The sequence below is a fragment of the Pongo pygmaeus genome, chromosome 8 (assembly GCF_028885625.2).
Source record: "Pongo pygmaeus isolate AG05252 chromosome 8, NHGRI_mPonPyg2-v2.0_pri, whole genome shotgun sequence".
Taxonomy (NCBI): Eukaryota; Metazoa; Chordata; class Mammalia; order Primates; family Hominidae; genus Pongo; species Pongo pygmaeus.
In genome coordinates, this window is record NC_072381.2 from 58840855 (window position 1) to 58985033 (window position 144179).

Below are 144179 nucleotides of genomic sequence, written 5' to 3' on the forward strand. Positions count from 1 at the left end.
TAGTCAAAAGATTTAGGTGGATATATTGAGAATAAAACTTCCCTCAGTGTATAACAGGTTACTCCAAGTGGAATCAAAGAAGAAATGATTATACTATAGGTGTCCGTAAATCCCAACCACAAACGATTCCAATCTTCCATTCACAACCAATCAGGCCAGAAAGGAAACAAAATCCCCGGAAAAGCTGGTGAGGTATAGAGCAAGGGACAAAGTTAAACAAGTGTCAGAAGTAAACAGTCCTCCTAAGAGATAATGTCTGTACTGCTGTGTCTAAGCATTTAGGACCTTAGAAAACCTCCATATGTTCTTTATTGCCGAGAGGTAGTTTTAGAATGTTTGTATGCTCAGTAGAGTTAAAACTACTAGAGAATGCTACTGAACTAAAGGAAGCTTGATATCAAAATAGGAGTAAACTTTTTCTGGATCTGCTTGGCTTTTCAATGAAAGACATCATAAGAAATGTCATGGTGCACATTATGGGATAAATGACTTCACTATTATCCCCCAACCTAAGGCACAATAACACTACTCGAGGGAATGTAGGTAAAAACCTCAAAGATTTTTATTAGCTCAGCCGGTATCTGTATATATGCACCTACCCACCCACCCACCCACACACACACACACATATACACACATACACACATATCATATATACATACACACAATGTAGAGTGAAAAACTTTTTAGAAAATGATTTACGATATAAAAATTGTTCATAATCCTGGTATGCAAAAATAATTTTCTAGATAACTATGAATATAAACTACCCACATATATAGGCATATAAATATGTAAATGTGTATACATTTATATGGACATATATATACACACACTCACATAGGTGTATACTGTTTTCCCAAAGGTTATTCTACCTATTGTGTGGAGCTTCTGTCAACAAAATTGTTGACAGAATTTTAAATTTAAATTTTAAATTTTAAATTTAGATAATTTTAAACTGTATACATTTTATTAGGATAAAAAGCTGCTTTAAACACAAAATCAAATAATTTAGTGGTTCTCCATAGTTTTTATGTGTTTTTTCACATTTATCATTCTTTAAATAAGAGAAAGAATTGCCCCTCCAGTAAAAGGGGCCAGTGACTGTCAAAAGAATCACCACCCTCTCAAGGATTAAGTGGAGGCTCTCTGTAATTTAAGGTTACAGACATTCCATCTCAGGGCAGAGTCCAGAGTCATTTCTGTTGTTGGATGTCCAAAAAGCACTTAATAATTCATTCTCTGTTACAGGTTCTACAGGTATTTTTCATAAGATGCCATCATGATTTTGAGTGGCTGAGCAAATGCCAAGTGAACAAGAGATGGGCTGCCACCTTCTTTCCAGCTCTTCCAAACTGCAGATTAGTGAGCAAAATGAATGTTGCAGTTATTTTAAGCCATTAAGTTTGGGAATGGTTTGTTACTCTCTACTAGATAACCAAAACGCTCTCCTATTTTTGATTATTTTAATTTACCCTCTGACTCCCTGTCCTCATCTGTTAACAAGGTGAGCATATCAGGGTTAGAATAATTTGTAGATTTCATTTTGTCTGTATTTAGCGCATATATAAAGTTGGATGTGGCTGCTTAAATGATTTGGACAGGTCTGGCCAAGAGCTAGACGTGAACAGTTAGACAGTGGTGTTATTATGTTTGTGCTGACCTCAAGGCATGGCCCAATTCTGAGGTATGGAGCATTGCTTGGCATAATTTCCCAACACTGACCTACGTTTGTGCTCCTTCAGCTGTTTAAAAGACTGCCAGTCTCTGAAATAAACAATGTTGTTAACGGGGATTGCAGCCATTTGGACTCTTCAATGACGCTGAAGTTGTGCCTTTAAGAGCAATGCATTCCTTTCTGACAGTCTATTTGCTTAAAATCTTAATTGTATTTCTTCGTGGTGGACAGCAAATGGTGTATATGACCTGTTGAGTAATGTTAACCTTGCATTTCATGGCATCACAATAAAATACTCTCCTGAACACTAGGGGCAAATGAAAAACAGACCTAATACTTACCAGCCACCACATATGAATCATGAGTAGAAGCAACACATATGAATAGAAGGGAAATTTTCTATAGAATTAAATTGTAGGAAAAGAGTTAATCTTCCTTTGGCAATTTAATACTGCCTAAAGTGTATGATCCCATAACAATCCTATATATTTTGGAGGCAATGACTGGAAGTGTCATTTAACAAACTGATGTCTTAAGCAATAAATAACTCTAAAAATATATTAAAAAGATAAAGAGAGAATAGAAGAAAGCTAATGATGCTTGTAATTTGATGGTCAGGCACATATAATGTTTGTTTCTAACTTTTCGTTGAAAGCTTTTCCCCTAGATAGGAATTTGACTTTATTGGAAAATGATGTGCAGTGAGAAGTATGAACCAATGTCAACAAGCATGACCTGTATGCCACCCAAATATCATCAAGAGTGAGGGCAGGAAATGAAATACAAAGGAGGGAGAGAAAACAAAGAAAGATAGAGAAGGAAATAAAAAAGGAAGGTAAGAGAAACAAAGAGAGGAACTGCTAATCTTGTTATTTCAGGAGGTGCAGTATGGTAGAATAAAAAAATCTTGTAAGTTTTTTTCAGAGTCATGAGTTTGAATCTGATCTCCACCATTTACCAGCTCAGTAACCTTGGGAAAGTTACTTTAACTCCATGATCCTAATCTCTGCAGCTGCTCAGTAGAGTTAATGATGTCTAGCACTGTTGGAGATAAGCACACAAAACAGTGTCTGACCCCAAATGTGGGCTGAATGAATGTTTACTCCTTTTTTTTGTTTTCCAATGTTTGTTTTCTCTAAACTTCAGACAGTGGAGAGGAAACACAAACTAGCCAAGATACCTCTTATTTTCAGCAGAGATTCCTAAGGGAAGACATTGCCTGGGTCTCTCTAGTAGCACAGAACTCCCCTTATGGAGAGGCTTCCTTCTTGGAAGACTCTGAGGAAGCCTCTGGAAGTGAAGGTGAATCCTCCTTTCCTCTGATAGTTGAGGTAGACTGTTGGAGCAGCCTGCTCAGCCCAATACTTGACTCATAAGTTTAAGTTGGCTTGGTTTCTCAAATGACTCAGAGATTTGTCTAATTTCTATCTTAAACTGGACCATGTCAATGCAGTTTAAGAGTATAGATTAAGCTTCTCTGCTTCCATGTATTACACAGAGATCCTAATGCTCACATCTAATACTGAAATATAATTAACTAGGAACTAATATTTTTAATCAGCTAACTCCTGGAAATGGTTGTCTTTGGTTGCAACCTCTAGAGAGCAAGGTGATTGCTGCCAGGCTTCCCTGGTAAAGATTTGGTCCTATCTTTAGGGGTAGAGGGTTTATATTATCTTCAAACCTAGAAGAACTACAGGTCTTTAACTCTTGTGGAGAGTTCAATTCCATCATCAACTCTTCACTTGGCCTGGGGTCAGAGAGGCTTCCCACACTCTTTATGACTCTGGGGTTCTAATCTGGAGTTCCCCAGTCAGATTCAGCATTTCTTATCCCACATTCTCCACTTTTTCTTGGGTCATTCTCTCCCCAGCCAGGCTGTGAGTTTTTCAAAGGCCAAGTCCCTGATTTGTTCTATTTGCTCCCTTTCATATACAGTGGGTGTTTGTAAGCTTATTAAATAATTAAACCCCACAGGGAAATGATATCAGAGTGTCATTTTGTTGAGTAAATGCTGATTTTCCTGAACTTCTCACAGAGCTATTGCCTGTGGATAATGGATTTGTCAAAAAAACAAGAGTAGCCTGTACCCAAACCAGAGAAGGGGATTGCTCTCCTCTTTGAAATGGAAAAGGACAAGGACAAGGAAATTCATTCTGTTGAGCATCTACTCTGTGCCAGATAAATTACTAGGAACTTTAAATATGCATTTTCACTGAATTTTTTAATAGTAATAGGGTTATATGGTTGGAAATAGGGATTAGACTGAAAATAGAGACAAAAATACTAGAAAAAGGGAATTTGTGCTTGAGACTCCAGAACATAACTATTGCCTATTTGAATGAGCATGATATTACAGACAGCATATCACGTAGGGCGGTCCTGATACACACAGACATCCCTTCACAAGCATGACTTCTACCCTTGCAAGGAGAGAGCCATGGCTACCTCTTATAAAGTTAAATAATTGCATGAGGTTGCTGAAAGTATCAGGATTCATACCATGATTATTCATGGTCTAAAGGCCATTTTCTTTCTATCATGGCTTTGCCTCCTTATTTCATAATGGAAAAGTAGAACATTAGATTGGAAAAGGATAACATGTACATTTTCTCAGTTATGTGAATAGTAACCAAACCTTCTAAGAAGTGAGAAAAAGACAGGAATTCATTTTCTGGGAGCTGAGGGGTACAGTACTAAGCATTAGACATGAAATGCCATAGGCAACATCAGTTCTTTCCTTTCCTCTGCTTCCCTAGATACATATTTTTCAAAGACTAGCAATTCTGAAAATAGTTTACAGTGATGAATACTGTACTGACTTAAAAAAATTCTCAGACACATTACTGGCCGGTTAGAACTGGTAGCTTTTAATGCTGCATATACTTTTACATAGGTGCAATGTTTTGTGCTGAATGTAATATGTCTATGTCACTATAAGGCAACTAAGCAGAAAGAATGAGGGCTGGCTTTGCAATTATACAGTATCAGGCACTATATCAGTATATAGTGACTCAGATACTCACTTACTCTGTGACCTCAGGCAAAGTACTTATCTCTGTAAAATGAGGAAATGTCAGCTATTCCGTAGAATAGCTAGGAAGATAAAATGATATAGCGTATGTTAGATGACAAGTCCAGAGCTTGGAGAGGTAATTCTGCATAATTTTTGCCTTTCATGTTGAGGATTTTGACTGGACTGATAAATACATTCTGTTCAAACTGTGGACTGATGTGATCTCAGGTTAGAATGACAATGGCAATGGCCATGCTAACAAGTGTAAGGTAATTCTCAATGTAGTTTTGAATTGCATTTCCCCAAAGATGCGGAGAAAAGGAACCCTTATATGTTGTAGGTGGGAATGTAAATTGGTATGGCCATTATGGAAAATGGTACGGAGGTTCCTCAAAAAATTAAAAATAGAATTATCATATGATCCAGCCATCCCTCTTCTAGGCATATATCCAAGGGAAATGAAAACAGTATCTTGAGGAGATATCTGCACTCCTAAATTCATTGCAGCATTAGTTACAACAGCCAAGATTTGAAAATAACCTAAGTGTCCATTGACAGATAAATGGATAAATAAACTTTCGTGTGTATAGGCCAGACAGTGGCTCACGCCTGTAATCCCATTTGGGAGGCTGGGGCGGGTGGATCACGAGGTCAGGAGATCAAGACCATCCTGGCTAACACAGTGAAACTCCGTCTCTACTAAAAATACAAAAAATAAATAAATAAATAAATAAATTAGCCGGGCGTGGTGGCAGGCGCCTGTAGTCCCAGCTACTTGGGAGGCTGAGACAGGAGAATGGCGTGAACCCGGGAGGTGGAGCTTGCAGTGAGCCCAGACCAGGCCACTGCACTCCAGCCTGGGAGACAGAGGGAGACTCCGTCTCAAAAAAAAAAAAAAAAAAAAAAAAACAACTTTGGTGTGTATATTCACAATAGAATACTATTCAATTTTCAGAAAGAAGGAAGTCCTGCCATTTGTGACAACACAGATTAACCCAGAAGACATTAGGTTAAGTGAAATAAGTTAGACACAGAAAGACAAATACTGCATGATATCACTTATATGGGGAATATAAAAAAGCTGAACTCATAGCAACAGTAAACCAGTGGTTATCAGGGGTCAAGGAGTGATGTTGGTCAAAGAGTACAAACTTTCAGTTCTAAGATAAATAAATTCTGGAGACTTAATGTATAGCATGGTGACTATAGTTAATAATAATGTTTTGTATACTTGAAATTTACTAAGAGAGTAGCTCTTGAGTATTCTCATCACACATGCAAAAATTGGTAACTATGTGAGGTGATAGATATGTTAATTAGCTCAATTGTGGAAATCATTTCACAATGTGTGTATATATATCTATATATGTCAAAACATCACATTGTACACCTCAAATATGCACACTTTTTATTTGTCAATTATATCTTAGTAAAGCTAAAAAGAAAAAATGCCAAAGATATCTGGACAGAAAGGGAGGGATCAATACCTCATGATGGTGTAGGAGAAAAGCAATGTGCCTGGATGTTGCTGCCTTCTATAAACTGAATCAATTCAATAAGCAAGTTTAGTTAAAGGAAAAAGGGCGTTTACCTTTTTTTTCCTGAGAGTAAAATCAGGGAGAATCTGTTTTAAAGGAAGGAAGAAAAGAATATCTGGGTGGAAATACAAAAGAGATTGAGAAAAGAGACAAAAATACAGGGAAATGTGAATTTGTGTTTGAGTCTCTGGAATGAGGCACTTGCTCATTTGCAGGGGCCTGGTGTTGCAGGGAGGATGTTGTCTACATATGACATGCCCAGACCTCACAATCAGGTGTGACTCCAGCCCTTGCCCACTGCATATACAAAATTTCATGTCCAAGCACCTTCACAAGGCTCACTCTTCCTTCTCTGCAGTTTTGAGGACATTTGCATGAAAGCACAGACTCTGCCTCCTGCAGCTTTCTCACCACCTGAAGTCACAGTATAGCGGTAGCCATAGCAACACCTTTGGTATTGCTAACCTGGGGTTACAAACTCTGAGGTAGGAAATGGGATACAGACACATATTGAATAAAAAAAAAAACTATGGAAAAAATGACTTCAAAAGTAACCTTTCCTCAACGCCAGACCCCACTAGATTGTAAATCAGCAGCAAGGGAGAAGAGACGCAGGAACAGTGCTTATCAAGTATCTCCTGTGCTTCAGCACCAGGGGCTTGCCTAGATTTTTAATAATGAGTAGTAGTTCTGAAAATAATCCAGTGAGGAAGGTATGCTTTACAAACCTCATCACTTACGTGCAAATAAAGGTAACAAGTTGTTGGGTAACTTGCTTAGGTGTACAAGTAGGAATTTGTACCAGCTCTGACAGATTGTCTGCACCGTAAAAGTTTGGTCTCCAGACCATAAACACTTTTCTGATGGCATTTTGTTTTGTTAACTGCTATTCCTCTATTCTGCAGTGTAGTCCTCCTTCACTGAGCCTTTTGTCTGTGCCTGCCTGCTTCCTTCTCAAGAACCGCATCTGGAAAACTCGCCTCATGGCCATTTTCTTCATTGCCCTGGAGGAAATCAAAGCCCTTACTTTGTCCTGCGATGACTATCTAAAGACACTTCATCCAACAAGCACATTAAAAAACATTCAACTCATCCCTTATATATGCAGAAAAGACATGGGGGTTGAGATGTTAAGCCAGAAGTTAAAAGTTAAGATATCAGATTTAAAATTATTGAATTTTGGCTTAAACTTGGGAAGAGTTGAATGCATTACAGAGAAGTGAGAAAGATCAAAGGACACAAAAACATGGGGATATGTAGTGACCCTCATCTCCTCTTCCTGTTTGTCATCAAAATAGTGAATTTCTGTACTTGGAGACCTCTCAAATGAAATTCTGTTCAAGGTGGGACTTTAATCTTCTCTTTTTGTTGTTCCATATTTCTTTAAGTGTTTATGGTCGTGATACACTATCTTTATAATTGTAGACAAAAGTTATATTTAAAAAGAACAAAATGTTAAATTTCTAATAAAATTGGGCACACACATGCATGCCCGTGCGCACACACACACACATAAATGCTTAGCAAACCAGCCCCATGATTGGTTTCAGTTTAAATAAGCATCAGAAACGGCTTTACTGGCATTTTTAATTAGTTATCCCTGAGATCCTTATCAACATTGGACAGGTCGACGTGATTTCAATGTGATTTATTTTCAAGACATGTAGAGAGGAAGGCTAACTCTGGAACTTGGCACATTCAAGATTTTCTTCACCCATGGGACCCTCTGTGGGGCAGCTGAGATTTCTCCATTCATCACTTCATAACACCTGTTCTTATGCAGAACAAAGCTTGGGACTGATGGTACTTCCTGCTTCTAGGGCCCTTGATAGCTCCAATCAGAACATCATCTGCAATATGCAGGTGACAATATGGAGTTCTAGTAGAGGAATTAAAAAACGCATTCAGTATACACTGCTTCCGTTTACCATGTCTGTGCTTCTCTGTGCTCTAAAGTCAAATAGCCCAAATACTAGGCACTGTTTTCCCTATCCTTGTGAAACAAGGGACTGTGGCACTGATGATACTTTTCTATGCCTCAGCTTTTCTGTTTAAGGAAGGTGACTGAACAACTAATATGGAAAGCAGGAAATCTTTCATGAGAAGCAATGAGGAAATACACTCAGTTATTTTCAGTTCCGTTTGATGTCAGCTATTGTTTCTAACTTTGAAACTCTAACTTCTCAATGTTTCAGCTTTTTCCCTTCCATTCTCTGTCCATGTCATTTTTATCCTTCCTCCTTATCTTGATAATGAGTTTATTTAAAAATTAAAGTCATAAACAAGAATTTAAAGAAAAAATATCTAAACCCATTGCACATTTGTCTTCATTGGCTCTGTGGGCCCCTCCAGAGTTTTCTCCGGTGTCCAGGGCCTTAACTCTTCCTCAAACTTGGAGAGCCCCACAGTGTTTGCAAATAACATTGGCCCAGTGGAACTGCAGCCTGGAGACTATAATGCTTTGCCTAACTTCCTTAGTCAGCACCTGCTCTGTGTCCATCCACACTGGATATGATGATGCATTCCATTTTACCTAAAGTAAACATGGTTTAGTGAATTTCTCTCCGTTTTAGAGTCTGTGGAATCAAACAATACCAAGGAAGTGTCTGGAGAAAACTATTCCAAGGTGAGAGACCCACAGCTGGAGTCCAGTTCCAGTGGTAAGACAGGAACATGAGGGGAAGACGGAGTACAGGTTGGAAATCAGGGGAAAACCCAGATGCTTGGGCCTGTTTCCCACAGTGGGGACTTTGGGGACAACACACACAGAACAATTGATGTGTACAGTAACGGAAGTTTCCACAAACATTCTGCAATCCCTTTGTTCCCCAGGCAGAAGAACATAGGAATAGTCAGACATGCTGTCTCCCTCAAGGAGCTTATGCTGTTATCAATTTATGGCATCTCAGCTTCTAATTCACTCTTTTAGCTTGTTCTATGAAAGTGGATCTGGGGCCTTTAAATATTTTTTCTCTACTAGCAAACACAAGCTAAATTTTGATAGTAGTGAGTGCTTGAGAGAAATTTCGGAAGAAAGGAAAGAGTTTTGCTTCCTGCTTCCAGTGTGCTCCTTGTGCAGACTCCTGCTGAATTATGCGGTTTCTCTAGGTCGAGCTCCTGTCGCACACAGGACTTCCCCAGCAGGGCCTGCACTTTCTCCGGTGTCCAGGTTCTGCAGTGCACAGCAGCCAGCAACTCCTGGTGGCCAGCAGCTTCCTCCAACAACCTCCTCAAGCGGTTTTGTAGCAGAGTGCTTCTGATGAGACATTTCTCTGTGAACAGCTTTCTGGCAATTTCTGTAATTCCAGCAAGTCCTTTGGGTGTGTCAACAAAGAGACCCTGCTATCCTTCAGTGAACTATGGCCATGCATCCCCAACAAAAGAAGCAATAAGGTACTCTAATTCTTTGCCATCTCTGATTTTAAGATAAAAACCAGGCACTTGAGTTGTTTCATTTTTTTAAAAAAAATCAAAATTTAAATGAAGGAAAATATATTAAAAATTAGTGTCATTTTTCCATCTTGGAATCAGGACATGGCATTTCCTTCTTGAGGAAAAAATGGATGTGTGGAAGAGAACAGAATTATAGAACATCTGAGCTAAAAGGAAGCTTTGAGATCATTTATTCCAGTGACTTCATTTTGTAATAAGAAACTGGAATGAAGTGGCTTGCACAAGGGCATACCGTGGAGAAGTTCAAGGCCTCCAGACTCATCACAGAGCTCTTTGGATGGTTGTATAAAACTTCTAGGTGTTTCTAATATGCACCCAGGATTAGAAACCATAGGCCTAGGTGAAAAAGTGAAAACATATATACAAGTGCACAGAAGAGGGAACGTTCACAGGATTCCAGATATCTCATTAAGTCTAGTGTCCAATTTCTTTGGGTTTTAAAAAAAAATCCACCTTTCTTGGGCTTCACAGACCAGGAGATACTCACATGGAATGAGGCTGTAGTCATGGTAATAAACGGTATTGTTTGATAACTACCCTTTTAGCAAAATCACTGAAACTCCGACCCCCAGATTCCTCCTCCTGTTTGTGAGCTCCTAAGGTGAACCTTTGGCTCCTGAGCAACCATGACACCCTTGGCTACACCTAAGCTCATTGTAAGGCCTGTGATCATTCTTTCTTTGCCTTACCTGTGGCTTCTGTATGGCTTCCTGGTTCAGCACATGGTTATTTTTCCAGCAAGTCTTGATTCTACTTCAGTAGTCTCTATGCTGAATTTTTTAGTAAAATTTAAAATGTACATGTGGATTAACATATGGTGGCCAGTATTTTACCAGGCCAAGATGAGATCTTGAGAAAGAAACATTATTTAATATTATCTTTTCACAAAAGAAAGAATATGCAAACTCCAGAATATAGAAAGGAAGAGATATTTACATGGAGAACATATTTTTAAATTTAATAAATTCTTTTTATATAAAAAGTAACAGAATTTTTTTGCTCATTTCTAGGAAAATCATTACAGATGGACTCCATGAACCAGTGTTTAGAAAGCACTGCTATATGTTTTTATGAATACGTAGGAAATTTGGTAGGAAGATTACATAAGTACACCTGCGCCATAGTACTTTATCATCCACTCCCTTCTGATCCTCAGCCAGGTCGGGTGACGGTCTCCCACAAGCAAGAGAATTCCATACACTCCTGTCAGTGTTAAGGATAATCAGGATTTTTCAATTTACTAGGACATGTTTTAGTTTCATTCTTTGGTTGTGAGAAAGAAGTCATCTGCATTTTTTTCCCAAAACAGGATGTTGATTTTAAGGAAACATGTGGGCTAAAACTAAAATTGATCTGGGAATCAGAAACTCTGTTTATTTCTTGGGCCCTTACTCATGATCTTTGTACTAAAAAAAGTAAACAAAAAAAATTTTAGCATGAAAATAAAAATAAAATATGTTTACCTGAAATGTTTGCTATAGAAAGAGTCTATCCATCAGATGAACTGGGTTTTCAGAATAAAAAGTACACTGTTATTCTAATGAAAAAGAAAGTTATAAATGGCCTAATCGTTGGTAAAAAAATAGAAGTTGTGACTTATAATTATAATTATTATATCTATAAGGATTGTTATGTGTTATATTTCCCATTAGAGAATCAGAAATATATAGGAAAGGGGCTCAAGACACTATTTATTTGGGGGGATAGTATTAGATAGGGTGTTCTTGTATTTTGAGGTTTATTCCTGAATTCAAAGTATATTTTTTATGATTACACTAAATAATAAACATACTTATTCATATGGAAGAGGGCAAAGTGTCAGTCTTGTATTTTCATATGTTTGTTGATCTCCCTACATGTGAACTAATTCAAAATTTTTTACTTCAAATTTCTGGAAGAAAACTGTGATTAACCATATTTACTTCTTCATGTCAAGTCATAAATCACCATCCAGGCTTTATTTTACTACTTTTGCATGAAGTGCTAATCTTTGGTTCAAATAGCTATAAAAAGTGAAGGACATGGGTTACATAGTTAAAGAAAGGCCCTCTACGGGCTGAAGGACTGGTAGATTCCTTAGAAGCGGGTGTAATGAGGAAAGTAGCTTAAATACTATAGTCTAGTACAATGGTCTTAGCCTTTGTTTTCAGCCATTGGCCTAAACTCATTCAGTCATTAAGTATTCATGAAATCCATTATACCCTTAAGCAAATAAAAAATCTGTTAACCTACACTGTCAGTCTGCTCCAGGCATATTCGGAGTCTCATGGGAGTATCTGTGAAGAAGATGAGCACAAGAAAGCCTAAGTTCAGTACACACAGTAGGACTGAATCAGGTATGCTTGACAGATTACATCAGAAAGACTTTTAACTAATCAATTTCCTTAAAGCAATTTTGATTAATCTAGGTTAATCAAGGTAGTGAATGGTAAATGAAGACATAAATAAACTCAGTAAATGAGATTTTCAAAGAATATGTAAATTGAGAAGGACGTGCTAATGATGTGATGTCTGTTCATTCATGTGTCAGTAGTTGTTGAAAATATAGTTTTATGCTTTTTAAAATTAGGATAGTAATTATTTTATGAGGCATCACAATAAAATCTCTCTCTTGTAAGTATTGAAACTAGTTGCCATAATGTCCCACTAGTGAAATTTGTGTGAGCTCCTCTTTTAAAATTTTAGAAGTTTGAAGAAGCAAGTACTAAAGATTTTTATGAGTTTACGTAGGTATTGAAGAAAGAACAGTGCTGTCATGCTACCAATAATATGAAGGTCATGGCCCGCAAGTGTTAACTATGTTGAAAGAAAATGGGCTGGGCGTGGTAGCTCAAGCCTGTAATCCCAACACTTTAGGAGGCTGAGGTGGATAGATTTCTTGAGCCCAGAAGTTCAAGATCAGCCTGAGCAACAAGGCATACTCCTGGCTCTACAAAAAATACAAAAATTAGCTGGGCATGGTGGCATGTGACTGTAGCCCCAGCTTCTTGGGAGGCTGAAGTGGAAAGATTGCTTGAACCGGAAAGGTTGAGGCTGTAGTGAGCCATGATCAGGCCACTGCACTCCAGCCTGGGTGACAGAACCAGACTCTGTCTCAAACAAAAACAAAAACAAAAACAAAAAAACCCGAAAGAAACAAGAAAAGATAATGTATTATGGTCATAAGTAAATAAATATTTGAGATTGACAGCAAAGAAAGCTTTAGCATGCTTCTGGATAGCTGTGTAAACTTAGCCAAGACACTTATCCTGAGTTTCCATTTTACAAGCACTGGAAACAGAAAAAACAAACCAACAAAGCTTTTTCAGATTGAACACATTGTATAATGAATATTCTTACACATTCTTAAAGGGGAGAAAATGAACAAAGTACATAAATAGACAAAGAATGGGAAAATTATTAAATTATGAATTGAATTGGATAATAAAGAAATGAAAGAGGAACAAAAACAACAGGAAAGAAGAGAAAAATAGAGAACTGGTACTTTACATGTATTTGACTTTTACCAGACACAAAAGAGTGGGGAAGCTCAAGTCCAGGCATCATGGGGCAGATCCAGGCTTCTGTACTCGTCAGCTTTGTGACCACAACCAAGTTCCACTGGTGCCCCTGAGACGTCAGTCATCTCATTTATAAAAATAGTAGATGAGATGATTTGCAGGATACCTTCCTGATTTATAACTTAGCTTTATATAATTGTAAAAGCAAAGGATTTCATTTTGCTCCTCTTAAACCGCCAGATACCAACTGTGCCTCTGCAGTACTGAGAGACAAATAAACCCAAAATGCTTTCATGACATAAATATGCATATGCTCATGGATTGCCTTCAATATCTCCTGCAAGCTCATTCATTAATAAAATATCAAAAATCCTGTAATTACCCAGAATTTGCTTAACTGAAAATTACATTTGCCATGAAGGTACTGCCTGGACCTAGACATCAGGTGGACTCTGTAGGCAGCCCCTAAGTTCATCCTCACCAAAGCTAGACCCTTGCCCCAGCTGCTCATGGCTGAAGTGTTAAAGCAAGTTCAGTGGAGTCACATGGCTGTGCCTCCTAGAGCTTTGGGGACTTTTGTGCCATATGGAAGGTCCTCCCTGTTGCTCCTAGTGCCTGGGGCAGGCGAGCAGACTATGCATCAGCAGCAGCGCTGAGACAGCAATTTGGCACTCATAGACAGATCTGGCTCAGCCTCCGGCAAACAACATCTGTCCTGCTGTTCAGTTTTATGGGGGTTACCACCTTCATGTTTGAATATCTAACATGCTTCTTATATAGCACATGGCAGAATGGAATGGGAGCTCATTTAGGGAAAATGACTGGGTTCAAACCTTAGTCATCACTCATGAGCTAGGGGACTATGAATTAATCTCTAGATATCTCCAAACTCTCTCTTCATCTATCAAGTGGGAGTAACAATTTTAATTGCTTGATTTGCCTTTCAGAATTCTTATGGTCACAAAAGCCTCTTCTGAGGGTAAGAAATCAGCAAAAACTCCAAATCAGCAAAGGAAACAGACTTGAAATACATGCTCATTTCCAAAAGGTTTATACAGAATCAACAATCCAGCCATGGCTGACCCTGTGAACACTAACATAAGATTTATGCACTATGTTCCTTTTCTCTCTATACTTCCAGTTTTTCATTCCAGTGCTTCTTTTAGTGTCTTCAAATCCACATTTACTCTTTTGTAATTTCTATTGCCTTAAGGCCTGTGTCAGGTATGGCTGAATGTTAACTGTGCAGAAGGTGTCTATGACCTACCCAACACCATCATTATAATGTAATAATAGCTGACCTCGACCAGGTCTACTCTCTGTCTGCCATTGTGGCGAATGTTCATGCGGATGGTTCCTTATTTAATTTTATTGTCATTCCCAAGAGTAGTGTTTTATTAATCAAATTTATCCATTTATAGATGAGGAAACTTGCCTACAGTCACAAGTGCCTGACAATTTCCTCAGACCTTTATCTATTCCTCCCTTCCTGTTTACTATTATTCTTTATCTCCATGGTTCCCAGGCTCCTGACTGTATTCCAGCTCTATTACTTTTTCTTCTTTTCTTTGGGTTGGTTAATATCCACAGTCTTATTGGTTTCTTGCCTTTTCTTTCAGGTCTGACTCCATTCTTCTTTTCGCCGATTTTTAGATCCCATATAATCTTGGATAGAAAAATGATCTATACTGCATCAGAATCATGGAACCTATTGGCAAAGGGCATTCTGTCCCTTCAATTGTAGCTTCAACCTCATTGTCTAATAAATAATAACTACCACTTTTTGAGGGATCAATGTATATCGGGCAATTTGCTGAGAGGACTTAAGCCTGCACCATTTCATTCAGACATTATAATAGCGATTAAACATTGCTAGCTCCATTAGCAAGGTACTATTATTTTACTGAAACCCCTTAACTCCAGTACATCCAGTATACGACAGAGCCAGAACCTCAGTCAAGGTCCATTTGTTGACATCAGATTCTAACTATAACCTTTACAATATGTTAACTTTAACTGTGCTTCTTCTGATTGCTTATTTTATACCATCCCATGGTTCCTTGATTTTATTCTAGATCCCATTGAGAATTGAAGCCAGGCAAAAAGTTGCTCCTATTTGTTGAAGTTATACTTTGTTCATTTAATACCTTCATACTAATCCTTCCGCTTATGCATATTAAAACCCTAAAAAGTTCAGCTCCAAAAAGTGCCTAGTAACAAGAACAACTATTTTCTAATATTCTGCAATATGAATGATGTCCCCTTGAGTTGTGCAGCAACTTGAAGGGGCAGAGCTGAGAGCATAAGCAGTGTGTCTGAAGTGACACATCATAATACAGTGCCATCCTAGTGTACTAGGAATAGGGGAAAACTACATAAAAAGCTTTTATTAGGAAAATTCTCAAGGTTAGGCAGCTGCCTTTCTTCATAGAGTGAAGGAACCATCTGCTACTGCTCATGCCACCGTGTTGCCTGATGAATTCTTATTGCCCACTGGTTGAGACCCCCGGTGTTTCTGTCATGATAGACCAAGTAAGCGTGATATATAATTTATAAAGTCTTTTAATTTGGGATAAATCCAATGGATATTTTGTGTTACAATGTTGCCAAAGCCAAAAATTTAACTTTTTGAACTTTTGACCTCTGAATGTTGAAGATTTGATAAAAATTTTACAACCACCTATTAGAAAAGATCAACAAAACCCAGACATAAGAAATATGAACTCACCTATATCCAGAAACATAATAATTAAAGTGCTTAAAACCAGTGATAAAGATAAAATCTTAAGATAAGATAGAAAAAAAAGACATTTGTACACAGAGGAACAGATATAAGGATTACTGCAGATTTCTTGTCAGAAAAAAAGTGCAAGCAAGAAGACTGGGTAACATTATTTTAAAATTATCTTTATTATCCTTTTTAGCATCATCTTTTAAAAACATCACTTTTTAAACATCATCTTTCAAAACATCCTTAAAAAAATGAACATAGAATTCTATATCCAGTGAAGATGTCTCTTTTTTTTTTTCTTTGAGACAGAGTCTTGCTCTGTCGCCCAGGCTGGAGTGCAGTGAGTGGCGTGATCTCAGTTCACTGCAAGCTCCACCTCTTGGGTTCATGCCATTCTCCTGCCTCAGCCTCCCAAGTAGCTGGGACTACAGGCAACTGCCACCACGTCTGGCTAATTTTTTGTATTTTTAGTAGAGATGGGGTTTCACTGTGTTAGCCAGGAAGGTCTCAATCTCCTGACCTTGTGATCTGCCTGCCTCAGCCTCCCAAAGTGCTGGGATTACAGGGAAGATGACTTCTAAAAACAAAGATGATTATTACACACCTATTAGAATGACTGAAATCCGAAACACTGACAATGCCAATTTCGGGATCCAATGTGGAGCAATGGATGAGGCCTTCATTCATTGCTGGTGCAAATGCAAATAGAGTTTGCTAGTCTTTCACAAAGCTAAACATAGTCTTGCAATATGATTCAACATCTAGGTATTTACCCAACTGATTTGAACACTTAAGTTTACCAAAAAATCTTCATGGAGATGTTGAATTTTCATAGCCCTAAAAACTGGAAACAACCAACATGTCCTTCATTAGGTGAATGGATAAACAGTTTCACATGCTTACAATATAATATGATTCAGGGATAAATAGAAATAAGTTTTCTAGCCGCACAGAGACATAGATGAATCTTAAATGCATATTGCTGGCTGGGCATGGTGGCTTCTACCTGTAATCTCAGCGTTTTGGGAGTCTGAGACAGGAGAAACTCTTAATGCCAACATGGACAACAGTGAGACCAACAGTGAGACCAACATGGACAACAGTGAGACCACGTTCCTATAAAAACAGTTAAAATAAAAAGCATATTCCTAAGTGAAATAAGCCAGTATGAAAAGGCTACGTACTATATGATTGAATTTGTATGACATTCTGGAAGAAGCATAATTATAGAGATGGCAAATAGCCAGGGGTATGAGGGAAGAGTTGAACAGGTAGAACACAGGATTTTAGGAAAGTAAAACTATTGTGTATAATACTGTAATGGTATATACATGATGATACACATTTGTCAAAACCCATAGATCTTTACAACAAAAAATTTAATGTATATCATTAAAATGTTAATGTGAAAAAATTGATATTTCCAAATAAAATTTTATTTTTTATTTTTGATGGAATTAACAACAAAGAAATGCATGTCCCTGCAAAAAACATGATCTCATTCCTTTTTATGGCAGCATAGTATTCCATGGTGTATATGTACCACATTTTCTTTATCCAATCTATGACTCATGGGCATTTAGATTGATTCCATGTCTTTGCTAATGTGTACCACATTTTCTTTATCCAATCTATGACTCATGGGCATTTAGATTGATTCCATGTCTTTGCTATTGTGAATAGTGATTCAGTGAACACACACATGCACATATCTTTATAATAGAATGATTTATATTCCTTTTGGAATATACCGAGTAATGGGATTGCTGGGTCAAATGGTATTTCTGCCTCTTGGTCTTGAGGAATCACCACACCGCCTTCCACAATGGTTGAATTTATACTTTGAGCAACAGTGCAAAAGCATTCTTCTTTCTCTGCAACCTCGCCAGCATCTGTTGTCCTCAACAAACTAAAACAAGAACAGAAAACCAAATACTGCATATTTTCACTTATAAATGGGAGCCGAATGATGAGAACACATGGACACATGGGTGGAGGGGAACAACACACACTGGGGTGGGAGGAGGGAGAACATCAGGAAGAATAGCGAATGGATGCTGAGCTTAACAGTGATGGGATGATCTGTGCAGCAAACCACCATGGCACACGTTTACCTATGTAACAAACCTGCACATTCTGCACATATACCGCTGAACTTAAAATAAAAGTTGGAAAAAAATCCAACAACAACAACAACAAGGAAATGTCTTTCGAGAGCTTAACCTAAGAATATTCCTTACCTAAAAATATCCCTTATGTCAAGCACTACATCAGAATTGGATTTGGCATGCAGCGTTTTCTTTTTATGAGCTCCTTACGAACTTATAAGTTGATTTTAAATTCAACAAACGAAGATGATCCTGGGTGGGTCTGGCCTAATTAGGTGAGTCATTTCTTCTGTACCTACCACAGCACTTAGCAAATTGATAAATATAAATGGTTCTCAATATGAATAAAACATGAATAAGCATAATTCATTATTTATTAATGATGAATTTGGTGAGTCCTTTAAAAGTAGAAGCCTCAGAAAGAAATTCCTATGCTTGCATGAAGGATGAAGTAATTACCCTGTTGTGAACAAAGGGTACCACATGGCAAGGGCCTAAGGGCAGCCTGTAGACTCCAAGAGCAGAACCTGGTGGACAGTTAGCCTGAAAATAATAACAGCAGTCATACAGACACAATTAAGTTCTGGACTATTTAAATAGTCACCTTGCTATGCATGTCATAATTAATATATAGTATTTCTTCTAAGCTGGATCCAGTTCAAAATCTTCTTACTCTCAGAAACTATTGTTGATTCTGCTAATTTGAAAAGTATTTTTTCCCTCTGAAATCCCAAAGCACTATCTATTCTTTTATTATTTAAAAAAAAATAGCTAACAAAGGATAAATGCTTGAGGTGATGGATACCCCATTAACTCTGATGTGATTATTACACATGGAATGCCTGTATCAAAGTATCTCAGACACCCCATAATTATATACACCCACTATGTACCCCCCAAAGTCAAAAATTTTAAAAATTTTTAAAAGTTGCTAAGTTGCTTTAGGTGAAGTCACTTAAACTTCAGTTCAAATGGCAATTCCTCCATTGTGTGAATTTATTCAATTTACTAGCCTCTTTGAGCCTACTTTACTCAAAGAGTGGAAGGATGTGGAAGGGTGCAGTGAGGTAATATATAAACCATGTGACAGCCATGTTGTCTTAGTCAGCTCGGGCCACTACAACAAAATATCATAAAGTGGGTGGCTTATAAAGAACAGAGATTTATTTCTCATAGCTCTGGAAGCTGGGAAGATCAAGATCAAGGTGCTGGCAGATGCAGTGTCCAGTGAGGGCCAACTGGTTCATAGATGGTCATTTTGTCGCTATTATCTCACATGGTGGAAGGGAGGAGGGAGCTTTCTGAGGTCTTTTTTTATAAGGGCACTTATGAAAAAGTGCTCTAATAAATAAATAAAAATCCTATTTATGAGGGCTCCCTCTGAAGACACAATCTCTTATCAAAGGCCTCACCTCCTAATACCATCACATAGAGGGTTAGAATTTCAACAAACAAAGTTTGGGAGGGGGCACAATCATTCAGTCTATAGCATAGGACTATCAGAGCAAGTGTTCAGCACACATTAGTTGTTATTACCTTTCCAAAGTGGATTTTAAATGCCTGTGGGCCAGCACATTATCTTCTACTTCTTCTGTTTCTACCACAGCGCTTAGCCAATTGAGGAACTTAAATGACTCTCAATATGAACAAAATAATGAATGAACATAAACGTATTAGTTTCCTTTCTTAGCCGTTAATAATTATCACACAGTAACTTAATACAACACAAGCTTTTTACCTTACAGTTCTGGAAGTCAGAAGTCCAAAATGGATCACACAGGGTTAAAAACCAAGACGTTGGCAGGGTTGTATTCTTTCTGGAGTCCCTAGGAAAGACTCCATTTTTTTGCCTTTTTAGCTTTTGGAGGCTGCTCATATTCTTGGGCTTATGGCCTCTTTCATCTTCAAAGCCACAATGGCCAATTGTGTGTTTTCACATTGTTTCACTGACCTTCTGCCTCCCTCTTCCATGTTAAAGGACCTTTGTGATTACATAAGGCCCTCCGGATAATCCAGGATAATATTAAGGGCAACTGTATTCCTGAGCAACTTTAATTCCTTTGGCAACCTTAATTCTCTCTCACCATATAACAACATATTCATAGGTTCTGAAGATTAGGTTGTGGACGTCTTTGAGGGTCATTATTCTACCTACCACAATAAAGTAATAGGGCTGGGGTTTAAAGGCATTGGAGAAAGGAAAGTTTAGGAAGGCCACTACTGCAAGAGGGAATGCCAAAGATTCATTTAGCAATGATGGGTAGTATAATTATGGAGCTTGCCCAGGGATCAGAGAGGGTATTGGCCAGAGATGAAGCTGGACCAACAAATCAGAGCTGGAGCATAGGCAAATGGTAAGGTGGCCATCAACCGTTTTTGTAGAAGGATCAGATCCATGATATAAATACATTGTTTGTATTGTAGAAAAATCATGAGTCATGGACACATGGGCAGGGAATGTTGAAATATTTTCACAGTAAGAAATGATGAGACACAGCCTTCAGATGATGATAGCGAAAAGGGAGACAAGAAAAAGAATTTGAAAGCCTTTTTGTAGATGAATGAGCAGACACTGCTGATCCTCTCTTTATGCTTTTCATGTGTCTAGCTATCAAGCAACATGACTGAGATTTCCAGGAGAAGTCATTGAAGGCAGGAGCTGAGGGATGAGAAGGCTGGGACACTGAGCAGGCAGTAAGATAGCTAGCTGGTGATTGTAACAATCAGGGCTATTCTCAACTCCCACCACATCACACCTCTCCAAGCTCCACAGACAGTTCCAGAGACAACTGTCTGTTTCCTTGATTAAACCTTTGAAGTAAGGTGCTTATCTTTTAACATATCAGAATATTTTGCTAAATGTCCATTGCATTCTGCATTCAACTGTTTTATTCCACTGTCAGATAAAAACTAAAATTAATTTTTCAGGGTCAAGAACCTAGAAAGAAGATTTTAGACATAGCTCTAATGGTCACTCTCTTGTCTGCTCAGGTTGCCATAACAAAATACCACAATAGACATTTTTTTCTCAGAATTCTGGAGTGTGAAAGACCAAAGTCAAGGTCCTGGCAGGGTAGATCTGATGCGTCATCTCTTGATTTGTAGGTGACTGCCATCCCACTCTGTGCTCATATGACCTCTTCTTTGTGTGTGCATGGGAGCAGAGAGAGAATCTCTGGTGTCTCTTCTTCTAAGGGCACTAATCCCATCATAAGAACCCCCACCCTCATGACCTCATCTAACCTTAACTACCTTCTAAAGACTCCATCTCCAAACACAATCATATCGGGAGTTAAAGTTTCAACATATGAATTTTTGGGGGAACACAAGCATCCAGTTACAAGTCACATTATTTTCTCATGGATTCCAAAAATTCAGAAAATGTCTCTAATTATTATCCTCACTGCCTTCCCATATATATTCACAATTTATTATCCTGATAATTCATCATGACCAGCTAGTTGGCAGTGGAGAGTGTACATACACAATTTCTTTATTTGCAAGAGTCTTTCATAGTGAATCCAAAGCTTTGATTAGGCCTCTCTGCATCCTCAGTTTTCTTTGTGATCAACTGATCCATCAGTTATCCAGTAGAGGCAGAATATTTCTGGTCTTAGTGACCTTGTGAAGCCTTTCATAAGGACATCAATTTTCTTGCAAGAAGATGCAACTGAAGTTTAAGTACTGCAAGGCTCTCCTTTGTTGAAATGCCTGCTTGAATTTCTGGTATAATGTTAGGAAGATAAACCACTCTGTTTCTCAAAAATTATTATCTCAAAACTTTATGAAGTCCTTGGATACAGAATATAATGTATCCAGAAGGGGCCCAGTTTAGTGTCTTTTCTATGACCATAATAATCACATTTGTTTTTAAAGTTATTTTGTAATTAATTAATTTTTAGAGATAGGGTCTTACTCTGTCTCCCAGGCTAGAGTGCAGTGGCGATCATAGTTCACTGCAGTCTCAAACTGCTGGACTCAAGCCATCTTCCTGCCTCAGCCTCCCAAGTAGCTGGGACTATAGGCAGGCACACCATGCTCAGCTTATTTTTTTTTAATTTTTTAGAGACAGGGTCTTGCTATGTTGCCCAGGCTGACCTTGAACTCCTGAGTAAAGGAGGAGAACTGCTGGGATTACAGGTGTGAGCTGCTGCAACTGGCTTCAATAACCACATCTCTTAATGGACAATTGTGGCGCTATTAGGCAAGATAAACTTATGAGCCAACCATCACAGCTTTACTCACAGTCAGAGAGGTTGATCTGTGTTCATCTCTTTTCCTTGCACAGTTTCAACATTTTATGGTCTCTAGCCCTCTAATTATTCCTGTTTGATGCACCTATGGTCCACATTGGCATGATCTCAAATGGATTTCTTACCATGTATTTTCTGCCACCACCCAGAATTTCTCCATCAAATTTGTGATCTCATGTAAATACCATGTGACTTATAGGTAGAATATATCTTTATGTAACCTGCTTACCAATAATGTTATTAAAACAATCCAGAAGCTTCATGTTTGGTTGAGGAAATTGAAGGATAGTGGAGGTCATTTATATGTGGTAATGGTCCTAGACAGTGACTGAAACCTAACAGGTGTGCGGTTCATGCTGGTCTCCTTTTTTTCTCTGGTATTATCATCCATGTTTTCTTCAGCTAGGCCCGCTTGTCAATTACTATATGAAAAATAAAGTTGCACAATCTCTTGGTAAATAATCTATTCCTATTTTTCTGGTGCTTTGATTGATTCATTAGTACGGATTCACTTTTTCATCACTTCTTACCTAACCACTCTGGCCAAATGATACTAAATACATAGTAGTAAACACAAAATGAGCAATTCTCCCAGGTTACAGAACAAAGCCAGCTTCTGCTATAGATATTTTTATCTGTATTTGTCATATAAGAAATTCACTTAGAGAGACCAACTAAATTGTCAAGGTCACACAGCTCCTAAGTGGTGAAACCTCCAGAATTCAGTTTTCAGGTGAAATAGTTACAATTAAAATTTCTCTCCAAAACTTACCATTTTAATAGCCACCCCTTCAAGGTGGCCCAAATGACTCACATGACACCTAGAGAAATCAAAAAGTGCCTCAGTGCTGAGCTGCAAGGAAGAAGGCGGGTATAAAGTCATTGATCAACATCATAGAATAAGTCTGCTGGTTGCCTCCACAATGAGGGAAGAGAAATTTGCATTTCTTATTTCTAGGACGATAATTGTCCTGCTGTCAGAACGCTGTCGCATGCCTGGTACTGATTTATAATGCTGAAGCAACGTGACTCTTTGGCAGCTTCTCTGCAGAGCAGAGGTAGCCTGCCATGTGTCCAGCTTTGGAGGGAAGTGAATGCCACCAAGTTGGCCATGATTTATGGCCCAGAGTCAATGCTGTGTTTCTGAAAAACTGCATATTGGAAACAGCAAGGAGGGAGAGGTCAAAGAGGCTGGTGTTCAGTGAGGGGATGTAGCCACTGTTACACTTGGAATGCATGATCTGCACACCTAGTAAGAACTATCGAAAACACAGCAGTTAGGGAGAGGCTTCAGGCCACAAGTGGGCTACCCAAATGCAATGTACAGAGAGAAAACATCAAACATAGGGCCACTGAGAACCATGCAATTGAAAAGACCAGAGCATTAACTGATCCTTTAATTGCTGCCGATGTGTTCTATGCAGGAATCCACACCCCTTAGGAAATGGTCATGCTATAGATGCATTTGTCATTATGCTACTTTCTGTGTGTATCTCTGACCAGCTTTGCCTTTAGACCTGGTTTCACTATTAGATGGGAAAAAATGAGTTGTTCCTCATACCTAACAATAGAGACACAGTAGAAAGTGAACAGAGCTTTCCAGTATCCGAATCCTAGCCACATGGCTTCCTCAGCTTTGTAACCTTGGGTACATTCAGAAAGTCTTGGTGCTCCCATTTATCTGTACAGCAAAGATTGGTGTAATTATTAGAAAAGAAAGTAAAAGAAAGAGCACATTCCAACTACTTTCCTTTCAGGATTAGCAGTTATTTCAACAGTTTCACTCCTCAAGAGCCAGGGACATATCTCGTTTCTCTGTTGTTTCTTCTGGAACACTTATCGCAGCAGAGTGACCACAAAAGAGTGGGCATTCCATCAGTATTAGCATGGAGTGTGACCATGAATCAGGCAGTAGAAGGAGCACACAGCCATACCTATTTGGCAGATCACTGCTAGCTTTTCTGTGACCATCATGGATCTTACCACGAAGCTGGGATGGGATTCTTTATTTCACCTGTTCTACGATTCAGAGCATTGGTTGATTCAGAACATTGCTTGATTCAAACAAATTGATAATATTGTTTATCAGACTAAGATTGACAACATGAATCATCTTAGTAAAGCAGGACTAGAAGAAGATAAGAAAGAAGTAATCACTTAAATAAGCACATGGCAGTATTACGTAGTCAAAGAAGAATACATTCGAAGTCCAGCTTCAATAATCTGCGAAATTTTGAGTAAGCCCAGGTAACTTCTCTCCAAGTCTGTGTCCTACCTAAAAATATGATAGCCCTTTTACAATCAGGTAATAATATAGGTAACAAAAGTAGATGCTAAATATAGGGTAGTATTGATATCTGTTGTTATTGTTAATATCATTATCTTGATGACTAATTGTCAAGAATCAATCTAAACATTTTGTGTACATTAGACTTCCACTTGACTATCACTGACTCTCAACTACGACATATTATTCTCTGTCAGCAATGTTTCCTAAATCTTCATGGCAATCTCCCAACCATCCATCCATCCATCCATCCACCCATTTATCAAATAATTATTAAACTCCTACATTATCCTGGGGGTGTTATCAGATCTGGATGCCATGGCATCCAACACTAATGATAACATCAGACTTCCTCAAGTGCTTACTACGTGTCAGGCATAGTGCTGAGTGCTTTGTACCTGCTAACTCATTTAGTCCTAAAGCAACCCTATGAGTTCTATTCTATTTTTATTTAAACTTTATAAATAAGGCAACCAAAGTCCAGTAAGTTAAATAGCATTCCCAGTGTCTCAGAGCTGACCAGCGTTGGTGCCAGAATTATAATGCAGGAGGCACCTGGACTAACACATCTGTGTTCTTAACCACTACACTTATTCTCATGAAGCTATAGTCTGGAGAAAACAAGCAATAAGCAAGTCAACAAATGCATACCTAATACAATTTCAGTGACCATTAAATCTTAGTAGAAAATAATGGAAGAGAATTGTCTATGAATAGGGGGTAGTTGCCTAAAAATCTGAATAACAAAAAGTAAAACCGTGTGTGGATCAAACGGGAGAGTTCCCCAGGCAGCATAAATCATCCGTGCATCAGTGTATTTAACACAATGAGAGGGCCAGTGTGAATATCATGGTTCAATTAGCTTTGCTGCAGAGGTGAAACAACCCCAAATCTCCGAGGCTTACAAAATGTAACGTGGATTCCCTGCTAATGTTACATTTTGTTGGCTGCCCCATATTGTGGGAGAAGGAAAAGAGCACACATTACCAGAACCATAAAACATCTCATGAAACCTCTGCTGTGAAATGGTTGTCATCACATCTGCTCCCTTTCTGCTGGTCCAAGAATGTCTAGTGGCCAAACCTAATGATGGGGTGGGCCGAGGCTCCTGGCTAAGTCATGTGGCCACAGCAGAGGTGAGGTTCTAGTGGGCCAGTTCCTATTCTCAGACACAGCAGAGATTGTCTCTGGGTTTGGAAAGAACGGATCCTAGTGTAACAGACAAGTCTTCCTTAAGCATTGGAAAAGGCAGAGGCCTGACACTAGGCTGTGTTGATACCTGTCTGTAGGATTTTTCAAACCTGGGTCCCCAAACAAAGGGCAACCCTTAGTTTTCTCTGGTGTCCAAAGACTGAGAGAGGTGGTTCTCTGATAAAGAGAGTTCTGGCTGCCTGTGAATTGTGGAGGAAGCAGGGTGAGAATGGGTAAGAATATGCTGTAAATACAAGGCTACCTTTCTCTGCACTTGAATTCTAGCCCTGGTATTGCAGAAAAATTACTTAACATTGGTGAGGTTCATACATTTTATCCATAGAATGGGAACATCAAAGCAACCTCAGTGATGATTGTTTTCACAGGCACTAGGACTGACAATACTATTTGTATTAGTTTGGCGGGGCTGTAATAACAAAATACCACAGACTGCATGGCTTCAGCAACAGATATTTATTCATTCACAGTTCCGGAGGCCGGAATTCCAAGATCAAGGTGTTGGCAGAGTTCATTTCTTCTGAGGCCTCTCTTCTTGGCTTGCAGATGGCCATCTTTTCTCTGTGTTCTCATATGAGCTTTTCTTTGAGTACATTCTTAGTGTCTCTTTTTGTGTATGCATTTTGTTTTCTTATAAGAAAACCCATCAGATTGAATTACAGTCCCCATTTTAATGGCCTCATATAGTCACATTCTGAGATACTGGGGGTTAGGACTTCAACTTGTGAATTTTGGGGAGACACAGTCCAGTTCATAACATTAGGCACACAAAAAATGATCAGTAGATTTTCCTTTGTGATTATAGGATTCTCCTTTCTGTGATGTCAGGTTTTTTTCTTTCTCTAAGAGAGGTAGAGCATTAGGGTGTGTGATTTGATCTTACAGAAGTTTAAGGAAGTATAAAGATAAATGATTCAGGGTAAGTTTCATTTTTCCCATGCTGTAGTTTTCCAGGAGTACCCACCAGTCTAGACTTTATCACAAGTGGCACTGGCTGTGTGGTGGTCTCTCATTACATCATGAAGAAAATGGGTCTCCCACCTTTTCACTATCAGGGAATCCTGGGGTTAGCATAGCCTTCATGTAAATCAAAACAGTGAAAAAGAGGCCCGGAGAAAGACAGAACTCTTCTTGCAATAAAATGCAGGATTCCGTAATAGAAACCTCAGAGGATAACGGCAGTGATCACATTAGAAACTCACCAGGCTCACCATCTAATATGAACTTTAAATTTTCTTAACATCCTAGCATCTGGCCAAGGGTTGTCGCAGCCCCTGCAGATACAGAAACCTCAGCAGAAAGGGCATCAGAAAGGACAAAATTGCCACTGCAGTAAAGAAAACTGCTCTGCTTTGGAGAAAGACAAAACGTTATAAAAGGAAGGGGTTCAAATGGATTTCTCCCCTAAGGCTTTAAGAGACTTGAAAATGAAAGCTAGTAGAATTATCAGGTGAGGGGGACAGAAACTATTGATCTAGAGAAGAGAGAAGGAGAAAAAAACACCCAATGAAGTCACATTAAAGAAAAAAAAAAACACTGGTATAAGACAAGAGAGCAGGCAATTTTAGAAGTCCAGAGAAAGAAGGAAGATAATAAAAGATAATAATGTCTTTTGCATCACAGAGAAGAGGAATATTTAAAAAAAACAGTAGAGTAAAAAGTGGTGAAGAGAAATGTAGATGCTTATAGCAGAACACTCTTCCTTATTCGTGGTGATACAGCTGGCCAGAGAGAGGTTTCCATGTGCTGATGAAATCCTAGTTATCAATAGTAAAACAGACAGCCATCAAAACTCTGGTCTATACTATGTGGCACAGGCTGAATTATCTGTCCATATTCAGTTTTATTTCCTTACTTAAATATTGATAATTCTATTATCTATTCACCACATTTTTTGGGAAGAGTCTATTTTGTGCTAGGCAATGTGTGATGGAACGGTAACAATATGTAAGTTATCAGAGTAACAGGATTAAAAGACGTAGAGACTGCTGTGCATTGACACAGAGTCATAACTGAGTCATCAAGTCTATACTATATTTTGAGCATTGGTACAATTACCTTATAGTATAATCTGATTTTTACACAAAAGCACATGAAATAGGTAAATATTTTGACCCCATTATACAGATTAGAAAAGAAGAGGCTATGTAATTTGCCCAAGGTCATATGGTTAATATCAGAGCTAGGATTTGAAATAATGCAGTTTTGCTCCACACTCCAGTCTGCACTCTGCAATCCCCCATGCCACACCATCTATGAAAGGACACAGAGGTAGAACTTTAGGCTCCGAATCCTCAATAATAGCATAAGAAATGTTAGTTACTTTATTTACTATTCTTCATGACCAGACAGAACATGTGGCATTCAATATAGGCTAGATCTTAACATCAGATAGCCCAACCTGGAATGCAAAGCCAAAGCACTTTTTCTCAATGAGGAGGTTAAGTAGATGAGAAAAATATGACTTCATTCTAAATATGTTAAAAATGAATGAAAAACAATTATTTAAAACAACGTATCTGAGCACTAAACAAAAAATAAATAAATAAAAAGAAATGCTCAATGCTACATGAAATGGAAACTCAAATCTAAAATAATGATCAGAAAGTGGAACTTAGCTGTGCACAGAAGTAAGAGGACCAAATGTGTCCTAGAAGCTGAGGTTTTGATACCTAATAAATACCAGCCATGTGTAAGCCAGAGATGGAACCAAGTTCCCTTCTTAAAGGTAGGAACCTGGATATGACATTTAATTATTGAAGGGAGACACAGAAAACCTACCCTGGCCAAGTGCAGTGGCTCACACTTGTAATCCAAGCTCTTTTAAGGGGCTGAGGCAAGAGGATTGTTTGAGCCTAGGAGTTTGAGACCAGCCTGGGCAACATAGTGAGACCCCATCTTTATAAAACAAAATAAAAACATATTAGATGGATATGGTGGTGTGGGCCTATAGTCCCAGCTACTTTGGAGTCTGAGGCAGGAGAATTGCTTGAGCCTAGGAGTGGGAGGCTGCAGTGAGCTGTGATGGCACCACTGCACACTAGCCTGGGTGACAGAGTAAGAAGCTCTGTTTCTAAAGAAAAAAAAACACCAACACACACAAAAAAACACCCACAACTTGGCAACTCAGCAGGAAAATAAGCAACCTGCCCAGAGCATGAACAATGCACTATATGTGTGTTTACCAGAAGAAGATAGGTCAAGTTTGCATCCTGTTAGGAGGAGAAATTGGCCTAAAAATTGTCCCCACGTTTGCCAAACGTTTAGGGTTCCAGCACAGGCAAATATGAAATCTTAGAGTCATTTCTCTAAACCTTCCACTCAAGAGCAGTGATTGTACTTTCTTTTCAAGAATAAATGAAACATTTTCAAAACTAAGCACACATTAGGTCATAAAAGAAATAAAAATAAAAATTAATAGCAAAAAATCATCAAATATTAACAAAACACACCTCTAGATTATAACAGGTTAAACCAAAAATGGAAACAAAGCTTTTAAAGATGTTCTCTGGCAAAAAGATGTAGGAATAGGACTTTCTAGTGCCCATCTCCTTACAGAAACATCAATTTGAACAACTGTCCACATCCGAAAATACCTTTGCAAAAGGCAAGGGATCCAGGTGAGTGGTTAAAGCACCTGGGTGGAGCACAGGAATAAGATTCACTGAAGAGGGTAGGAAAGAGTTTCATATGACCTGTATCACCTGCTCCCCAATCCCAGTGTGAAGAGAGACACCATCTGCTTAGGGGAAAAAGAGGGAAGTAAGCACTACACTTCTTCAGGGATCCCAGCTCCAGGACCGCCCCAGTCAACCCTGGTACTAGGCCAGACCCAGTGGTCCCAAGCTCCAGGCAAGCATCTGTGGACTCAGCCTCCAGGCCCACACTAGCACCAGGCCAGCCCCTGCAGACTTAGGCCCCAGGCCTGTACCAGTGCCAGGCTGCCCCAGTAGCAAGTTGACCCTCAAATCCCCAGGCTCCAGGCACACCAAAGCCAGAATAACCCCTCTGGCCCCAGGACCTAGGCTTGTCTGTGCAGACCCAAGCTCCAGACTCAGCTCTGTGAACCCAGGCTCCATGCCCACCTTAGCATTAGGCCAGTTGCTGTGGCTGCAGGCACAAGATCAGCAGCCATAAAACCAGGCATCAGGCCAGCCTGAGGCCCTAGGCTCCGGTGGGCCCAGGGTTCAAGCCCACTTCAGCAGATTCAAGGTAAAGGCCTATTCCAGTATATCTCAGTGCTGGGCCAGTCCCTGTGAATCAAGCTTCAGAACCACCTCTACAGATCTAGGCCAGCACCTGAGAACCTAGGACACAAGCCTGTTCCTGTGGACTCAGGTTTCTGGCCCTCCCCAGCATCAGACTGGCTTTGCAGACCCAGAATTCAGGACCGTCCCCCAGACCCAGGTGCCAAGGCCACCCTGGCACCAAGTAAGCCCCTGTAGAACCAGGATCCAGGACTGACCTTAACAACCCAAGATCCAGGACCACCACTTTGCACTCAGGCTTCAGTCCTATCTCGGTGGACCCAGGCACCAGGCCCACCCACCTGCTCACCCAGGAATTAGGCCAGCCTGCCCAAAGACTCCAAAAGCAACAACCAGCCAGCCCACCCAGAATCTCTGGATGAGTTGACCAATGAAGTGCTTTCCTTGCCAAATCCAATCTATAAAGGCTAGAAGAGATGCCTACTTCTTCTTCACTAGCCAGTAACAAGCATACACTCTGTTCCCTTAATGGTGTAGTAGAAACCACATGAGGAGTCTGTCCTTTCACTCCAACCAGAAATATACTCCTTCCTATTTCTGTTATTGAGCTTTCAGAAGAGTCCTCTTGGAGAGTCAGGACGTTCATCATTGCTAGCAGTAAGAAGCTCCCACCCCTTATAGTGTCAGTGGAGACCATGTGGGGAGCTAGAACTCCCATTCCTATCAAGAAGTAAGGAAAAGTCCCTTGATTTCCTGTCTATGGAGGCTGAGTGGGGTGCCTGGACTTCAGCTTCCACCTGGCATTAATGAAGTGACCTACTTTCTTTTCCTGTTGGGCAGACATCAAGGAAATGCAGCTAAAGTAGAAATCTTACATATGATTCACAGTCTCATATAAAATAAAACAAAATGTCCAGGTTTCAATCAAGTATCATTCATCATATTAAATATCAGGAAGATCTTAGACTTAATGAAAAAAAGAAATACAGAGATGTCAACAATGAGATGACAGAACTGTAAGAATAATCTGGTGATGATTTTTGAAGAAATCATGCTAAAATTGCTTAAGTGAGCAATATAAACACATTTGAAACAAATGAAAAACAGAAAGCCTAACATAGAAAGACTGTAGAAGGTGGTTACCAAGGGTAGGAAAATAAGAGAAATGGGAGATGTATATTAAAGGGTACAAAGTTGCAGTTATGGGAGACAAATAAGTCTGGAGAGTCAATGAACAGTATAAAGACTAAAGTTAATAATATTATATTGTATACTGAAAATTTGCTAAAAGAATAGATTTAAGGCTGGGTGCGGTGGCTCACACCTGTAATCCCAGCAATTTGGGGGGCCGAGGCAGGCGGATCATGAGGTTAGAAGATCGAGACCATCTTGGCTAACATGGTGAAACCCTGTCTCTACTAAAAATACAAAAAATTAGCCGGGCATTGTGGTGGGCACCTGTAGTCCCAGCTACTCTGGAGGCTGAGGCAGGAGAATGGTGTGAATCCAGAAGGCAGAGCTTGCAGTGAGCCAAGATCGCGCCACTGCACTCCAGCCTGGGCGACAGAGCAAGACTCTGTCTCAAAAAAAAAAAAAAAACAATAAACAAAAAAAAGAGTAGTTTTAAGGTGGTTTCACCATAATTGTGTGAGATGATGGGTATGTTAATTTGCATGACTGTGGTAATCATATTCCTAGGTATATAAAAAATCACTTGTACACCTTAAATATATTTAATAAAAGCCACTGAATTACCAAAAAGTTATAGTTACATCAAAATGGAATTTTAAAAAAGTTCAAGTAACCCGCAGAAAATGAGAAAATAAAATGGAGAAATAAAGACAGAATAAAAAGAAAGCAGAAAATTAAATAGCAAACTTCTGGTTTTCAGTCCAGTATGTAAGGAGTTCAAAAGTGGTTACCAGAGGCTGGTAAGGATGGGGAAAGAGGGAGATGAAGAGAAGCTGATTATAAGCATGCAGTTAGACAAAAGTAGTAAGACCCAGTGTTCAATAGATCAGTAGGGTGACTATAGTTTATTATAATCTATTTTATATTTTGAAATAGCTAGAAGAGAGTAATTTAAATGTTTCTAGCATAAAAAAGACAAATATTTAAGGCAATGGGTATTTCAATTACACTGACTTACAAATTATTTATTTATTTTTTTCAAGAAATAGAAGGAAGAATTTATTCAAATATTATCTGAAATCTCATTTGAATGTTTATAAACCCACAAATAATGAATCAGAGAAGATATAATATAGTCACCTCAAGGAAAGAGCTGACATACAGCCAAGCTGCACTAGGAATTGTGCCTAGGTGTTGCCTATGGTCCATTTCCCCCCCCACTATTATGGTATTCTGTATTATTACTGTGTACAAGCAAGTTTCAAGCATGTACTTTTATTTCGTAATCAACAACCGAACTGTTGATGTTGCAGACGAATGTGTTTACAAAAAGCTTGGAAAAGCTAATTCAGAGCCTGAAAATACTAAATGAAGACTATGAGCTTAGTTGTTAGAATTTAGTTAAAAAAACAAGCCTAATTACTTTATAGGTGTATGACTATAAATGTTACTAAAACTTTCTTGGTTTCAATTCCTTACTAGTAATGTGGAGATAATTTTATGTATGTTAAGAGTTCTGAGCATTATATTTAATAAATACATCATGCTCAGCATTGTGCCTACTTACAGTAGGTCACAGAAAATGGTAAAGTATTACTGGTATTGTTGTTTTTATTGTTTTTTTTATTTTTTTTTCTTTTATTATTATTATTATTATTATTATACTTTAGGTTTTATGGTACATGTGCGCAATGTGCAGATAAGTTACATATGTATACATGTGCCATGCTGACTTACAAATTATATGAACATATGAAATTATCACATGTACCCTCCAAATATGTACATCCATTATATATCAATTTTACAAAATTTAAAAACTGAAAAATCATCAGCTCTTCTTAGGTCCAGAAAAAAAGCGAGACCAATAAAATCAGTAAGTCTATAGCCAGACTAAGAAAAAAAGAGAAGACAAATTAAAATAATCAGAAATGAAAGAGGAGGCATTATTACAGACACAATGGACATTAAAATAATAATAAAGGAATATTTTATGCAATTATATGCTCACCAGTTAGATAAACTAAATGAAATGGACCAACTCCTTGAAAGATACAATCTGCCAAAACTCAGATAAGAACAAATAAACAATTCTAATAGGCCTATAACTGTTAATAACCTTCAGCCACAGAATACACACCAGGCTCACATGGGGTTACTGGGAATTCTACCAAACATTTAAGGAAGCCATTTTACCAATTCTCCATAACATTTCCCAGAACGTAGAAGCAGAGGGCTACTTCCTAATTGAATCTGTGTGGTTCACATTACCCTAACACTAAAACCAAAGACATTACAAGAAAAGAAAACTACAGACCAATGTCTCTCACGAACATAGATACAAAAATCCTCATCAAAATATTAGCAAACTGAATACTTTAAGATATAAAAAGTGTACACACCATGACTCAGTGTGATTTATCCAGGTATGTAAGGCTGGTTCAACATTAGAAAAATCAATTAGCATAATTAATGTAATCCATCATATCAGCAGACTAAAGAATAATCATGCTCATATCACTAGATGAAAAACATTTGACAAAATCCAAAATGCATTCATGATAAAAACTGTCACCAAACTAGGAATAGATAGGAACTTCATCAACTTGATAAACATCTACAAAAACCCCACAGTTAACATCATACTTAATGTTAAGAAACTGGAAGCTTTACTGCTAAGATCAGAACAAGGCAAAGATGTCCCTCTCACCACTGGATTTCAAAGTCATGCTAAAAATGCTGACTAATGCCTAAGACAAGAAAGGTAAATAAAGGCTTTCAGATTGGGAAAAATAACATAAAACTGTTTTTATTAACAGATGACACACATTAAAATGTGTATAGAAAATGATCATCTGTACAGAAAATCCAAAAGAACTGACAAAAAATAAATAAACAACAAATTTCTGGTACTAATAAGCAGTTATAGTAAGATTGCAGGATACCAGGTTAATATACAACATGTTAATTGTTTCCCTGTACACCAATGATAAATGAATAGAATTTGAAAGTAAAAACACATTACCATTTAGATTAGCATCCCTAAACATTAAATACTTAGGTGTAAATCTAACAAAATATTATAGGATTTATATGAGAAAAACTAAAAATCTGATATCTGAGAAAAGGTATCAAAGAAGAACAAAATACATGGGATGAAATTCTTTGTTTATGGATAGGTAGACTCATTATGGTCAATATGTCAGTCTTTCCAACTTGATTTATAGATTCAATGCAATTCCAACCAAAATCCCATCAAGCTATTTTGTGGATGTTGACAGCAGGTTCTAAAGTTTAAACAGAGAGGCAAAATATCCAGAATAGTCAACTCAATACTGAAGAATAACAAAGTTTGAGGGTTGACACTACTCTACATCAAGAGTTTTTATAAAGCTACAGTAATTAAGGTGGTGTTATTGTTTAACAACCAGACAAATAGATCAATAGAACAGAATAGAGCCTAGAAACAGACCCACATAATATATGGTCTAAACTTTGACAAAGAAACAAAGACAGTACAACCGAGCAAATATACTGTTTTCAATAAATTGTATTAGAACATCTGTACACCACACTCCAGAAAAAAACCTACACACAAATGTACATTCTTAATAAAAATGAATTCATAAAGTGTTATAGACCTAAATGTAAAATTTGAAACTATAAAACTCCTGGGAAATAACAGGACAAACCGTGCAAGTCCGACGGTATGGTGATACATTTTTAGATATAACACCAAAGGCATGATCTATGGAAGAAAGATTTGATAAGCTGGACTTCATTAAATTTTTTGAAAGTCCCCTCTGTGAAGGATAAAGTCAAGAGAATTAGAAGATAAGTCATCGACAGAGAAAATATTTGCAAAAGACACATCTGATAAAGAACTGTTATCCAAAATATGCAAAGAACTCTTAAAACTCAATAATAAGAGACTTCTGGTTCCAAAATGGCAGCATAGAAGCTAGCTGACTTCCCTTTTCCTTCAAGAAAATTAAAAAGAAACACACAATGCCAAGATGATCACCAGTGTTTTCCCAGAGAAGGCCTCACTGATAATGTGATATGTAAGGAAACACAACAAGGAGGAGAGGGAATGAGATGTAGATTTGGGGGAAATAATTTTCTAGACTGAGAGAATGGCCAGGACAAAGGCCCTAAGTCAGGAACATAGCTGGTATATTCAAGAATCTTAAGAAGATCTCATGTGGCTAAGAAGAATAGAGAAGTAGTGGTGGTCTTTAGGATATTTATGATTTTTTGTTTGTTTTATAAAAATGCTGCAATGGACATATCCTTTGTATGTTTTCTTTTTAAAAAAGGACTGTCTTTTTTTTTTTTTTTTTTTTTAGGAGAGGTAAAACTGTAGAATTAAAGTCCCTGAGTTTCAGGGTGTGCACATTTAAAATGCCGATACTTATTCACCAACTGGCCCTCCAGAATGAATGTAACAATTTTACTCATCATTACAGAATAATATCAATTTTCTCATTTTTTCCAAAAATAAGAATCACAATGATAACGACAACAGTTGGCATTTGTTGAGCACAGATTATATGCCAGGCAACTCAACAAGAGCATTATGAATATTAATGAAGTCCTTACATAAACACTATATGTTATCAGTGTTATTTCCCCAGTTCATATCTATAAAGACATTGAGTCATAGCAAGGAGTGAGTCAGTATAACTCCAGAGTCTGGACCATTAACTAATTAGCTATAATCAATTTAACAAGTAAAACGATTTCCTATTTGAATTTGTTTCTTGGGTTACTAGTTCGAGATTATACGAACACATTCGTAATATTTCAGTCGAAAATTTGAAACTTTTAATAAATGACACTTTCAAGACATTTCTCATTAAGCTGTTTTGTTCATTTTATACTGACTTCTAAGCTCTATACTATTTTGATGATATTAAATGGTACAAATATGTAATCCTAGTTGTTCATTTGCCTTTTAAGTTTGTTACAATATCCTTTGTTGAAGAGGAATATTTTTTAATATAACAAATTATACATTTTCTATCAAAAGTTATTTTATGGTCAATATTGGTAGATATGTGCTTTTACAAATGAAACAAAAGGCAGTATTTAAAAATTTCTGGTAAATAGAATTAAGGATATAAATAAAATTAAAAATAATACAGAGTATTATTATTGTACACCAGGAAAATTCAAAAGGATTAATTCAAAGTAATTTGTTAACTTAAAGATGCTTTCATTGAGATAAAAAATACATGAATATACAAGACTGCTATGTCCAGCTTTTACCCATGACAACTCCCAAATATCCAACAGCCAGATCACCACCCCAGAAGTTTCCTTCCCAGTAACTTCCTAGTAAATGCCCTTCCCAGTAAATGCCATCCTCTTTTGAATTGTATCACCATTAGATTAGTTCTGCAGGTTGTGTGTATATGTGTTTTAATTAGGTATAACTTTCATATAGCAAAATGGACAAAAATGTATAGCTTATATGCATATACCCATGTAAACATTATTCAACTCAAGATACAGAACATTTCCATCTACCCAGAAATCTCCTTTTGTCCCTTCTCAGTCAAGACCTCTTTACAGATAACCAATATTTTGATTTCTATCGGCCTAGATTAGTTTTGCCTGTTTTTGACCTTCGTGTGAGTAGACTCATAAAGGATCTTTTATTATTCAGCATCTTTCACTCAACATATAGTTGAGTGATAATCAGTTACTTCTCTTTGTCAATTGCAGTATTCCATTGTATGAATATGCTAATTATTTATTTCTCTTTTGATTTACATTTGAATCATTTCCAGTTTTGTACTATTACAAATACTGCTGCTATGAACATTTGTAATAGTAAGTTCATGGGGTTGGATTCCACCAATCTAGTAGGAATTTAGCTTAATTAAAGTGTTTGATTTGCATTCAAGTTTATGACTTTAATAAAGGAGCCAAAATAAAATAGATATAACAAAGATAAAAGCATCCTATTAAACCAGCAACAATAATGAAGATTCCATTTATAATAAAATTAAATTATCTAAAATAATTAGGGCTAAACCTACTATGAGGTACACTAGATCTTTGTAAAGGGAACTATAACATTTTATTGGGATAAATAAAGAGGCAGAATTGATGGAGACAAACCACATACTTGAATATTTCAGCTAAATATTATATAAATGTTTAATATTTCTAATTTACCTTATAAAATTAGCACAACTGCAATTTAAATCCAAATATAGTTTTGAATTAAATAATTCTAAAATTAATTTGGGTCAAAAGTAATGAGAAATAAAGAAGGATATTTTATCAATAATAGTGACAATTGAAGGAGACTGATGTTACTGAATCTGAAATGTGTAACACAGTGGTAGAAAACTAAGAGTTGATAAAGAAACAAACCAAAATTCTTGATACATGATAAGGTAAGCCTTTCCAAAATTGATTAAGAAAGGGATATTTAACAAACAATATTGCTTATACCTTTGGAAATTGAACAGGTTGGTCCTCAGTTTTAGCTGATAATTAGTCTCTACCTGGTAAACAAATGGTATTTACAAAGATCCGTGAAGATGGTGAGGCTGATGGGGTTTACAATGAAATTATGTATTTTTGCTCCACTATTCTGAAGTACCAACTGTGAAAAGCAGATCCATTGGATAGATTCATTAGAAGCAGGAAAATCTTGATAGATGTAGCACCATGAAGTTGCTACATATATTAATCAGGATAGATTATGCTACAGGAACAAAACCACATATTTGAGTGGCTTGATGCAATAAGAGCTTTCTTCCCTTGAACTCCAGCTCTGCTGCAGGTCTGACAGGCATTCCAGAGTTCCTGTCTTTCACATGGTACATACATTTCAAGATGCTTTGATCTTGCAGTGTCTCTGTCTAAACACAAGCTTCTGCAACCCCTGCCGCAGAGAAAAGGAACATGAATAAAAATACACCAGCTAGTACCTGCCTTGGCTCACATTTCATTGGCCAGAAGTACTTATGTGACTTTGCTTCATTTTGTTTGTTTTCTATCATCCTGTCACCTGGTATGTGGCCAGGAGAAGACAATTGGGTATTGATGAAAATTCCAGCACACTGGCCTACCAAATAAAGGGATACTGTACTAAAGGCATGCTTCTTGACTTTGTTCTTTCCAGACTTTGCGTTATAATGCCAGAGCTAAGATGGAGCCCTGCGGCTTCAATGGGAAGATCTTCCATCCTTGTCTATAGCTCCACAGAGTCTCCTCAGGGATTTGTAAAACCATTCATCTTCTCTCCGCTGAGGAAGAGAAAAGCCTTCCATGGCTTACGGAAATCTTCTGATGATATTCTAATCTGCAGCAAGAGGTCGATCTCAGATTTTTGTGAGCACTAGATAAAAGTTTTCCTGAGTGAGTGCCTCAGAGCAGGCTTAGAGATCAGAAAGAATCAGCCATAGAGGGTGGATGGATACATTCCCGAGAGGAATTGGCTGTCAGTCTCTGGGCCATAAACTTTCATGGTGCTTAGCATGAGTTAAATGTATCACAAAAATATAGCTCAAAAAGAACACTGATTCCTGCAGACTATGCCAGCTCAAAACAACATTATCTTTTAGGGTGTCTTCTATGCTTCCAAGTTAATGCATATGAAACAACTCTCTTTTTCTGTCACTCAACAAGAATACACACAGATACAGAAGTCTTCTGATCCTAGGGGATGTGTTCCAAAGTCCCAGTTGATGCCTGAAATCACAGATAGCACCAAGCCCTATATATATTACACTTTTTTTCTATACATACATACTTATGATAAAGTTTAATTTATTAAATAGGCACATTAAGAGATTAACGATATCTGTTAATAAAATGGAACAACTATAACAATACGCTGTAGTAAAATGAGCATGTGGTCTGTCTTTCTGAAATTATCTTATTGTACAGTACTTATTCTTCTTCTTGTAATGATGTGAGATGATATAATGCCTATGCGATGAGATGAAGGGAGGTGAATGATGTAGGCATTATGATGTAAATAAAAGAATCCCGGAAATAGAGAATTTATGTTTTAAATCGTGCACCCTTCTGAATAGCATAATGAAATATAACACCATCCTGTCTGTCCTGCCTGGATTGCTGTTAGTCACTTAGTAACCGTCTCAGTTATCAGACCAATGGTGGCAGTATCACAGTGCTCGTGTTCAAGTAACACTTATTTTACCTAATAATGGCCCCAAGGTTCAATGGTAGTGATGTAATATTTTCCATTCTTTGTTGACCACCAGTAACTAAAACTGTGGAAAATAAAACTATGAATAAGGGAGACTATTGTATATCTTATTTATTTGCTGAAATTTTTTTATTTTGTTCACACATTCTGAAGACAAATTGGCTCATGAATGAAATCTAAAAGTAGTATCTAAACTTTTAGATCCCTTATTACATAAAAATGTATTACATATAAATGTACGTATTAAATACAGTACAACTGAAAATTAGCCAAATATAGACATAAGATAGTTATGTGCAGAAGGAATTAAGCCTTAATGCCAGTTATATCATGCTCTGATTCTAAGGAACTCTCAGTGTCTCACTTCCTTCCTCCGTAAAACTAACAGGCAAAGTGAGAAAGATACTTTAGCTGAAGTGATTTTATTTAAGATCCACTTCAGCTAATCCTTAAAGACATAGACAGACTTTAGAATTTGGTAGATAGAACTAAGTTTGAATTCAAGCTCTGCTTATTACTAATCAAGGAATAATCATGGGACCTTGAGAAAATTATTTGACTTGTCCAAATGAGTTTCATTATTAGTAAAACAGGGATAACAATACCTCCTTCATAAGATTGTTTTGAAGAGAAATAAAACAATGCATGCCATGGTACCACAGAGATCCTGGAATATGGGAGGTTTTTAATACATATTTGTTCCCTTCCCTTTAATAAGATATATCTAAAGGGGGCTTTTATATATTGCGGTTCCATGTATGTTTGGTATCTGATCTTCTATGTTTAAGCCAATAAAGCTATTATAAGAATTCTTATGAAATGTACTTTGTGTATGAATGTATACAAATAAACACATGCAAACACACACAGACAGACATATGTGATTCCTTGATTCTCATTTTTCTCCTAATTTTCCAAATTCAGCTTTGTGCAATTTATTTAACTGATTGCTTTGATAGTTTAGTGCTATGTAGCAGATCACTGTAAAACTTAGTGGCCTGAAATAGGATGTAGTAAACTATTGCTCATGGCCAAAATCCAGCCTACATCCTGTTTTTGTGTGTCAATACGCTAGGAATATTTTGTTGTTTTTTTACTATTCTTGAACTTTTGTTAAAAAAAAAAAAATACGACAGAGCCAGCATGTGGCCTGCAAAGCTTGGAAAATTTGCTAGTTGGCCTTTTCAGGGAAAGTTTGTCAATCCTTGGCTTAAAACAACAATGAACATTTATTTTGTTCGCAAATTGGCAACTTGGATATGGCTTGGTGGGGAAAGCTCATTGCTTCTCCACTTAATGTCAGTGGGGAAGGTTTGACTGAAGCTAGAGGATCTGCTTCCAGGATGGCTCATGCACATGACTGGTGAGTTGGTGCTGGCTATTGACTGGGATCCCTGCTGTGCTGGAGGAACAGGGACTTTAGTTGGTCTCCATATGGTCTGGACTTCATAGCACAGTGGCTGGATTCTAAGGGCAAGCGTTCTGAGAGCCAGGCAGGAGCTGTATTGAATTTATGATCTAGCTTCAGTGGTCACACAGGTTCAGTTTCTCCATAAGCTATAAGTCAAGCAGGCACAAAGGCCCACCAGCAGATGGTCCCAGCCTATTACCAGATGCTTAGTTGCAGATGCATACAGGCAATAGTTACATAGGAACTCACTTCCCATCATCACCTGCGCATCATCCCCTCATCATCCCCCACTGGCAGCTGGTCACATGTGGCTCCTTTGATTCTCTCAGGCTCTAACTTACCTCCTCACATCAATGCTTCAGGAGGACTGATTCATGTCTTATTCCTCTGATCCCTCAACTCTGCCTTCTAGACCATCATTTCCCCACCTCCTCTCAAAATTTTGTAAGATCTAATTCCTATGATAGTTCTCTTATCCCATAGCAATTATAGTGGCTTTGATTCTCTGATCTCTAGTTGATTCATTTATTAGTAGCAGAAGGAGTTTGAGAGAGACAGAACCTTTGTAAGCCAAAAATAAAATTCTAAGCCCATGAACTGACTGAATGTACCCCTCCCCCTCAGCCAAAGGGGGGATTTCTTTCAGGATTCCAAAGAAACCTGAAAAATTAATTCAGACCATGATGGGAAGATGGCCTGAGACAAGTTTCATTATACCCTCTCCTTTTTGTTTTTTAGATACAACTGACCAGCATTAACATTGATCCTAAGACTGAGAGAACAGACTCTTTGTAGCAATAAGATACCAATTCCAACCTAACTCTGGAATAACACCACATGACAGGTAACATACCCTAAAGGAAATCAAAGTATTTTACCCCAAAATATATTTATTTGACATATTTTAGAATAATCTTGCAAAGCCATCTCTTGTGGGGAAAATTTATATTCTATGGAGAACCCCTTTCTCTTTCCAGATTGTTTCCTGATGCAGGAAAGATTTAACTAAGAGTCTGATACCTTTTAAGGTCTGATAAGTGACGTTTACAATCTATTCTCTCTGAAGCCTGCTACCTGGAGGCTTCATCTGTGTAACAAGAATCTTGGCTACAAGAACCCCCTTTATCTTAATCCCAAGCATTTCTTTCTGCTGACTTCAACTTTTTTGGCAAAGCTTAATTCTTTCAACCAATTGTCAGTCAGGAAATTTTTGCATCCACATATAACCTGGAAGCTCCTATTTTGAGATATCCTGTGTTTCTGGGCTGAACCAACGTATAACTTACATGTATTGATTTATGACTTGCCTGTAACTTCAGTCTCCCTAAAATGTATAAAATCAAGCTGTAAACAAACTATCTTGAGAATATGCTCTTAGGACCTCCTGAGGCTGTGTCACAGGTCATGGTCCTCACATTTGGCTCAGAAAACCTCTTGAAATGTTTTACAATGTTTGAGTTTCTTCATCAACATCTTAAAGGTACAAATCTGGATTGGTTTTCTTTTCTGACTAGATCTAGAGGCATTAATAACCCTGATGCTGGTAGTAAATGCATTGGCAGCCCATGCCATGCTATGGCAAACACTTATTTAAACTGTCATCTGTGGTCACCAGGAATTAAGTGTCAATAAAGCTTTGAATGGCCAAATATTCAATGCCATAGGACATTTTGTGGAAATGGAGTATTGGAACTGTGGATTGTTTGTTTGCCTCTACATTACTGAAAAATGTGTTGAAAGAAAATTTTGAGCTCAAGACTTTTTAACTCAAGTTCTAGGCAACAAACTAGAAAAAAAAATGTCCTATCTCTATTAGCCACAGGATTGCAGTTTCTAAAAAGCACACATAAAAGTTAAACCTGTGGGTGGGCGGATTGCAATGTAAATGAATTCACAATCTTTGAAGGTCTCTTTTGGTAAAGTAAGGGCATTGATTATAAAGTATTGGGGCTCTGTCACCCAGGCTAGAGTGCAGCGTGCCATCACAGCTCACTGCAGCCTCAACTTCCTGGGCTTAAGCGATCCTCCCACCTTAGCCTCCTAAATATCTGAAACTACAGGTGTGTACCTCCACACCCAGGTAATTTTATTTTATGTAGAATCAGGGTCTCTCTTTGTCACCCAGGCTGGTTTCAAACTCCTGGGCTCAAGCAATCTTCCTGCCTCAGCCTTTCAAAGTGCTGGGATTACAGGTGTGAACCACTGCACCCAGCTTCTGGGCAGATTTTTATGCTAAGAACTTTGATCTTCCAAATATTGCTGAGCTGTCTTTGCCAATAGAAACAGCAGCCCCTCACCCCATCAACACTCCTTTGACAAGAAAGCAAATGGTCTCTTCTAAGGTTGTCTTAAAGGAAACTACTGATATTTCTTAACACCTACGCCAAAGACTTCTACCAGAGGTCTTGCTCTTAGATTTATAAACAGGTTTAATTCCAAACAGATACCGAGAGTCAAGTACAAAGTGTGACTCATAAATGCATGCCATAATTTCCTCTGCCCAGTGTTTTGCAAAATTTTTCTAATTTATATTTATGGAAATCTAAAGAAGTCATCTGGAAAACAATGCTAAGGACATAGAGTAAAGGTAGAAGAAATGTAGTTATCATAGGATGAATTTGTTGACTTGGGTACTCTAAGCAGAGATTCTTAATTGATTGTATAAATTGATACTGGCTCTAAAAGTGTGCTTTGTTAGTTGACTGAAACATGAACTTAAAGGTGACCTATAATTATTGAAGAGAAAATACCAAAATTTGCTTAGTCTAGTACAGACAAGTATCCAATTTAAAGGAAGTTGAAATGCTAGACTGAAATACTATGTTAGACCTGCTCATTTACTCCATGTGTCTCACATGATGGTGTAGGGGACACTTTTTTCAACAAGACTTTAAAAGTACATTAGTGAGGTGAGTACTGTCATTCTTTTGTTTAATTTTTGTGGGTACATAGTGGCTATTACCTAGGCCAAAAATGACAGTGGGAGATGTTGCTATTGAATTTGGCTTCCTGAATTCAATGAGGATGATGGTAACTCAGAGTGGCAGGGGCCAAATGGTTTCACATAAACACCAGAGACCTTACCTACAAAAGTATTAAACAAACAAGTAGCAAAATTATGGACCTAGACTAAACATATATATAATTATATTAAGTGTAAATGTACTAAAAAGGCAAATAGAGATACTTTTTCAGATAAGATTAAAAAAAAAAAAAGAAAGTCCTTCAACAACATATTCTCAACAGAGGGGATATGGTTTAAGGATACAGGCCAGAAAAGTTCAAAGTAAAAGAGGAAAAAGATGCACTATAACAATGAATGCATAATAAAATTTGAGTGGCTAGATTAATATTAAATGAAATAAACTTCAAAAAAGAAGTACTTCCAGACTTTAAAAAGATACTACACAATGATAAAAGAGGCAAGCTTCAGTCTAAGCACAGTGGCTCACACCTGTAATCCCAGCACTTTGGGAAGTTGAGGTGGAAGGATCACTTGAAACCAGGATTTTGAGGCTACAGTGAGCTATGATTGCACCACTGAACTCTAGCCTCAGTGACAGAGTGAGAATTTTCTCTTAAAAAAAAAAAAAAGAAGAGGCAAACTTTAAATGCCTGAAGCAAAAATAGCAAAAGAGAAGAGAGATAAGTCTATACTTATTGTTGTTGATATTAACTCTCCTCTTTTAACACTTGATTTAAATATTAAATAAAAAACATTAGGAATATATAAAATCTGTAAAAGAATATGAACAGCAGCATCCCTTTCAAATACACATGGAACCTTCACAAAGAAAGTGATATGATGATGACTGAACTGGTCTCAATAATTTTTAGAATTCAAAATCTTATGATTTCTTTTCTTATTCTAATACAGTAAAACTTTTAAAAAAGTAAGAAACCCAGAAAAATTACATATTTTTTCATATTAATATTACCCTTCTAAATAACATGTGTATCAGAAAAGAAATATAAGAAAATTAAGACATATTTTGAACTCACTAAAAATAACAACACAATATTTAAAAATTGGTGGATATGAATAAAACAATGTTTAGAAGAAAATTCACAGACTAAAATGCTTATCTTGGAAAAATAGAACTGTTTAAAATTAGCGAACTAAGTTTCCCCTTAAGAATACAGAAATAAACGGGCAACTTAAACGTAAAATACAGAAAATGAAGTAAATAAGATGAAAGCAAAAAGATAAAATAGAAAATGCATGATAATAGAGAAAATTAAGAAAGTCCAAACTGGTCTCTAGAAAAATTAATGCAATTGATATAACCCTAGCAAGACTAATCAGAAGAGACAGACATACATGTCTGCACACACACACACACACACACACACACTTAGACACATACACAGAGAGCAATAGAGAGAGACAGAAGAGAGAGGAAGAGAAAGCGACAAATACGGAATTATCAATATCAGAAATGAAAAAAGGGGCTATCATTAGAGATCCTACAGATATTACAAGTACAATAAGTGACTCCCACAAACAATTTTATGTTAAGATCCTAAAAATTTAGATGAAATAGCCAAATTCTGAAAACAAAAACAAGGCACAGTCTATTAGGTATGCTAATCCCAGGAAGTTCAATTTAGTGGTTGCCCATCAATAAATGTATTTCCTCTTTGCAAAGATTATGACAGTAATTGATAATTGAAAAGACCTACAAATCCATAGAACATATCTATATAAAGCAAAAATTAGGGTACAGCAGAACAAAGAGAAGAAAAAGTGGGCAGAAGGGAAGAACAAGAGAAAGACTGGGCAGACAAGAAAGAGATTTCCAGGCACAGCTCTCTAGGGTCTTTCTTATTTGCACAAGGTTGTCCTTCACCTCTAGATTCAACCCCTAAAAAGTGAGCAGTAACACTTTGCTTCAGGAGAGTTCCCTAAATTTTCCAGCAGAGTTTTGGTGCCCCTCTGGCTATATGGCCAAAGAAGACTATCTATATGATTATGCCAAGTATACATCATTCATGTATGCTGCCAGGGGAGTTTCAAATATTAAACATCACACAACAAACAGTGTTTATCACACTGTCTATATCTTAGTCAAGAGTCAGTGCCAAACTTCCAGGCATCTATGCATATAATTATAGTATCCTAATCCAGCTGTAAAATCACTTTATCCTTTATACCCATATTAACATAATGAAGAAAAACAACATTATCTTATTAATGGAGGTATAGAAAGCATTTGGAGAATGACTTTTTATCCAAAATATATAAAGAATGTCTACAAATCAATAATTTGAAAACATGCAAAAAATTGCAGTGGACATGAACATAAGCTTTCATAAAATATGAATAAATGCCCCAAATCACATTAAAAGGAATCAATACTGTTAGTTACTGGAAAAATCCAAATTAAAACTACTGTAAGATAATACTTCCTACCACTATAATTTCTAAAATTTAATAAGCTGACAATCTCCAGTGTTGAATAATATGTGGAATAAATTGAACATCCACACATGTCACTGATTTAGGTCAGTAAAGTGATCCAATCATTTTAAAAAACTATTTGCTTTTTATAAGAGTAAATCTACATCTATCTGTTTACCTAGTAATTCTAGAAATTTATTCAAGAGAAATGAAGACCTATATCCATAAATAGACTTACATAAAAATGTTTAAAGTAATTTTATTCATAATGACCAACTACTAAAGAGAAAATCCTAATGTCCATTAATGGTAGCTAAATAATAAACATAATTTTGCATAAACGTTTTGCATAAACAATTTTTGCACAAAGAAATTATGATATATTGGTACTTGGAATATTTCTTAGCACTATGAAAGATTACACCGTTGATACATTCTATAACATTGATGAATCTACAAAATATTATGCCAAGTGAAAGAGGCTATACACTAAAAAATACACACTGTACAATTCCATTTATATGAAGCTACAGAAGAGGCAAAGGTAATCTGCATAATGTAATTGAGAGAAGTAGTTGCCTAATGTTGCATTAGGGATCTTCCTGGGGCGATAGATTATTCTATGTCTTGATTGAGAAGATTGCTTACACATTTGACAAAATTTATTGAAATTATACATTTAAGATCTGTGCATTTCACTGGTTGCAAAATTTATCTCAATATTAAGGAGTAAACATTGTAAAAGATAATAAATTGTAATATGTTAAAAGAAATAAGACAGATACAAATAATACCTTTATGGTTCTATTTATGTAAAGAAATACAGGAAAAGATCATGGGGGAAACTTTCTGGAATGATAGAAAAAATGTTCTGTATTTTGATTGTTATGGTGGCTCTATGGGTAAATATATCTGCCAATACTCATCATAATGCCCATTTAATATATGTAGCTTTTACTTGTGTTAATTTTACCACAATAAAAAGAAGAAAATCTTAACCTTAAATGTATATTGGGAAAGAGAGACTTAAAAACACTGTTTTGTGCATTGATATCAAGAAGTTAAAGAGCAGCAAATTAAATTCAAATGATATAGAAGGAAGAAAGTAAAGGAGATAAGAATAGAAATTAATGATGTAGAAAACTTGTGGTAGAGAGAATGAAAAAAATCAATAGTTTTTTTTTTTAAGTGAAAAAAGCCATTAAAATGACAAACCCCTGCCAAAAGTAATCAAGAAATAACAAGAAAAAGAAAACGATCAGTATCAGGAAAAAAGAGGTATATTAATATTGATCCTTCAGATATAAAAAAGGATCATAACAGCGTTATCCCAACACATTTTAAATGACTCGGTGTGCTATGTCCATGTCTTGAAAAATCAAACAATTAAACTGCAGGTTCAGTACACTCTTCCCTTGTATAGCAGCAGATGTTTAAAAAAGTACATTCTGGCTAGAGTATACTGAATACAACTGGGGACTTATAATTCACTGATACTTTTGTATTGTTTTTATTTGTTAAACTGTTTTATTGAAATATAGCATGTACATAGAAAAAGGGCACATTTTATCATCATATTACAAGATGAAATTTTACAAAATGATCACACCCACCTTGCTGGAGATACAATAATGAATAAGTTATGAATATTATTCTCCTGTCTGTGATACATTATTTAAATCTGTTTTTCCCCACGAATACTTTCTTGCTCCAATGTCCTCAAGGCTTATACTCTGGTCTTTCCTTCTAATTCTTGTAAACTCATCTGCTCTAAGTAAAACACAATTTTCTAGCTATCTTCCTTTTTCTATGTAATTGAAGAAAATCAGTCGGTGCCACTACATTCATGACCATTTTTCTCTACTCAGTGATCTCTCCTAAGATTATTTGAAGTCTTCATATTTCTCAAAATCTTGATTCTCCTGTGTTCACCTTAATTCTCAGATGGAGGCTTGAGGCGGGAGATCTTTAGATGGGACCCTCATTAATGTAAGCCATCAATTTGTAAACCAACCTCTACTTGTCATCTGCACCAGTTTCTCTCTCTCTCTCTCTCTCTTTCTATGTGTTTCTCTTTCAGCCTCTCTCTCTCTCAGGAAATATCCATCCTTCTGCCTATGGCTAGTTCATTATGCACCTTTGTTCTGAGTCTCACTCTCTTTCTTCTCAGGAAACCTATACCTATATTATCCCTTCTGTTTCTTTTATTTTCATTTTGCCACACCATGTCAGATTGTAACATAAAACCAAATCAACACAAATATTTCTAGACTCCACTGCTTACTTTAGCTGCAGTTCTATCTCTCTCCTTCTATTCACAGATTTCTTAAAAGACAGAGGAATGCGTTTTCTGTTTCCTCTCACACTTAAATAGCTTGTATTTTATTGAAACAAATATATGCCTGCACTTCACCAATTTTTCACTTACTAAGGACATCAGTGACCTCTGTGCCTTGATGCCAGTAGATATATTTTGGTTCTCATCTTACTTAACCACTCATAGAATTTCATAAATTGAATATGATCCATTTATTTAAATTTGTTTCCCTTAACTTGAATAACTACTTTTTTAGTCTTTCTTAAATTACTGTGGACCCTCCCCAGAAACTTAAACCAGCAGATAGGAGTTTTGAAGATTAGAGTTATTCAGGGTCTATTTTCTTGTCAGTCTGCTTCCTTTCCCCAAGATTAAAGGTTTCAATTGGTAACTTATATGGTGTTATTTCCAAGTTTTTATCACTAGATTAAGATTTTTTTGCTCTGAACCACTAACTCGTATACCCAAATACTTTCATGACATCTTCACTTAGAGATTTAACAAGAATCTCAAAATCAACATGTTCAAAACTGAACTCAAGATCTCATGTCCCAACTTTGGTCCATCTCCTGCATCTCCTTTCTTAGTGAATTCCATCAGTCGATACTCCTTTCTCTCACCTCCAATATGCAAAATCTGAACAACCTTACCTCCTAAGTATCTTCAGTGAAACATGGCACTAAAAGAGCCTGTAAGATGTTTGGGGCTGAAACAGGGGAATAGAATGTTGTGAACTCTGGCTTTGATATAAGTAAACACAGATGTTTTAAACTTTATTTTAAAAGTCAGCTTCGGAAATGCTTACATTTTTGTCATTTTTTTGGTTTTTGGTTTTGTTTTCTTATTGGCAATGAGGTGGTTTAGTTCCTGAATCATGATCCAGTCTTCTGAATTGCTTGGCAGCTCTGGGGTTCAGTTCCATGGTATTGTCTTTGATTGCACTTACCGAATTTTAGATTTTCTCATCCTGTGGAAATACATGATATTTGACCCATATATAGAATTCTGGATCAGAAACTTCATGAACTCAAAGATAGATTGTGGTTTCCAGGCAACCACAGCATATACTTACTTTAAAAAGTAATGGTTCAATGACAACTTGAATCATCTGATAGTTGAGTAGCTTATAGAGTTCTAAAGCTCTATACTTCTAAAAGTTCTCTCAAAAGAACTATGTTCTTTGATCTAAATGCTTATATAGTTGAATCCTGCTTAATGAGGCTTTCAGGGACATCAAAATTATGTTTTATTTAAATCTTATAATGGAAACCAATTGCAACAGTTTACTAAATATGTGCACCATGACTATTTTTATTCCAACTTCAAGTAACATATGTGAGGCATTATGTTTGTACACTCGTGTGTGTGTATATACATATGTCATATGACATATATGACAAGATAATTAGAATTATGTTTAAAGCTATGTATCAGGTTGTAAAAGTCCTGCTTCTGTTATGCTCTTCATAGAAAAATGTCTCAAAAGATTATTAATAGAAATAATAATAGCTAACATTTATTCAAATCCTACTAGATACAAGGTACTTTGCTAAGGGATTCCCATATATTACTTCATTTAGTTTTCACAAAACACCTGTGAAATAGGTGCTATTAATAACTGTATTTTCCAGACGAGAAAACTGAGGCTTAGCAAGGTGAAATAATGCTGCAACATTCAAAGGCTAATACATAAGTAGAACCATGATTTAAGTTTAGGAAAATACTCTGACTTCACAGTTTACAATCTTTACCTTTAGCCTATGTTACATGCAAAGAATTGCCCATTCAAGGTGTTGCTTCCTCATCATACTTTCTTTCTTTCTCTCCTCTCTGGTTCATATTCATGTAACTCCACTAAATCTGCTGCTTTAATGTTATCAATGAACCCCGTGTTGCCAAATGCAATGTCTTCCTCAAATTCCTCAACTTTAAGGTAATTTATAATAAAATTCAAGATCTCCATTTATAAAAAGTATTCTTGCTTGACTTCTGTGATACAGCATAGTATTTTGTTGCTCTTTCTTCTTTGCCTACATTTCTTCTTCCTTTACCTAAATTCTAAATGTTGTAATGGCTTGCTTCTTTTTAATTCGACACTCTCTTTTGGTGACTTTAATTCATATTGCTTACATAACATCTATATTCTGATAGATCCCAATCAATACCTCAGCCTTTACCTCATCTAGACTTTCTACAGAAGTCTAAATGTGTATATCCACATGCCTACGTGACCTTTCCACTCAGAAAAGATAGAGATCTCAAACGTGACATATGTAAGCAGAACTTTGAATTCTGCTCCTGGTCTCACCCTCACATCTGCTTCACCTGCAGCCTTCTCCATCTCAATTCGTGGTAACATTTTCTTTCAAGTTTCTCAGGCAAAAACCTAGAATCTTCCTTGACTGCTATCTTTCATTTACACCCCACATCCAAAGTGTCAAGGAATCTTACTGGATTTACATTCAGAATGTATTCAGCATCTGACAACTTATTAGCACCTCCTCTGCTATCACTCTGACCCAAGCCAACATTATCGTTGGCCTGAATTTCTGCAGTTAGTGTGTAAATTGGTTTCATGCCTCCAACCTTTCCAACACAAGATCCATTCTAAACATAGCAACTGGAGTGAATCTTGTAAAAAGTCAGTCAAATAAAGTCATTCCCTGCTCAAATTCTCCTGACATTTTTCTGTCTTACTCAGAGTATGTGACAAAGTCTTTACAATAACCCTGTAGACTTGCAACCCTCAGACTTCCCTGAACTTATCATTATTCTCTCCTTCTGACTCTCTTCAGCCACATACACGTGCTTCCATGCTATTTATTGAATATGTCAAGCATGCTCGTGCCTTACGTTCTTTGCACTGACTGTTCACTCTTCCTGGAACTCTCCTCCAAATCCAAATGTTTTTCTCTCTCTTCCTTAGAGTATTCGCTTAGATTTCATCCTGTCAAAGAGGCCTACCCACCCACCCTAATTAAAAGTGAAGCTTGCACCCCCACTCATATCTCTTCAGCCGCATGCAGCCCTATATTCCATAACACTTTTCAATTCCTAACATATCCTATAATTTATTATTTTTATTATTTGTGTTCTAATGCCCTCTGCAAAAAAAGTAAGCTCCACAGGGGCAGAAAATTACGTCTGTTTTGTTCACTACCATACTCCAAGTGCCTGGAATAGTGTCTGGCATATAGTAGTGTGATATACAGCTGACCCTTAAACAACACAAGTATGAGCTGGGCAGGTCCACTTACATGTCAATTTTCTTGTGCCCCTACCATCACTGAGATAGCAAGACCAACGACTCTCCTTCCTCCTCTCAGCCTACTCAAAGTGAAGATGGCTAGGATGAAGACCATTATTACGATCCACTTAATTAATAGTAAATATATTTTTTCTTCTTATGGTTTTCATAGTTACATTTTCTTTTGTCTAGCTTGCCTTATTGTAGAAACACAGTATATAATACATGTAACATATAAAATATATTAATCAACTATTTATATTATCAGTAAGGCTTCCAGTCAACAGTACTCCATGTTGTTCAAGGGCCAACTGTATTCACGTACACATATACATATACATAAATGTACATGTATATATGCAAAAATTATATATAATTTACACCCTTGTTTCCTTATGCTCTTCCAATCATGTACATATATATATACTAAATAAATAACTGAATGAAGTCATAAAGTAGAAGGAGAAAAAATTCAGGGCCAAGAAAAATAAAAGAAAGATACAAATGTATCAATATTATAGTCTCAAAGAACATATTTTACCAGTTCTAAAGCAGTAGCACTGAAGATCTCAGGTACTCATGTGTGCATTTATCCTTCGTCTATTATCAAGATGTATCTAAAGGACCATTGGAGCTTTGGTTTGAGTAACAGTCTACCACAGTGCTGATGCAGAGTTTGGCCTAAGAGTAGGTGGATCCAGTGTGTGAATATGCTGGTAGTATTAATAAATAAGTCACCTGCTGGGAAACACACACACACACACACACACACACACACACACACTGCACAGATTCCCACTCATATTCATAGTTCAAATAAAGTCTTATAGTACACCTCTAGTGAGCAGTGAGTGATGTCACATTTGACTTGGCAATAAACTAGTACAAGCAGGTTCACTGTTAGAAGAGAATTTGGATAACGTTTTAACTATCCTGAGCTTCAACTTTCTCAGTATTATTAAAAAGGGCGATAACAGTGATACCAAAACCATTAGAGTTTAGGAAGATTAAAGTAAATAACATGTAGGAAACAATATTTATGATATCTTAATATGAGGAATTCTCTTTAGGCTTAGGGTATCAGGCCAGTTAAAGGCTGAAAATACATACCTCGCTTGCACTGTCATCTTCCAAGGCACCCCGAATCTCTGGAGCCCGGTGCTGTTCTTACAATGCTTCTTAATACAGTGGAGATAAACTCTGGAAACAATATACTATTTATTTTACAAGGTTTTCAAAAGCTGATTCTGATATAGATATGTAATTATGAACATTAAATAGCAATTTATGCTCTCCTTTCCTTATTCGCTAGTAATAGATCAAATCATTTAGTGTCCCATCAAATTAGGAAAAAAAATGAGAACGTTAAGTCCAGTCAAGTAAAATGGAAGGTTTTAAAGATCATGTCTTTTGCGGGAATATGGATGGAGCTGGAGGCTATTAACCTCAGCAAATTAACGCAGGAAGAGAAAACCAAATACCACATGTTCTCACTTATAAGCAGGAGGTAAATGATGAGAACTTGTGAACATGAAGAAGGAAATAATAGACATTGAGGTTTATTGGAGGGTGGGAGGAGAAAGAGGAGCAGAAAAAATAACTATTGGGTACTAGGCTTAATTCCTGGGGGATGAAATATTCTGTACAACAAACCTATGTGACATGAGTTTACCTATGTAACATACCTTCACATATATCCTTGAACCTAAAATAAAAGTTAAAAAAAGGAAGACTTTTTATGTAAACTTCCACATTGTTCTGCTATGATGATAAAGCTGATGAAGGTGAACCATGAATCTCCTGGTATCAGAGAGACGAGGGTTCTATTCCTGGCTCTCTGGTTATCATCTGTCTGATTCATATAGGCTGCTTCACTTCTCAGATTTTCAGCAATTTGTTGTCCTTTCTCAAAAAAAAAAGAGTTTTAATAATATCTGTTTCACAAAAATTGTTGTGGATATTAAATGAACTGTTGTATGTGAAAGTGCTCAGCACCTACTGTGAGACTATGAAGTGTTGAGTCTTTCCTTCCTCTCCTCATCTCTATTCTTTTTTCACTGCCTAGTTCTTCATATTTTAATGTACCTATGCCCATGATTGTGTTTCTTATTCAGAACTTGCTTTGGAGTATTTGCTTTCTGGTTTGATTCTCTCTTACAGTTCTAGCCTCTGCTTTGTTGTGGGGATTGAGGAAAGCTCAGTCTTCCAGCCGCCCTGGATTTTAGGCTCCCTTTATTATCCGTCAACACTGATGAGACAGAGACCCCTCAGATATAAATTCAGCTTTTCTGCCTTCTTTCACCCCAGGCTTTAACTGGGTCTCAGTTTTATTGTCCAGTCTTTGTAAGTAAATGTCTAGCATCAAAGTGCACCTTTATCTGGCAAATGGGAAAAGATGAAGTCTTAATTTCCCGCTCCATTTTGTTTTCTAGGTTCCATGGAGACAGTTATTTCATAGCGATCTCAATCTGTCCTCTGAGTAGGTGAATTTCTGTGCTACCTTGAGCTGGACTATTGATGTATACTTAATTTTGAAAGAACACAAATATGGAAGGAGGATATGAAACTGAAAATTATGTGTGAACGTTAAGGCCCACCAAGCTGGAGGTTGAGAGATTGAACAGAATCATACAGGTTCAGGGAAAAATCTTGAAGTTGGCAAAGAAAACCAGAATTTAGGAGCCAGGTATTAATATTTCATATATGAAAAGGTATGGAAAAATAACCTTGAAAAACTGTTTTATCCTTTAGGTTACTTTCACTAGTTGCCCAGATTGTGCTGTAAGCCTGGCTTAGAGGGCCAGATATGATTTAGATGGCAATGGGATTAGCAACTTCTTGTGAAGACAAAGATCATGTACATTCACTCATTTACCCGTTTGTTCATTCAGTGAAAGGAACATAATCTAAGCCCCAAGAGATCAAGGACTTGCCCTGCTTTGTTTTCTCCTATCTCCCCAGCTTCTACAAGAGTGCTGGGCATGTTATAAATATGCGTTTAAGAAAAGAATACTTGTCCCAGAGGACTGATATTTTGGGGTTTCATCCTAAGTACAGGGAGAACCTTCTGTTTAGGACTTTACTCTCCCTACTATATCTATTCCAAAATCACACATCCTGACAGGGTTCTGCCCCTCTCAGCACCTGCCACATCTTAGACAAAAGTCTTGACCGGGAAGACAAGCACATCATCCTCATTGAAAAGGGCTGGATGCTCTGATTAAGCACAGTTTTGTGGCATTCTGGGGATAATGAAAGGCCAGGACCTCATGGCCACTGCTCAGCCAAAGGAAAAGGGCCTTGCAGACCCTTTGTGTGTCATTGACAGTGTGGTTGAATGTTACAAATCAGAATGAAGGGTTGCAAAGCACAGCTCAGAAATGTACAGGGTCTGCCTGGAAATGAGACAGACTTTCAACAATTTATCATGGCACTCACCATGCTTGCTTCAAGGCAGAAGGAACCATAAATACCGAGGACGAGAGTGAATCTGAAGTTTGAGCATTTTCATTCAGAACAAATAAGCATGTGGGCCTCATAGAGGCCATTGTCTCCTGGTGATTTCTTTGACTGTCATTTGTCATCTTTCTGGCAGCTAGTGTGGAGGCACAGCGCCAAGTCTGTATAGGGGTACAGAAGCAACCTTGCTCTTAAATTTCAATTGTACAAGACCCAGGAAAAAAGATTTTTGAGATCAAATTGCCTAGCCCCTGTTTTATTCAGGTAAAATTAAATCATCAAGGCTATTTGGTTTTCTGCTACTCACATGACTCAAAATTCTCCTTATTCTTTATTCCACTGTAGTTTTGTTATGCTGTGCAGCAAGTTGAATTTGATATTTAATCATGGTTTCTCTTGTTTCATTATAAAGATAGTTTTTGAAGGACATCAAATAAATTGCTTAACATCTTCCTGGGAATAGAGGTAGAAAGCATACACTTTTAAAGTTAGCAGTGATGCCATCTCTTATTTTTTGGCTTTTTTTTTTAAACTTCTATTCAGTAAACATAAAACGTTACCATTTTCCAGGTTGTATTTAGAAGACAGAGTTCCATAATGAATCCATACAGTCTGTGGTTTCATAGTTTAGCTAGTCTAACCTTTTAGGAGAAATATACACATAATCCAGTAATACCACAACATAGAAGGGTCATAAACAGGGATCTATGGAAGGTCGGAGAAGTAAACCTTCGACCACTAATCCCTGGGGGGCTAGGAAGTGGTGGAAAAGTAGCACATTTCTATACAGCCACTTTGATATAGTTGAATTAATGGGGTTGTTTTGACCTTGTGACTATTTGATTGGCCAGCCTGATGCTTCAAAATGTAAACACATTATTAAAATATTACCAAGAGTAGTTACAATAGATGTTGCTAAATCTCAAATTTCCTGAGTCTATCCATGACCATATCTTCACATTTCTCCTTCAGTGGTGGATAGTGGCAAGGCTATGGGGTAGAGTTTGAGGATGGGCTGCCGGTTCCACGAAGAGTAAGGATTTTTGTGGCTCACGCCTGTAATCCCAGCACTTCGGAAGGCAGAGGTGGGCAGATCACGAGGTCAGGAGATCGAGACCTTCCTGGCTAACATGGTGAAAACCCCCTCTCTACTAAAAATACAAAAAAATTAGCCGGGCATGGTAGCAGGTGCCTGTAGTCCCAGCTACTCAGGAGGTTGAGGCAGGAGGATGGCGTGAACCTGGGAGGCCAAGCTTGCAGTCAGCCGAGACTGCACCACTGCACTCCAGCCTGGGCGACAGAGTGAGACTCCATCTCAAAAAAAAAAAGAGTAAGGATGTTTGTGTTTCAAGCTCTCTCTCTCTTGCTCTCTCTCTCTCTATATATGTATATGTCTATATGTGTATATATACAGTTTTTGAGAAATAATTTACCTATCATAAAGTTCACCCATTTAAAGTGTTCAATTCAGTTGTATTTAATGTATTTATAAAGGTGTAAAACCAACACCATAGTCTTTTACCATAATTTTAGAACATTTTTATCACTCCAAAAAAAATTATACCCATTAATAGTCACTCCCCTATCCCTCCCACCCTACACACACACACACACACACACACACACACACACACACACACACACACACCCCCCTAACCCTCACCAGCCAGTAATCTCCTTTCTGTCTCCATAGGTTTGCCTATTCTGGACATACTATATAACGTGTTCTTTTTCAACTGGCTTTTTTTTTCACCTAGCAGAATAAAGTTTATCTATGTTGTTGCATGTATCAGTATGTTATTTCTTTTTATTAGCAAATCATATTCCATTTTTTGAGTATATGACATTCGTTTATCCATTACTTGGTTAGTGGATGATTTGTTTCTAGTGTTTGTCTATTATGAATATGAATAATAATGAGTAATGCTGCTAACTAACATTTATATGCAAGTTTTTGTAAAGATAGTTTTTATTTCTATTGGGAATATACCTAAGAGTCAAATTTGTAGATCATATGTGAACTCTATATTTAACACTTGAGGAAATAAGGTTACTGTATATGTAATTTTAATGCTGAAAATATACAGGTTTTTGTTTTTACGGTTTACTGAAATGTCCGTGTAATGCAGCCAAGTAAAGAAGCTATATGCTCATTGTATTGGGTCTTACAAATGAGTAAGAATCATGTTATTCAAAGGATCAATAAGACACAGTGCTTCCAACAGAAAGCTCATGGCTCAGAAGGGGAGACAGATCTTGATGTTGCATGGTGTGAGGAAGCCTAAGACAGAAGGCAGAGGGGGTGTGGGCAGGAAGGCCAAGAAAAACATCTTGAGATGGAATATTGTCAGCAGTCAGAAACTGATGGGGAAGGGGAAGGAAGCAAGAGATCATCGTATGCCAAGGCATGAATTGGGTGTAAAGGTGTGGTGTATTCACAGGAAGTCAAACAGCACAACACGAATGGGAGACTAGTGTGGAAAGAGGTGGCAGCCAATGAGTCTGAATAATCTCAGACCTAGAAACATGCCTCAAGGGAGCTATTTTCCACTTTTTTTTCCTTTTATCCGTGAAAGGAATAAGAAATGAAAACAACTACAAAGCACTTTGAAAAAAAGAACTGCCTATGAAAAAGTTTATTATTATTAAAGCATTAATGGAAAAAGCAATACTGTATTTTCAATTCAAACAATATTTCTTTACTTTTTATTCTTAAAAGTCATAAATACCTATTGTAGGAGAATTGGAAAATACTGAAGAGTATAAAATAAAAATCAATAGTAATCTTATAATCCAGAAACAACCAATTTTAACATTTTAGAATCTACCTATATTTATTTTTATATTATAGCAGCTTATATAGTTAGAACTTTAAATGCAGTTACATTTATAGAGATTAAATTATAAAAATTGTTTTAGTTGCTGTTTACAATTAATACTAGTTTATAAGCATTTTTCCGATTTACATATTATCCAAGAACAAGATTATTAAGACAACATAGAATTTCACTACAAGAAAAATTAGTTGATGAAATCTCTTATATATGGTCATTTATGACATTCTTTTATCTCAACATAATCTATAAATGTTTTGATATCAGAAATAATTTCTTGACATAGTTAATTGTTCACTAAAATGATTTCCAATTATATTAATTGAAATAAGTATTAAAAAATAAAACTATTCTTCTAAAAGAGAAAAATATTTTCTATATTTATCTGGACCTTGCAGGAAAGAGACTTTCTAGGTATACATAAAAACAGTGAAGACAGTTGCAAAGTCAATAAATAATGACTTTGATTACATTAAAAAATGTAACAATGAAACATTCACAGAAAAATTAAAAATAAAGAAAACCCAAGGAAAGTATTCACAAAATATTCTGAAGAAGTATGGGAATGAAGTGTTGCTATTCTTAGTGTATACAGAACTCATATGTATTATAAGTAGTGGTAGAGAGCCACTAATATAGTAATACAGTGGGCAAAGGGTATGAATGGTCATTTCTCAAAGAAAGTCAAAGAACTAATAAATATTTTAAAAATTGTTTTTTTACTTGGTATCAAAGCAAGCATATCAATAGAAGTGGGATCTTATTATTTTGTATACGTAATTAGCAAATTTAAAATCCAATAATTTTTTACTCAACAAGGCGTCGCTAAAATGTGTATTTCCTGCTCTCTTAGTGTAATTGCAATGGTCCAGACTTTCTTGTAAGCAGTTTGACGACATGCAGTACATGTCTTTAAATTGTTTATGCTCATTGATGCAATCTAAGGATGTTTTTGGCATCTGAAACAAAGATTGATGACCAAAGATATTCATGTCTGGCATTTGTATACTGTATCATGTATTTTCATTATCACAAAATAATTACTATAAAGAATGCAAAACAAATCATGAAATGTATACATACGTATTTATAATGCTATGTTGTTTTTCTATTAAAAGTGATACTTGAAAGAATATTTTCTAACATGGGCTAATTCATATTATATATGTGAAAAGACAGAATACAAAACTACTTATAAAGTCTTATACCAATTTTAAAAACATAAGCAGAGAAAAAGACTTAAATGAAACATATTTGTGATGTTAATATTGGTTTCTTCAAGGAATTAAGCTACTGTTAACTTAGCTTTCTTTTCTCTATTTCTTAAATCCTGTTCTTCATCCTGGAAAGGTAAGAAGAGTGTATACCTTGGGAGCCTTGTGCAAGGAGATGCCCGTAGAATATGTCTGGAAATATATCAGGAATGCCTCCTTAATTCTTTGCTTTTCAGTGTTTGGCAGGTCCTGAATTTGCCATGCATCCTAAATGTGAGGATTATACTTTCGTCCTGTGTTGATCCCTGCTTGATGGGGCATCCTGTCTACTTTGTGGCAGCCTATCACCTAGGGTCAGAGCTTGTCCCCATAGTTTCAGTTGACACAATCCTGCTTATTATGGATAAGTTCCTTAAGACTGGGGATAGCCCCACAAAGTGGTCTGCTATCTTCATTTGCTGCTCCAGAGTGATTGTGTAATTGGGGAATGGGAGTTGTTGTGTCATATATCTTCCTGGATTTTAATTTTCATATATCTAAAGTGAATATTTTGGGAGACGTTTCAGGGCATTGAAAAGTGTAGTGAATTGTGAGGTAATAAAAACGGGGTGGGACTGTATTACAAAAAAAACTTCTTTGTGTCAGACATAGTACTAAGGCTTTTTAATTTGAGGTGATAATCCAGCTAATAGGTATTATGTGCATAGAGAACACTGCACTTTTCATATGAGCTGTCATTCAATGATCATTGTAACCCTGGAGGTAAATGCTAGTTTCCCAAATTGCTTCTCAGTCCCCTAATGGCTGAATCTATTTCGTAATTATCTGTATCTCTATCACCTGGCTAATGTTTAGCCCTAAGTATCTGTGAAAAGTCCCAGGGATAGTAAGTGACAGGCTGTAACTTTAATGGTAGTCTGTATAATTTCGAAAGTAGAATGTTTAGACTTTTCTGTTTGGCCAAGGGGAGGTCATTTCTCAAAAACTGCCTCCTCACTGAAGAGCAAAGGACACTGGCTTTCTAACCTAATTGTGAATTAAAATCTGAGATCTTGCCACCAGCTGGATGAGTTGGAGTCCTTAGGGGGTGGAATGAAGACAAGCGGAGGAAGGGGATCAAAGGTCTGAACTTTTAAAACCTTCCCTGGTGAGGTAGGAGCAGCTGATGAAACCACTGGCAGGCAAACCTCCTTGCACTTAACTGCAAAGTGCTCTGATTCGGTGATCTGAAGGAAGACCTTCTGCTATAATTGACACATAACCAGATGGAAAATAGTATCTATGTGATTTCAGGAAAATGTAGGGACACATTTTACCTTTAGAATTGTGCCGTCTAATACAAATAGAATATGTGCCACATATGTAATTGTAAATTTTCTAGTAGCCACATTAAAAAGGTGAAAATAAAAAAGCAGGTGAAATAACTATTTTAATAACATATTTTATTTAACTCAATACATCTAAAATTTTATCATTTCAGCATGTAGTTGGTATAAAAAATATTAATGAACAATTTAACATTTTTTTCAGAGGAAGTCTTTGGAATCTGGTGTGTGTTTTACACTTACGGTGCATCTCACTTTGAACTAGGCACATTTTGGGTGCTCCCATGTGGCAAGTGGCTCCTGTATTGTATGGTACAGATCCAGATTCCATGCTTTGCTCTTGAAATCTAAAGCCTGGGGCTCAGACTTGCTTGGGAACACAATATAATTTGGGCTGTGCAAAAGGCCTCTATGGATGATGTACATTTTTGTGCTTTTAAACTTTGAAGTTCAAAAAGCTTTTTCATATACACTATGTCATTTAATCATCAGTCATCTAATCAACCATCAACTAAGCTGTATTCGTTTCCTGGGGCTGCTGTAAAAAAGTTCCACAAACTGAACTGCTTAGACAACAGCAATATAGTATCTCGTAGTTCTGGAGGTCAGGAGTCTAAGATCAAGGTGTTCACAGAGCCATGCTTTCTCTGAAGGTATAAATTCCATCCCACACTCCAATCACACAATCACTCTGGAGTAGGAGATAGAGACTTGCTTCAGGTCTTTCTCCTAGCTTCTGGTAGTTTCTTGGCTTGTGGAAGCATGATTGTTATCTGCACATGGTGTTTTTGCTATATGTGTGTCTGTGTCCAAATTTTCCTGTACTATAAGGACAACAGCCATATTGGATTAGGGGCCTACCCCAGCCCAGTATAATCTCATCTTAACCTAACTAATTACGTCTACTGAAAACCTATTACCAAATAAGGCACATTCTGAAGTACTGGGGTCAGAACTTAAACACGTGAATTTTGAAGGGACACATTCAACCCATAACACAGGCTTGAAGAAGCAATCGCCAATTACTCTGCCTTAGTCTGACTGATTTTGCGCTACTAAGCTGCACATGGTGTGTGTGTCCATGTACATCTGGGTCTGAGTTTGTGTATATATATTTCTTCTCATTTTCTCGGGGACCTTCTCATGACTGCAGCTTCTGTGCATTCTTCAGCACATAGTAGGCACTGAATACATGTTTGCTGAAAAACAGAATGAAAAAGCAGATTTGTGGCAAACTAAGACCCATGTTTGTGGTGCTATTACCACATTAGGGAGGTGTGTACCTTTTATGACATGTCTTTACTTTGGCTGGAACCCCCTGTTTTCAGTGCTTTATAACACTTATTATAAATTCCATCTGGATGGAAACTTGGCTGAGCTTCTTGACCTTGAGCTTTTAATTGATAGTATGCTTATTGGAGAATGCAAAATACGAGTTCTAGTCTTTGTGATGCTCTTTTATGCCTGTATGATTTACAAATAGTGATGCCACAAAAGGCTCTTTCTGACTTCGTTGTCAGTTTTTACAGAAATAAAATATAGATGCCCTAACGATAGAGCTATAAAGTAAGAGCCAGACAGAGTAAAGTGGTGTGGTGGCAGTGTCTTGAACAACCAGTTGTCTTATTGTGGAAATGCGTTTTTTCAGGTACTCCTAACGAGAGCTCCCCTCCTGCCACAGGCTAAGCTAAAGACAGTTCACATCTACCTTCACAGGGTCTCTTTCTCATAAACGGGATGCAGGCCACCCTTGAGCTGAGCATCACCTGTTTGTCCATATATATACTTCCAAATCTCAATCCAGCTGCTTGGATTTTATTTCAGATTCTACAGTGTGGATTACACATTATTGGTGTTAGAGATGCTAATGTGTGTTTTGTGAGTTTGCAAAAAAAGTATCTAAATTCATCTGTTTATTGAACTAATGTTTGTTGAGTACCTGTTGTGTGCTCAGTGCTGGGGGCATACACACATAAATGAGAATATATGTCTGTCCTTGAAGACTCACAGTCTAATCAGTGAGAGATAGTGAACATAAACAATTCACACTGCAATGAGGAGAGGTCAATAGTACAGTTAGGACACTTAGAGGACACAGAGAAGGAATTTTTCACTGTGAGCATTAAGTGAGGTAGAAGGCAACTCATCCTAGCTCTACATGAATTTCATACAGAGTAAGCTCACTGCTTTTTGCAAATGTTGGAAAATTAGTAAAGATTAACACATTCTGTGAAGAGGGAGTTGCAACAACAACAATAACAAAACAGAAAAGGAAAAAAGATTAACATGAAGCGGAGAGCACCACAGAAAAATAATAATGACTTTTCTTGGATCTAATGGTGCACATTGAGAAGGCACTCTTTAAACCACATGTAATGGCTTCCCAGTAATTGAGCCAGACCCTGTGTGGGCCAAACAGCTCCCATGTTGACATCTAGAAGTCCCTCCTCCTTTCTCTCTTCTTTGTCATGAAAATGATAACCAATATGTGCATGCTGTACACTGAACTTTAAAGCAATTTTCTGATTTAATCATCGTGACCCTATGTTGTTGTTTTTCCATATTCATCCTACAGACCAGAAAACTGAAGCCTGGGGAGATTACAAGGTTTACCCAATATCATGTGGTGTTTTGTGGTTATATTTGCCACCTTTCTTGCTTTTGAAAACGATAGAAATCAAAATTGTAATTACCCTAAACAGACTAGACAATTTATTGGTCAATTATCTAGAGAGTGCAAGGGTAGATGTGGTGGTAGGATTGGAAACAGGGGTGACAATGGCATTGGAATTTTCTCTACACTGAATCTGTCACTTTATAAATGTTGGCTTCATTTTCTCAAGCAAGTTTCTCTACGTGATAGTGTACCCTTTCCCTGGCAATTTCAAGCGCACGTTCTAGTAGATTTACCGCTAGGAAGTCACAGGGGTCTTTCCAACCACTGTCAGATACAAAACCCCACAGGAGGACTCTGACTGGCTCATTTTGGGTAAGCCCACAGGTAACCTCTCACTGCAACTGGGCCAAGGGTCACCATCAACAAAGCCATGTGTTTTGAAGCATTTCTTGAAGGAAAGATGATGTTGTTTAAGGTAGTAAGAGTAACCAAAGTTTACCACAATGGTGAAGTTGGAACTGAAATCCATACTTTATGACTCCATACGTTCTGACATTGAGAATGCCATAGTAATTTTCAAGTTGATATCTAAAGGACTTTCTGTCACTTGCACTTGGATGTTTCGCAGGTACCTTGAACTCAACTGACGTCAGAGCCAACTTGCCCTGTGCTGCCATAGCCTCCAGCCCCATGCCCACCTGGTCTTCATCCAGTTTTGTTATATCACTGACAGTTGCTCCAGGGCTGCATTATAATTTACATGGGCCCTGGGCACTTTTGTTTCCTCCATAAGAATATTAAAAGTTATATTTTATTGCATTGGTATAAAGAAGAATATATTAATATTACACATTTAAGCATTGTCTTTGGTAAAGTTCATTTTGCTCTTTGGATTAAAAGAAAATCAAAAAATTTCTTGACAACCCCTCTAAAAATTTTGTGGGCCCCAGGCACCTTGCCTGCTGAGCCTAATGAATAAGTTGACCCTGAATTGGTCTGAATGGGTCTGAATCGCGCAAGATACAAATTAGAGATTTATCTTTAACATTTTCTCACCCCATCCCCACATCTTAATCACCATCTGTCATCAAATTTACAACCTAATTTTCTTCCCAATTCCAAATCCTCTTTATTATTATTTTTTTCTATCTTCACTTTCACCCTCCATGCTCTTGCCTCTTGACTGGTTTCCTCACATACACTGTTACATTTCTCTAAGCTATTATCATTAGTACAGCCACAATTATATTTTAAAAACAAATCTATGGCTAAAACCCTTCAAGTGCTTCCTCTTCTTCTTGGGACAATGAAAAAGAATAACCTTAACATAACCTGTAAGTTCTTGGAACAGCCAGTCCCTGCCTGCCTCATTAAACTGATCCCATAGGACTCTGGTTCACTTTTCCTGCCTTGGCCACACTGAGCTCCCCTCAGTCCTTTGAATGCAGCTTTAGCCTTTGCATCTCAGGACCTTGAAGCGTATTCTTTCCTCTGGAATGCCCCTTCTTCTTCGAGACACGTCACATTAATTACCAAGAATTCCTTACACCTTGCCTCAAGTGTCACTTTATCAGGGAATCCTTCCCTAAACTACCTCACACAGCTTAGATCAAATAATATGTTTCCCTGGCAAACTGTATTTCTTATTTGTAGTGCTTTTCAAAATCGTAATTAAATATCTAATTATATAAATAATAATTTAATGTCCATCTCACCCACCAGAGGGTAAGTTTCATATCTAATTTCTTTATCATTGCATCCCCATTGTGCCTTCTACACAAGACCTCAAAATCTGTTGATTGAATGAATGAATTAAAAATGTGCCGCTATGTCCACAAATATTTCATATTTTTAAATTCACAACAAAGGTTTTTTGAGGCCAACCCAATGCCAGGGACTCTAGTAGGCTCTGAAGACATAAGACATTCAAATCATTCCCCGTATGGAGTTCTCTTCTACATGGTGAGACACGTAAAAATTAGGTCAATAACAAATTAGTTACGTTCTCTCTAGTTGTATTTAGTGTTCTAAAGGAATGAGCAGGATGCTGACTTAGCCTTTGAAAACTGCCTAATCTTAGATGCTAGAACAACATAGTTCTTAACTTTGGGAACAGTTTTTTTTTTCTCTGCCTTGAATTCACTGTGAGAGGTGCAGAGCATAGAAGGGTTGAGGATTCTGTGGGCTCACTCTATTGCCTACATTGACTCATACTGCTGACTAGGACACTTAGTTGCACTGAACAAAAGGCCAGGTGGGAGTTTGAAGCTTTTTAATATTTATACTGATATTCTTCTGTTTTGTTGTTTTAGATTTTACCCTGATGGTGATTTAGCACTGATTGGGTTAGGCGGTTATTGAGAATGAAGCTCTGGAAAAGATAAATTGGATTCCTAAAAACAAATACAAGTATTGATAAATATATTACATGGTAAAACTAGTATGGAAAGTCAACAACTGACATTCTCTTTATTACTGATAGCATGGGCCTGTCATCTCCCAGAACTTATGAAACAGAAAGTATCTATATATACTATACATATGTTTGGGGAATTGGGTACAATCACAGGAATATGAGCCAGTCCAGAAACTTTTGATGGTGAATGAACAAGTACACAGGGAAATTTGTTAATACTGGCCTCTCATGTAATAGTGACCATTCTTTATTTTATATACTGATTTATGGCATAAAGCATTGAATTAAAACCTTATTTTATGGTTGATGCATCAGAGACTCAATGAAATATAATTTGCCTGACATTGCAAAATTTCTTAGTGACACTACTCAGTCTAGGGATTGACTAGATATTGTAATGTTCCTGCTTTAACACATTGCTTTGCCTCTTCCTTTATCAATTGACTCACAATCAACTCTTACTAATTTGCACATGTGCTGAGCACATTGTAGTCTGCATAGACCAAATCATTTATAACAAAATTATGTTATACTTACTTACTAGCATACCTCCTTTTCCTCGCTGTCAATTCCTCTGTGTTCAGAACTTTACATAATAATAACAGTCTGAGACAAACAAGAGTAGGAAAATAAGTAGGTGAAAAATATCTCCACTCAAGTACGGAGGCAGACCTATCATGTGCCGTAAGATGGAGAGCCAAACATAATCAGTGAACATCCTTAAAACTATCACAGAGAAGCAAGGTTTTTGCAGTGAAGAGTTTAGAGTTAGAAAGAATTAGAAATGTAACCACTACTTATTTTGTTTGATGACCTTGGACAATTTAATTTACTACTTTAAGTCTTGTGTGTTTCTCCTTTAAATGTGAGATAATACAACCTACTAGCATAGTCATTGTGTGAGTTTATTCTTCTCTATCCAAAAGCTGCTTGGAGGGGAAATGGGAATCTGCAGCATTGCCTCTTCACTCATCCATCCCCCCCAATTCCCTTTGCAAAAAGGTAGCCATTTATAAAATGATCACTTAGCTTGTGAGATAATTATTGGGCTAGGAAGAAATCAGTGTGCACTAAAATGCCCTAGAGTGTGTTTCAGCATATTTGCCACTGCACAGAGCTTGTTGGAGAATGGTACCATTCCAAGACGTAGATACAGGATTCAGAGATGTGGGACTCGGAAGCTTAGGCTCAGAACCTAAACCCTAGGCTCCAACCCAGATTCACTAAATTGTCCTGCATTGCAGCATTAGTCACTGCCCAGCTTTTAATAATGTGATGCTTTTTCACATTTTCCCATCTGTAAAATATGAATAATAATAGTACAATAGTTTCCTCTTATCTGCAGTTTTACTTTCCATGATTTCAGTTACCTGTGGTCAACTGTGTTCCAAAAATATTAAATATAAAATTCCAGAAATGAACAAAAGTTTTAAATTGCATGCCATTCTGATGAACTCTCATGCCATCCAGAGGGACATGAATCCTCCATTTTTCCAGCATATCCACATGGCATATTCCACCCACCCAAGTCATTTAGTGACCTTCTTTGGTTATCAGATCGACTGTCACACTGTTACAGTACTTAAGTTGAAGTAATGTTTATTTTACTTTAAAATGATCCCAAAGTACAAGAGTAGTTATACTGGCATACTTTTGTAATTGTCCTATTTTATTATTAGTTATCGTTGTTCATCTCTTACTGTGCTTAATTTATAAATTAAGCTTTATTATAGGTATGTATGTACAGGAAGAAAAAAACATCTGGTATCCTTGGTTTCAGGTACTCACTAGGGGTCTTGGAATGTATCCCCTGTGGATAAAGGGGGAGTATTGTAACTGTATCAAAAGTAGTTGTTGGATAAATTGAGTTAAAGCAGGTAAGAGGCCTAAAGGAATGCCTGACTAGAGTCAGTGCTCAATAAGCATAGACTGAATGAACTATCTTATGAAGCAGATTATTATAATTCCTGTTTTAAAGATGAGGACACTGGAAGCCAGAGAGATTATGTCACAAGTAGAAGGTACTAGAGCCAGCATTTGAACCGGGCCAAGTGACTATAAATTGCATTAGCAAATGTTATGCATTTTTGAATAGAGAGGGTATAGAAAAAACAGGCTTTTGAACATTTCCTTCCTCAATTCTCTGTTGCACAAATAAGAGGGGAGAAAAGGGGTGGCTTAACTTTCAGTAACACAGTGTGGCACATGCAGATTCATTTCTACATTCGGGTGAAATCAGTTGTCAAAAGACACAAAGAATTGAATGGGGTTTAGAGTGAAAACTGAGCCTGAAAGACCGGTAATGTTTATCTCTTATCTAGATAGTCACTGGTTGTTTCTGTTTCTCCCCAACTCCAGTTATATCAATAAAACAGGTAATTTGCTCTTCTTTGAAAGTGAGGAGGAGGAAATGAGTTTGGGAGCTTAAGAATTATGAAAGAAGCTACTAAGCCACTGTGGAGAGAAATCAAAGATTGCTTGGAATTTTGCAGAACATCCATGTCATCATTCATGGTGCAGACTCCAGAGAAAGGAAAAACATATAAAGAGTGACAAGAGAGAAAAGATGAGGGTGGGTGTGTGGGGGTGGAGAGAGAGAGAGAGATTATGCAAAAGAGCCATAAAATTTTGTTATGAAAACCTGCTTCCATTTCAGGAAAATGCATCAGATAAAAGATAAGCACTGAAGAGAATCTAAGCTCCGTGTTTTCATTTTGTGTCCAGGGTTATACTTTAACTACTGATTGACAATTTGCCATGAGCTCAGACACAGGACGCAGGTCAGCCTTCAGAGAGGCATTTTCTCCCAACTCCCCCACCTGAGGGATGCACTCACTTTCCCTGTCTCCTGGCCTGGAGATATAAATAATTGTGGCTAAATAATTGTGATTATTTAGCCCAGGCAAAGCAGAACTGTACTTGACATTTTTCTAAAAGCCAATTCTTGTATAACTGAGTTATCCTTTTCTACAATTTAAAAGTATAATGTGGCCATGCCAAGGGAGAATTTTTAATTCCAACAATAGCACTTGATTCACACATAACACATGATTTTTTTTGTACATGAGTCAGGACTTTTGACTTAAAATAAGACCATCTTCCTCACTACCCTTCTAGCAGAAAACTCCAGTGTCTCGAAATATGGTGATAGTGGGAAAGAGATGCAAGTGTGACCTATACCATGAAGCCATCTTCAGGACCTATAGTAGCGAAGCTCATACAGGCTTTCATTTAAAGACAGTATGAGAAAATTTATGTACATAATGTTAAACAGGCTCTGCTTATTCTGCCAGATGGAAGCGTAGTTCAAAGTAAATTCCAAGTTCCACCCTGTAGATTTTACAGGAGACTTCTTCTGGTATAAGCCATTACACTTTTCCATTCTTTGTTCTTGCATGGTATACTGCTGCAGCAGCATATAGCACCAAAGAAACACACACGAATGCTGTTGAAATAAGAAAGAAAGAAGAAAGAAAGAAAGAAAGAAAGAAAGAAAGAAAGAAAGAGAAAGAAAGAAAGAAAGAAAGGAAGGAAGGAAGGAAGGAAGGAAGGAAGGAAGGATACTGTTTTTCTTTGGTTCTATGAATGAAAAAAGAAACACTTAAAACATATCTGTGATGCTGAATCAAGCAAGATTCCAGGTAGCAGTAGTAGAAAGGCACTGGCTGAAGTCCTTATCAGAGAGGTGCCAAAATGAGACAACTGTGCTTTATGGTCAGGGCCTTACATTTTTGGTTCCAAAATTCATTTTTTTGTCAGCACACAGAGATCAGCATTGTTAATGACTTGAGGCACACTCACCAAACTCACGTGGGACTTCTGTATAAATTGGTTACTGACTTCACTGAAAAATAGAATGATATGAAAAGTTTATGCCCATATTAGCATGTTTGCCTGCTAGAAAACTACATGTGAAACCAATTCATTCATTTTCTGCTTGGGGAACACCTGAAGAAAGCAAGAAAGGTGAATTTTCCTTACAACCTCTGTCACAAAATAATAGTAGCATACACATTCATGATAATTAGCTATTAGTAATACTATGGATAACAAGAATAATGATAGTGATTAATACTGTATACTATATAATAATAGTTATTCTTGTTAATTTTAGTATTATTCCTAGATAATTGTAGTATGAAATAAGACTCCTTGCTTATTTCATTAACGTTTTAAGGAAAGGACTGTAAAATAGCTGTGTCAATTGATGGAGTATTTTCTTCCTTAGACATTCCTGAAGATAGTCACAAATCTTTGTTCTCTGGACATCCCTTTATCTGGACTTCTAATTTTATTCTTCCCTTATATATATTAATTTTGTCAATGATGCAAAACTTCGCTATATTTCCTTGGTTGGATCCCAAATCTTCTTTATCACTTTGACCATAGAGATGACCGATCCCTGAAAAAAAATGTTGATTATTAAATTCACCTTTGGTATTTTACGTCCTAGCTTTACTCTCAGAAGCCATCTTGTTTTCTGGGCCCCTAGTTATTGACTTCATCTGACTAAAAGTTTTTTCATCAAAAAATTTAAAAAGCTCTAGCTGCTCCACAGAAAATACACAGACCGGAAAAAAAATAAGGAGGAAATATTAGTTATTTATAATCTTAAATACTTTGGTTTGAAAATGAAAAATAGATACAATGTTCTTTTCTTGTCAAGTATATAATGAGAAAGGTTACATTAGTTGTGCATACTGTTAATTCTTACCTTGTTAATTCTTCACCACAGTAAAATGTAAAAGGCATTAGTAAATAAGTTTGGTCTTGACAATGAGTATTGGTAATAAATTTTTAATTCCTAAGGAGAGTAAAGTCAGCAAGGTGGTACAATAGGAGCTTTCTACCTTATCCTCCTGCAAAAGCATCAATTTTGACAAACACCCAGGAACAAGAGTACCTTGGCAGGAATCTATGAGTCAACGGAGAAGTTCCAGTATACCACTGAAGTAAAAAATCTAAGAATTGATTCATTGAAGGGGGTACAAAGGACATTTTCACTTGACCCATGTCGCCCTTCTCCTAATGTGGCACAGCTCTGTGCCAAGATAGACTCCCCTTGGCCCATGAGTTCTCCCTCAGGGGAGAATAAAAATGTGGTGAATAAGTGTCTGGTTTTCCCATCCATGCAAGATGCTGCCAGGAGGCCCACTTCTTTCTTGCTCCACCCAGGATACTGAAGTGATGGACATAGCTAAGTGGTTGGAAGAAGCTGGGAACAGAAGAGAGGCCATGGGCTCTACTAACTGCTCAGTGGACCCAATCAGGCAGCTCATCCATGAGTGGCTTAAAATATCTCACCTGTGGACTCCCCCACAACTGGCCCATAGGCGACTCGAATGCTCTATGCACCTCACCACTCTCCTCAGGCCAGCTCTCCAAGCATGCCCTTGCAGATGATGAGCGCAAGACAGCTCTTGTAAAGACAGCTGGTTCGACTCTGTGGGACTGGGACAAGGCACACAAACTTGAGCATTTCAGGGCACTGTCCTAGGGAAAACACATGGGAAGCTCTCAGCACCTGACCTGGCTTTGCAGGATGGAAGAAAGGCATACGATCTTAAGAACCCCCACACCCCAAGAGGGAACAAGAGGTGTGGAGTGGGCATACCCATAGAAAAGTTCTGAGAGCCTCAGAATTCCTAGCTGAGATATTTGGTGAAGACGTTTCTCTCCTGAAGCCAGTCAGTATAAACTAGAGGAAGTTACTGCTTCTTCAAATATAAAGACAGCAACACAAGACTTCAAGAAACTGAAATTATTAAAGAAACATGACACAACAAAAGGAATACAATAATATTTCAAGAACTAGCCCTAAATAAATGAAGATCTGTGAACAGCCTGACAAAAAATTTAAAATAATTGTTTCAAAAATCAGTGAGCTATAAGAGAACACAGACAACTCAACAGGATCAAATAAAACATACATGAAGAAAATAAAATGTTCAGTAAAGAGACAGAAAAAAAGAATTACTGGAGCTAAATAATACAATGAGTGAAATGCAAAAATACAACGGAGAGAGAATCAACAGCAGACTTGATTAAGCAAAAGAAAGAATCTGTGAACTCAAAGACAGGACGTTTGAAAATATGCAAAGAAAAAAAAGTACGTGAAGAAATGCCTACAAGATTTATTGGACACCAGCATAAGAGCTAACTTTCACATTATGAGATTTCTAGAAGCAAGAAAGGGAGAGAAAGAGGCAGAAAGCTTATTTAAATAAATAATGGCTGAAAACTCTCCAAATCTGGGAAGAGATGTGGACATTAAGGTACCTAAGCTTGAAAGTCTCTAATAACATTCAACCCAAAGAAAACTTCACTAAGTCCTAATAAGACCAATTGTTCTTAAATCCTCAATTCAAATCCCAGCCCTGATACTTAGTAGCCATGTAACAATGGTCAAGTAACTTATTCTTTTTTCCTGTTATTTATTTTTATTTTTAATTGTGACAAAATATACATGACATAAAATTTAACATTTTAACCATTTTTAAGCATACAATTCGGTATTATTAATTATATTTACATTGTAACATTATTCTCTTTGCCTTGGTTTTATTATTTAAAATAATTGGCATACTAATGATATCCTACTTCATTTGTGCTGCCATAACATAATATATGAAACTGGGCAATTTGTAAAGATCAGAAATTTATTTTCTCACAATTCTGTAGGCTGGGAAGCCCAAGGTCAATGCACTGGCCGGTTCATCGGTGAGTGCTGCTTTCTCTGCTTCTAATATGGTGCCTTGTTGCTACGAGGGGATGAAAGTTGTGTCTACATATGGCAGAAAAGATGGAAGGGCAACAAAGGGGCCTAGCTAGTTTTCTCCAGCCCTTTTCTAAGGTCACTAATCTCATCTATGAACGTGGAGCCCTCATGGTCTAAATATCTCCAAAAGGCCCCTCCTCTTAATACTATCACACTGGCAATTAAGTTAACACATATATTTTGGAGGACATTCAGGTCAGAGTAAATGATGAGTTAATGTACTTGGCTGAACTTGGACACTTGATCTGTGGTCTAGAGATTAAGGGAGATGCAGAACTAGCTGTTCCCTTCACTATACTTATGAACGCTCTTGCAGATGCTTTCTGTTACCACATCTTTGCCTTCTGCTAGTTAGTTTAGTACTGAAAAGAATAAAATTCCCATTCAACAAGAAGTTGCCCAGAAAAAGATTCTGGGATTGTTTTCACTTAGAGATGATACCATGATTTTGGGGAATTTGAATTGCTTATTTTGGCAGAGAAGGTGAGACTGTCTTTTATTTGGTTGAATGATATTTGCAACTTGTTAAGCATAAAAGTGTTAGTGTTTTAGTGTGGAAGTTTACACGTATCTACAGAGGTATAAATGGATGCTGAGTAGGAAAATGTTGGACCATAACAGTGATTAATTTGTCTCTCAGTTCCAAATCTTCTCATATATATTTTCTTTTGTGATGCTGAATCTAAGACTCTGGAAACTGTTTCTGTTTTGCCATCTGTGTTAGTTATCTATTGCTGTGTAATAAATTACTCCCAAATTTATGGCTTAAAACAGATTTATTATCTGACAGTTTCTGTGGGTCATGGATATGGGTGCAGCTTAGCAAGGTGCTTCTGCCTCAAGGTCTTTTAAAGTTTTAATCAACATTTCAGCCAAGCTGCATTCTTATCTGAATGCTTGACTGAAAGAGGATCTCTTTCAAGCCCACTTACATGGTTGTTGGCAATTTTTCACGGGCTGTTGGACATGACCCTCTCTATAGGCTGCTTGCATTGTCTTCTGACATGGGAGGTAACTTTCTCCAGAATGTTTGTTTCAAGAGGGAGAGCAAGGAAAAAACTATAGTACCTTTTATGACCTAGTCTTTAAGGTTGCATATTGTTCCCTGTAGTTTATTCTATTTGTAAGACATGAGTCACTAAGTCCAGCCCACCACAAGGGGAGTAATCTTAGTCTCCACTTCATGAAGAAATGTATATTTAAAAATTTGAGGTTCAAAAATAAAACAACCATAGTGTACACTCTGGCTATTTACATTCCCCTCATGTGCAAAATACACACACCCCCTTCTCAGGTCCCCAACATTCTAATATCAAAATCTCACTATCTAAACCAGATCCAGTTATGCTTGAGGCTCTTTTTTGCTTGAGAGGTAGTTTTTAAAATAGAGATTCTTGAGTGCACTTTCTCCAAGCCTTAAGACCTCTGAGAGGCAAATTTTCTACCTCACGTGTTCAACATGCAACAGTGATGCAGGCATAGAATAGCTGCTGTACACATTCTTGTTCAAGAAGGGCAAGAATGCAAGATTCAAAAGAGTCATTGGCCCATAGAAAATCTGAAATTCAGCTGGGCTAATAATAAAAGTTTTTCTTAGCCTGATCTTGCCCAAGAATACTTCTCCATGACTTTTGGTTCTGCCCTCTGAGTCAGCCTTTCTTTTCTGTGAAAAGTATTCAAAGTTGCACAGCATCATTTTCAGTTCATTTTATTTATTAGAAGTGAGTCACTAAGCTCAGTCTACAGTGAAACAGAGGAGAATTAGCTTTCACTTTTTGAAGTAATTTCTGGTATATTTACAAATCACCACACTTCTTGTTTCTATTTCACCAATAAGGAGCACTGGAGGACAATTGGAAGGCAGAGGAATAACAAGGGTTTTTTATTTTCTTCTTGTCTGATTTCTATGCCTGTTAGCATTGTCCCAGTAGCAGCAGTCGGTTCCAGCCTCCAGCTACTTTCAGTACTTCCAGAATCAGCTTTATTTTTCTCTTTAATTGTACCAGCAACAAATAATTAAAATTCTCTCCACAGTGATCAGAGGCCTGGGTCTGCAGGGCTCCTCCATCATGCCCCTGGAGTACCAACACCAGTTTGGGGAAGAAGTTCTGAGAATCCTAGCCCCTACTCTTCGTCCTCCTTCCCTGGGTCATAAATGGCTTTCTGGAATTATTATCTCTTTCAGTTCCTCAACGCCTGTGCAACCAATTTTGTATTTATTCATTACACTCTGTTGAAACACCTAGTGTGGTTTCTTTTTGGACACCAAGAAATTTATCTTGTGTCTTTTCCTCATTTGTTATTTGCAAAATGTCTCTAACAGCTCAGATAATAGGCTTGGCTTGGCTGCTTCCCATTGGCTGGCTATTGGATAGGTCATTTTCTGTCTACTCCCAGAAGAGTCACTGGGCTAGGTCTGGGTTGGGGGTCCTAAAGTTATACAAAAGCACATGTGAATGTCGTATAATAAAAGAGGATCATAGTATTATGCCATTTTCAAAGATATCTGTAATTCCAAGATTAAGAGCCCTTAGTTTAGGTTCCCCAAACTAGCTATCATGAGAAATATTTGGGGATCTTTAAGAAAACGTTGGTTTCCTGAGCCCATCTTGAACGAGAATGAGTCTGTGAATCTTTATTTTTAAAAAAGTTCCCCAGGTGGTTCTGATGAATTGAATCTATGGAACACTAGACAAGCATATTGCTGACACTTCTTCTCTCTTTGCTTATCTTGACAGGCAGTCATGAGGATGGCTGCACAAGGCCCTTTTGGTTCAAAAGAACAGGAGCTTATTCCAGATAACTCATGAAATAACTGGCTTAGTGGTTATTAGAAGGATGCTAGTGACATTTTACTGAATTCCGAAGACAGGAACAGCTTTATAAGACACAGCAGTTGGGAAGTTGCCTTATTTCTGTCTCCCATTCAGGGTCCTCACTGACTCATCTTTGCTTTTCTCTGAGCACCTGTTGTAATTTCCTTTTCCTGGTCCTGCTTGCTTTCTGTCTCGCAGACATATCAACTTTATAGCCAATTCTAATTTGCTCTTTTACTTCTCAGTTAAAATTCTGTATGAGGAATATGATTGGCGAAATAATAGCTATCATTTGACCAGAGAGTATTCTGCAGTCCAAGTTTGGCATAAAGCTTACCTGAATTTATAATATATGCTCAAGTGAACTTGGTCTCTAAGAAGGTAGAGTCACATGAAAGTGAACACAAGGTTGAGGCTTGCTACAAGGGTGATTCAGCAGAGCAGATAAGATGAATAAATTGTCCTGAGTAAATAAGACACAATAAAGCTTAGGAAAGTATAATAAAAACTTTAAAATCATATAAAATTCATTTTTTTACTTCTAACTCACCATAGAATTGTGAGTGTTGCAAAAGATTCATCTCATCTTTGACTTCTGTAAGAACTAAGATGAGCTCTGAGAATCATTATTCTATCCATGAAACATTATATTTATTCTTACATAAATTTAAAGAACTATTTTTTATTACATTAGGGAAATAGTCTTCTGTTCTGTCATTCCCTTCGGCTTCTGTTGTAGGAGCACAGGGCTTTAGGGTGCTTCGACTGGTTGATAATCCTCCTTGAGCAGTAACATTGGTCAATCCATCTGACACTTGTGCCCATCTCTTCTCCGTCTGAATTGTGCATGACTCAAGAAAAAATCCTTAGCAACCTATAAAATCAATGGTTCTCTAATAAAAAGTTCTTCAAACTGTGAAAAATAATTCTCTACAGTGATATGCTGGCTTTTTATTTCATTAAAAAATATCACCAGACATGAGTAGGTTTTATAAATAAGGATAAAATTTCAATCCATAAAAATCTTTAGTAAATGGCATAGTTTGGGTAACAGAATTTTCAGGAAAATTGGATTTAACAAGAAAAGCATATTTTTCCCTTGTTAAAATGTTTTTGGAGGAGGAATAAAGGCTCAAATTCCCAGGCATTTGGCTACCGTAACATTCAGTCTTCTCTAAAATAAGGCTCATAGAACTAACCATTCTTTTCTCCCTTCTAATAGCCATACTGGCCAATAGGAGCAAAGATTGAGAAGGAGTTTTTTTGGAAATAAAGAAGTAACCAGTTCATCCCTTCTTTATTCTTTCATTCCTACCACTGCCTCACCCTACTTAACTAAGTTATTTGAGAGTTTTTAATCTCTGAGCCTTTTGACCCCCTCTGGATTTTACATTCTGGTTTTCACAAAAGTGTATGGTTTGGGTTCAGGCTAGAAACTCTAACCCTATTCCATGAAATATACCCTTTGCATTGCCAAGGACTAATATTTTTTCAAGTATTTGGGTGACTCACCATAGTTAATTGGCTTACGTTCATTTACTTATTTATCTTTAAAATTGCTCCATAATTAGGTAGACTGAGAGGGAGAAGATTTTTCATTTGGGGGCCAGCTGGGAGTCCAAAGTCCTAGCTGGAAAAAAATACAGAAAAATCATCAGCCTGAAAAGTGATTATGATGGAAATGATGGAAATTAAGGAGCTGCAGGCAAAAATAAACAAGTGTTCAAAATACTATCTTTGTTCCTTTGTCAAATATCATTTGACTGTATTTGTGGGAGTCTATTTCTGTGCTCTCTCTTCTGTTCCCTTGTTTTGTCTCTTCTTTTGCTATACTTCACTGTCTTTATTACTGTAGCTTCTTTTGTTATAAAAAACTTATTTTCATAGGTTTTTTGGGGGACAGGTGGTACTTTGAACAAATGGTGCCAGAACCATGAGACTTTGCATGCAAAAATAATGAATCTAGACACAGATCTTACACCCTTCACAAAAATTAACTCCAATGGACCACAGACCTAAATGTGTAAAATGCAAAATTATAAAACTCTTAGAAGATAACATAGGAGAAAATTTAGGTGACCCTGGGTTTGGGGATGACTTTTTATACACAATGCCCCAAAGCAGGATCTATGAAAGAAAATTAAGTTGGACTTCATTAAAATTAAAACTTATATCCTGCAAAGGATAGTTAAGAGAATGAAAAGACAAACCACCAAGTGGGAAAAAAAATATTTACAAAACACTTATCTGATAAATGAATGACTCATATCCAAAATATACTAAGAACTCTTAAAATTCAAAAATAAAGAAACAACCCAATTTTAAAATGAGCAAAAGATCTAAACAGATATCTCAGCCCCTCCGAAAAAAAAATGATAGCTAGATAGATAGCAAGTAAGCATATGAAAAGATGATCAACATGGTATGTCATTAAAGAATTGCAAATTGAAACAATTGAAACAAAAATACTATGGCATACCTATTAGAATGGATAAAATCCAAAACACTAACACCACCAAATGCTGGCAAGGATGTCGAACAACAGGAACTCTGATTCATTGCTGGTGGGAATGCATCATGATACAGCCACTTTGGAAGACAATTAAGAGTTTCTTACAGAACTAAACATGCTCTTACCATATGAACCACAATCATACTCCTTGGTATTTACACAAATGAGTTGAAAACATATTTACACAAAAACCTGTGCATGAATATTTAGAACAGTTTTATTCATAATTATCAAAACTTGGAAGAAAACATGTTCTTTAGTAGGTGAATGGATAAATAAATAGTAATACATCCAGAGAATGGACTATTATTCAGCACTAAAAAGCAATGATCTATCAAGCCATAGAAAGACAGAGAGGAACCTTAAATGCATATTATTAAGTGAAAAAAGCCAATCTCTACAGGCCACATGCTGTATTACTCCAAACATGACATCCTGGAAAAGGCAAAACTATGCAGCATAAGAAATTTTTAGGGCAGTGAAAAATTCTGTATGATTCTGTAATGATGGATATACGTCATTATGCATTTGCAAAACCCATAAAACATATGACCCAAGGAGTGAACCCTAACATAAATAATGGATTTTGGTGAATGATAATGTACCAATATTGGCTCATTAATTCTAACATGTACCACACTAATGAAAGGTGTTCATGACAGAGAAATCTATGAAGGGAAGGGGTATGTGGAAACTGTACTTTCAGCTCAATTTTTCTATAAACCTAAAACTTGTCAAAAAAGGTATATTAATATTTTTTAATATCCTAACAAAGGATCAGAGGACGGGCAAACAAAGCCTGGGCAAAACATTGCAGAAAAAGAACAAAGTACAACAAAAAAATGATTTTTTTTTAAAAGAAGAAACAAGTGATTAAGAGAGTCTTGTTCTATTATGACTTAAACATGTTTATACACTGAAGAAGGCACAAGCAGAGAAGTTGCTAAGAGACAAGATTGGAATATAGTAAGATTTCCAAGGAGGATGTGAACTAAGGAAAGATGAGGGGGTTCACCTTGAACAAAAGCAGAGACAGCTAATTTCCTGAAACTACAGGGTGAAAGGACAGAAGATTGGCAGTATAAAGCGTGGAAGTGTGTAGGGGCAGGAAATCAGAGATGTTCAACTGGATGGACCCACTTTTCTCGGAGGAAAATTGGGGCAGAGTAAGAATGATGGAAGACAAAATGTTTTCATGCTCATCCTGCCTGGAGTTGCTCAGTTTTCAATGGTCAGGTGAAAAAGAAGGACAAGAAAATGATTGTACTCAAAAAATATTTGTTGTGTAATAAATTCTTATTTAGGACACTGAAGCAATTTACAAGTAGTATTTTATCTCATTTAATACTTACAATTACTCTAGGTTGTTAACTAGTTGTTAACTCCACTTTATAGGTGAAGAAGCTAAGGCACAAAGAGAACAAGTAACTGGCTCAAAGTCACACAGCCAGTAGATGTAGAGCCAGAATTCCAACCCAAGCTGACTGATTTTATAGTTCCATTAAGTTGTGTAGTAGTAAAGTAAAAATAATGCTGCAATATGTTATCTGAGGTTTTACTGGGACAAGGTGCAAGGTTTGGACCTTTATGTGAGTTGCATCTTAAAACTCTTTTTTCCGTTCTTTACATAAATCAGCCCCTTTTTAGTTGACATCACATGGAACAGAAAGAATCAAAATATGCCAGACACTCCCACAGTTGTCATTCAAAACACTTAGTAATGTATTCCCCTCTTGAATGATGTCTTAATCTGCTACTGCATTTTAATAAATAAATTCATCTTTCTTTATCCAAAACTATAAATCAGCTTTTTAAAACGTCACTTGCCCTCCTACCCTCTTTCCATCCACCTCCAAATATTATGATTTTACAGAGCCATCAATTTCAGGAGTGTGCTGATGGGCTCCTGCAGCTGGAAACCTGGAAAAACCAGTTCCTTTCCTTTGCTAAAAGAACAGAGTAACTTGACACCTTTTCTCCTCCCTGAAATGAAATTCCAGAAATTGGAGAAGGCTCTGGTGGCAATTGTATGTTGGATGGGTTTTAAAGGGCCTTTTGCCCAAGTTCTTTCCTGATCCCCATCACAGCCAGGCTGAGCCTGGATCCCTGGCTGGACATTGCTGGCCCTCAGGCTCCATAATACACTGCTGTGCAGTAGTATCAGCTGCAATCTTTGTTTGGGAAGCATGAAAGAGAAAACAGGACTGACTGGCATTTAGGGAACTAATTTTCTCCAGCCTGATTGTGCTTGTTAATTAAAATTGCTCAAACTGTCACTATGGGCAATTCCAGGAAGGTCCTGGTTGCCAAGGAGGGGGAAATATTGCAGCCTGATTGACTGATGTGCTGAGACATATTTGACAGGAACAATCTTCTGAAGTGGTTGTGGTTAAAAAAAAAAAAAGATTTTGGATTACGTTTTGTAATTAGCAAGAGTCAAATTACTTTGAGCCCTTTGTCTCTCTTTTGCCAAAGTGGCTTGTATAAATATTCTGAGTTGTGCAAGTGATGAAAGATGGCAAACACAGTTTGGAATTGTCATTCTATTTCTGTTGAAACCATTCAGTTGTCGCCTGCTATGATGTAAAGTATGGACTGGGAATCCCATACTCTTGGTTTAAAAAATCTGTCTGTGAAGATTCCTAGACACATGGCTTAGAACAATCTATTTAGACTTTTCAAAATTTTGCACTTGAAATGCTAAAAATTGGGGGCATAGTATACATATCTCAGAATTTCTAGGACTCAGTAAGATAAGGTATATGATAAGCTTGCTTTGTAGTAGATATTTGGCAATTGTTGCTTCTTTTTATCCTTCTTTTTTAGAGTGGGTTATATTTTGGAGAAAGAAAAAGCTTTTAAAGTCAAGACTGATAAATTAGAAAAATTTTCTTTTCACTTCAAAAACAAATAGTAGCTATAGTAGGAGTAAGCACATACAATTTGACACATTCATATAACAGAATATTTTGAAACCATTAAAAAGCACATTTTAATAAATATTTAATAAAAAATGCTTATGTGAAAGTGTAAAAAATTTAAACTATCAAATTGTAGGTTTTTATCTTTAAAAGAACATCAAAAAAGCCTATAATTACTATAAACAGGGTTAATACTTCTTAATCTTTGCTGATGGGTTTGTAGAAAATGTTTATTTTCGGGGGGAGGAGCCAAGATGGCCAAATAGGAACAGCTCCAGTCTACAGCTCCCAGCGTGAGAGATGCAGAAGACGGGTGATTTCTGCATTTCCATCTGAGGTACTGGGTTCATCTCACTAAGGAGTGCCAGACAGTGGGCGCAGGACAGTGGGGGCAGCGCACCATGTGCCAGCTGGAGCAGGGTGAGGCATTGCCTCACTCGGGAAGCGCAAAGGGTCAGGGAGTTCCCTTTCCTGGTCAAGGAAAGGGGTGACAGACGGCACCTGGAAAATTGGGCCACTGCCACCCGAATACTGCGCTTTTCTGATGGGCTTAGGAAACGGCGCACCAGGAGATTATATCCCGCACCTGGCTCGGAGGGTCCTACGCCCACGGAGTCTCGCTGATTGCTAGCACAGCAGTCTGAGATCAAACTGCAAGGTGGCAGCGAGTCTAGGGGAGGGGCGCCCGCCATTGCCCAGGCTCACTTAGGTAAACAAAGCAGCGAGGAAGCTCGAACTGGGTGGAGCCCACCACAGATCAAGGAGGCCTGCCTGCCTCTGTAGGCTCCACCTCTGGGGGCAGGGCACAGACAAACAAAAAGACAGCAGTAACCTCTGCAGACTTAAATGTCCCTGTCTGACAGCTTTGAGGAGAGCAGTGGTTCTCCCAGCACGCAGCTGGAGATCTGAGAACAGACAGACTGCCTCCTCAAGTGGGTCCCTGACCCCTGACCCCCGAGCAGCCTAACTGGGAGGCACCCCCCAGTAGGGGAAGACTGACACCTCACACGGCCAGGTACTCCTCTGAGACAAAACTTCCAGAGGAACGATCAGACAGCAGCATTCACAGATCACGAAAATCTGCGGTTCTGCAGACACCCCTGCTGATACCCAGGCAAACAGGGTCTGGAGTGGACCTCTAGCAAACTCCAACAAACCTGCAGCTGAGGGTCCTGTCTGTTAGAAGGAAAACTAACAAACAGAAAGGACATCCACACCAAAAACCCATCTGTACAACACCATCATCAAAGACCAAAAGTAGATAAAACCACAGAGATGGGGAAAAAACAGAGCAGAAAAACTGGAAACTCTAAAAAGCAGAGCGCCTCTCCTCCTCCAAAGGAACGCAGTTCCTCACCAGCAACGGAACAAAGCTGGATGGAGAATGACTTTGACGAGTTGAGAGAAGAAGGCTTCAGACCATCAAACTACTCCAAGCTACAGGAGGAAATTCAAACCAAAGGCAAAGAAGTTGAAAACTTTGAAAAAACTTTAGATGAATGTATAACTAGAATAACCAGTACAGAGAAGTGCTTAGAGGAGCTGATGGAGCTGAAAGCCAAGGCTTGAGAGCTACGTGAAGAATGCAGAAGCCTCAGGAGCCGATGCGACCAACTGGAAGAAAGGGTATCAGTGATGGAAGATGAAATGAATGAAATGAAGTGAGAAGGGAAGTTTAAAGAAAAAAGAATAAAAAGAAGCGAACAAAGCCTCCAAGAAATGTGGGACTATGTGAAAAGACCAAATCTATGTCTGATTGGTGTACCTGAAAGTGACGGGGAGAATGGAACCAAGTTGGAAAACACTTTGCAGGATATTATTCAGGAAAACTTCCCAATTTAGCAAGGCAGGCCAACATTCAGATTCAGGAAATACAGAGAACGCCACAAAGATACTCCTCGAAAAGAGCAACTCCAAGACACATAATTGTCAGATTCACCAAAGTTGAAATGAAGGAAAAAAGGTTAAGGGCAGCCAGAGAGAAAGGTCGGGTTACCCACAAAGGGAAGCCCATCAGACTAACAGCGGATCTCTCAGCAGAAACTCTACAAGCCAGAAGAGAGTGGGGGCCAATATTCAACATTCTTAAAGAAAAGAATTTTCAACCCAGAATTTCATATCCAGCCAAACTAAGCTTCATAAGTGAAGGAGAAATAAAATACTTTACAGACAAGCAAATGCTGAGAGATTTTGTCACCACCAGGCCTGCCCTAAAAGAGCTCCTGAAGGAAGCACTAAACATGGAAAGGCACAATTGGTACCAGCCACTGCAAAATCATGCCAAAATGTGAAGACCATCGAGACTAGGAAGAAACTGCATCAACTAACGAGCAAAATAACCAGCTAACATCATAATGACAGGATCAAATTCACACATAACAATATTAACTTTAAATGTAAATGGACTAAATGCTCCAATTAAAAGGCACTGACTGCCAAATTGGATAAAGAGTCAAGACCCATCAGTGTGCTGTATTCAGGAAACCCATCTCACGTGCAGAGATACACATAGGCTCAAAATAAAAGGATGGAGGAAGATCTACCAAGCAAATGGAAAACAAAAAAAGGCAGGGGTTGCAATCCTAGTCTCTGATAAAACAAACTTTAAACCAACAAAGATCAAAAGACACAAAGAAAGCCATTACATAATGGTAAAGGGATCAATTGAACAAGAAGAGCTAACTATCCTAAATATATATGCACCCAATACAGGAGCACCCAGATTCATAAGGCAAGTCCTGAGTGACCTACAAAGAGACTTAGACTCCCACACAATAATAACGGGAGACTTTAACACCCCACTGTCAACATTAGACAGATGAACGAGACAGAAAGTAAACAAGGATACCCAGGAATTGAACTCAGCTCTGCACCAAGCGGACCCAATAGACATCTACAGAACTCTCCACCCCAAATCAACAGAATATACATTTTTTTCAGCTCCACACCACACCTATCCAAAATTGACCATATAGTTGGAAGTAAAGCTCTCCTCAGCAAATGTAAAAGAACAGAAGTTATAACAAACTGTCTCTCAGACCACAGTGCAATCAAACTAGAACTCAGGATTAAGAAACTCACTAAAAACTGCTCAACTACATGGAAACTGAACAACCTGCTCCTGAGTGACTACTGGGTACATAACGAAATGAAGGCAGAAATAAAGATGTTCTTTGAAACCAACGAGAACCAAGACACAACATACCAGGATCTCTGGGACACATTCAAAGCAGTGTGTAGAGGGAAATTTATAGCACTAAATGCCCACAAGAAAAAGCAGGAAAGATCTAAAATTGACACCCTAACATCACAATTAAAAGAACTATAAAAGCAAGAGCAAACACATTCAAAAGCTAGCAGAAGGCAAGAAATAACTAAAATCAGAGCAGAACTGAAGGAAATAGAGACACAAAAAACCCTTCAAAAAATTAATGAATCCAGGAGCTGTTTTTTTGAAAGGATCAACAAAATTGATAGACCGCTAGCAAGACTAATAAAGAAAAAAAGAGAGAAGAATAAAATAGATGCAATAAAAAATGATAAAGGGGATATCACCACCGATAACACAGAAATACAAACTACCATCAGAGAATACTACAAATACCTATATGCAAACAAACTAGAAAATCTAGAAGAAATGGATAAATTCCTGGACACATACACTCTCCCAAGACTAAACCAGGAAGAAGTTGAATCTCTGAATAGACCAATAACAGGCTCTGAAATTGTGGCAATAATCAATAGCTTACCAACCAAAAAGAGTCCAGGACCAGATGGATTCACAGCCGAATTCTACCAGAGGTACAAGGAGGAAATGGTACCATTCCTTCTGAAACTATTCCAATCAATAGAAAAAGAGGGAATCCTCCCTAACTCATTTTATGAGGCCAGCATCATCCTGATACCAAAGCCTGGCAGAGATACAACCAAAAAAGAGAATTTTAGACCAATATCCTTGACGAAAATTGCTGCAAAAATCCTCAATAAAATACTGGCAAACCGAATCCAGCAGCACATCAAAAAGCTTATTCACCATGATTAAGTGGGCTTCATCCCTGGGATGCAAGGCTGGTTCAATATATGCAAATCAATAAATGTAATCCAGCACATAAACAGAACCAATGACAAAAAACACATGATTATCTCAATAGAGGCAGAAAAGGCCTTTGACAAAATTCAACAACCCTTCATGCTAAAAACTCTCAATAAATTAGGTATTGATGGGATGTATCTCAAAATAATAAGAGTTATCTATGAGAAACCCACAGTCAATATCATACTGAATGGGCAAAAACTGGAAGCATTCCCTTTGAAAACTGGCACAAGACAGGGCTGCCCTCTGTCACCACTCCTATTCAACATAGTGTTGGAAGTTCTGGCCAGGGCAATTAGGCAGGAGAAGGAAATAAAGGGTATTCAATTAGGAGAAGAGGAAGTCAAATTGTCCCTGTTTGCAGATGACATGATTGTATATCTAGAAAACCCCATTGTCTCAGCCCAAAATCTCCTTTAGCTGATAAGCAACTTCAGCAAAGTCTCAGGATACAAAATCAATGTATAAAAATCACAAGCATTCATATACACCAATAACAGACAAACAGAGAGCCAAATCATGAGTGAGCTACCATTCACAATTGCTTCAAAGAGAATAAAATACTTAGGAATCCAACTTACAAGGGACATGAAGGACCTCTTCAAGGAGAACTACAAACCACTGCTCAATGAAATAAAAGAGGATACAAACAAATGGAAGAACATTCCATGCTCATGGGTAGGAAGAATCAATATTGTGAAAATGGCCATACTGCCTAAGGTAATTTATAGATTCAATGCCATCCCCATCAAGCTACCAATGACTTTCTTCACAGAATTGGAAAAAACTACCTTAAAGTTCATATGACACCAAAAAAGAGCCTGCATCGCCAAGTCAATCCTAAGCCAAAAGAACAAAGCTGGAGGCATCACACTACCTGACTTCAAACTATACTACAAGGCTACAGTAACCAAAACAGCATGGTACTGGTACCAAAACAGAGGTATAGATCAGTGGAACAGAACAGAGCCCTCAGAAATAATACCACATATCTACAACTATCTGATCTTTGACAAACCTGAGAAAAACAAGCAATGGGGAAAGGATTCCCTATTTAATAAATGGTGCTGGGAAAACCGGCTAGCCATATGTAGAAAGCTGAAAATGGATCCCTTCCTTACACTCCATACAAAAATTAATTCAAGATGGATTAAAGACTTAAACGTTAGACCTAAATCCATAACAACCCTAGAAGAAAACCTAGGCATTACCATTCAGGACATAGGCATGGGCAAGGACTTCATGTCTAAAACACCAAAAGCATTGGCAACAAAAGCCAAAATTGACAAATGGGATCTAATTAAACTCAAGAGCTTCTGCACAGCAAAAGAAACTACCCTCAGACTGAACAGGCAACCTACAAATTGGGAGAAAATTTTCACAATGTACTCATCTGACAAAGGGCTAATATCCAGAATCTACAATGAACTCCAACAAATTTACAAGAAAAAAACAAACAACCCTATCAAAAAGTGGGCAAAGGATATGAACAGACACTTCTCAAAAGAAGACATTTATGTAGCCAAAAGACACACGAAAAAATGCTCATCATCACTGGCCATCAGAGAAATGCAAATCAAACCCACAATGAGATACCATCTCACACCAGTTAGAATGGCAATCATTAAAAAGTCGGGAAACAACAGGTGCTGGAGAGGATGTGGAGAAATAGGAACACTTTTACACTGTTGGTGGGACTGTAAACTAGTTCAACCATTGTGGAAGTCAGTGTGGCGATTCCTCAGGGATCTAGAACTAGAAATACCATTTGACCCAGCCATCCCCTTACTGGGTATATACCCAAAGGACTATAAATCATGCTGCTATAAAGACACATGCACACGCATGTTTATTGTGGCACTACTCACAATAGCTAATACTTGGAACAAACCCAAATGTCCAACAATGATAGACTGGATTAAGAAAATGTGGCACATATACACCATGGAATACTATGCAGCCATAAAAAAGGATGAGTTCATGTCCTTTGTAGGGACATGGATGAAGCTGGAAACCATCATTCTCAGCAAACTATCACAAGGACACAAAACCAAACACCGCATGTTCTCACTCATAGATGGGAATTGAACCATGAGAACACATGGACACAGGAAGGGGAACATCACACTCTGGGGACTGTTGTGGGGTGGGGGGAGGGGGGAGGGATAGCATTAGGAGATATACCTAATGCTAAATGGCAAGTTAATGGGTGCAGCACATCAGCATGGCACATGTATACATATGTAACTAGCCTGCACATTGTGCACATGTACCCTAAAACTTAAAGTATAATAATAATAATAGTAATAATAATTTTAAAAAAAGAAAATGTTTATTTTCTTCACATATTCTTGTGTTTTATATCAAAATATATAATTTTAAAAAAAGGGAAGTAAAAAACAAAAATGAGTCAACAATGAAAATGCAACCAAACACCAGTGCAATAACTTTGAGAAAAAACTTGTCCAAAGTTACTTAAGCAATGACAGTGCTATTTAAGCAAAGTGACTGCCATGAAAGAGTAGGTCATTTACACACAGCAGTTCTGATAGTTTTGATATAAAAATCCATCTTGTTATTTTATAATGGCCATTTACAAAACTCTAAGCAATGTGTAAAAAGGGGGAGAGTGTGTTCTGGATAGGAGGACACATACATTTTCATTGGAAACTTCCTCCAGCTCTGCACTGTGCTGGGTAATTGACTTACTTTTCTACTTTATCCTTCCAATTCTTGAGAAGAATCTATTGTCATACGAGTTTTAAAATATGAGGAAACTCAGATTCAGCAACGTTCTGTAACTTACCTAAGTAGCTAGGATGAGGAAGAGTGGGGATGGAAAGGCCTCTCTAAGACTGTCCAAACGATTACCACACCATTACCAGTAGGTGCTCCAGCTGCATTAGCCAATGCAGTAGCCATTGATCACATATAGTTATTTAAATTTAAATTAATTTGAAACAAAATTAAAAATGTGTTTCTCAGGCGTATGGCTAGTGACTGCATTATTCACTACATAAATATTGAACGTGTGCATCATCTCAGAAGAGCCCTTTGTTCAGCACCGAAAGCTGAGAGCGTCACAGACCAAAGAGATAATGAAGGGTTGATGATGATGTTTGGAGAAAGCTCCGTGATTGAGGAAGCAAGAATCAGCCAGGGTCCAGGTGAGTAAGGTTTATCTTTTATTATTCCTGCCTCTTCTTTCAGATTCCTTCTCTAATCCTCATTCCTCATCAAGTACTCCAAGTCCTGATATTCACCACTGCCTTCTTTCCATGATTGCCTGCCCTGAGTGCTGCATTAGAGGCTCATACCCTGCTCCATTAATCTCAGTTTTCCCTTCCAGGAAATCACAGTTGTTGCCATAGAGTTCCACTGATAAAGCTGAGTGAAGATCATCTTCAAAGTTAATAAAAACCAGATAATTGATAGAATTGTCTCAATTATCAAACTTTGCCACCTATATGTGTCCTTAAACATTGATTCTTGCGCCTAATTTTCTGTTAGGAGTACTTGTAGTATGCAAAAGGAATAAACATTTAAAGATTTCTCTTTGAACCAGGGTAAAGACTAAATCCTCTGTGTTTGTTCTCAGACCACTGCTCTTCCCACCCTCCATTTCAAGGACTGTATTTCCCAGGCTTTCTACACTGGGCTTCCAGCTGGCGTTTACAAATGGGAGATACCTTTAAGACCAAAGAGTAGTAGAAAGGTACTTATCTCTTTCTCTTTCTGCCTGTTGAGTCATTTCTGGTAGCAGCTGTGTGGTTCCAGCTCTTGCTAAAGAGGGCTTTTGCTGTGGTTTCTAATTTTATCACCTGATCTGAGCTCCGGGAATCCTGTAATATCACCTTTTCCATTTGCTTCTGCAGCCTACAAGGCAGAGAAGCTGCCTGCTCTTGCTAAGCTCTAGGGTCCCTTCTGTCTGCTATTTGGTTCAGAGCCCCTCATCTCCAGTGAAATAAGTTCCCTATATTACTTTCTGCCCCATTTGGATTATTTAGAGTGGTTCCTGTTGTCTTGAATGGATGTCACTGAAGTACCTCATGGTCTGTTTCCTGCTGCCCTCCCTGGCTTCATGTGCCACCTTTTCTCTACAAATTTCTGAGCTATAATCATATTACTCTTTGCTATATTTCCTAAATTTGTTCTCCTTCCCTTCATCTGGATAACTCCTACTGTTTCACAAGAGCTTAACTTTTCCTCCAAAACGGCCATTCAACCCTCCTGGACTATCCTAGGTGCCTTGCAATTTTTCCCATGGAAGCCTCTCCTACCAGCTGCCGTATTTTAACATAGCTTCTGAGTAAGAAAACCAGCTCCATGAGGGTGTGTGCCATAACTCCTTTTCATCACTGTCCTCACAGCTTCTGGGGCAATGCCTGATAAAGAAAGAATAGTCAAAAATATTTGAATGAATAAATAAGTGGAAAATATCAAGTGAATTTCAATGTAAACTGCTATGGTCTGTCTGAATGTTTGTATCTCTCCAAAACTCAAATGTTGAAACTTAATCACCAAGGTGATGGTCATAAGAAGTGGAGGCCTTTGGGATTCGATTAGGTCATAAAGGTGGAGTTCTCAATAATGGAATTTATGCCCTAATAAAAGAGATTCAGAGAGCTGCCATGCCTTTACTACCATGTGAGGACAAAGCTAGAAGACACTACCTAGAACCAGAAAGAGATCCATAACAGACACTGAATCTGCTGGCCCCTTGATCTTGGACTTCCCAGCCTCCAGAACTGTGAGAAGTAAATTTCTGTTTATATGCTACTCATTTTATGGTATTTTGATATGGGACTAATGCAGAAACCAATCCATGTTGGAGGCTGTAATTTTTTTCTGCAAAAACAAAGGTTTTGTTTTAAACTTCTAAAATTATTCTTTGAAGGTGCATTAAAATTTGTAAATTTCATTTCATGGTATCCTACAAAGTACCATGATCCACGTGTTCCGGCACCCATGGATAGCTTAGGACTATTGCTGTCATTCATTTTTTATTTCCTCATTCCCTGTCTTGGGCTTTGTTTTGCTCATCCTTACTTTGGTGACCTTTTTTTTTTTTTTTTTTTCCTTTTTCTCCCAATGGAAAGTATGCAGAGCAAATGGTAATCCATTTCTAATGGACCTTATATTAATGAACTGTTGAGCAGATGTGCAAAAGAACAAGGACCTTTTGGAGACCATTCCTAATTCAAAAGTACCTGAGAAAGTAATGGGACTTGCAGGAACCAAAACACCAGCACTATTGAGAGTATATTTTGGGATAAAGAAAGCCTCTTGATCTCCCTTATCATATCATATAGATTACTCTTTCTGAACTGCTCTAGTGCCTAGGGGTCAGTGTCTGTGTGCATGTGACAGACAGAGATAGAGACCAAAACAAAGGCAGAGAGACTGTGAGAGAGAGAGAGAAAGGGTTATTATTGTTATTATTATTTTACTGAATTTTATTCTTTAGATTTAGTATGCTCCTCTCTTGTGAAAAGAGATGGAGATAGTATAGTATAGTGCTAAGACTCTGAATTTTGGAAGTAGGCAAAATGTTTTTGAATTTTATCTCCCTGCTAAACAATTAAGTGAACTGGTGAAAGTTACTAAACTGTGATGCATTATTTATTCATATGTAAAATGGGAAGTGTAATAACTAACAGGGTTGTTATTAAATCATACAAAAGTTGTAGGCTGGGCACAGTGGCTGTAATCCCAGCACTTTGGGAGGCTGAGGAAGGCAGATTACCTGAGGTCAGGAGTTCAAGACCAGCCTGCCCAGCATGGTGAAACTCCCCCTCTACTGAAAATACAAAAATTAGCTAGGCATGGTGGAGGGCACCTGTAATCCCAGGTACTTGCGAGACTGAGGCAAGGCAAAGGTTGCAGTAAGCTGAGACCACACCATTGCACTCCAGCCTGGGCAACAAGAGCAAAACTCCACTCAAAAAATAAAAGGTTGTGACACTTTAAAATGCCCTACATTAGTACGACTAAAAGAGGCTCATTTAGAAAATAGTCCCATTTAAAGACTCAAGATGAGTAGCATGGAGAAAAGGCTGAGTAGCCATTTCATTTATTGGCTGCCAAGGAATGAATGAAATTGGAAAAGCACCCAGCAAAGGACTTTCCACCTATGAGTTTTCAGACCATAATAACTTATACTACTGAAATTTATCTCAGGTGACAAATGTGCAAGTAACTTTACAGCATCTTTCATAGATATAGAAGGATTGGGCTTGGTCTGTATGGCTTTAAGAGGTAGTGTTGGATCTGGGATATTTGGTGCAAGTGCAGATTCCAGAGGAACATGAGTAGAAGCTGGCAAAAGCATGACGGGGATGTTTTCTGTATGCTTAGAGCCCCTGTAAAGTTTAAGCTCTCAGAAGCACTTCTATCCCTGGGTTTCTGTCAGTCTGTGCCCTGCCCACAGCAGCCACATGCTATGCTCTGATGTATGGATGGTATAGGATCCCCATGTTTTGGCTCAGAAAATCAGTGGTGGCTTGTCTGGGACAGAATGAGCCACTCATAACACTTCTAGGTACCAGAGTCTAAATTAATTATTTTATATTAATTTTCTGAGTGAAACCTTACTGTTACAAGGCATAGTTTTGGGTCTTGATTCAAACTAAATTTTCTCCTCTGAAAATTTGCTAGTGGAAGAACCATTTCATATTGCATGCATACTGCCATTTTTCTAAAGCAGTGATATGAAGTTGGAGATAAGAGTTATCCCTTTATGAAAAGACATTCTGCCTTTTTTTTTTCAGCTATGGCAGTAGTTCATATTTTGATGTCTGATTCACTGCCTGGTATCATACCCCTGAGTCTCTTTAGTTTTGGGATGCTCAGCCTCAATCTCCTTTCTTAGAGATAATTTTTTTCTTCTGAGGATTAATTATTTCTTTCTGAGGCAGGGCTGTTTTGCTTATAAAGTATCCCATAGAGTTTATATTCATCTGCTATGGAGAAGGAGCCTGATAAAGCCTTGTTCTTCTTGTACAGAGAGCAAGAAGAGGCAGGCACATAAACCTCTCCCCCACCATGTGTTCACAAAGTTTGAAGTCTCCATCTAACCAACTTACAAGGCAGCTAAATAAGATCAAAAGAGGAGCTTAATTGAAACTTTTAAAGAATAATCACTCTTCCACTATGGCTAGATGTTATATGCATTGGCATCTCACAGTCCAGGCGTGCCATTCAGGGCCGGAGGAAGGCCCCAGCCTTTCTAAAAGGAAATCTATCTATTAAAATTGGCCACACAATTGTTACAAGATGGTAACAGAAATGATCTTAATGGTGCATTAGATCTCAAATTATTTAAGGTTACTTATCAGAGCTCAGTTGTATGACTTTCACAGCGCAAGTTTCAGATTTCACACTCTCTGGGTTGGGGTGCCATTTAGAATTCAAATTGTCTTACAGAAAATGCAAAAATCAAAGCAGATTCACACATGGCAATTTACCAGCTAACCCTTTTCATTTCAGATTTCCAATTTGCTTTCTGCTCAATTCTCTGACAAACAAGGCCACTTGGAATGGAAACTGTAGTGATAACATCATTATTGTCATCATCATCACCACCACCACTGAATATTTTTATTATTGTCATCATTATTATTGTTATTTAGCCCAGGAATTAGCACTGCAAAAGGTTCATTCTAAAATGATAACTAGTCCACGAGGCAGGTAGAAATGCCAGGACTCTGAAATGCACAGTTTGAAGCACTGTATTATAGGTTAGGTCTTAGCAATCTACAGCTTAACAATAAGGCTATACCTAGGAACTTAAGCTATCTGAAGGCAGAGTACACTTTGCAGTGGGCATATAGAGGCCTGCATTCTTATTCCTGCTCAATAACAAAATGTGTGCCTACTCTACAAATCCTGATTTCCTCCTTTTATAGGCATATGAATGTTGTGGTTAAAGACACAGGCCTTGGACTCAGATTCAGAAGTTTGTGTCTTGCTCCACCATTGACTTACATTTTCTAATGTTCACTTTTCTTATCTGTCAAATGTAAATAATAAATAACATTGTTGGGAAGCTTGAAGGAGGCAAAATATGCAAAAGTACTTGACATATTTCAGAGTCAATGCTTAATATATGCTAGTTCTTGGCTTTATTAAACTCGTTGAGTGTGATTAAGTTATATTGAACATTCTATGATGATTGGATGTATATTCTTATTGAATGTACTTAGTGTGTATGTATCTCATAGATAGGATTTAACTTGTAATCAGATAAATTAAGATACAATATTCTCTTGATATTTAAAGCTGAGATCCTTAAAAATATATCAGCTGTGAATATCATGAGGGCAAACAGAAAACATACCAGGATTCTTGTCCATTAGTTTTCTTAAGATTTTGTGTGTGAGAAAACTGGAGTGAGTAGATTTTGAGAACTATAGCAGCCTGATATATTGAAGAGTCAGTCTGGTTCGGTGGTTTGAGGTAGGTCATACATTTATATTCTGTTCTGTTATTTACTAGCTCCATGACCCTGGGCAAATCATTTGGACTTTCTGAGCCTGTGCATTCTCGTGAAAAAAAAAAAAAAAAAAAAAAAACCTGCTTCATAGGAACTGGGATGACAAATAAATTAGGTATTTGAATCCTGAGCTCCTGATGCAATGCTACACATCTTGTAGATGTACAAAAATATTCATGAACGAAGTCAAGGTTATTAGGAAGTGGGATATGGGAAATAACCTTTAAAAAACATCCTTAAGACAAATGGGGTTTAGAATCAGAGTGTGGGAAGGTAATAAGACAGATGCAGAAAACAAAGCTGTGCTGTCATTTGTGATTTTCTACTCAGTTCTTAATCCCACTAAATTGCCTTTCTCAACAACAGCAATAACAACTAAACAATTGCATCTTTGGTTTACATAATATATTTTGTTTTAATCTTTCATTTTTATTTGTTTAAGTAAGCCTGGTCATTAAAGTTTTTCAAATCTAAAAACATTGTATTATTTTAATCCTCTGACCCTTTAAAAAAATTCAAAACAAGCAAGTTTGAGACATTCCTTTAGCTCCAAATATTACTTAGAGTAATTTCTTGAGATCAGATGAGATGGTTGCAGAGAGACAAATGCTTAATATAAGACAGAAAAATGAGAATGTGTGAGGAATATTACCGAGAGGAGAATTCTGGAGCTGAGAACTCTAGCTGTGTCTCAATTGAATCATAAGCAAAAATACCTACTGACCAATGGGAATTCAAACTCTCACCCACCATGAAATTCTAGGGTGCAGAACTGGGAATCGTCTATCACAGACATAATTTAAAACATGCTTGCTGAACCATGAATATACCTCAAACCATGCCAGAAGTTCAGCACAATCCCATGAATTTCTGTTTCCTCTAGAAGCCGGAAAGTTAAGATGCCCAACCCAGATCACCCATAGAAATCGTAGAAACTGGTGCTGAGATAGCTAAGGGGAAGGATGTGGGGAACCAGCCCTTGATCTGTCCCCTGAGCAAGACCTTAGAATTTGCCCAATATTTCAGAGGGCAATTCTTTTAAATATACTTTATTTTTTAGAGTAGTTTTAGGTCCAAAGCAAAATTGAGTGGAAGGTACAGAGATTTTTCATATATTCCCAGTGCCACACACACACAGCCTCCTCCATCATCAACATTCCCCAGAAGAGTGGTTCATTTGTGATAATTGGTGAGGCTACATTGATACATCATTACAGCATGATGTGTTGATATTGGAAACTCATGGGACACCAGACCTAAGTCATTATATTGCTGTGTGAACTTGGGGAATCTATTTATCTTCTCTGAATGCTACTCTTCATCTGGAAAATGTAGCTAAATATTATTTATACACAGCATTGTTATTTAGTGGACTTGAATTATAAGCGATGAAGGACATATGTATTTGTTATTTTTAAACAGCCCTATCAGTAGAGTGGGTGTATGTAAAAGAGGGAATGGTGGTGGGTGTTTGTTTGTTTTGTGTTGTTTTGTTGGTTGCTGTGGATCCCGTGAGCGTGGGTGTGGGGTACTAGGTACGGTCAGCACTCTTGCAGTGTGGGGACATATGTGAGTGAAAAGCTATCTGGTCTGGCTTCCCAGGAGCCCTAGTGTGTGATGGGGTTGGGGAGGAGCTTAGAGGAGCAATGGCCCAAGATGCAAGCACCTATGATGATTAATTTTATGTGTCAGTTGAGCACTCTGTGATAATTAATTTTATGTGTCAATGTTTAGCCAGATTTGACTAAACATTATTTCTGGGTGTCTTTGAGGGTGTTCTTAGTGAGCTTAGCATTGGAATTGGTGGCCTGAGTGAAGCAGAGGGCACTCCCTGGTGTGGGTGGGCATCATCCAGTTTGGTCAGGTCACAAATAGAACACAAAGGCTGAAGAAGGGAGAATTTACTGCTTTCCTCTGCCTAACTGATTTAGGCAGGCTGTCAGTCTTCTCCTGCCCTTGGATTAGAACTCACACCATAGGCTGTCGAGTTCTCAGGTATTTAGACCTAGACTGGAACTATAGCAACTACTCTCCTGAGTCTCCAGCTTTCCACCTGCAGATTATGGGACCTGTCAGTTTCCACAACTGTGTGAGCCAATTTATTTACACACACACACACACACACACACACACACCCTTGCTGTCAATATTACTAGTACCACTGACGCTACTTTTAAAAAGCAAGTAAATTCTTGAAGACTATATACCATAGTCTTTATACTAGAGATTATATACCATATTTTTTACACTATAGTGTCTAGAATACACAATAATGTAAAGCATAATACATTCTTATATAACTTCAAGTGTCTCCCTATGATAAGTAAGATGCTGCCATTTTACTGAAATATTCTGTACATTCATAATTCTTCATGCACATGTCTCTTCCACTCTGTATCTGCTCTGTATCCTAAATAAGTTAGGGATAATGTCTCAGAAATTTCCTCTGACTTAACACTTATCACGATGTCATTTCCTTTTTTCTTCATGTATATATACATGTTTTTGAATTCAGTCTTGATTTTGCCTCTTTTAGGCCTGCTTTTTCTATTACTCTGATGTGTGTCTGCAATATGAGAACAGAAATCATGTTTGTCTCCTCTCCTCTATCTCCATGGCCCCAGCGACCATATGGGACATAAGGAAGGCCCACAGGGAGTGTGTGTCAACTTGCTTTCCATAATGGGTGTATTAGGGTTCTCCAGAGGAACAGGACCAATTAAAAATATATTTAACATATAATTATATATATCACTGTATATTATATATATATATCTCATATATACTACATACTATATTATATATAATGATTATATATTATTTATAGATAAGAGGAGACTTGTTACACTAATTGGCTCACATGATTATAGACTGAGAAGTCCCACAGTCTGCCATCTGTAAGCTGCAGACCCAGAAAAGCCGGTGGTGTGATTCAGTCTGAGTCTCAAGGCTTAAGAACCAAAGGAGACAATCTGAGGGTAAGATGAGATGATATGAAATGTTCCAGCTCAAGCAGAGAGGCAGAGACAAAGGGGCGAACTCCTCCCTCCTCCACCTTGTGTTCTATGTAGGCCTTCAGTGAATTGGATGATGCCATTCCACGCTGGGGAGGGCAATCTGCTTTCCTGGGTCTACCAATTCAAATGCTCATTCTCTTTGGGAAACACCATCACAGATACACTGAGAAAGGATACTTAATCTGGGCACCCTGTGATACCCATGTAAACCTATAAAATTAACTATTGCTGCTATAGCCACTGCTTCTGAAGGTGAGGCATGGTTAAAAGCATCAGCCTCAGTCCATAGAGGAAGGGTTATTCAGAACCATAAAGCACCAAGGGCCGATAATGACACCTCGGGTAACACTTACTTCCATTCCACAGCTGAAGGAGGAAGTGAAGCAGGACTAATTTTTATTTACATTGCCTGTTTTGGGAGTGCTTTTTTTGATGGGGCCACTGACAAGTACAATCCAGTGGCTAAAGCTGCCTCCATCCCAAGCCAGCCTTAAGAACTGCCACTGTTTACATCCTGCAGAGGCAATTGTGAGCAGCAAACAAATAAGTAAGATTTGATTAGAGGGCAAGACAGAGAGATAGTGTGGACTGAAGCATTATTATACTAAAATTTAAGAAACAAATGATATTTTCAGAAGTGTTAAATAAATTTCTAATTATAAGATATTAAACTACATGTATATATTAAAATTACTTAGGCACTAAAATTAATTGTTCCAAGAAATATTTCACTCATTCAACATTTATTAACTTCCAATGTGCTAGGTTTTGTTGGTTTCGCAATGGGCAAAAAAAGGCAAGACTGTGCAATATTGTGAAAAAAATCATTATACAGTAGTAAGTGGTTTATTAGCATACTTAAAATTGGCAGGTAGCACAGATAGAATCAACAAAAAAGTTTTTAATATTAAATCTATGACAGTCTTTGGAAGGGTGTAGCGGAACAGAAAGTGTGACCTTAATACACCAGATATTGTGAGAATTACTCAAAAAACAGTAGGCAGATAAGATTCTATTGAAGAAAAAAATAGCCTATAACAGACTCAAGGAAGAATTAGCTGAAAAGAATACAAAGGCAGTGAAGACTTTTCAAGTGAAGAAATGGAAGTATCACAGGGGCCAGAAAAGAATCATGAAACTACTCAGGGCTGGGTGGTTACGATATCACATCTGCTTGTTGAGGCTACTTGATCTCTTGTCTTTCATGCCTTTTGTGCAAAGCTCAGGGTATCAGAAGCATCTGTACCAGACAATCAGAGAAAATGAAGATGTGAGGCCTGAAAGACAGTGCAGTGCCCTGGAAGGCTGGAAATTCCAGGTAGTATGGTCATCACTATCTACTGAAAATGAGTATTTCTGTGCATTGCTGATTACTGCCTTCTACTGCTTCTCCATGGTTGGTGGCATAAAGGAGGGTGGCAATATTAAATTATAGCATTCACACACATGCTTACAGGGATCTAGAAACACAGATGACAACCCATACAAAAGACTAGAAAACACCTGAGAAAAACTTATAGAATTAAAAAGAGGCATCATCAATCCTAACAAGCAGATTTAATACCATAATAAAGAGGCTTTCAATAACAGATCTTTAAGAAATGATACTGTCATAAAATATATCTATCTTATCATTAACCAAATAGTCACTTAAAAATATTAATTGTATAGATTAAAAAATTAATAATAGAATATATAGTAAAAACACCACTGAAGAGCAAATTGGAGAATCTGGAAACCTTAAATTAAAAAAATGGAAAAACATGGTGTTCTACATCCATTTATTAGAAGTTCCAGAAGGAAAGACTAGAGACACAGGAAGGAAATAAATAATCAGTGAAATATTTCATAGATCCCTCCCCTGCCCAAAAAAGATCTTTAAATTGACAGCCCTCACTGAATGATAAGCAGGGTAAAGAAAAATGTAACCTCACATTGGGAAATTTAAACAATTGCAGAATAAGGCTGAAGGAACTTTCTAGATAACAAAAATTAAAAATTAAATTAAAAAACACATAAAAAAGCAACACAAAATAGTTTCACATACCACATACCACAACACTGATGCATGAAGCAAATGAAATAATAGTTTCATATTGCTGTTCTGACAGGTTTATAGGTGTGGTAGTTTTACAAGGGCCAGGAAAGCTGCAAAAAACAGCAGATATATTTTTGAAGGTTGACTTTCTTTGGAGCAGAGTCAGAAATATGCTATGTTTCTGGGTATGAAACAGTGGTGATCTCAATGGCAAAAGAATATGTGAGGCCAACATTGCAACCTAAAGTTACAATATTAGTTGAGTTAAGCAAGATTAACAGACAAACCACAAATTTGACAAGGAACTCGGAGGACTGAGATAGCCGTAGTATGCCTTCTCGAGTTCTGACATAGTCCTGGCAGACTAGAAGGCAGTATTCACTTGCAAGACTGTTTATATGCACAGGATAGAATGAGGAGAGCCCTCTCTGTTTCTACTCCCTTGGATAAATATGAGGTCTTCCATACATGCAGAGGAGACATGAGGAGGCCTGGGGGAAAACAAAACAAAACTGAGGTATATTTGTAAACTTTCAAAACTTTGAATATATTGCATAGTATACATTCATTGAAAACAAATGCAGAAAGACTTATCAGCTCAAGGTTTCAGGGCAAAACACCGGGCCAGCCAGTGGCTCTTTATTAATATATGCTGACTTAGGTGTGAGCTTTAGGAAGCTATGCTTAAAAATAAAAACAGGAACAAATTAGAATGAGCAGATATCTCAGGAGCTGTACACTGTGGAAGTAACAGACAGGAGAATGAGACCAGGCAGGTCACAGAAAAAGAAACAAACAAAAAGAATAGAACAGAACAGAACAGTAAAAAAAAACCTTGTAGGAAAACCCAGAATCAATGATTTCTTTAATATATTATCTAACAAGATGCCTGGTTTTCCACAAAATAATGTATGAGACATGTCAAGTAACAAGAAAGCAACAAGTGTAACTCATACATAGAAAAAATTCAATCAATAAAAAGTATCTCCGAAGGAGAGCAGATACTGTGCCTAGCAGATACAAATGGTTACTACATATGTTTCAAAAACTTAAGAAAATCATGACTAAAGAATTTTTAAAAACATATGACAATAATGAGTGGTAGACTATCAATAAAGAGTTAGAGATTTTAGAAAAAGAATTCAGTGGAAATTTTGGAGTTAAAATATATTATAACTTAAATTTTTAAAGTGTATTAGAGAAAATTTATCATAAGAAAAATATAGTGAAGAAACAGTGAACTTAAAAAGAGATCAATAGAAATTATACAATCTGAAGAAGAGTAAGTAAAGAATATGAGGAAAAAAGGATTGAACCTCAGAGACCTGTGAAACAACATCAAATTTATTAGCATATGTGCAAGGACAGTCCCAGAAAAAGAAGAGTAGGAATGAGACAGAAAAATTACTTGAAAATAAAATGGCTTTAAACTTCCCAAATTAGTTGCAAAATATTTATTTTTTGCACTCAAGAATTTCAAGGAAATGCAAGTTGGATAAATTAAGAGATACATACTTAGACATTATATTCAAACTATTGACAGACAAAGACAAAGATAAAATATTAAATGAAGCAATAGAAGAAAAACAAAAGGCTCATCACACACAGACAACAACAATGTGATTAACAGCTGACTTCTCAACAGTGACAATGGAGGGCAGAAAACAATGGATGACATATTCAAAGTGCCAAAAGAAAAAAATTCAACCAAGATACACACATACACATCCATAAAAACTACCATTCAAAAGTGAAGGTTGCAAAGACATTTTCTGAAAAACAAAAACTGATAGCATGTATTCCTAGTAGACCTTCCTTAGGAGAAATAATAGTCTTTTACGCTAAAAAGAAGTCAAAGCAGATATTATCTCCAATTCACATGAATAAATAGAGATCACTAAAAAACACAATTATATAGGCAAATATAAAAGCCCGTGTAAATATATATTTTTCTCTTTTTCCTAACTGATTTAATAGATGATTGCATGTAACAATAAGTATGAAATTGTATAAAGATTTCATATGCTATAAAATATGTCATATGCATGTATATATAGCACAAAGAAGGGATAAGAAATTGAGTTATATTGAGGCAAATATTTTGTATTTTAATGAAATTAAGTACTAATCTGAAATTAATTGTGATAAGAGACAGTGTATATTGTAATTCCTAGAGCAATACTAAGAAAATAACTTAAAAATATGCAAAATTTTTTACCAACCTGATACTTTTGAAAACAATAAATACATTAATTAAAGGATGCAATAGAATAAAACAACAAACAAATTAAAATAGTACAACATAAAATATCTATTTAACATAAGACAAAGTAGCAAATGAGGACCAAAAGTATAAAAAGAAATGACAAATCTTTGGATAGATTCACCAAAAAATAAACTAAGAAAATACATGTTTTAAAAATCATTCATACAATAGAGGACATCACTACTAATCCTATAAAAATTAGAAGTGTTATTAATGGACACTATCAAATTTATGCCAACAAATTAGGCATCTTAGTTGAAATAGACAAATTCTTAGAAATATAGAAATTATCAAAAATGACTCAAGATAAAATACACAATCTAAATAGACATATAATGTGCAAAGAATTTGAATTAATAATTACAAATCTTCCCACACACAAAATTCCATGTTTGATGTGTTCACTGGAAAAATCTATGAAATAGAGAAGAAATAATAGTACTCCTTCACAAACTCATCCACAAGAAGTGTAAGTTGAAAAAAAAGGAAAAAACAGAAGGAAAGGGAATCTGCCCAACTCATTCTAAGGGGACTGTATTTGTGTTATATACCAGAGTAAAAGACATTGTAAGAAAGGAAAACTATAGACCAATACCCTTCAGGAATATAAATACAAAAATTCTCAACAAAGTATTAGCAACCAACTCCAGCTATAGATAAATGGGGTTATACACCATAAACAAATGAGGTTTATCCCAGGAATAGAAGCTTGATTTAATATAAAAATAGCAATTAACATAATTTACAATATTAATAAGCTAAAAGGCAATATTACATAATTATCTCAACAGATTAAAAAATGAGACAAAGCCAAAATAATAAAATTTTTCAACAAATAATGATAGAATAGAATGGTACTCTTATAAAGTCATCTATGAAAAATCTACATCTAACTTAGTGAAAGACTGCATTTCCTCTAAGGTTGGAAAAAAGGCAAGGATGCCCTTTCCTTCCATTTCGATTCAACCTCATAGTAGAGGTTGTAGCCTATGCAATAAAGAGAAGAAATGGAACTCAGGATGAAAGGTAAGAAGTAGAACTGACTTTATTCATAGATAGCATGATCTTGTAAGTAGAAAATCCTGAGGAATTCTTAATGCACTTACTAGAACTAATAAATATATTCAGCAAAGTTACGGGGTCAAAATACAAAATTCATTAGTTTATTTCTACATGCAATGAATAGTCAAAGATGAAATTATAAAAACAATTTCAAATATAATAGCGTCAATAAGATAAAAATATTTTAAAAATTTAAATTCAATGCAATCTGTATAAAATTCACTTCAGGCTTTTTTTTTTTTTTTTTTTTTTTGCAGAAATTAACAAGGAGATGTTAAAATGTATGTGAGTACGCAAAGGACCTAGAACAGCCAAACAGGTTTGAAAAAGATAAACCAAGTCATAGAACTTACACTTTTTTATTTCAAAGGGTTTGGCCCATAATCCCAAAGGACACAAACCCTAATGCCATAATTCCAAAAGATCAAAATCTCTAGAGTTTAAAATTCTGAAAACCATAATCTGGAAAGATCAAAATCCTGAAAATATAATTCTAAAAATGTTTTAAAGATATTTACTTACATTTTTAAAGGGGTATTTATTTGAGAAACATAAAAAAATCATAGAACACTTCATAGGCCACTTTACATGATAAAATAGGCAGTAATTACATATTTTATAAACATAACCACTCAGTTATACTAATTACAATTACATGGATATAACAGTTATGGGCAAATAAACTGTACTCATGAAGAAACAAGTCAAAAAGTAAAATGTATAAATGAATATCACTATGGTTGGTAATTGTGTGCACCCAGCTTTTTAACTGCAGTTATTTGAAATACTGTGGACAACCTAAGTCTTTTTTTGTTTTTTGTTTTGTTTTGTTTTTGAGACAGAGTCTTGCTCTGTCTCCCAGGCAGGAGGGCAGTGGTGCAATCTTGGCTCACTGCAACCTCTGCCTCGCAGCGGGTTCAAGCGATTCTCCTGCCTTAGCCTCCCGGGTAGTTGGGATTACAGGCATGCACCACCGCGCCTGGCTAATTTTTCTATTTTTAGTAGAGATAGGGTTTCGCCATGTTGGCCAGGCTGGTTTCTAACTGCTGACCTCAAGTGATCCGCCTGCCTTGGTCTCCCAGAGTGCTGGGATTACAGGCGTGAGCCACTGCAACTGGCCGACAACCTAAGTCTTTTGATTAGATGGATCAAAAACACAATGGGTCACCACTATGTATGCAGTCACCCAAAGAGCTGAAATCTCAAGAAATTTTATCATTAACAAACGTTATGCAGATGTATAAAAAGGACATCCTTTTATTTAGTGAGGAAGTGTCCACATTTTTACATGCATACACAATGCTTACACACAGTGTCCATGTTGTGGTAATGCACTTTCGTTGAGTCAAATTTGCAAAAAGTGCACAAAATGAATTACAGCACTCTAAAAGTCTTTCCGCACTTTATATCTTCAGTAGTGAAAATTATGTGAAGATAAAATGCATAGCATAGCAAATTGGTGCTATGGGTGAAGGGGCAGATGTCGTACATGATTGAACAATTTGGCAGGGAAAATTTCTTGTATTTTTTGCATGTGTTTTCACTTCTATGATCTTTGAAACACTCATTGCATTTGTATTTGGGGAGTCATTGTGATGTACAAATTGTGTAAGCATATGCCACCCTTTTAAAAGTTTGATTATTGCTGGGCCATTGCAAGTAAGCAATTTTCTGCTTTTGTAGAACCAATAATAATTAGCTTTTAAACTTTTATCTTTCACCATTAAGTAGCCTTGTACCCTTAACTTATCAAAGCCATTTTGTGAGGGAACAATTTCACAGATCTCGTCCACTGTGTTGTAACGAATACAGTAAGAGGAAATGATATTCAGCTTCCCCAGTACCAAACCTGTGTTAGTCAGGATTCTTCAGAGATACAGAGCCAATAGGACATGTAGATAGATATATCAGAGGAAGTTTATTAGGGGAATTGGCTTACACAGTTATGGAGGCTGAGATGTCCCACAGCAGGCTGTCAGCAAGCTGGAGACCTTGAGATGCCAGTTGAGTGGCTCAGTCCAAGTCCGAAGGCCTCAGAACCAGGAAAGCTGATGATGTAGCTCTAAGTTTGCACACCAAATCCTCAGGACCTGGGGGGTAGCTGGGGTGGAAGTCCTGGAATCCAAAGGCCAGCAAGCCTAGAGTTATGATGCCCAAGGCAGCAGAAGAAAAGTCTGTCCCAGCTCTCAGAGAGAGATCAAATTGGCTTATGTATTTGTTCTCTCCAGGATCCTGGCCCATTAGATGGAGCCTGCCAACGCTGAGGGCAGATCTTCCCCACCTAGTCCTCTCAGACTTATACACTAGTCTTCTCTGAAAACACCGTCACAGACACACCTTAAATAATGCTTTACTGGGTTTCTAGGTATCCCTTAATCCAGTCGACACCTAAAATTAAGTCGACAAATCTATCCTTTGTCAACCTGTCACCCATTCACATCTTCTTAAGTTATACTTAATTTCCAAATAAATACAATAACAAGGTGATAGTTCCACTTAACATGATGCAACTATACTGTGCACAATTAAAAATGTACTAAAACGTTCCCCAGAATTTGGCTTTAAGAATTTCAACATTTGGGATTTTAATCTTTCAGAATTATCATTTTTGGGATTTTAGATGTTAGGAATTTTTAGACTTTAAGGAGTCTGATTTTTAGAGATTGTGATCTTCTGAGATTTCAGTATTTGAGATTATGGTGTTTGGGATTGTATTTTTTTTTTTTTTTTTTTTTTTATATTTGTTAATATACATATATTTTCAATAATGTGTTATTCAATGTTATTGAAATTATTGAATAAAAATAATATATATTATTTTCAATAATAAATTTCTTTTTTTTTTTTTTTTTTTTTTTTTTTTTTTTCTTTTTTTTATTATTATTATTATTATTATTATTATACTTTAGGCTCTATGGTACATGTGCGCAACGTGCAGGTAAGTTACATATGTATACATGTGCCATGCTGGTGCGCTGCACCCACCAACTCGTCATCTAGCATTAGGTATATCTCCCAATGCTATCCCTCCCCCCTCCCCCCACCCCACAACAGTCCCCGAAGTGTGATGTTCCCCTTCCTGTGTCCATGTGTTCTCATTGTTCACTTCTCACCTATGAGTGAGAATATGCGGTGTTTGGTTTTTTGTTCTTGCGATAGTTTACTGAGAATGATGATTTCCAATTTCATCCATGTCCCTATGAAGGACGTGAACTCATCATTTTTTATGGCTGCATAGTATTCCATGGTGTATATGTGCCACATTTTCTTAATCCAGTCTATCATTGTTGGACATTTGGGTTGGTTCCAAGTCTTTGCTATTGTGAATAATGCCGCAATAAACATACGTGTGCATGTGTCTTTATAGCAGCATGATTTATAGTCCTTTGGGTATATACCCAGTAATGGGATGGCTGGGTCAAATGGAATTTCTAGTTCTAGATCCCTGAGGAATCGCCACACTGACTTCCACAAGGGTTGAACTAGTTTACAGTCCCACCTACAGTGTAAAAGTGTTCCTATTTCTCCACATCCTCTCCAGCACCTGTTGTTTCCTGACTTTTTAATGATTGCCATTCTAACTGGTGTGAGATGGTATCTCATTGTGGTTTTGATTTGCATTTCTCTGATGGCCAGTGATGGTGAGCATTTTTTCATGTGTTTTTTGGCTGCATAAATGTCTTCTTTTGAGAAGTGTCTGTTCATGTCCTTTGCCCACTTTTTGATGGGGTTGTTTGTTTTTTTCTTGTAAATTTGTTGGAGTTCATTGTAGATTCTGGATATTAGCCCTTTGTCAGATGAGTAGGTTGCGAAAATTTTCTCCCATTTTGTAGGTTGCCTGTTCACTCTGATGGTAGTTTCCTTTGCTGTGCAGAAGCTCTTTAGTTTAATTAGATCCCATTTGTCAATTTTGGCTTTTGTTGCCATTGCTTTTGGAGTTTTAGACATGAAGTCCTTGCCCATGCCTATGTCCTGAATGGTATTGCCTAGGTTTTCTTCTAGGGTTTTTATGGTTTTAGGTCTAACATTTAAGTCTTTGATCTGCACCAGCTTTCAAAATGTGCTATAAAGCTAGAGAATAAAGACACTGTGGCATGGCATAAGAACAGACATACAATCAATGGAACAGTATTAAAAGTTCAAAACTAAGCCCTAACATTTATGGTCAACTGATTTTTTAAAAAAATTTGGTAACACAATTCAAAGGGGAAAGGACATTCTCTTCAACAAATGGATATTCTCAAGAAAATAAAGCTGTTTTAAAGACTTTAGAAATTGAACAAGATGTATAAATACAAAGCTAACTAAAAACAGAAAAAGAACAAATAGAGATATTTCCAAAACTAAAACTAACTACAGGTAGATAAAGAACCAAGAGAGACATTTTATGGTGACAAAATATACAATCTATCAAGGCTACCTTATAACCATAATATCACAATGATAAAATACGTACTACAGAATCTATTAGAAATGTAAAAGTAAGCTTACAAGTCAATAATCAGAGTAAGTTTTTTAACACACTTCTCTCAAAATTAATAGGTTATATAGATAAAAATAAGGCAGAATATTAAGGACTCGAATAATGTTATTAAGATTTATCTAATAGATAAAATAGTATTTTTACAGCCAAGACATAGAGAATAAATTTTTTCCAAACATTTCAGAAATTCACTAAAATTCAGCATATTTTAGGTCACAAAGGAAGTCTCACAGTTTTTAAAAATTATGTTTATATGTGGCTGCAAAATATTATATATAGCTGCATTTATTGCATAAAGTCAACAAGATTAAGAATTATAAAAGTATTATACTCAGGGCCGGGTGCTGTGGCTCACGCCTGTAATCCCAGCACTTTGGGAGGCCGAGGCGGGTGGATCACCTGAGGACAGGAGCTCGAGACCAGCCTGATCAATATGGTGAAAGCCCGTCTGTACTAAAAATACAAAAACTAGCCGGGCGTATTGGCAGGCGCCTTGTAGTCTCAGCTACCCAGGAGGCTGTGACAGGACAATTGCTTGAAGCTGGGAGGTGGAGGTTGTAGTGAGCCGAGATCTTGCCACTGCACTCCAGCTGGGTGACAGAGTGAGACTCGGTCTCCAAAAAAAAATACAAAAGTATCACACTCAAATCTATACACTTCAGTATTAAACAACCAACCACAGACCATCTGTGCCCAGTGCTTCTAACTAATTATTTTTCACAAATATATATACTAGATGAAGAGCTGAATGACATGTTTGGCATCATTTTCTCAAAGAACCTCACCAAAATAACAATAAGGTGAGTTTTAATTTTATCATTTGAGAAGTAAAGCCACAGGACAAAGCTAAGTAGAAAGAAGACATGGGGATGGAGGAGGAAATTGGAAAACACACTGCTTCCACGTAATACGTGGAAAGCCATAGTAGAAGGTCTTCCTTACTTTAGTAATTATAACTAACCAGATGATATACAAAATGACAATTATTTTATGTCCGTGAGAAAGCTGAGATCACAAGGTAACCTAATGAAAAAAAAATCCAGAAATTACCAGCCTTTTCTGGCCAGGTTGAGATTCTGCTTTCATCTTTGGCAGAGTAACATGAGAAGGTGGAAGCACCACAGACACAGGTGACTGTGCCTGTAAGTGAATTTTTAATAAAAATTTAAAGGCTTACTGTGGTCTGGACTGATTGGTATCTTGGAGGGCCCCAGACACAAAGGAACCTATAACTACCTATTATCTCTTCTCCAAGGACCTTATTAAGTGCTCTCTTGAAAGAGTAAAGGTAGGGACCCCTATCTGAGATACAGGTACGCTGGGTCTGCTATTATCTGAGGTCAGAGGAGAACTAGATAAACCCACTTGAGCTCTGGCACTTTATATAGTTTAGGAGACAGATACAGTCTGTCATAGGCAGCTTCTAAGATGTTCTTAGTGATCCCTGTCTCATGATATTCATGCCTTTGAGTGATCTTCTCCCCTTGAGTTTGGGCCAGGCATATTAACTAGATTGTAATGAATGGAAGGTGGCAAAAGTGACATTACTTCTGAGGTTACCTGTGAAAATCTGTCTTCCTTCTTTGCCATTGCTCTCTCTTACTCTCTCTAGGTTGCTAATGAGACTGCACTGTAGAGAGACCCGTGTAAATGAACTTGGAAGTTCTTTTAAGAGATTAGAAGTCTCTTTCCTCAGTCACATCCTGAGATGTCTCCCAACTCAGCCATATCTTGATTGCAGTCCTGTGAGAGACTCTAAAGCCAGACTGTCTAGCTAGGTGGCTCCCAGACTTCTGACTCAGAGAAATTCTCAGAAAATGAATCTTTGATGTTTTAAGCCATTAAGTTTTGGAGAGTGTTGTGCAGCAACAGCTAAGCAATACATAGACCTTTGCTGGAGGGAAGACATCAGAGAGAAATCTATTTATCTGCCTAAATATGGGGAAGAGATAGAGAACCAGTACTCTGGGTCTTATGCAAAAACCAAAAATAAAGAGAAAGCCTTGAAAGTAGCCAGGGAAAACAAAACATATTAAATAGAGAAAACAATAGTAAGAATGATGGCTGACTTCTCATCAGAAAACAGCAACGGAGACTATAAGACAATGGAATAACATATTTAAAACCCATTTTTTTTTAAAGAAAAAAAGAAAAGTCAAACTAGAATCCTATATCCTGCAAGTCAACACATAGAAAATGAGATGACAATGTGAGAGAAAAGATAAATTACAGAACCCATCTAGGAGGTCCAGTAACCTAATATTTAACCCTAGAAATGAGTTTCTGAGAGAAGAAAGAAAAGGGAGGAAAGGAAATTATCGATGAAATAATGGAAAATATTTTCCCAGAAATTAAAAAGAAGTGTTTAAAAAGTGAACAGGCTCTAGTCACCTAATATATTGAGTGAAACTACATGAAAATATCTTATGTGATTATGGGGACAGAATATATATATATATAGTATATATATATATGTACATGTATAATGCACACACAGAGAGAGAGAGAGAATCAAGAATCAGAGGTTCGATAGTCATTATATACCTCAATCACACCCTTGGAAACTAGAAAACAATGTAGAAATTTATTCAAAATTAACTATTTCTAACTGAGAATCTATTCCCAATCAAATTAATTGTGGGAGTTAATTAAGAAATTATCAAAACTGAATATTTTAAAACTTTACCTATAACACGCTCTTTCTCAGGAAACCACTAAAGGATATGTCCCACCAAATCGGTGGAGTAAATCAAGGAGAATAGTAAGGAATCCAAGAAATAGAGGATCCAATGCAACAGAAGTAAATGGAATCCTCAGGATGATGGTAAGATTCTAAAAGGACAGGTACCCAGCAGGCCGGGAATCCCTTCTGTCCAGCCTGAGGCATCTAAGAAAATCTGTAAGGGTCTCATCAAGCAGGTAACAGTGGCAGCATACCTAATGTGTCTCAACTTCTTGTAATGAGAGTTTCACCGCTGAAAAAGTTTGGTTGTGAAGTAATGATGAGCTCACAGAAAATAAGCTATAAGAAAATAGTATGTTGTTCAGGCAACAATATAATCAATGGTGGCTAATATTTATGGACATACTGAAGTAGGCATGACTACCGATCTAGCCAAAATTAAAGTATATTGGGAAAAGTGTGGGGGTGTTAGGATGGGTGGGAGTGGTGTTGCAAAGAATTGGTAAAAAACAGCTAAGAATCCATATTATATTTGGAGAAGTCAATATATAATTTTTAAGACTAGAGATTTTTAACAATTTAAGTATATTCTTTAGATACATTAAGTCAAATAACAGAAGATGTGGCTCACTGAATTTAAATTAGTTACTTAAAAGGAATGAGAAATATGGTGAGATTTCTATAACAAACTTTGTAAAACTATTTGATCTTTTAAATTATGGAACATAAGACTAGAAATATATGAGATCAAAAAGAACAAAGAATAAAAAACCAATATTAAAAATTCTTTAGAGTTAAATGACAATTACAGTACCACATATGTTTTTAGTAAAAGTACACACACATATGCAGGTATACAGACACAAACATGAATGCACATACACACATACACAGACACAAGTGTACACATACCTATATTTGAATATACAAAGACACATGCACACATACTGATAAACAGAAAATCTTCTCTATTTGTACATGCCCCATGTACATGGCTTTATAAGAAGAGGAGAAGAGTCCTGAACTAACATAGGTCATGTACAAATATATAAATGATTATACACATGTACATATAAAACATACATATATACACATGCACACATGTACATATGACACACATACATGCACAGATGTGCACACCTGTCTGAATGTATATGCACATATACTCACATATACACATTTTTACACATATAGATACACAGATGCTCACAGAAACATATACAAACTTACATAAAATTCTAAACTTATAAAAATAAATGTATTTAAATGTGTCTATATATAGAAAAATTACTGGATGGAAATAATAAAAATATTAGCAATAGTGTTACAAAAATCTCATCTAAGTGCTGTGAGACTGGGATGTATTTATTTTCTAAATTATTTGTTCGTATTTTCTATAATTGTATTTAGAAAAATATTTTGAGTAGAAATCATGTAGCAACATAATTTATTCTTCTAGCACAATGATTTGGTCTACATCACTGTTTCTTAATCTTAATCTTAAGTAGAAAATCTTAGTTTTTTCTACAAATATTATTCTACAAATGTAATTACACAGAATGGCTTTCTACAGTCTCTACATTCTCTGCCTTTCTCCATGGTGTCTTTGAACATTTCTCTCTTTGAAAGGAAATAAACACTTTCTTTTCAATTTTTTAATCTATTAAAGAATAAATTCAAAGAGTGTTGTAAAAAATGAAGCTAAGGGATTAGGTACAAATAATTCAAATCATGTTTTTTGTAATTTTGAACTTTTTTCTGTTAAAAAATTTTTGACTATATTACTCGTAATTTAATTTTAAAATTGGACTTAACTGGTTCAATATCTTTGTCAATTATTCACAGAAGCGTCTGAGGGAAGGGATCTTTAGGAAGAAAGGGAGTCAGAATAAAAAGGGAAAGTTTTGAGTGTGGTGTAGGCCCTTTGCCTTCTTCATCTCACCTAATTTAAATTATAAAGAGACCTCATTGAGTGATGGAGAAAGACATGTGGCTTATATACATATGTATGTTTAACTTAGAGGCTGCTCTGCAAACTCTCTCCAAGGAATTATTTAACTTTAGAAAACTATTTTCTGTATTCATCTACAAAACCCAAGTGTATTTTGAGAGAAAATCGATTTTAAAATGTGTTTTCTTAGTTAAATGAAACATGAGCTCTATAAAGAGTGGTGGCTCAATCCCCCAGGGTGATAAGACCTTGAGCTTGTTGGTGTTTGTCTCTGGGGAAGGCAGCTTGGCCCAAGTGATGACCTGTATGCCCTGGGCCTGGGTGATCTATTAGAGAGGCTGGCACACAGATCCACCATATGTGATGTATTAACCAGCCAAAGACAGGCAAGGCAGCAGGGTGACGTGGCTGCCTGCCTCCTTCTCTAAGTGTCTAAAAGGCTCTGCCAGCATATTAGTATCTGTATTTCTTAGTCTGTTGTTGCTTATAACAGAATACCTGAAATTGGGTAATTTATTTGAAAAAATTGTTTCTTACAGTTATGAACAAAGAGAGGTTTTACATTGAGGGAGCTGCATTTTGTTAGCGCCTTCTTGCTGGTGGGGGCTCTCTGAAGAGTCTAGAGGCAGCACAGGGTGTCTGTTGGTGAGGGGTCTGAACTTGTTAGCTCAGGACTCTACTACTCTTCTTTTAAAGCCACCAGTCCCACTCCTGTGATAACTCAATCCATTAACCACTTAATCAATTAATCCATGAGTGGATTAATCCATTCAAGAAGACAGAGCTTTCATGATCCAATCACCTCTTAAAGATCCCACCTTATAGCCACATAGGGGATAAAGTTCCAACAGAGTTTTGGAGGGGACATTCAAGCCATAGCGATATCTTGGGGGTAAAGTTAGAAATGGATTTAAAAGTGTGTGCCACTTCCTACCAATTGACTGGTGACTACTGAGACAGCTCTATGTTTCTGTTGCACACTCAATGTGGAGAGGGAGTTCTCAAAGCATTCCAGCCTTGGCACAAGAGTCTATTGGTTAATTAGCTATGTTTTATGAATGCAAAGTACAGGGGCTTTGATATCGGAAGCACTAATCATCATTAGTTCACTGAGTACTTGGTAAAGACATTTGACTTTCTTCAGCCCCAATTTCATCAAAAAAGCCTTACCTCATAAGGTTTCTGGAAAGATAAAATGAGGTAATGAATATAAAACAATGCTGTCTGATTATTGTTCAATAAGCATACTTTTTCCTTCTTTGGATTTATTTATTTGTTTTTAAGTGATTTGCTATATGCAATAGTCCTCCTTTATCCATGAGGAATATACCAAGACTCCAGTGGAAGCCTGAAATTTGAATAGTACTCACTCCTATGTACACCATGTTTTGTCCTATATATACACACCTATGATAAAGTTTTATTTATAGATTAGGCACAGTAAGAGATTAACAATAATAACTAACAATAGAAAGAAGCACCAAGATGGCTGACCAGCAGCAGCTAGCGTGCCGTGCTCTGACAGAGAAGAGACAGGGTGCTGGGTAAACACTAGCTCTTCAAGTGGATTGTCTACGAAGGCAAATTGGGATTCATCAAGGAAGCAACAGCAATCCACGGAAAGCAGAGAGGACTGAGGCAGGACAACAGCCCACCTGGGATTGGCCGAAGGCCAGGGGAGGCTCTCTACCATGAAGAAAAGGTGAGTGGGTGAGAGCCCCTGGGACTCTTACTTCTGCCACAAACCTTTGCAATCCTGGGGAACACAAGAGATCATCTCTGGATAGCCCCCCACCCCCGGGGCCTGCAGACTGACACAGCAAGCTGCCTGGAGTCTGGGAAGAGCCACACTCAGGCCCATGGGGAGCCCTATGGGTCTTAGATCCTTGAACATCCTGTTGTCAGCTGCTGTAGCCCCACCATTAAGGGAAGCCAAGCTCTTTCATGAACCCCCAGGATAGGGGCTGTGTCCATGGTGCTGAGGAGCAGATGGATTGCAGACCCTGTCTCTGCAGTGTGTTACCAAGCAAAGCCCACTGGGCTGGGACCCCAATGCAGCCACCCCACTTCTGCCTGAGCACTCTGACAGGTCACAGAACTCCCAGAGGTAATCCCCAGGCCCACAGCAATTGCCTCTGCTATTATCCTTGCCCCTGCAGCCTTCAGGATGGGAAGGGAGTGAAGAGCCTGAGAACTGTCATGGGCCTCCAGCATGCTGCTGCTGCCATATGGAAAAGTAGCAAGACTGTTTTCCACATGGATCCCTGACCCTGCTACTATTCACTAGACAGGGCTTGCTGGTCTGGGCTCCCAGCACAGCTGCCCTACCCCTGCCTAATCAGTTCAATCAGTGGCAGCCATGCATTTCTCTGGGGTAGAACTCCTGGAGACTGTCAGCAGGCTCTCTGCCACTGCCACCACAGCAGTAGCCACCCTTGCTCCCCTAGGCTAGGGAGGAAGCAAATAATCTGATTACTTGTCTGTCTGCTTCTACAGCATACAGCAGCCATGCTATGGAGAGGAGGACAGGCTGTCTTCCCTGTGAGACCCCAACCTGCTGCTCTTCACCAGAAGCCCTCATACTCTCCGGCGTGGGCCTTCAGCATAGCTACCTAACTCCAAGTTGAACATTCTGATTGGAAGTGGCTCTGCATTTCTTTGGAGTGGTGCTCCCAGAGGCAACTGACAGCTCCTCTGACACTGCCACCATTCCCAGGGTTAGGGAGAAGGAACAGATCTGATTGCTCTGTTCCTACCTCCAGCATGCCATGGCTACATTACAGAGAGGAGGCCAGACAGTCTTCCCTGTGACTGTCTTCCCAGTGAGCCCCACTCCCACTCTTCTCTAGGAAGCCCCCCTTCCCAACTCTGGCACAGAATGCCAGGGCAGCTACTCCACCCCTCGCTAATCATTCCAATTGACAGGAGCTCTGTGTTTCTCTGGGGTGGAGCTCACAGAGACAAGTGACAGGTCCTCTGCCATTGCCACTGCCTAGGTCTGTGCCCCTGCTGCCTCTAAGCTGGGGAGGGAACGAAAAGCCTGAGCTTTCCCTGGGGCTGCGGTGCACACACAGCTCAGGAGTGCCAACCTGAGATTGGTGCCTGACACTCAAGCAGGAGCAAAGCTCACACTCTCTGATGTGGTTTGGCTCTGTGTCCCCACCCAAATATCATCTTGAATTATAATCTCCATGTGTCGAAGGAGGGACCTAGTGGGAGGTGATTGGATCACAGGGGCAGTTTCCCCTGTGCTGTTCTCATGGTAGTGAGTTCTCACAAGATCTGATGGTTTTATAAGAGGCTCTTCCCTCTTTGCTCTTGTTCTCTTTCCTGCCACCTTGTTAAGAAGGTACTTGCCTCTCCTTCACCTTCTGCCATGATTGTAAGTTTCCTGAGGCCTCCCCAGCCATGTGGAACTGTGAATCAATTAAACCTCCTTCAGCCTCAGGAAGTATCTTCATAGCAGTGTGAGAATGGACTAATACACTCCCAGAGCACTGAGCGGGGGGAGTTGCATGGTTTGTGGGCTGCTGCAGGGCTGCCTCCCTCCACAGGGCTGGCCAGGAAAAGGTGTGGTCTATCTCCCTGCCATGACATCTGCCCAAGGGAGCCCTGCAGCCCAGAACACCTAACAAAAGAAACAAGGGTGCAGTGCCAGTGATCTGAGGGGTCTCCCTCAAAGCACAGGAGTGGATCTGGTGAGGAAGTCACCTCTCTCAGTCTCACTGCAGAACATGGCTGCAAAACAGCATGGTACTGGTACAAGAATAGACACATAGTCCAACGGCACAGAATTAAAAAACTCAGAAATATAGCCACATACTTACAACCATCTGATCTTCAACAAGGCTAGCAAAAAAAAAAAAAAACAAGCAACGAAGAAAGATATCCCTATTCAATAAATAGTGTTGGGATAATGGGCTAGCCATATGCAGAAGAATGAAAGTGTACCTTTACTTTTCACCATATAAAAATTAACTCAAGATAGATTAAAAATTTAAATGTAATACCCCAAACTATAAAAATCCTGGAAAATACCCTTCGTGACATCAGCCTTGACAAATAATTTTTGGCTAAGGTCCAAAGAGCAATTACAACAAAAACAAAATTGGCAAGTGGGATCTAAGTAAACTAAAGAGCTTCTGCACAGCAAAAGGAACAATCAACAGAGTATATAGAAAACCTTCAGAATGGGAGAAAATATTCCCAAGCTATGCATCTGACAAAGGTCTAATATGTAGAATTTATGAGGAACTTAAACAACCCAACAAATGAAAAACAAATAGCCCCATTAAAAAATGGCAAAGAAGGCCGGGCACGGTGGCTCACACTTATAATCCCAGCACTTTGGGAGGCCAAGGTGGGTGGATCACTTGAGGTCAGGAGTTTGAGACCAGCCTGGCCAACGTGGCAAAACCCCATCTCTACTAAAAATACAAAAATTAGCTGCGCAAAGTGGCACATGCCTGTAGTCCCAGCTACTCAGGAGGCTGAGGCAGGAGAATCTCTTGAACCCAGGGCGGCAGAGGTTGCAGTGAGCTGAGATCTCACCACTGCACTCCAGCCTGGGCGACAGAGCAAGACATCATCTCAAAAAAAAAAAAAACAGGCAAAGAATATGAACAGATACTTCTCAAAAGATTTACAAGTGACCAAGAAACATATGAAAAAATGCTCAATATCAGCAATCATCAGAGAAATGCAAATCAAACCACAATGAGATTCATCTCACACCAGTCAGAATGGCTATTATTGAAAAGACAAAAAAACAACAGATGCTGGCTAGGATGCAGAGAAAAGGGAATGCTTATACACTGTTGATGGGAATATAAATTAGTTCAGCCACTGTGGAAAGCAGTTCGGAGATTTCTCAAAGAATTTAAAGCAGAGCTACTATTTGACCCAGCAATCTCATTACCAGGTATATACCTCAAAAATAGATCGTTAGACTAGAAAAACACATGCACCTGTATGTTCATTGCTGCACTATTCACAATAGCAAAGACATGGAATTATCTTAGGTGCCCATACATTGTTGGTTGGATAAAGAAAATGTAGTACATATACATCACGGAATACTACACAGCTATAAACAAGAATGAAATCATGTCTTTTGCAGCAACATGGATGCAGTTCGAGGCCATAATCCCAAGTGAATTACTGCAGGTACAGAACACCAAATGCTGCATGTTCACACTTATAAGAGGGAGCTAAACATTGAGCACCCATTGCCATAAACAAGGGAACAATAGATACTGCAGACTACTAGGGGTGGGGGGAAGGAAGAGGGGAATGGGTCGAAATATTATCTATTCGAGTACTATTCTCACTACCTTGGTGCGATATGCTCATGTAACAAATCTGCACATATATTCACTGTACCTAAAATAAAAGTTAAAAACAAAAACAAAACAAAATAATGATTAAAGAAATAAAATAAAATAACCTTTTGAAATTTAATACTTTGATGCAAATAACAAAATATCTCATACTTTTCTAATCTCCATATCTGTGGCTTAATCATATTAATCATTCCTGCTATGTGTTTATTATCATTCTTATTCTTTATACTTGATTAGATAATCTAGTGGTTTTTTAAACCAATTATTTAAAGACCAAGTACTTGAATTTATTAGGAATTTTTTTTTTCATTTTTAGTTCAGTACTGTTTACTTTTAACTATATTGCCATAATTTATGTATATTACTATATTTATCCTACTTTGTTATTCTTCTTTGTCATTTATGTATCATTTTAAGTTGAATGATTATCTATTTTTTAATAAAGCAAAGTCTGAATTTGACTATTAATGGAGATTAAAATGTATTAGAAAAAAACTAATAATAAAATAGGACAATTATAACAATATACTGTAGTAAAATTTATGTGAATGTGGTCTGTCTCACACACACACACACACACTCTCTCTTTCAAAATATCTTATTGTACTATACTCACCTATTTCAGACCTTGATTGACCACAGATAACTGAAACCAGAAAAAGCAGAAAAGTGGTTATAGCTAAGGGGAAACAACTGTAAAATATTGTAGCTCGAGCCACCATTTAGATGTTTGTTTCCAAATCTAGCATAGAATAATAGAAAAAAAAGTCACATTTTTCTAATCATCAGAATTTTTCTTGGAACAAAAATATAGGGAATGCTATAGAATGCTGAGAACAAAGAAATGTACATCCATGGCAATTACATGCATGTGGAATTGACACTTCTAGACATGTAATATAAGCTGGTGCACACAATTAATAGCAGAAATTCTAACATAGTTAAATTTATAACACATGGCCAAATGCACAGATAATTTTTGATCTTTAAATGGAGACCAGGTTCCATATACCCAACTTATTTTGTAGGGACACTAGACACAACATTCCAGCCATTCACATGAACAATCAGAAAAAGGACAAAACATTTATCTTTCTTGAACTGTGATAGGTGTGACTTTAGTGGAATTTTACTCATCAGGAGTGGAAGAAAATAGCTAAGAGTTGTGGAAAAAAATTTGAAGAATATGAAATTTGAGATTAAACTGATCTAAGTTTGAATCTCTGCTCTTTGCTTTTTTGGCCATGAGACACTGAAAAAATATTGAGCATCTCTGGGTCTTAGTTTCTCATTTGTAAAATGCAACTGATAATACATACCTTTTAGGGTCACTGTGGAAAATATAGTAATGTATGTATAGCACTTGGCACAATCCTGGCATACACTAGGTGTTCACAAAATGGAGAAATACAACTGTATGGATCTAAGGTACTAGAGCATTTTGTGAGTTTCTTATTTTTATTTTGTGTAAACTTGAGTTTCATATTATATATTATCATTCTTTGGAACAACATTTTCATGCTGAAATTTCATTACATATGTAAATCTGAGTTATTTTTCTCTACCTCCCAACATGATTAGTGCTTTGCCAAGTCACTAATTACAGAATTAGCAAAAACAGCTGGTTTAAATCAAATCATCAATGGAAGTTAAGGTGAGGAATAGCAATGTCAGAACAGCATTGATTTGAACAACACACAAGCATGCCATGTTTAACCTTCAAGCTCAGATCACACCGTTAGAAAATCCACCATTGATGCTAATTGGGAAGAGGAGAAAATCAAATAATGCATTTGCTGAGTGGAAAAAAAAATAGATCAACATTATTGGGCAATGACCCTCTTCAAATAAATTGTGTTAACACTATTTAGAGTCTATGAAGCCAAAAGCTCAAGGTCTTTAAGAGGTGAACAGTTACTCTCAAACAATCAAACTGGGCATATAACCAACAACCACTGAGTCTCTACTAATTGCAGGTCCTGTCCCTGTGTGATGGGAAGGCACCTGGGAGCCTGATCTCTAGAGATGCTAGGGTAGTGTCAAGCTTGTTATTTTATTGGCTACGGAGAAGAAAGACACCATTTTTTTCTAGTTCATAGAAATATAGGAGAAAGACTTGAGGCAATTAATTCTTAAATGACAAAAGATCAGTTTTATTTTTATATTCTTTCTCATGGACTTTTGTTCCTCCTGTTTACCCTTAGATTGAAGAAGTCTTTCCTCTCCAAATGCCCATGAGCCTAGAAATAAATGACAATAACTCTGCATTTAGCAGGATGTTGGGAAAGTAAACCAGAAGAATAACAGATTAAGAAGCTGTCCTTAATGACAGGGCCTCAAGAATACACTGACATGACTAGAGATGGGTAGCTGTCAGATTAATTTGGGGCTCAGTGCCAGAGACAGTTCATGGAGACTAGATCAGTTGGTTAGAGATACACGCCAGAATTTCTTCTATGATGTAGACTCCTGAAGAGTTGTAACACAATGCTTGAATCTGGAGTGAAAAGTTTGTGATGATGAATTTTACGTGTCAACTTGACTGGACCATAGGATATCTGGGCATTTAGCCAAGCATTATTATGGGTGTGTTTGTGAAGGTATTTCTGAATAAGATTAACATTTTAATTGATGGCCTGCATAAAGGAGATTGCCCACTCTAATGTGGGTTGGCCTTATCCAGTCCATGGAGGGTGTGAATAGAACAAAAAGGCTGACCCTGTAAGTAAAGGAAAACTCCTCCCTGACTGCTTGAGGTAGGCCATTGGTTTTATTCTTGCTTTCAGACTTAGATTGAAACTTGCCCTTCTTGGATCTTGAGCCTTAAAGCTTTCAGGCTGGACTTATACCATTAGCTCTCTTGGTTCTCAGGCCTTTGGACTCAGACTGAAACTACATCATCATCTCTCCTGGTTCTCCAGCTTGGCGATTGAGAATCTTGAGAATTGTTAGCCACCATATTCACTTGGGCAAATTCCTTATAATAAAATCTGTATATGTATGTGTGTGTGTGTGATCTATTGATTGATCTTTTTCTTTTTTCTTTCTTTCTTTCTTTCTTTTTCTTTCTTTCTTTCTTTCTTTTTCTTTCTTCATCTCTCTACCTACCTACCTATCTATCATCTATGTGTCTATCTATCTATCTTATTTGGAGAACCCTGACTAACACAGTGACTCCTTTAGTTACCTATATAAGAGCCAATCCTAAAATAATACTAATACCATTTTTTCCATGCCATATGTCCTTTACATCATGATGGGTTATACCTACAATATCTCATAATCTTCATAACTATCATGTGAAATAGTTGCTATTGTCACTTGCAAGTGGAAAAGGAGAAGTCCAAGGGGTCACTTGACTTCCCAGAACCACATAGCTAGTAAGCAAGAGTAAAGATTCAAATCCTTGGCTATAGATTTTATTTTGCTGCCCTCAACATTAACTGTTAGCCCACAAATGGCCTTCTGCCCTCTCTTTCCTCTCCACTACCATTTCTTTATTTTTCAAAATTGACTATTTTAAAAAATAATCAAATCTGTTAACTGTTGTTATAATTTTTTAACTTTCAAAAATCAATTCTTCCCAACTTTTCCCCCTAAGTATTTTTGGCAGTACTGAGCTCTGTAAATGATGTCATTATATTGGACATTATTACATTCCACCCATATCCTTTTACAAGACTAAAAGACTTATTTTTCCCTCTGCAGGAAAGGCAGCTTCTCATAGGCAGTGCTCAGCATCCACACTTTTCAGGAATTGACTTACCTAAGGAGAGTTGACTTCCCTGGTTTTACCTTCTTCTCATGGTAACCTGCATGGAGTAACTGGTTCATATAAAGGTATAAGGGTTTGAGCCTTTTGTCCCAGTGCAGGACAATTCTGAAGCACCAGGCCATTTTTAGAGGTCTGAGTGAAATAAGCTGAGACCTTGATTGAGACTTCACTGCAGCCCAATTTCTCTCTTCTCCCAGCTGGCTTCCATAGGTATCAATCCCAAGAATACATTCTAGTGAACCTCCTATATTTTAATCTCTATCTTGGAGTTTGTTTTCCAGGGAACACAACCTGCAAGAGTCATGGTGATATAAATTGATCAAATAGGAAAAGCTATTATCCTTGGGGTTTCCTCAGTTTAGTGCTCTGTATAGAGCGTGTTATATAATGTAGGAATTGAGAATCTTGAAAGAACAGAGAGCAGGTGAAGGCACAGGGCTACGTTTGTTGACAGACCTCCGTAGCAAGTGTTTGGGAACAAGGTAACTACTATTTCTACATATTCAGAATTTTTATTTATGTTAGAATTATTATTTTTTATTTTGAGAAAAGTCTTGCTCTGTCACCCAGGCTGGAGTGCAGTGGCATGATCTCGGCTCACTGCAACCTCAACTTCCCAGGTTCAAGGGATTCTCCTGTCTCAGCCTCCCAGGTATCTGGGACTACAGGCATGCATCACCAGGCCCAGCTAATTGTTTTGTACTTTTAGTAGACATGGGGTTTCACCATGTTGGTCAGGCTGGTTTTGAGCTCCTGACCTCAAACGATCCTCCCACCTCGCCCTCCTAAAGTGCTGGGATTACAGGCGTGAGACACAACACCGGCCTATGTTAGAATATTTAATTTCCAAAGTAACTCTGTATAGCAGTTATAAATCTACTTATATTACAGACCAAGAGACAGAGACTTAGGGACAAAATATTTCACTTAAATCAGACATTGGTTATGCTGTGCATATTACGCAATTGATCACCCAACCCCCACTTTGAGTTATGCACAGATAATGAAAGGGGAAAATGTAGTTACTTGTTAGTCTTCCATCATAGGTTTTGGCTACTGTTTTATTTTGTGCCTCTGAATCCTTGATTAATACATAAGCCAGGTGATGACAGAAATGAAGACGGTGGAGAAAACATCTATCATCTAGTGAGAAGAGAGCTGAGACAAAAAAGGAGTGCCTTTTGTTTATCTTCCAGAACAATTAACTAACTATAATCTATTTTAGATTGTTGAAAAACAGATTTATATTTTGTTTCATTTTCTTTGTATCTTTTTAAGAGCCCACTTAGTAAGACAAAAGCCAGATTAGAACTCCAATTGTGCACACACACACACACACAAGAGGGAGATAGATTTGGAATGTGTGTGTGTGAGTATACAAATGCATATGCACAATTGGGCAAACATGCACACACACTTGTCAGAGAGGCACAGCTTTGGTAAACACTTGAGACTGTAGGCACTACTAAGGGCAGTCAATGTGCTGATGACAAAAGATGAAAAGGACAGAATCTGCTCCTAAACACAATGCTACGAGAAAGATGGCTAACCCCCATCACTACCAAAAAGTGTCTCAATTGCTCTATTAGAAGTATGTTCAGATTATTGTGGGATGATTAAATCTAATTTGGAAAATTGGAAAGGCACTACTAAGAAGAGGACATTTAAATTGGATCTTGAGAGATGAGAAGGAGTTTCCCAGATGAAGAATAACATAAACACCATTTTGGAGAGAAAAAAATCATAGCAATAATCGCCTAGAGAAGGAGATGGGTCAGACTGTGGCATGCCATTCATGATACAACGAGTTGGATTCTAGACTGAAGGCAACAGGGTTTCCTCAAAAGTAATCTTTCTCCACTATCTCACCCAAGACCTAGCATGATAAGATCTTGTTTTAGAATGACGGTTTTAGCAATAGAGTGGAGGAAAGGTTATATATTGGGGATTATGGAGAAAAGAGATCATAGAGTTTTCTAAGAATTCTAATTTACTGCTCTTTGCTTTATGTTCCTAACACAACTCAAGTCTGCATCGTGACAGTGGCAGAAAAATTACAACAGCAACTTGTAAGGGTTGAAACAAATCAAATTCTTGTGCCACACAAAACTTGAGGCAGCTATCTCCTTTTATTCTCTCTATATTATTAACATCAAAACTTGATGCTGTTTTGCTGCAATTGCAGTTAAGCATGTTAGAGTTTGAACATGCTGGGACATTTACCCTTAACAGAATCATTTAGCCTTAGTTATGGTGGAATTTCAGGGTAGGAATAGTCCCAGTGCTTCAGTATTTAAATTCTTTCTGTAGCATCCCTAACAAGTGTATTGTGCTGGATGAGATACAAGGAGGGCTCCTCCTTATTTCCCCAGAAAGTCCATTTATTCACAGAACTCCAAGTGTTGAAAGTCACTGTCTCACATTGAACCAGCATCTTTAACATATTGTTTCTAGTTCTACATCTTGGAGACAAACAGTTCAGAGGAATTTCAAATTCTCACATAATAGCATCTGGGGTACCATTGTCCTTGGCTGTCTTCTCTTTCCACATGTTTTTTCCCTCCAGGCTTATGCACACTTATGGTCCTACATTCCACACTAGATTATAATTACCAATCCACATCTCCAACCGGGCTGTCTTTCTGATCTCCAACATACTATATCCAATTCTCCTCTGTAATCTTCTGCTTGAATGTCTCCTACATAAGTTCCAAATGTTCAAAAGTGGGCCACTCTTTCCCCTTCCTCAATGTGTTCATGTACCTCTTTGCCTTCCCTTAGTGGATGGTCACCCAAACTACACCCAGTCATCTATTTGGTGACCCGATCTACAAATCCAGCACATATCATTGATAGATGCTCTTTCAACTTTAATGTGCATAAAAATCTGAGTGTGAATACTTTTAAAAATGTTAATTATGACTTAGTTGCTTTCACTTATAGTGACCTTCCGGATGATGCCAATGTTCCTCAGACCATACCTTGAGTAGCAAGGTCCTAGACATATCCTTGTCTTTTAGTTGTACATAGATCTTAGTAGCTGGTGAAGAAATCACAGGCTTTGGAATTAGATAGCTCTGAGTTTAAATTATGAATCTGATCAATAATAGTAATGCGTCCATGAAAAAACCATTTAACCTGTGTGCTGCAGACTTCCACTTAAAATGAGGATGACCTGTCTTATAGGGTTCTTAAATTATGTGAAGTAGGTAAAATGCATAGCTCAGCATCTGTCATGCTGTAGAGACTCAAAAATGCAAATTTCCTGTGCTTTTCAAATCTGTAGCTTAATAAAAATAAATTGCTCTTTATTAGGTTGCAAGATTCCCTTAAGGGGAAGAGGCTTAGTCTTTATTATAATGAACTCCAGTCTGTACTGAATTGAGGTTTCAGTGACCTGATTAGAAGAGGAACTCAGATCAGGTAACATTCTGTGATCCAGGACACAAGTTGAGCTGCCCACAAGAGAAGTAGTTTCCCTCTGAGAAAGAGCACTCTGATCCCATTCTTGAATTAACTCTGTATGTGCTCTTAAAAGCTAATGGCCATTGTGTTAAATCTGTGGGTTTCTGTGGCCATTGTCCTGATTAGGAAGGAAACTCTGAGGTCCCACCTGATGATCTCTCCATGACTCCCACAGAGGTATGTGGTGCCCTGGTGGCTGGACTGTGAAGAAGGCCAATCAGGAGAGAAGAAACTGAAGCTAGTTGAAAGACTGAGGATCAAAATCTAAGCCTTCATAAGCAACATAGATTAGTGTTTACAACCATGAAATTAGCAGTCCATTGAAATAACTGGACAAGTAACAGATTTCAACATAGATGGAGCTAAAAGGAGGTAGCACATAGGAACCACATATAACACAATATTAGGTGATAAGAGAGTTTTCTGAAGGAAGCGATGGTATGTCATTCAGCAGTATTTCATTTAAAATGTATTCATGCTAATATATAGATATCATAAACTTTATTTATGTCTGTTGCAAAGCATTCCATGATAAAGATATGTCATAGTTTATTCAATGTTGTTCCATCAGTGGATTTTTATAAAAATTTCAAAATATTTTATCATAAGCAATGCTGCCCTAAACAATTTTGCACTCCTCCATGTGGATCTGTGCAAGTGTTTCTTTAGGAGTATACAGTCGATTTGAAAGAACTAAACTTTGAATTTCATTTTTAATTAACACAAAATGGAAATCTAAAATTCGGTTATGAGTATTATTTTTTACCATACTATCACTTTATATCATAAATAATTTTTAAATATTTTACAATCTAATGATAAATATATCTCTCCTTTTCATTTTCTTTTATAAATTCCTTGTTCATATCCTTTTCCTATTTTCTGCAAGACTGTTTGGTATACTTTAAGCGTTCAAGATACTATTTTCTTGTCCATTATAAATGTTGATTGGTTCTATCAAAGCTTTGTCTATTAAAGTTTTTGCTTTTCAGAAAAGGAAGTTTTGATATTGTTGATCGATTCTACCTTTTATTTTCCATTTTGTTATTTTTTGCTAATATTTTGTCACTAATTTCCGTCATCTAATATTTGTTGTTCATTTTGTTGCTGTTTTTCTATCTTATTAAGCTAAAAAATAGTTACTTCACTTTTTATATTCTTTTTCCAGTGAATATGTCATTTTGGTTGTTTCTATATAGTATAGTTATTTTTATCAATTTAAAACCAGTTTTAATTTCTATTTGATTTCAAATTTAACTTAATTATTTACAATGATTTAAAAAATGTTCTAGGATAATAGATGTTTTGGCTCTTCTTTTTCATTTACTATATAATTAACAACATCTTGACATTTTCTTCAGTAAACAGGTTTATTTCATGTCTATCTACTGTATTATTCAAATCTTTTTTTTCAAGAAAGCATGCTTAAATTTGCCATTTATTTTACTTTTTACATGTATAGATTTAGGGGGTACAAATGAAGTTTTGTTACATGGATATATTGCATCATAGTAAAGTCTGGGCTTTTAGTGTACATCACTCAAATAGTGTATATTGTACCCATTAAGTAATTTGTTATCCTTCATTTGCCTATATCTACCCATTATTTAGCTTCCACTTATAAGTGAGAACATACAGTACTTGACTTCTGGTTTCTGGGTTATGATATGGTATGATAAAAATCATATATAAGTTTGCAAATGTCAATGTATTTCTCAGTTTTGCTATTTTTAAAGTACATTATCAATTGTAATTATGTAGTGATTTTTATTACATATCTTTTAATTTTGACTTTTTCACTATGATAGATGTCCTTTTGGTCTTTTTATTTGTTTTGTACTACATTTTGTCTTAAATTCATATTAATGTACCTGCTATATTTAGGTTGAGTCTATCTCTTACACTTTTCAGTATTTCCAAGTTCTTTCCTTTTAGGCACAATTATTTTTAAATGACTATTTATGTAGCTTTTTTAAAAAACAAGAAAAGCAATTTCTTTGTTGATATGTCTTTAGATGGATATTTAATACTTGTAGATTTATTGCTATTACTGACACTTTTTGAAGTTTCTTGCCATTTTACTCAGCATTAACTATTTCATTGTTATGAAATGTATAAGGATATGGATATCACAAAATTCATAAAAAAGAATAAAAAGGAGAGAAAAATTTACTCATTAGATTATCAAATATTTTAAAGGGTTAAAAATATAAAAAGGTATGGTATCATACAAGGAAAACATATGTTTTATGAAACAAATAAGGCTAAGCTGTGGTTAGCCACAGCTAACCCAGTATTGAGCTGGTAAATGTTTGACAATCAGTTCTATGAAATAAAACAAAAATCCCTGATTGTGGAGTTTGTCAGTTTATGTGGTATCTCACCACAGTGGATTTCAAACTTCCAACACAATGAATGTGGATTTGGGTAGTGACCATTTCATAGTATTTTCACCACACAGTAAAATCGGCAAGTGACTTCAAGAACATAGATAACTTTAAAATAATAAAAACATGATTAATTTGGAGTTTTTAATCATTATTTTAATATAGTTATTTATTTGTAAGCTTCTGAAATTGTGTTTTAATAATGGCTGCATTTAACAACTGGTTAGCAAAAATTCCTGAAAATTTAGGCTCTCATAAACAAGTTTATCAGAGCTTCTGTAACCCGCTGAATGCAAATTGTGAAGATTTTCCTCGTGTCAGTAGGTATGGAGGAGGTAGATCCTTAGAGAGGAAGCTAAAGTGAAAGACAGACTCTAGGTCAATAAAAAAAATTGTCTATTAATATTTAGGCTTCAGTCACTGGGGAAGCTAGATTTAGATTTCAGGGTGGTGGATGTTAAAAGGATATCAAGCATGTGGAGTAAGGTGAGAAAGTGCTGAAAATCATGTCTTCCCCTAGGACCTCCATTTAAGTAAGTTTGTCTAGATTCATGTTACTCTGGTTATTTCTCTCAATATGTCCCAATTTTTAGTGGTTGCCTTAGAGTTTGCAATATACATTTACAACTAATCCAAGTTCACTTTTAAATAACACTATACCACTTCACAGGTATCACAAGTAACTTATAAAAGAGTATTTCTAATTCCTCTCTTTTATTCCTTATAATACTGCTGTTATTCAGTATTGCCATTATTATTATTAATATTTTGAACAAACTCTTATCTGTTAGATCAGTTGAGAGTAAAAAAAGAAGTAAAATATTTTATTTTGCCTTTACTTACTCTTTTTTTAGTTCTCTTTCTTTTTTTTTTTTTTTTGAGACGAAGTCTCAAGCTGGAGTGTGGTGGCATGAACTCGGCTCACTGAAACCTCCACCTCCTGGGTTCAAGCGATTCTCCTGCCTCAGCCTCCTGAGTAGCTGGGATTAGAGGCATGCAGCATTGCACATAGCTAATCTTTGTAATTTTAGTAGAGACAGGGTTTCACCATGTTTGTCAGGCTGGTCTCAAACTCCTGACCTCGTGATCTGCCCGCCTCGGCCTCCCAAAGTTCTGAGATTACAGGCGTGAACCACTGCAACTGGCCCCTTTCTTTCTTTGTATAGGTATGAACTTCTGATCTATATCATGTTCCTTCTTTCTGAATAAATTCTTTTAACATTTTTTTTGCAAGACATGACTGATCTCAACAAATTTCCCCAATTTTTGCTTCGTATGGTCTTTGTTTCTCCTTGACTTTTGAAGGATAGTTTGTTGCATATGAAATTCTATGTTGGTGGTTCTTTTCTTTCAACACTTTACGTATTTCATTCTACTCTCTTCTTATTTGTGTGGTCTCTGAAGAAAAGTCTGACATAATTCTTATTTTTGCTTCACTATAGATTAGGTGTTTTATTCTCTGGCTTGTTTCCAGATTTTTTCTTTGTCTTTGATTTTCTGCAGTTTGAATATGATATGCCTGGATGTGGATCTTTTAGTATTTATCCTGCCTCATGTTCTCTGATCTCCCTGCATCTGTACTTTGGTGTCTACCATTAATTTTGTTTAATTCTCAGTCATTATTTCTTAAAATTCTTCTTCTCTTCTTTTTTTCTTTCTTTCTTTTCTTTCTGGTGCTTCCAACAGACATGTTACATCTTTTTTAATTGTCTCATAGTTCTTGGATATTCATTTCTGTCTTTTTTATCCTTTTTTGGTTCTGTTTGCATTTCAGATTTAGGAGTTTCTATTGACGTTTCTTCAAGCTCTCTGAATCTTTTCCAGTGATGCCCATTCTATTAATGAGTTCATCAAAGACATTCTTTATTTCTAATACAATAGTTTTATTTTCCAGAATTTCCTTTTGATTCTTTCTTAGGGTTTTATCTCTCTGTTTACGTTGCCCATTTGTTCTGGCATGGTATCTGTTTTTTTATTAAAGCCCTTAGCATTTAAATCATAAATGTTTTAAATACCTAATGTGATAATTCTGCCACATCTGAGTGTGATTCTGATGCTTTGCTCTCTTCATACTGTGCTTTTTGTCTTTTAATTTGCCTTGTAATTTTTTGGAAAGCCTGATATGATGCACTATTTAAAAGGGACTGAAGTAAATAGGCCTTTATGTGAGGTTTCACGTGTATTAATCTAGGACTTAGTCCACGTTTACTATTTTTTGTAGCTGTAGGTGTCATCGGCTCCAATTTCATCTTGTGAACTTGTTTTTCTCTCTTCTATTGTTATTTTGTTTTTTAGAGAGCCATTCTTAAATAAGCTGATTCATGTAGTTCCTTCAGTTGGATTCCCCTGTTATTGTATAGGAGTTCTATTGATGTGGTGGTAAGATGTGGGTGGAGAGGAGGTGTTTTGTATTTATTTGGTTAGGTATTAGTCTTTTAGTGAGCTTGTGCCCCTGGGCTGTGACCTTTGTTAGTGCTTCTCAGTTTTATTTTGTTAGTCTTTGGTGAAAGAGAAAAGCAAGAGGACGTTGGAATTGTGTATTTCCCTTCCCCCAAGTAGGTTATGCTCTGGCAAAACCCCAATTGGTCAGGATCTGGTAAAATAATTTCTCTTGAATATAGACCTGTTAACTTTTAAACTTGTCCACATTGAACCCCCAGCAATTTCTTAATTGTAGGTTAAGTTTTTCTTCCAGTTATTCGTTCCCACAGAGTTTTCTACTCCTGGGCTTCTGCTCCAGTAAGTTATGATTCTCTAACTCTGTCTCTCCAGTTTTGAAAAGCAGTGGTTTGTCCTGTGACCTAGATTTTCTGTTGTATCTAAGAAGAGTTGTTAATTTTTATTTAGCTTTTATTTTTTGTTGTGAGGATGGGAGTAAAGACTTCCAAGATCCCTACATGCCAGACTGGAAATCACACTTACAATGCTTTTATATATTTGCTTCTAATGTTTGCTTCTTCTCACATGTTTTTTAGATGCAAATGTAACTAAAGAGATAGCTGGAACTTTTCTGTCTCTTAATATATAAATTGCATTGGTTCAAACTCCCATTCAACAACTTGTGAAAATTCCAATTTCCATTCAACCACTTTTAACTTTTTAAGAGACTTACATTTCATGGCCTCTAGCTCATGTTTTCTGCTTCCTCTATTCAGTTACTGTACGAATCCACTCAAAGCTCTGTGCGTGTGGTCCTACTTGTTACACTAAAACAAACTAACAAAAATCCCTACTAACCAAAGACCTTTTGATGTGTAGTAGATCTTAGTAGTGTTTAAAGAGGAAACTTCAAACATCTAATCAACAACTGGGTATGAGACATTTCTGGCCTTTCAAAAAATTCCTAAATTGTTTTCATGAACTAGGATCCTAGCCTCCTACCAAGTGACTTAGTCCACTTCCTTTCTTTTCTCTTACATCCTTTGAAGGAAGTAAAATAAACAAAACTAATGAAAGTAATTTTATTTAACATGTATGGCAATTCAATATCCTATTAATCTCCCACACCAATCCATATCTCACTTGTTCTACCACATCAAAAGATGAGGTCTTCACATTCCTGGCTTTCCAGACCCTTTCTACTCAAGGTGTAATGTGTGGTAGCATTGGTAGCTCCTGGTTGATTGTCAGACATGAGAAATATTAGGCTCCTCTCTAGACTTGATAAGTCAGAATCTGCAATTTATTAAAACCCTTAGGTAATTCCTATGTATATTACATTTAAAGAAGCTGGGTTCAAAAGCACTTGCAAGTTTCACAAATCATGCCTTGGGAATCAAAGGGCAAAACTGCCTCCATAGGAAAGATGTTACATATCTCCGGTGTCTCTAGTACTCAACTTCCTACCTTACTCCCTGGTATTGATAAAAGGGAGGTGTTAAGAACTTTACATCTCTCCTCTACCTTCACTTCTCCCTCATAGCCTATTTCTAGCATCAGAAGCATTTTATATCTTATTTTCCTGTCAAACGGTAATGTTCTTAAGCCTTGTTATCCTCTTCCCCTGCTCAATCCATATTCTCTCTTTTGTGTGGCAAATATATGTGGTTGGGATATAAGGACCAGTGTTATAACGGCTCAAGGAAAACAGGGCTGAGGTTTGATATTTCTTTTGGTCTTCCTTTCATGGTCTTAGATTGGCTGTTCTAGCCTATCATTTCAACCTTTTTCTAGGCAGGGCAAAGAAGGTGGGGGATAGAGGATCAGGTGGTGACTGGGTGAGAAAAGCATAGCCTTTCTCATAAACTCCAGAGACCTTTCCTTGTGTCTCATTGCCCAGAATCATGACACATGGCCAACTCTGCCTAAAACATGCATTATTGAAAGGTCTAGTTGTAGTTTTGGCTTTCTAGAAAATACAGTAGTACATGGTTGCAATGGCTAATTTTATGTGTCAACTTGATTGGGGTAAGGAATCCCTAGGTAGCTGGGAAAACATTATTTCCAGGTGTGTCTTTAAGGATGTCGCTGAAAGAGATCAGCATTTGAATAAGTAGACTGAGTAAAAAATGTAACTCTTGGCCAGGCATAATGGCTCACTCCTATAACCCCAGGGTTTTGGGAAGCTGAGGCAGGAGAATTGCTTGTGGCCAGTTTTTCAAGGTTACAGTGAGCTATGATGGTTCCATTGAATTCCAGCCTGGGTGACAGAATGTGATCCTGTCTTCAAAAAAAAAGAAAAAAGTAAAGAAAAAGATCACTCTCACCAATGTGGGTGAGTATTATCAATCCATTGAAGGCTGGAATAGAACAAAAAGATGGAGAAAAGGCAAATTCACTACTCTCTCTGCTTGAGCTGAGACATCCATCTTCTCCTGTCCTTGAACATTGGCACTTCTGGTTTGCAGGCTTTTGGACTCAGACTGGGACTTATGCCATCTGCCCCCTAATTCTTAGGACTTTGAACTCAGACTGAATTATAATTATACCACTGGCCTTCCTGGTTCTCTTGTGTGTGTGTGTGTGTGTGTGTGTGTGTGTGTGGTGTATGTTCTCTCTCTCTCTCTCTTTCTGTACATCTATTCATTTTCTCTCTCCCTTCCCATATATATATATTTATTCTATTTATCTGGAAAACCATGACGAATACAATGGTCCTGCAGAGATATTTAGAATGGGGATTGAGTGAACCAAACTTATGGAATCTGCCACAGTTATTACATTCCTCTTCTGAAGATGATGAAATTAAATTAATAGAATTGGTGGCTTTCCTAAATTTCCATGTGTGGTGTTTTAGAATCAGAAATTGAATTCAAACTCAACATACTGCAACATCATAGCTGCCTCTGATTTTCTTAGATGTTGATAATGAAAACCACCTGTGAATGTTAGGCAATGAAGACAAAAAATATAAAATAAAAACCTTACCAAAAATAAAACCTTACAAAATTGCTTTTCTTTTTCGCTGTCACCTCAAACTCTTGTGAATTACTCTTTATAAGAGGAATGTTTATTTCTATTACCCCTTCTTTCTCTGCTATGCCTGCTCACCCGTTTCCTGTACACTGAAATACAGAGGGTCAGATTAGAGAGCTCTTGGAAGTTGGACTGAGCTGGGGTAAATGCTGACTGACCTCATATGAAGACAGGGCTGATGAAGCCATCAACAGAGCTGTACCATGGTCAGATGACCTTGTATTAACAAGAGTAGGGAATGGATTTTCTGTAATGCCATTAAAACATGAAAATCAGCTGCTTTTGGGAATAAATGGCAGAGTGCTGTCCTCACAAAATCAATAACTCTTTGGAAGCTTGTCACTTTATTGCATGTTATGGAGGGGCAGAGTGAGGACGGTGTGTATGTATGTGTGTGTGCGTGCGCATGCATGTATGTGTTTTAGTTGTAGAGCAGAAGACAGCTCACTGTCTCCACAAATATGAAGAACTAAGTTGTCTTAAGGTGTCGGAGACAAAAGAAAAGCTTGTTTCTAAAAATGTCTGTCACACTTGTTTTTCTTTGAAGTAGGAATTTCCAGTATATTCTCCTTGTCTTTGGCTCACTTGCCACCTAGCAAGGTCTATTGAAGAAAGTAAAGGTGACTTAATCGTGACCTCAAGTTCTTGACATCTTGTCAAACAGAAAATGGTGGCCAGCTGCCACCTATCATCATATTAGGCACACATGTTTTTTCTCTCACAAGAGACAAGGAAAAATGAATAAGTTTAAAATACTTTCTTCTTATATGCAGAGACAATTCTATTTTACAATTCATTCAACCCCCAAAAATACTGATGGTATTTATATAGGAATTTCCCATAATGTCATACTAGACACTAGTCTCATGAGACATTTTATACAAAAAGATGACATGAGTAAAAGACATGTCACATGTCATATCCTTCTTTAGAAAATTCATGGAGTATATCATACATCAGTATGCAAAAGGTTCTGTGCAATGCTGCCGTGAAGAAAATCCACTTAATTTTGTTTAACTCAGTAACTCCCAAACTTATTTGATATTGGGTTCCGTTTTTACAATTAACACATTTAAATTCAGTAGTAAACAAGTTCTTCTAGACATCCTGCATGTATGTATTCAGGGAGGAAGGAAACCTGGTTTGTGACAGGTCTGAAGCTGTGGGTAAGGAAGGGGAGTTAGCATAGCCCCATCCCATTCTCAGAATTGCTAGATTAAAAGCTACCTTATTTTTTCCTCCTGGAGAATTGGAAGTTGCCAAACTTAGAGAACAAATATACATTAACTAGATTTATAGAGATAGAAGAATCAACCAGATATAAAGATACAGATTTTCAATTGAATATCATCATTTTAGTTATCAAAAACATTTGTTCTCAACCCCGGGCACTTTTTCCTCAGTCTTAGTGATAGCACTAGGAGGCTGAATATTGCTGAATGAACATGAAATCAAAGTGCAATTTCAGGGAAGCATAAGAGATATATCACTGAGGCCACTTTCAGGTCCTGTGAATCAGAACTGCATATACAACGTATGACAGCATTTTAATGATTGGGATAAAATTGCTCACTCATGCAGTGTGTTTTTATTTGTTTATTTTGTAGTGCTTAAAGATATTGAAAAGTATATTGAATAATGAAAATTGTGTTCATGTTCTTTCCTCTTCAAATTAATTAATGTTAATATTTTGCCATTTTTGCTTTAGATAAGAATATATATATATAATGATATGTATTTTAATAAAAGTCAAGGATAAAAGCAAAGTTTTCATTATTGACTCCTATCTATTTGCTTCTTTCCCTCTTCAGAAGCATCCACTAACCTGAAGTCCGCTTCATATTTTAACAGAAATTTTAACCTATGGCATACTTTGTGAGTGTTTTGAGACTTAATTACTCTATTAGTCAGAGTTCTTTAGAAAAACAGTACCAGTAGGTGATATCTATCTATTTATCAATTAATGAACCAATCTATTTATATCTTTATATCTGTATATATGTCTATATATCTATACAGAGAGATTTATTTTAAGGAATTAGCCTGTGATACTGGAGGCTGGCAAGTCCAAGATTTGCAGGGTGGTCTGGTAGGCTGGAGACCTAGTGAAGAGTTGCTGTTTAGTTCAAGGCTAATGGAAGTCTATCAGCAGAATTCCTTTTAGCTCAGGGGAGATCAGTCTTTTTTCTGTTAAGACTTTCAGCTGATTGGATAAAACAAACTTAATCCAATTAGAAAAAATGCTTACTAAAAAAGTCTACCGATTTAAATGCTAATCTTATTTGAAAAATACCTCCATAGAAATGTCTAGAATAACCTTTGACCAAATATCTGCCTGAATGCTGTAACCTAGAAAAATTGACACTTAAAATAAACCATCACATATACTATATATTTTAATGCTATATTTGGGAAGAGTTAACAATATATACATAGCTTTCTGTATTTCTGTTTACAAACTTCAAGGATGTTATTCTTTATGCGACCTTCATTTCTAGCTTAACATTAGATTTTCAACCTCTTTCCATGCTGCTGTATATGAATCAAGTCCACTGATTTTAAATGCTATATGATATTTCAACATGTGAATATGCAAGTTTGCTATTTTATTGATGGTCATTTAATTGCTATTGATTTTTTATTACCTTGCTACAACAGAGATCCTTATCATTTTGCATGTTGTCCATCTATGAGAATTTCTCTAGAGTACACACCAAAAGTAGGATTGAGGAGTAATTATGAAGACACAGTGAAGTTTTAAACTTTACTAGATATTGACCAAATATTCTCCACAATGTTTTTTCCACTGTAAATTTGTATGAGTTGGAGGGCAGGTTTCCTTTGTGCTTAAAATCTTAGCCAGTATTAGGTACACCAGACTTTTTATTTTCTACTCTAAGAATTATTTATTTATTTATTTATGTATTATTATTTTGAGACAGAGTCTTGCTCTGTCACCCAGGCTGGAGTGCAGTGGTGCAATCTCAGCTCACTGCAAGCTCTGCCTCCTGGGTTCACGTCATTCTCCTGCCTCGGCCTCCCAAATAGCTGGGATTACAGGCGCCTGCCACCATGCCCGACTAATTTTTTTTGTATTTTTTTTTTTCAGTAGAGATGGGGTTTCACCGTGTTAGCCAGGATGGTCTCGATCTCCTGACCTCGTGATCCAACTGCCTTGGCCTCCCAAAGTGCTGGGATTACTGGTGTGAGCCACTGCGCCCAACTGAGAATTATTTTTTTAAAAAGTAACTTTAAAAAGTAGGTTTTCTTCTCATCTTGGTGTAATTAAGTTTCATGTTTTTTGGTAATTTGGTTGATTCTTTTGTGAGTTGCTTTTCATATCACATGCAGCTTCTCCAAGTGATACAAAAATCGATATATTTGTCTTTTTAGATTTAAATTTAAAAGTTATTTTATATATTTTAATAACTGATATATACACACATATTGCAAATACCTTCTTCAAGAATATTTCTTATCTTTTTATTTTGCCTTTGTTATTGCAGAAGTTTTTGTTTTGTCAATTTTTCTCTCATTGTTGTGTGTGTATGTGTGTCTTTTCCACCTGTAAAACACAAAAATATTCTCTTACACATTTTTCTAAGACTTTCAAAAGTTATTTTTATTTGATATTGTCATAGGAAATCCAGATATTCCATTTTTTTGGAGTCATTCTTTTGGAATTTACTTATAAAGCAATGTCTATAAGGAGAAATTTCATTACCTACAATTCTAATTCTAAAAGAATACACAATATGTTTTATATTGGTTGAGATATTTTTGACAAGATAAGTGAGTATGTAATCAGCAGACTCAATATCACAAAACGTGTGAGAGTAAGCACTTCCATGGAAACAGTTCACAGCTCTATGTGGACAAACACATTTTCCTATAACAAACATTCTGACACATAATTTTTATATTAAATATTAATAATTACAAAATTGGAAGGAAACAGTTCTTGGCATTTTAAAAAAAACTTTAGGATATTAGGAAAATTATTTGCCTCTTTTAATAAACATATCTGAGACAAGTCTCAGTTAATTTAGAAAGTTTATTTTGCCAAGGTTGAGGACACCTGCATGTGACACAGCCTCAGGAGGTCCTGATGACACGTGCCCAAGGTGGTCAGAACCCAGTTTGGTTTTATACATTTTAGGGAGACAGAAGACATCAATCAACATATGTAAGATGAACGTTGGTTCCATAGGAAAAGGCAGGACAACTCAAAGTGGGGAGGGGACTTCTGGGTGGTAGGTAGATAAGAGACAAATGGTTGCATTCTTTGAGTTTCTGATCAGCCTCTCCAAAGGAGGCAATCAGATCTGCATTTATGTCAGTGAGTAGATGGGTGACTTTGAATACAATGGGAAGGAGATTTGCCCTAAGCAGTTCTCAGCTTGACATTTCCCTTTAGATTGGTGATTTTGGGGCCCTAAGATTTATTTTCTTTTCACAGGCAGAAACTAAACTTTATGATAACAAAAACCAATATATTCTATGGTAACTAATATATATATAACCACTCCTCTTTTATTCTTTTTTTTTTTTAATTTCATTTTATGTAGAGACGGGGTTTTACTTTGTTTCCCAGGCTGGTCTTAAACTCCTGGACTCCAGTGATCCTCCCACAACGCTGGGATGACAGGCGTGACCCACTGCCCCTGGCCTAGTCTTTCTTATTAACTCAAGCAAAGACTAATGGCCAATCCAGGGCTTCATATTTGCTAAAGTTGTATAGACTCTCAGGGTTCCTGAAAACAAATTGTGTTCTCTGGTCAACTAAGGTTTAATTAGTACTAAATTTAAAATATCGAAGTTTTTATTTTTCACATCTTTATTTCATTTGAATTGTTTTACCTATGGTATAAAATGGCAAACATCTTAACCTATAAAATAAAATAAGGGTTCATTTGATTTTAATCACCATCATCATTTGTGGCATGAAGGTCTAAAGCCAGTTGTCTGAATACAACTCTGACACCAAAATTAAAAAAAAAATCTTCCATTTCCCCAAAGATTTAAATGTCTACTTTTACTATTGTTAAAGAAAAAAAAAATCCTAATTTTTATCAAAAATAGCAAGACAAGTTTTATACAACACTATCACAACAGGGGAGAAACTATTGCAGTAGGGTCGAAAGACTGAACTCAACTCCAAATACAAGAAGGATCAATGGAGATTTATAGCTAGTGGGCAGGGTGAGGGAGAAGAGGAACTTGATTAGATATCAAGGGTTATATCTAATTCTTAATAAACTAGAATAGCAATATTCTTTGCTAAAACTAGGCTCAGCTGGCCAAGAATGAAGGTGAATAGGGAAAGGGACTCGGAGGAGCCTGACTAAAGTTTCGTCAAGAAGAGAGGCTTTGTCACCATCATCAAATTTCCACATATATATGCCCATTTCTAGGCCTATTTTATTGCATTGTTCAATTTTTTCATTTGCTGTGGCAATGCTCCACTCTCTAAATTACCATAATAATATTTATAAGGGAAGATCCTTTTTTTCTTTTTAGAGAAAAATATATTATCTATTTTTGTTTTTATTAATAAATTAACTTTAGAATCAGTTTGTCTAATTCTATAGAAATACCATTGAAAGGTTTATTAGAATCCTATTGTTGTTACAGATTACTTTGGGAAGAATTGGATTTTTTAGGATATTAAATCTATCCATAAAAACAGTAAATCTATCTATTTCTTTAGCTATTCTTTTCTTTTTTTTTTTTTCTTCCATTAAGTTTTATTTTACTTCCTTGTGTTTTCAAAGATTATGTTGCTTATGTTTACATTTACTAAGGTTGAGTACCTGTATAACAAGTCTTTGGTCACTTGTGGACAGGTTAAATGTCACTCTTCACTGAGAACACTGCATTGTTCAATCCTTTGATTTTAGAACAACAAATCATTTATATGTGTTAATTAAGTTGGAATGGGGCAATAGTCAGGCTTATGATGTTAGTGCTTACTATCACTGGAACTGCTGTGAATTAAGAAGTCACAGAATTTATTGATGGTAAGTTTCAAGTAAAATCTTGTAATGATTGCATGGGATATACTGTTTGAGAGTATCTGAAGTTTTTATGGAGTTTTTAAGTTTCTATATACTATTTCACTTGAACTCAAGAGTGAGTGAGCTGGCATTTTTTTTTCTATTTTAAATAATAGTTTGTGTTTAAGGATTTTTTGACACGTTTCAGGCAAAAATATTAATTAATTGATTAATAGTTATTTAGTCCTTGTCACAAATCCTATCGTTCCCATATGAAAATGAAGAAAGTGAGGATCCAGAAAAAAAATGGGTTTCTTAAGGTTGGGCAGCAAGTGGGCTACCTAGGATTTTAAGCCAAACTGGAGTGAGCCAATGCCTGATCTTTTTTATTCTCATGTATCACCAATATAAGGCAAAAAGTTGCAACTGGCAGAACAATACACTTAAAAGGTGCTGTGAAATAGAAGGCATACCTTCCATAGTCCATTGTAAAGAGCTCAGTGTGCCATGCAGTAAACAGCAAAGCCAGTTGCTACACACATCCTCTCTGCCTTCCTGTTCCTAAAAAGATCATGGGCAGTCCTCATGGCAAGGGAGTCTTTCTCATCATAGAAAATATAGATCATTGAAAGTCCATATTGCAAGATACAAACATCATAGGTGATTAAAATAACAAGGGAGATGTTGGCAGATTCAGATACCGAACTTCAGTGTGCTGGGGTCACAAATACCCAAGAGTTGCAAGCTTGAAAGCAGTGAGTCAACTCTGTTCCCAGGGGAGCATCTGAAAATACGGTGACCCTATCTACATTTTTTTTTTTAAATTTTTTTTTCTTTTATTATTATTATTATTATTATTATTATTATTATTATACTTTAGGTTTTATGGTACATGTGCGCAATGTGCAGGTAAGTTGCATATGTATACATGTGCCATGCTGGTGCGCTGCACCCACCAACTCGTCATCTAGCATTAGGTATATCTCCCAATGCTATCCCTCCCCCCTCCCCCCACCCCACAACAGTCCCCAGAGTATGATGTTCCCCTTCCTGTGTCCATGTGTTCTCATTGTTCAATTCCCACCTATGAGTGAGAATATGCGGTGTTTGGTTTTTTGTTCTTGCGATAGTTTACTGAGAATGATGATTTCCAATTTCATCCATGTCCCTACAAAGGACGTGAACTCATCATTTTTTATGGCTGCATAGTATTCCATGGTGTATATGTGCCACATTTTCTTAATCCAGTCTATCATTGTTGGACATTTGGGTTGGTTCCAAGTCTTTGCTATTGTGAATAATGCCGCAATAAACATACGTGTGCATGTGTCTTTATAGCAGCATGATTTATAGTCCTTTGGGTATATACCCAGTAATGGGATGGCTGGGTCAAATGGAATTTCTAGTTCTAGATCCCTGAGGAATCGCCACACTGACTTCCACAAGGGTTGAACTAGTTTACAGTCCCACCAACAGTGTAAAAGTTTTCCTATTTCTCCACATCCTCTCCAGCACCTGTTGTTTCCTGACTTTTTAATGATTGCCATTCTAACTGGTGTGAGATGGTATCTCATTGTGGTTTTGATTTGCATTTCTCTGATGGCCAGTGATGGTGAGCATTTTTTCATGTGTTTTTTGGCTGCATAAATGTCTGCTTTTGAGAAGTGTCTGTTCATGTCCTTCGCCCACTTTTTGATGGGGTTGTTTGTTTTTTTCTTGTAAATTTGTTGGAGTTCATTGTAGATTCTGGATATTAGCCCTTTGTCAGATGAGTAGGTTGTGAAAATTTTCTCCCATTTTGTAGGTTGCCTGTTCACTCTGATGGTAGTTTCTTTTGCTGTGCAGAAGCTCTTGTGTTTAATTAGATCCCATTTGTCAATTTTGGCTTTTGTTGCCATTGCTTTTGGTGTTTTAGACATGAAGTCCTTGCCCATGCCTATGTCCTGAATGGTAATGCCTAGGTTTTCTTCTAGGGTTTTTATGGTTTTAGGTCTAACATTTAAGTCTTTAATCCATCTTGAATTGATTTTTGTATAAGGTGTAAGGAAGGGATCCAGTTTCAGCTTTCTACATATGGCTAGCCAGTTTTCCCAGCACCATTTATTAAATAGGGAATCCTTTCCCCATTTCTTGTTTTTGTCAGGTTTGTCAAAGATCAGATACTTGTAGATATGTGGCATTATTTCTGACGGCTCTGTTCTGTTCCATTGATCTATATCTCTGTTTTGGTACCAGTACCATGCTGTTTTGGTTACTGTGGCCTTGTAGTATAGTTTGAAGTCAGGTAGTGTGATGCCTCCAGCTTTGTTCTTTTGGCTTAGGATTGACTTGGCGATGCGTGCTCTTTTTTGGTTCCATATGAACTTTAAAGTAGTTTTTTCCAATTCTGTGAAGAAAGTCATTGGTAGCTTGATGGGGATGGCATTGAATCTATAAATTACCTTGGGCAGTATGGCCATTTTCATGATATTGATTCTTCCTACCCATGAGCATGGAATGTTCTTCCATTTGTTTGTATCCTCTTTTATTTCCTTGAGCAGTGGTTTGTAGTTCTCCTTGAAGAGGTCTTTCACATCCCTTGTAAGCTGGATTCCTAGGTATTTTATTCTCTTTGAAGCAATTGTGAATGGGAGTTCACTCATGATTTGGCTCTCTGTTTGTCTGTTATTGATGTATAAGAATGCTTGTGATTTTTGCACACTGATTTTGTATCCTGAGACTTTGCTGAAGTTGCTTATCAGCTTAAGGAGATTTTGGGCTGAGACAATGGGGTTTTCTAGATATACTATCATGTCATCTGCAAACAGGGACAATTTGACATTCTTAAAGAAAAGAATTTTCAACCCAGAATTTCATATCCTGCCAAACTAAGCTTCATAAGTGAAGGAGAAATAAAATACTTTACAGACAAGCAAATGCTGAGAGATTTTGTCACCACCAGGCCTGCCCTAAAAGAGCTCCTGAAGGAAGCGCTAAACATGGAAAGGCACAACCGGTAGCAGACACTGCAAAATCATACCGAAATGTAAAGAACATTGAGACTAGGAAGAGACTGCATCAACTAACGAGCAAAATATCCAGCTAACATCATAATGACAGGATCAAATTCACACATAACAATATTAACTTTAAATGTAAATGGACTAAATGCTCCAATTAAAAGACACAGACTGGCAAACTGGATAAAGACTCAAGACCCATCAGTGTGCTGTATTCAGGAAACCCATCTCACGTGTAGAGACACACATAGGCTCAAAATAAAAGGATGGAGGAAGATCTACCAAGCAAATGGAAAACAAAAAAAGGCAGGGGTTGCAATCCTAGTCTCTGATAAAACAGACTTTAAACCAACAAAGATCAAAAGAGACAAAGAAGGCCATTACATAATGGTAAAGGGATTAATTCAACAAGAAGAGCTAACTATCCTAAATATATATGCACCCAATACAGGAGCACCCAGATTCATAAAGCAAGTCCTGAGTGACCTACAAAGAGACTTAGACTCCCACACATTAATAATGGGAGACTTTAACACCCCACTATCAACATTAGACAGATCAACGAGACAGAAAGTCAATAAGGATACCCAGGAATTGAACTCAGCTCTGCACCAAGTGGACCTAATAGACATCTACAGAACTCTCCACCCCAAATCAACAGAATATACATTTTTTTTAGCACCACACCACACCTATTCCAAAATTGACCATATACTTGGAAGTAAAGCTCTCCTCAATAAATGTAAAAGAACAGAAATTGTAACAAACTGTCTCTCAGATCACAGTGCAATCAAGCTAGAACTCAGGATTAAGAATCTCACTCAAAACCGCTCAACTATGTGGAAACTGAACAACCTGCTCCTGAATGACTACTGGGTACATAATGAAATGAAGGCAGAAATAAAGATGTTCTTTGAAACCAATGAGAACCAAGACACAACATACTAGAATCTCTGGGATGCATTCAAAGCAGTGTGTAGAGGGAAATTTATAGCACTAAATGCCCACAAGAGAAAGCAGGAAAGATCCAAAATTGACACCCTAACATCACAATTAGCTATTCTTTTCTAATTCTAGGACATTTTATAACACTTACACATTTATTCCTTGGTATCTTAGAGTGTGTTGCAATTGTAAATGGTATGTTTTTCTCTATTACAGTTTCTACTTGGTATTTGATAATACACTGTTGATATGTTGCTCCATTTCCTTAAACACTTAAATGTATAATTTCTTTAAAAAAAGACATTTTCTTTTATACCACAGTGTAATTGAAAGTTTAGAAAATTCGTATTGATGAATTAAATTATCGATTCCTATTGACCTTACTTAAACATTGTCAATTGCCTTAATAATGTGTTCTATACACAAAGCTGCAGGAAAGGGAGCATTAAATAACTTTTTTTTCCAGGTTCTAGTGACACTCCAAGATCATACATTGCATTTAGTTGTTATGTCCCTTTAGACCTATTTAATCTAGAGTAGGTCCTTAATTTTCCTTAATTTTCATGAGGTTGACATTTACAAAATTAATTTAAAATATTTAATTGTCAAATAAATATTGTACATATTTAAGGTGTACAGTGTGATGGTTAGATATACATTGTGTAGCGATTATCATAAATAAATTAATTAACCCATTCATCATCACCCATACTCTACATTAGATTCCCAGAATTTGTTCATCTTATGGAAGCAGCTTTATTGTCTGGGGAAATACCTGTGGTTCGTCTTGTGCTGTGAAGATTAACAACATGAACTCACACACATGGAGTAGGTTAAGGAGAGGAAAATTGTCTTTTTAGAGAAAAAATAGATTATCTATTTTGCTTCTTATTAATAAATTAATAATAATTATTATAATATATAATATATTATTTATAATATATTATATAAAATATAAAATATGTTATGTATTATGTTATATAATATTTATATTATATTATATAATAATTATATATATAATTGATTATATATAATTATATACATGGATTGTATATAATTAATATATAATCAATATAATATATATTAATATATTATATAATATAACAATATTATATAATATATTATATAATATAACAATATTATATAATATATTATATAATATAACAATATTATATAATATATTGTATAATATAACAATATTATATAATATATTGTATAATATAACAATATTATATAATATATTGTATAATATAACAATATTATATAATATATTGTATAATATAACAATATTATATAATATATTGTATAATATAACAATATTATATAATATATTGTATAATATAACAATATTATACAATATATTATCTAATATAACAATATTATACAATATATCATCTAATATAACAATATTATACAATATATTATCTAATATAACAATATTATATAATATATTATATAATATAACAATATTACATAATATATTATATAATATAACAATATTATATAATATATTATATAACATATTATATAATATAACAATATTATATATATTATATATTATATATTATATAATATATAATATATAATATATTATATAATATATAATATATAATATATAATATATTATATAATATATAATATATAATATATAATATATTATATAATATATAATATATTATATAATATATTATATAATATATAATATATTATATAATATATTATATAATATAACAATATATAATACATTACATAATATAACAATATTATATTAATTATTATATAATATATTATGTAATATATTATATAATATAACAATATTATATAATATATTACATAATATAACAATATTACATAATATATTACATAATATAACAATATTACATTATTATATAATTATATATAATTAATAATAATAGGCAGGAAAGAAGAGAACACCTCCCCCAAAAAGGGAGAGGAGGCCTCCCAGTGGAAAACCCTGCTTGCAGCTGAGAGCTGTAGGTTATATTGGGAAGCTTGAGGAGATGTGTCCGTTTGCATAGGGCCCAGGGGATTGGTTTAACCAGGTGTGCCATTTACACAGCCCACAAAAAGACTGGCCCTCACACCCTAATCTTTTATTATGCAAATGCAGCCTCTGCCTGGCTGCACCATGACACCTGCACACATGGCTTTACCTGGCTGGTGCCATGAAACCTGCACACGTGGTGACAAAGAAAAGGGAGTGGGAATCGCCATGTTGGATGAACCTGGCTTTTAGTACAGCTGCCTGCATTTATATATGTAAGCTTCCAGCTAATCTACGTTTGAAGCTCGACTTTTCAGGCTGCTTTTTGTTAGAAAAGAAGTGGTTTGGGGGCTGCTTTTTATTAAAAGAAAAAACCTTACCAAGGACCTTTTACCTTTGTTAACTGCTAAAATAATTTCTTAATAACTCCTATATTATTTGTGATAGTTTGTGCCCTATGATCACAATCTTCCCATAAACCCATCCCCAGCCCATAGCAACCATCATTCTACTCTCTGAATAAGTTCTTTTTTACATTCTAAATATATAAGATCAGTGTTTGTTTGTTCTGTGTTTGGCTTATTTCACTTAGCATAATGTCCTCAGGTTTATCCATATTGTCACAAATGGCAGGATTTTCTTCTTTTTTATGGCTGAATAATATTCTATTGTATATAAGCACCACATTTTATTTATCCAGTCATTCCTTCAGACCATGTGTTTTGTGAAACATACCTCATTTTCATTTTGTTTCTTCATAACTAAATTAAAATTATTTATTTTTGGCAGGAGTATAATAGTAGTGATGTAGAAAATACAGATGATCCTCTACATATGATTATGTTACATCTGGATAAACCCATTGTAAGTTGAAAATATCATAAGTCAAAAATGCATTTAATACACTTAACCTACCAAACATCATAGCTGAGCCTAGCCTACCTTAAACATGATCAAAACACCTACATTTGGGCAACATCATCTATCACAAAGACTATTTTATGATAAGATGCTGCATATTTCATATAATTTATTGAACAGTGTACTAAAGTATGGTTTCTTCTGAATGTGTGTCAGTTTTGCACTATTGTAAAGTCAAAAAAAATTGTTAAACCAAACCATCTTAAGTTGGGGATTGTCCGTACACTTTTCACTGTGTCACACCAGTAAGAACATGCTGTCAACT

The 144179-nt window shown here is 36.9% G+C and overlaps 1 long non-coding RNA gene across 1 annotated transcript; it reads right to left on the bottom strand.

The window, feature by feature from the left end:
- Positions 1–37186: 37186 nt before the first annotated feature.
- Positions 37187–108789, bottom strand: LOC129006512 (uncharacterized). Its single transcript, XR_008492016.1, has 4 exons — positions 108717–108789; positions 96025–96136; positions 55452–55597; positions 37187–38825 (listed from the first exon to the last, which is right to left on the bottom strand). It is a non-coding gene; the product is annotated as an uncharacterized LOC129006512 (long non-coding RNA).
- Between the last annotated feature and the right edge of the window lie 35390 nt (positions 108790–144179).